Raw genomic sequence first — 132,500 nt, forward strand, 5'->3', positions numbered from 1 at the left:
TTCGAGAGGACGCGAGATCCAGGTTGGGGCGCGAAAGTTTGAGAATTTGTAGTTTCGATGATGGTAGTTTTGACAGATGTTCCACAAGACCCAGCGACATGTCATAAAAACACCCTCGCTAATATCATCACGAGAGCTAGTCCACAATGTGATAACCCTTGAAAATATTCAGTATGGACGCTGGGTTATTATCACTGCCCAAGTGGTAATAAGTGAAATGTGTAAAAACATTAACAAAAACAATACGGTAATAATAATAATAATAATAATAATAATAATAGGTGTATCACGAATGGACTTGATGCAAATTCTGCGTCGAGTCACCTTCCCACTTTATTTTGCGTCAGATTAAACGATGCATAAAATTAAACATAAAATCCTATCCAAACCAACATCACCATTAACCAGCTATTAGGCAAGAAATAATGATGTTGCATGAGCGGCGTGCAAACAAACACCAGGGATTACTTAACCAGGCATCCGGAAACAGTTTCGCAATAGTCAAACGCATTTAACCCCTTCCCCGCGATGACATATTACGGTACCTTATTTTCCACCTTACCTTGGCCCAGATTCTCGTCTTTCTGCAGCCCATTTCACGCTGCTCAGTGGGAAAAAAGATAGTACTACGACTTTAACAGATTTTTGTAGGATTTCTTTGTGACTAGCATTATATTCCGGTCTTCACCTTACCTTGGCCCAGATATTCGTCCTTTTGCAGATTATTTCAAGTAGCTCATTGGAAGAAAAAGGCATGGTTACAGCTCTACGACCTTTTCATAGCATTCTTCTTGACTACCATCATATTCTCTCTCTCTCTCTCTCTCTCTCATATAGTTCAGTGGCAGAAAAAGACAATTCTATGGCTCTTTAACCTTTCTGTATTATTTCTTCGTGACTACCATCATATTCATTTTTTCACGCAGCTCAGTGGCAGAAAAAGACAATACCATGACTCTACAACCTTTCCATAGTATTTCTTCGAGCATCATATTCTAGCGTTAATGTAGTTACAACACAACAAGATGGAGGACGGCAATTTTGGGCCGTTAGAGTAAAAAGATTATAGTTTAGTTTTTTCTTCCTGCCTGCAAATGATTCAGTTCAATTTCGACTGATGTTTAGAAGTGAAGGGGTTAACGAAGGCAATGTCTTAATCTACAGTTCTAAAGGTTACCGTTACGCTACATAAAAACTACCTAGTTGAAAAAAAAAATGCAAAACACATAATCGTCCTGAAGGAATGAATTAAGAAGAGATGAAGATGCATTAGCACTATGTGAACAGCGATTACTTAACCGAGTACCGTACCGGAAACAGCTGATTACTGCTCAAACACAATTTTTTTACACTTAGGTTAGTATTTTCCAGGGAATAAGGTTTCCCGCTTTCAGTTTGGCCCCTTCAGTCTGAGGGTGTTAAATCATCTGAACATAAAAAGATGTCTTTGTGCTGAAGTGGTTAAATGGATGACGAGATAGGATACGAACAAACACTTTCATATCGAAAATAACAAATTTGTTTACGCTGTGCAATATGTAAATTCCCCTCAGACAACTCCTTGTATCGTGTTTTTTTTTTTTTTTTTTTTGTACCTTCACATTATTTCATTCAATTTAGGAAACGCCTCTTGTATACTGCAAGGGTAAATGAAAGCTATATCAACCTCTCCAGTTCGAAAAGTGTCTTCTACGCTGAATAAAATCATCTGGAAGTAACAAGAATAAAAAAAAAATATATATATACAAATCTAGGTCTTTGGATCGAAATGGCATAAGCATGTCTGAGGGCTGTATTTTAGATGGCACAGGAGGCTTCGTAACACCTCTCCTTTGGCGATTTATTTTGCACATCACATCAATATGATTTTGTGTTAGAGATGCAAGCTTTGTTGATATTAAAACGATATAAAATCGCATGCAAGAGAATGGCAAAGTGCGACATGCAAAATAAATCGTTTAAGATGAGATGCCACGAAGCTTCCTATACCACTTAGAATACGATCATAATAGCAGAGAAACTTCCAGCTGTGACAACATATACGGTAGTCTGTTTTCGTGTGACAAAGATCCCTAACGAATTTCAGCTCTAATGATGGTCAGGTGTAGTCAGATTAGTAAATAAACTTAACTAGTAACCAAGGACTCTCATTCCACCGCACAATTAAGACTCAGCGATTCCCTTTCAGCTCTCTTGACGGCCAAATGTAATCAGAGTAGAGAATAACTTTGACTAGCAAACAAGGACTCTCATTCCAACCTCATAACTTAGACTCTTCGAATTCCTGTCAGTCCTGTTGATGGCCTGGCGTAGTCATATTAGAGAATAAATTTGATTGGTAACCAAAGACGCTCCTTCCTACCTCAAAACTAAGAATCATCGAATTTCATGCAACCATGACAGAGTACGCAAACTGTAAGAATGTTCCAATTCTGTCAGATGAAAACAAACGTAGCTACTATAGTTAATAATACCTCTGAACTCTCCTACCCAACCAACACAGACAGTATGACGGCGCTCCAACCCTGATTACCTAAAATGAGGGTGTTTTTAGTGGGTGGGTGTGCACGCGCGAGGGTTGGCAGGCCTGTGTGGTGTGGCGGGACAGGTGTAGCGGATGTTGTGTCTGGTGTGACGTCAATGTACTTCTCTTATTGATATTATTACTCATAGTGCAATCTCACAGCAAAAAGATGAAAATTACGAGGATGACAGAGTATAGAAACGCAACAAATTGTCAGGATAACATAGAGTTTGGTTTGTTGTGAGGTACGGTACTTATTAACGTTACTCACACTGTAATCAATCTCCATACACAAAGACAGTACACATAGGCCTAGGTAATGAAGATGACATTCAACAGTCTGGTGTGATGCCTTCAGTCTCACTCGAAGAGATGTCTGAGAAATGGAAGGAATATATAGTGTGGCTTAATGTACATTTCTTGTATTACTCATACTGTAATAAATCTCACTACGCACGAGTAAAGATTTAAGATGTAATTGACTCCACCACGGAAAAAAAAAACACACAGCTGAAAAGGGAGCACTGTATACTGTAATGTTATATTTTTTGTTACTGATATTACTCACACTGCAATAAATCTCATAACACAAAGGTAAACAGTGAGGGTGATTCAGACAGCTGTGGCGTTTTTTTCAATATCACAGTAACATAAACAAAGCTAAACACGGGGAGTGTATAAAATGTGGTGTGATATCATGTACTTCTATTAGCTACTGATATTACTCACACCGCAATCAGTACCGTATCAGTGCAAAAACATAAACAGTGAAGATAATACAGTTACAATGGTAAGGGAGGACGTGTCGAGAAATGCAGAGGAGTTTGATTAGGCTTTATAGTGTGTGTGTGTGTGTGTGTGTGTGTGTGTGTGTGTGTGTGTGTGTGTGTTTAATCATCCACTGCAGCAATTCTCAGTCTCCAAAGAAAGGTAGAAGTAATGAGGATAATATTTTGTTGTTGTTGCTTTGAATCTTACACGGCACAAAGAAAGCCTGAAACAGATTAAATGGTGTTATTGTGTAATGTCAAGTACATAGCTCCATCACTCGCACAGTAAAAAAACAAAAAATGCCACAGTACATGGACAAAAACAGAAAAAGCTGAGATACAATGTCCTCAGTGACGTCATGTACTAATGTTATTGGTATTACTCACACTGCAATCGGAGCACAGGGGACAAAGGCACAGAGGATGGATGACACGATTACTACACGGAGAGAGAGAGAGAGAGAGAGAGAGAGAGAGAGAGAGAGAGAGAGAGAGAGAGAGAGAGAGAGAGAGAGAGAGAGTGAGGGGGGGGGGGAAGTTCCGGTATGAGCTTTTCCATCCTAGTACACAGACAAAAGAATATGCAGTGAGAATCTGAGATAAATTTTATATATATTGTCATGTACCCCAGTTGTACTCTTGATCAGTCTTAAAGAAAACATGTACCAGTATAGGCTCTATATTAAGGATCATAAAGTTCACGGAAAAAGATGACATCATATGGAGAAACAGAACTTGGTGTACCGGGTAGTTATATTCTGTGCTCCCATTAATGGTATTACCCCACGATCAATCGCACAACACAGACATACAAAGTTAGGACAGTATAGTACGGACAAAGGCAGATAGTACGTGTGGACATAATAACTGGTGATTCTTACTTATATTACTGTACTTGCAATTAATCACACTACACAAGGGCAGAAATGATGTGAATGATTGGAGTAAGGTCACGTACTCTTATTATTTCACCGTTTAGCTTACGACGCAATCACAAACACTACCCACACATAAAAATAATGAGCAAGATAAAGCCTGACCTGACGTTATCAATCTCACAGCCCACAAAGGACGAGGTAGTGGGAAGCAGGAATTTTGTGTAATATGTTATGTATTTATTGCTCTTTCTCACACCGCAATCATCCTCAAAGTACAAACGGGAAATCAAAAGTCGCAAAAATACACAAAGACTGAAATAAACTGGACAGTAAAATTTGGCGTGACATTTCTAAGTTCAAAGTAGATGAAGGTTTTTGTCTCCTTTCTTAGTGTTTGTTTATCAGTACCAAACAATAATAAAGGATGCAAGCTGGTGTAATGTATGCATACTGTTGTAATTATTCTCAATACTATCAGTATCACAGTACACAAGGATAGAGAGAATTATTCAGTCTAGTGTAATGTCTCCTGTTTCTGATACTACTCACTCAGTATCACATCTCACTATAGTTTTTTCACCTTAACTTGGCCCAGTTTTTCGCTCTCTGGTAGCTTATTTCACTCAACTCAGTGGCAAAAAAAGGCAATGTGGCTCCACACCCTTTCCACAGTACTTCTTCGTAACCAGCATCATATTCCACTGTTAATCTACTGTTACAAATCAGCATTCCATATTGACAGATGACAATTTTAGGACAAGTAAAAAAATATATATACAGCATGAAAAGTGTATGGCCACTTCACCCCACAAACGTCTTTCTCACTCTATTATTGCTATTTTCAGATTTAATTTAGCACCAGAGAGTCTGCTCGTAGCGAAGAGGTAAATGAAGGCTATACCTAACCCCTCCCGTTCGAAAAGATTTTCCTACACTGAATAAAACACTCTGAGGGTACCAAAATACTACTACTACTACTACTAGTAATAATAATAATAATAAAGTCGGACTGAAGGACCAAGGTAGAAACAGCATGGATGATACATTCCATTTCTGGCCCTCTTAAGCTGAAGAAAGTCGTCTGAAGGTGAAAGAAATATAAAATGCACCAGAAAAAGACGTAATCGTACAGGAAGGGGATTCAAGCAGCAGCAAACGAACAAAGAGAGAAGCAGTGAGGATGATGCAGGTGTTTATGGAGTGGTGATGATAGGAATAAGTGTAATGTTATCAATTACAAGATAACAGACAAGAGTTACTTAAACAGTACCGGTACTCATCCGCAATGCAAAAACAAAGGCTGTGGCAAAAATGGTGAGGTTGATGGAGTTGATTACGAAGAGGTGTTACTATTATCGGTGTATTTATCTATCTATGTCTATTTATTACTATTATTATTATTAATTATTATTATTATTATTATCATTATTAATTATTATTATTATCATCATCATCATCATCATCATCATCATCATCATCATCATCATCATCATCATCATCATCATCATCATCATCATCATCATCATCCTTTCATTAGGTGGGGAAAGAGGTCTGGACGATGATAAGGATAATGATGATGATGTTTTTATTATTATTATTATTATTATTATTATTAGTAGTAGTAGTAGTAGTAGTAGCAGTAGTAGTAGTAGTAGTAGGAGTAGTAGTAGTAGTAGTAGTAGTGTTAGCCATTCCATTCATCATCGGAAAAGATGATTAAAATAATGATGCTGATAATCACGACAGGCTATGTATTTCACTGGTCACTCCCCTCACAGTTCTCTTTCTTTTATGCCTTCCCAAACCTATTTCTAAAATCCAGCCACTTTATTATCAGAGGGCACTACGGTTAGGATGATAAGGAAGATAATTACCCGGTATATTGATTATCATATTTATTATCGCTGGCCAGTATCATTTATTTAACTCTTTGACCGCGTACGAATGCACTACGATGAATAAAAATGTGTGTGTGTGTGTGTGTGAGAGAGAGAGAGAGAGAGAGAGAGATGCGTCCTCGTGCTAAAGGGGCTGACTAGGATTGCTTCTAACCCTAACGCTAAAATAATGTAAGCTGAATAAAAACGTCTGACAAAAACCACAGCGTGACGTGGAGGCGATTTGTTTGTGGTCACCCCGTATAAGGGATTAAGGCGTCTGGCAATAGGTAGACAAAAACCACAATACGGTAAAATACAAACTCCCTCGTGCTAAAGGGGTTAAACCATCGCCCCCCCCTCCCCCACCATCCCCCCCTCGTAACCACATCAACAATACCACCAGTCCCCCGACCCACCCCCACCACATATACGCAGTGAGAGAGAGAGAGAGAGAGAGAGAGAGAGAGAGTGTGTGTGTGTGTGTGTGTGTGTGTGTCTCTCTCTCTCTCTCTCTCTCTCTCTCTCTCTCTCTCTCTCTCTCTCTCTCTCTCTCTCTCTCACACACACACACACACACACCTGCATCATGCCTGGGATAATCCGGCCCTCACTGGAAACGGCCCCGGACAGAGAAGCAAATCCGCACTCTGTCTGTTACATTACCGGCCAGTTCAACCCCGTAATGCAATGGATAGCCGGAATTTTGGCTGTGTTAAGGTGGCTGAGTGGTGGTGTTAGCGCTGTGGAGTGGTGGTGTTAGTGCTGGTATTCGCTGCTGCCTGCCTTTTGAGAGGTGAATGCGTGAGAGGTGTATGGTACGGACTTGAGGATTGGAATATTCTCTAAGTTAAATTGATGATGTACAGTATAACAGAAGGAAACGATAGTGAAACAAAATCAACTTGGAAATTCAAATAAACTACAAGCTAGAGTAATGACCCTCCCAAAACACACACACACACACACACACACACACACACACACACACACACACACACACACACACACACACACATAACTATGAAAAAAAAAAAACGAGCATTTGATTAAGCTGTTAGAGTGACGACGTAAATTAACGACTAATGTTCGTATTCTCGTCGGGTAAGGATGCTCCCTAACACCTCTTCCTTGGCTACTTATTTCTGGATATGGTTGGTTAAATATCCTCTTGTACGTTACTTACGTACAGCATAGCGATGTTTGAAGGATTTATACTCGTATAACAAAATGGGACAGTCAGATGTAACAAGCAAAATAAATTTCTTAAGAATAGGTGTTAGGGAGCTTCCTTAACCAACAAGAATACAGGCCTAAAACAGCAGTTCATTGGAAGGTTCCTAAGAATTCGATTACGCTGTTAAATTAATTGAGAAACTAAAAGACACCGCTGATATATATTAATGACATCAAGAACCACATTCTTTGGGTACAGGAGGCCGTCTACAGTAGTATCTCTTCCTTAGTTACCGTATATTTAATGCTTACTACACCTCATCATTCTCTTACATATTATTATTTTTTTCAATATCTGCATGGTTTGCATTAATACCTTACACCCAAACATTAAGAAACCGTAATATAATGTATGCTAATATAATCTGGTAAAGAAGATGTGCCAGGGAGTCTACTAAGTCCACGAGATAAGAGGCCTAAAAGTACTTATTTTAAGATATGGTACATAAAGGGGTAAACAGCAAAGAACATAAGTGCAGGCATACACGAAACTTTGGTTAATGAGAGAGAGAGAGAGAGAGAGAGAGAGAGACAGAGAGAGAGAGATGCCTTGAATATTTACACTTTACAGACAGCGCATTTATTTTTTGGTCCATTTATTGCTAACAAATTTCACTTGATTAATCAAATCAACTAATGAAATCAAGTATTGGAGTTCATTCTTATAAATTATGCGGTTTTTCGTACTTAAGGGGGAAGTTTGTACCATTCTCCCTCTAACGCCCAAAATGTACGGACAAGACTTAAGTACACACAAAAATTAGTTTTAGTGCTAGGCGTCCTATTCATACTTATATGCTGTTAACTATTATATTGCGTACGTATAGTCTGAACTTGCGTATGGGCTGGGCTGCGCTGCGACCTTCCATTTGTCGTAATGAGTCGGTAATTTAGTGTCATAAAGTGTAATTATCAGGATTTATGGTGAGGAAGTGGAAATAGTTGTCTGGGGGAACGTTTACCGGCACGCTCTTGCTTACTTGTGTGGCAGAAGCTGCTGGCGATTTACATGACAACATACATAAGCAATAAAATATAAATATGTAAACAAATTAATTCACGTACTTATATATAACTGAATATATCTAAAATACATAAATCACAAAAAATATGATAAATACTCATTAGTCTCCTACATGAACACTGCTTATGTAACTTTTAGGTCTGTAAATGACACATTCAGCTGAAGATAAGGCAACAAAGAATGGGAAAAGGAAAGCTAACAATACGTGAAACGTGACGTGCCACTCCCCATAACAACAAAGGTGCGTCCTTCACGCTGTGTTTTATTAATATGCAGACATTCATTGGAAAAAAAAAAAACAAAAAATAAAAAATAAATAAATAAACTATAATTTTGCGTAACCCATTACCTCTCTCAGAAATCTGAATTCAATAACCTCAGCCACTCAAATTCCTATCCTCTATGCTCTTGTCTCCGTAACCTCTCCAATCCGAGTACATACTTCTGTAGTTTATTTTTGCCGCCTCCAGACGATTTTGTCAAGTTTTGGGGAGAATTATAGTACTGAAGAAGTTGATGTAGGCAATTGCTATATAACTTTTCCAGTTCGAAAAATCTCTCTTAAACTATGTAAAATCGTCTGGATAGCAAGAATGAAATGAAAAATACTCATACGCAATGGGACTTAAGGAGTTAAGTAGATATACAACGGCCATCACTCCCTCTTTAATAATGAACTATATATATATATATATATATATATATATATATATATATATATATATATATATATATATATATATATATATATATATATATATATATATAAAGAATATGGTGCTAAACTGCTAATCATGAAAAAGTGCTACGGACACAATGCAGGGTTGTGATGTTGCCTTATTACAGTGATGAACTACGGAAAATACACTGCCAAGACAAAAATCTCCGCCAAAACTGAATTATTATTATTTCAAGATCGCCCCCTCGTTGGTACCATGTATTTTATTCCAGCTAATGTCATGATTTTATTTCAATGAGTTATATGAGACTGTCATTATTATCATCATTAACCTTTTTATGGTCGGGACAACTGAAGTATATATTTCGCTAACGTCACACGATTTTATTCAGTTCACTCACAGGTGGCTATGAGTGTCGATACTGTCACCACTGAACCCTCTCATGGTCGAAACAACGCGGGTGTTGTATTCCAGCTAATGCCAGACGATTTTATTCATTTGAGAGTCAGTCCTAGCCCAGGGAAGTGTTAATCAGTCAAGTTAGATACACAAGGAACAACGACTACTTAGCTTAACTCCTTCATGTTCACGTCTTCTTGGTATTCAACTACAACTATAACAAAAGAAGGTCTCATTCAGGAGAGAGTGAGTCATAGGAGCCAGAGTGCTACTACTGTCACCATTAATCTCTACTAATCCCTCTCGTGGTCGGAAAAACTCTTGGTATTCTCTCACCTAACATCTGACGATTCCACACAGCTGAGAGTTAATCACTGCGTACGACTACAAAAATGAACAACGAAGCCACTGAAATCGAAAGCGGACACATAGATCATCAGTCTGAAGAGCTGTACATAGGAAGTGCTGGAACAATGTAAACATAATGGAAAGTCTGTTGTTGTCGGCACAAAAGACAAGCACTTTTGGGAAAACAATGACGGGTTGTCCTGTCGGCCAAACTGCACCATAATTTATCTACTACATTCGGGGTAGAAAATTCACCTACTGGTACTATACATGTTTTACCTTACCTTGGCCCAGAATCTCGTCCTTTTGCAGCTTATTCCAGGTAGTTCACAGGCAGGATAGGGTAACAATATGACTTCGCATCTTTCCCTAACACTTCTTTATGACAAACACCACTTTCGAGTATGAATCATTTGCTACAGCTCAGCATTCAAGAAGATGGCACTTTTGGGCCAAGTTAAAGCAAAACTAGTAAACTCTACTGCATCTACTTTATGTTTATGACGGTACTATTACCCCCTTCAATATGGTGACTTATTTTTATTTAATTAAGGCTACCATACCAAGACACTTCTGTTCAAGGAATGATCTCCAGTAGAGAAAGGAGTTAATGGGGGCTATATCTAACAACTCCTTTTTCAAAACTCTTCCCTAAGCTAAATCAAATCGACAATACGAGACAAGAATAAAATGAACTATATGTCATCGCAGTGAAAGGGATAAAACTAGGTGCAAAACTGTAGTCTCTAATTCTTGGCGCTCAATTACTTTTAAGGTACACCTGTGATTGTTCGATGTGAGTAGCCTGCATCCCACGTTCCAGAATGTAATCAGAACAGGCTAGACGAGTTATGCCAACTCAGGCTTCGGAATTAATCACCACAACTTGGGGCTTGCCTACTGTACACCCTTGCGCTGTTTTAATACGACCGTCAAGGCATGTCCGGGTCCTGGGGAGGGACACCTTCACTTGGTAGCACCGATACAAGTCGGGGACTCCACTGTTTATACCAACGTCCCTCAATTCCCTCCCTATCCTCCAAAAGGAGGAATGTGGACTGCAGGAGGAGGACAACTTCAGCCTGCAGTCCACCGGGTTCACTTCAGAAGAGCCTGAGACTACAACTACTACTACTGTTACTAGTCCTAAGGCATGTTTGTCACTTTCCTTCCAGACTCATCATAATTTATCTGAAAGAACCATTTTTGGGCAGAGACACTTAACCATCCTCTCTCAACTTAGAAAATTAGCCAGCAGAGGAAGGTGAGAAGTACAAGAGATGAAACCTTAGGTGAAATTTTGTCCCCGGATGTACAGCCAGGGACAATAATGTGCCTGTTATTCCATCGCGTCTTTAGTCGGAGACAAAAGTTAGCCTGTTATTCCATCACGTTTTTATCCTTAGGGCATGTCTGTCACTGCTTTCCCTGACGCATCATATCAAAGAGAATCATCTAGTCTATGGGGGAAAACTACTAAGCCTCTCTATGCTTCATCATTTCACTTAGGCTAGATTACGTAAAAAAAACTTTATTCATGTTACCTCCAAAGATGAAAGAAGAAGAAGAAAAAGAACAACAACAAAAGAGGAAAGTGAGAAGTAGGCTACACGGCTAACACCTAACATTGTTGCTGGGTCTGGGGGGGGGGGCGCACACACACACACACACACACACACACACACACACACACACACACACACACACACAGAGTATTTTTTCTTTTTTACCCAACAGTACCCAAGCCATCATTACGCGTTTTATTTGTGCAGCCTATAATTAGCGGGTGTTGCTGGGAAATGACGTATAGCGCACTGATCCTCCACGCGCTAAACTGAATACTTTTATGGCAGGGATGGAAGCGTCATTTGTGCGCGGCGATAATTTACATAAAACGATTGTAAACCAGCCGTATTTATGGTGACTTTATGCCCGTATATGTTTTAGTAATGGCTCCTCATTAAAGTGCCAAAACAACATTCCCAAGCGATATTTTAAAAAGGCATTGCATATTTGGCCTTGTTAATGAGCACATCCTTTACTAATTTTGTGGTATAAGCTATGACTACCGGTAATAACACAGTTCAGGCTCAATGCACTGCCGTTTATGACATTGATGTGATCTAAATTTTTGAGAAACAGGGGCATCTACAATAATTTTTTAAACCTTTGCATTATACGCTAAGTAGCCTAGGTCTTCATGGGCTTGATAATACTGTCTTGCGACAAATAATAAAGAGAGGATCCAATATGGTGCTAAGCTGACGAAAGGGCAGGTCTAGGTTAAGATTTTGAAATACAGTCCAAATATTATTTTTAGCAAATCACACTGCAACAGGCTCTACGCAGTAACGTCAGAGCTAACAATATGAGAATTTTGTCATTACTGTGCAATTTGTTTCAGAATTAGCTTCAGTATAAGAAAATATTAGTTTCTTTTTCTGTAAAAGTTATACATAGCCTAATAATACCTCCAAGCCGATTATCTGTCTGTCTATCTATCTAATGTACGGTACCGGTATGTAGTATATATACGGTATATATGTATACCGTAGGCATATACTGTACATATATATATATATATATCCAGACGCCTTAAACCAGAAGGGGTGGTCAAAAACAAAGCGTCTCCCTATCATTTTGTTCCCTGCCATTCCTCCATCTCATCCTTAGTCTCCATTTAGGCTTCCCTGCTCCTCTTCCCCTGGATCACACACATTCTCCTGATTAATAACTCATTCTCAGTTTATACACTAAAAATACCCGGTATCATATTTTAAAGAATAAAAAATGACTTACACGGGAGAGCTGCATGTACAGGCCCCTTCCCCTCTCCCTTCCCAAATGTGCTACAGCTGATGGATGACACAGAATCAACAACCACAACTTATATTCAAGGTGACACAGTTCGAAAACTTTGAGCAGGTTTATCAAGGCTGAGCAAGTAGGGCCTAAGGAAAATCGCTGTCAATGCTGCTGCAGGAGTGGTGTATGCAGGAAAGTACCTAGAATGATAAAAACGGGGCAGACAATGGGTAGCCAAGAATACTTATGGAGTGGCACAAGATGGATTCTCTACGTGCGTCCAGGTGTATTCCTCTGAAAATTTGGGGTCGCCAGACATACGGTGCGGTATTTCAGGGGATGGCCAGTGTCACCTCAGCATCCCATGGGTCACACTAAAGTTTTATGGAGGTGACACTACTTTTGTTGTACTGGCAGAATAGGTTTGCTTTCATCTGACGGAACTGGACCACTCCTATAAATTGAGTACTGACATGAAATTCGACAAGACTTAGTTATGAGGTAGGTATGAAACTCCTTGGTAACTGGTCGTCAACACTTCAATCTCACTACACTTTGTCATTAACTGAGCTGAATGCGGTGAGGGATCTTGGTCAGGTTATAACAAACACGATATATTTACGCGTATTTTAGCTTTAATAATGCAGGGACTGAATCAAGACACTTTACGTTCGATATTTCTTTTGAGGGCAAGACGGCAAGCGTTTCTCAGCTGAACCAAATCATCTTATAACAGCACGACGACAACAACAACAACAACAATAATAATAATAATAATAATAATAATAATAATAATAATAATAACAACAACAACAATACCCGGTAGTAATAATAATAATAATAATAATAATAATAATAACAATAATAATACCCTACCTGGGGCCCTGGACTCTGCAGACTAAACTCAATTAAATTTAATGGAGTAAGAAAGTAAACAATTCATTACTGAGAGCACACAAGCATCGCATCATTATCGATTTTACGGCCAGACGGTGGTGATCACTGTTTATTATTATATATTTTTCAACCCTGGATAAGTTCCCTTCCCATTTCAGCCCGAAGTCAGGAGTAAAATTTTGCCTCATCCGGAAAAAAACGAAAACTTTCATTCCGCTACTTATATCTAGCACAAGGCAGCTCGTAGTTAAGGAGTTAATGTGGGGCTGAGGGGAAACGATAACTAATGGAAAAAGGAGGTAACACGTGAAAGGGAAGAAAACTGGGGGAAAAAATACTAAGGGTTGATGGGAGTAATACGTGACGGTGACGGAAAATAAGGATAAAGCGACATATAAGGGCTGATGGAGGTAGTGTGACGGTGAAGGAAAACAGGAAAAAAATTAAGAAAGTTGACGGACATAAATTCGTGTTTGTGAAGGAAAATACGAAAAAAAAAAATAAGGACAGATAAGGATAAACGTGACGAAAGAAATAGGATAGAAATGATAACTAAATGCTGATGTAGGTAAAATACGACGGTGAGAAAAATTAGGGAAAAAAGATAAATAAGGCCTTGACGGAGGTAATGCGTGACAGGGAAGAAAAACAGAAAAAAAAAAAAAGAGCATAGGGCCGATGGAGACAATACGTGCAAGGAAAACAGGAAAAAAAAAAACTAGGCTTAAGGAATAAACGGAAGAAACTAAGGAAAAACGATACATACGGGCTGAGGGAGGGAACAGGTGACAAAGAGGGAAAACAGGAAAAAAATCTATAACTAAGGGCTGATGGGACGAAAATTACGAAAAAAAAAAAAGTCGATAAACTGGGGCTGATAGAGGTAATACATGACAGAGATGAAAAAAAAAAAAATCTATAACTAAGGGCCGAGGGGACGAAAATTAAGGGGGAAAAAAAATGGTGATAAATAAGGGCTGATAGAAGCAATACATGACAGAGATGAAAAAATCTATACCTAAGGGCTAAGGGGACGAATATATGGGGAAAAAACGATAAATACAGACTGATTTGATGTAATACGTGACGGTGAGGAAATTAGGACGGTACCAAAGGGTGGAGCTAAAGTGTTGACAATGGCCACATGGCGGATACGAAAACAACTCTTCACAAACAATACACGGGGCCTGATGACTTGGCAATATGCTTCAGTAGTAGTAGTAGTAGTAGTATCAGCAGTAGTAGTAGTAGTAGTAGTAGTTGTTGTTGTTGCTGTTGTTGTTCTGGTGGTGGTGGTGGTGGTGGTCGTCGTCGTCGTAATCCCAGGCTCAGATGAACGTAAACTCAGTGAAATATATACCGTACAGGCTGAAATGATCCTCTTCCCCAGTCTCCTCCAACTACTCTCTCTTCTTCCTGCTCCTCCTTTTGGGGGAATAAAGAGGACGTACAGGATCATTGGTACGGCCAGGCAACGGAGCACCTCGGTTATATCGGTGCCACAGTATGAAGGTGTCCACTTTACCCAGCAATACAGGGACAAAACTGAACATTTAAATTCTTCGCTAACTCGTTCTTGCTGCCACCAAACGATTTAATTTAGCTTTAGTAAGGGTCTCTCTGACTTCTTAAACCTGCTCATGGTCGGGACAGCTCATTTTTTTGTTCAGACGATTTAGTCCAGCTGAAAGCAAATCCTAAAAGCCTCATAGAGTGTTAATACTCTCACTATACTCTGTTCATTATACCTTGGCCTAAAATTGCCATCCCTCCGTACTGAATGCTGTTATAACAATACTGACACCAGAATACGAAGCCAGTCGCAAAGAAGTGTTAAAGAAAGTACGTAGAGCCACAGTATTCTTTTTTTTTTTTTTTTTCCTGCCACTGAGCTACCCGGTATGTGAAATAAGCTCCAAAGAGGTGAAAATTTGGGCAAAGTTAAAGTGAATGAACTATATCAACCCCCTCATGCTCGGAACAACTCAGGCATTCAATTCCAACCAATGCCAGACGATTATGCTAAGCCGGGCGTGTCGTATTCTAGAGATTTCGTAACAGTTCTCCCTTAGTGATTTATTTTGAGCTTTAGCTGCACTTCAATATTGCCGTATTATCTAATTTTATGCAACCTATGTCAATATCAAAACGAAATCTACATGCAGGAGAAATAATTTACGTTAGGTGTGTGTGTGTGTGTGTGTGTGTGTGTGTGTGTGGAGGGGGTAGAAAGGACACTAGCTTACTACACAATGCATTCTGGGTGATATAGTGTGTGTGTGTGTGTGTGTGTGTATGTGTGTGTGTGAAGGAGAGTAGACAGGACACTAGCTTACTACACAATGCATCCTGGGTAATATAGTGTGTGTGTGTGTGTGTTGGAGTACGGTACGGGTCGAGATGCCAAACTCACGAATGTCACAAAGCTTGGTATCACAATAACCTATATCCGAACAGCCTCTGTGAACACAAACATCCACGGTATATAATATGAGATGAAAACTATGGGACATTTGCAAAGAAATATGGTAAAAGTGACAAAAATAGCACTAAAAACCCCCTGAGAAAAATGTCGCTTGCACACAGTTTTAGAAAATAGGTACACACACACACGCACACACACACACACACACACAAATATATAATTACTCACATAAGCTAATTTTGCTACAATACCACTGAAATGCGTTAAAAAAAATCTCATTATCGCTAAGTGAAAATCTCTAAAATCCATTAATTAAATTGCAAAACTGGCAACTCAGATGACGTAGTAATGAATCGTATTCTCGACGGCTTAGGAGACACCGTAGCACATCTTGCTCTGCGATTTATTTTTATTACATTTATATTTTCTCTCGTGTGATACAAGTTATGTCGATATTAAGAGGATGCAGGTAACAAAGATACAAGAAAAAACTAAGGAGCAGAATGCAGAAAAAGTCGCTCAGGAGAAAGTGCTGCGAAACCAACGAGAATACGGCCGATTATCAACACCGAAGTCAGCGCGTGTGTGTAGACGATAACAAAGGAGTGTGTGAGAGATAAGACGCAGATACGAGAGATAAGGCTGGGAGGGACTGATAGCCACTGAGCACCCACCCACGCCCCTAGCAACGGCGTGTGTGTGTGTGTGTGTGTGTGTGTGTGTGTGTGTAAAATACAGCAGACTACGTTGCACTATTTTGTAGAGGGGGGGGTTATTTAGTTTACATCTCACATTTTCATCAGCATAGCCTATACCGGTATGTTCGTAAAGCAATCTACGTGGGTAATAAATAAATACGATAAATAGATATATAAAACAGTACCGGTAATACCATGGTGTAATATGTAAAATAAATCGCTAAGGAAGAGGAGTTACGATGTCCTTAACGACACCCAGATTACGTCTCTTTTCATCCCTCCTTTCCCCGTGGTCTTTAAATTTTTGTTGGCATGCTATTCCTAACATCTCTTCCTTAGCGACTTACTTTGCACATTATGCTTGAACCCCTTTAGTCCGATGACACATTTCTTCATAGTCTCAGATGATACGATTCTGTTTACCGTAACTTAGGACAGACATTTCTAGGTAAATGACCGAGTTAATGAAGAATGAATGTGTGTGTGTGTGTATATATATATATATATATATATATATATATATATATATATATATATATATATATATATATATATATATATATATATATATATATATATATATATATATATATATATATATATATATTATATATCGGAACCGTATCTATCTATTGCCAGACGCCTTAATCCCGTAAGGGGTGGCCACAAACAAATCGCCTCCATGCCATCCGGTCCCCCGCCTGCCCTGCTCCCAGTTCACATATCATTCATATATCTCTCCAGTCCGCTCCTCCACCTCATCCTTGACCTCCCCCTCCCTCTGCCTCCTCCACCTCACTCACATACACTCTCCTCGTTAGTCTCTCGCTCTCCATCCTCTCCACACGGCCAAACCTATCTATCTATTGCCAGACGCTTTAATCCTATACGGGATGACCACAAACAAATCGCCTCCATATCTCCCTGTCCCCCGCCATTTCACTGCCCTGCTCCCAGCTCACATCCCCCTCTCTCATATACCGTACCTCTCCACTCCATCCCTCCACCTCACTTACATACACTCTCTTCGTCAGTCTCTCGCTCTCCATCCTCTCCACATGGCCAAACCACCTCAGTGTGTTTCTCCTAACGCTTCCTATCACATCCACATCCACACCACAACGCACCTTCACTTCCTCATATGTCAGTCTGTCTCTCCATGTGACTCCACATGCTCCTCGCAAATAACTCATTTCCACAGCTCTCACTCTTGACTTGTGTCTCTCCAACAAGGTCCAAGCTTCACTTCCATATATACGTTAGAGTTGGTATCACAATACTGTCATGCAGTAACTTTTTCACTTCCATGCTCACTTCTATCCGTTTCTTATGACTTTCAAAGAACCCGCAACCTTTCTTCCTTGTTGTAGCCTTTCAAGTACTTCACCCTCTAAACGTCCATCCTTACTCATCACACTGCCCAAGTACTAACGCACTCATCCATCGTATATATATATATATATATATATATATATATATATATATATATATATATATATATATATATACCGTAGGCCTATATACGGTATATATAAAAGCTCTTTATATACCGTATATACCTGTATATATAAAAGTTCTAGCTCAAAAAACTTAAATAAATTGATAAATGAATACCTACTGCCTACAGATAGCAACAAACTAAGAATACGTAATCAGAGTGAACGAGTTAATGGTTCCTTATATACGATTTATATCGTTTAAATATACACACATATACCAATAACGTGCAAGAGAAGATTACAATATTCAGTCCAATGCAAAGTATTGATAGTCTCTTAACGTTTTACAATAAAAACGCCGTCATACAAGAAAATTATTTTCCTATCCGGAATTACTTAGTCCGATAGTACATGATTTTTTTTTTTTTTTACCTTTTTTTATACGCTGACTGTAGCTTGTCATGTGTTTGGTAACATACCGGTAATTCTATAATCATACAATCATTCACAACCTCAGCTCACAGAGGAGGAGAAAAAAAGAAGTAAAAGAAGAGAAAGAAGAGGAGGAGGAGGAGGAGAAAAAGATGATGATATAGGCCAACAGGAGCCAATGACCACAACCTAACACGCTTACATACATCCTATTGAACCATATTCTAGGGCAGCTAAGTAAGGTCACTCGCATTCCACCCTTACCAGTGTATTTCTCTGTCACGTTATTGTTATTATTATTATTATTATTATTACTGGATATCATTATTATCATTATTATCATTTTTACAACCAGTCTTCAAAAATATACAAGTGAATGGGCGTAATATGCAAATTAAAATGCCAAGAAAAATGTGTTAAAAGTCTCCTTACCTACTACACGTTAAACAGCAGGGAAAGTGTGCGTACATGTAAGTGGGGGTCGGTTACATAAGTGTTTGTGCGTTTTGATAGGTACTGTAGGTGTAACAAAAACATATGAGCGTTCAAGTTAGCGTGATAAGGCAGTTTGATGCTGAACGTGCTGATAGACTGCGTACGTGCATGAAAGAAAAGCCAGTTTACACGCAGATAGTGGTGCTGGAGGACGCCTTCATGTGGTGGCACTGACATAACTTGGGGGGTGGAGGTGCCTTGTTATATTAGCTTCCCTCGGCTCCCTATCCCCCAAAAGGAGGATGGTGAATGCAGGAAAGGAGGCATATAACTTTAGCTTGCAGTCCACTGGGTTCACATCCATAGAACCTGGAGCAACAATCACCACCACCAAGACCACACACACGAGCAGCTCACGTATGCACCTGTAATAACGATATGATTTTGTGCACAGCTGTTTTCATAGTTCTAAAAATAGCTTCGAAATCGGGCCAGAACTAAATGATTCTATAGAAAATAATCATCACTTACCGGTAACTCTTTTCAGGGTTAATGACACTTCCCACTAGCCATCCAAAGACCTATTTTATGCTGGCTGTTAACAGAAAAATAAAAAATTCTCTAATATGCGCAGGGTTCCTTGTGTTCTGCGGGAGAAATAATTCAGTCCCTCTCAAACAGAGAGAGAGAGAGAGAGAGAGAGAGAGAGAGAGAGATCCATCATCCCTTTCAATACATCAAATATCAGACCATCATCAGAGTATCTCATTATCTTTACTTACCGGATATATTAGTGTTAAATTATACTGCCTTGGTCTCTCGTGCCCTTTCAAGACATGAGAAATTTAACCCAACGTGTTCTGGGTATCAACAGATGATCTATTTAATTTGCCATTAGCCTAGGTGTTGTAGCTCGTGCTCTAGAGTTGAAAGGGCGGGAATCTCTCTTTATTATTATTATTATTATTATTATTATTACCATGATCATCATCCTCATGATCATCGTCATTATTATTATTATTACTGACCTCGGGAAATGTTAGAGTTAGGGAATAACTGAGCATGAATATACAACTGGGATCAATAACCTCTGGGACTCCGAAGTGGTGCTGTTCTTGTGATCCCAGGCTCATCTGAGTGTGAACCTGGCAGACTGCAGGATGAAGCTGTCCTTTTACTACCGTCCACCAGCCTCCTTCCGCGGGAGGGGAGGGACAGGGGTTTATGGACGTACGTACAGTATATACCGGTACTGTATAATCGGTCAGCGGAGCCGCCCGGATATATCAATGCTACCACGGGAAGGCGTCCCTCTTCCGCACCTATTCGGAACTAATGATGCGAGATTACGGATGTTCAAATCTGAATATTTGCTACGTTACTGTACTCTGTTCACTTCTTACAAGACACAAAACTAACATCTCTCCACCTTGAATGCTGAGCTGGAACACGAGATAAACACTAAATTACGGTGGTAGTCGAAAAAGTGCTGTGGAAAGGATGCAGAGCCGTACCATTACCCTATTCCGCCGCTGAGCATCGGGAAACAAGCTGGAAAAGGACAAAAAACTCCGAGAAGTTAGGGTACGGGAGGATTTCCATGAGCATGCGATACTGTAAAAGAACTATCGACAGCGACTGTTCTTAAAGAGACTCTGTGTGTAGCTACTTTTGTGTATCCTAGCCTGTCTTTACGTGTAGATCTCCTGTGCGTACTTGTTTGGGTGGCGTTTACGTGCATGCAGCCTAAGTGTTCTTGTGTGAATAGCCTTCCATTGCGTGTAGTGTGTGTCCTAGCATTCTGTGTGGGTCACCTGTGTCTGCGTGCCGTTGTGTGGGTAGCCCGCTCTTGAGGGTATAGCCCGGTACGTGTGTGTGTGTGTGTGTGTGGCCAGCAATCCCGCACTTTTACAACACTGTATCTTCGCTCAGTATTCAACTGTTGGTCCATAACTTTTATAATGTACCGCACTTTTCTTTATCAGCTATCCATATTTTTTCCATTTGTGATATTATGGTATCTTCTCTTCTAGTTACTCATTATCGTAACCTAGGCGACACCTCTGCAGATACTAAATTGCAATGAGAGGAACTTACCCTTACCGTATATTACAGTGATGTTTGACCTTTTCATTATCATATGTTGCAGGCAGTTTATATTTAATTCTAGCGACCGCCATGTACATTAAACTTAACTTTTACGGTTACATAAACCTTATATAGTGATGGGGTTACAAACCATCTCAGTTTACCCCTTCAGTAAGCAGTCTTGTTTCATTCTAGATGCCACCAAACTATTTTAATTCTGCCTAAGATAGGGTAAACCCATCGTAGTGAGTGGGTTAACACGTGATAAGTTTAGGTAATTAAAAAAAAATGCTAATACGGTACTATAAGTGTAGACCTATCTTATAGTTTCTTACCTGTTTTTTGCAGTACGCCCCCAAATTCACTCGAGTGCACTTACTTATTCCAACACTAACTGCTTATGTATCAATGTCTTTATTATGTCCAGCATTTCCATCGCAAACCATCATATTTCAAGCTGTCTGCCTCCAGCATCGATAGCAAGAACAAAAATACTCCGTCATCAAGTCATTCTGGATTATCTTACTTCACCAAAGAATTTACTAGTGAAAAAGAAATGCCATGTAGTGAGGAAACTAGGCGTCAAGCTGCGTGTGTGAGAGGAAGAGTCGGAACATAACCATCTCTTACAGCGGCTAGAGTTAGACTGACTCACCTTTCGCACAGTCCCCATCCTCCCTCCCGATAGCCTACTCCCCCCTATCCTCCTCTTCCTCCTTTCGTCCTTCTCCCCCTCCCTCTTCTGTCTCTCTCCTCCCTCCGGCTAGCCTACTCCTCCCTTCCCCCTCCCTTTCCCCTCTCCCCTCCCTCCGGCGTACCTCCTCCTACCTCTCCTTCCTTCCCCCTCCCCTTCCTCCTACTCCTTGCCCTTGGCCCTTCTCTGCTCAGCGGGTTTATTTCTCATTCCGTTCACTTTTCATGCATGCAACCTCTCTAACCAACCCCCTCCAAACATTCTCCCTCCCCCTCTGTCTGTCCGTCTCTCTCTCTCTCTCTCTCTCTCTCTCTCTCTCTCCTGACGTCGAATCCTTCAGGACTATGGCTTATAGTTTTCGTTTTTTCACATCGTTACCTATATTTGTCAAGTGTGTCGTTGACCTATGAAACACAAAAGCACGGTTTTAGAATTGGTGACAACAGCATGGCCATAAAGTCTGTCTGGCCTAGAAGTGCATCCCTTCAGATGTGCATTCCTGTAGCTTGCAGGTGGTGAGAAAACCATAATAATAGCTATCTTTAGCTCTGCATTACCTCCGTACTGGTTAGGATCGTATTATTATTATTATTATTATTATATTTTTTATTATTATTATTACTGCTGATGTTATTCAGTTTGACGCGTCTGTGCATGCATGAATAAATTTATATAAGTACCCGGTACGGTATATATTTATGCATGTACCGGTATTGCCAATCATGCATGTATATGCATTTATGCAAATGTGTATGTATGTGTGTATGTACCGGTATATGCAAGCATGTATGCATGGTATGTATGTATGTATATGCAAGCATGAATACACATGTATGTATGTGTGTATATGAAAGAATGTATGCATGTGTCTGTACGTATGCATACCTTGCTTTTCAAGTGGCTTTACACTGAGTGCAAGTCTAATGGTTTCCTGTACGCCAGAATACGGTACCATGTACAACGCTACGTGGTGATCATATAACCAACCCACAAGTGTTCCCTATGCGTCAACAAGTAGGTTGATGGAGGGTTAGTGCCTCTCTTCGAAAAAAAACACTAACTCAAAGACAAACGGCAGCCCATTACGTGATTATGGCGGTGGCTTTAGATAGAGGCAAAATTTCAAGTCGTGGTAAACGAATTAAGTGAAACGCACACTCAGCCACTGAGGTCCAGCTGCTGGCACTCCTGGTCCAGGATGTCTTGGTATTTTAATCACTTTGTGCTCCTACGACAGGTCTATTACTGAAATGCGGTGGCACTGTGCTAAGAGTTTTCCGCATACCGGTACTCATTTCGATGCACGTGAAAGAGAGAGAGAGAGAGAGAGAGAGAGAGAGAGGGCAGATCGATGTCCTCTGAGAAACTGTCTTTACTTTTGTATTTTTGTGTTCACGCCTCCGGCAACGTAGGCACCTTTGTGGACCCAGCAAGCGAATGCACTTGCCATTCGCTGTTATCCAATCATTTATTGTCCCATCTGGAGCACAGATGAATACATTTTTTACCTAACCTGTACAGTAGGATATACGAACAATAAAGATTGCCTGCAAAATCAGTGATGGAAGAAAAACTATAACATTTACTGAAACAGCTACCATAGTTCAGTATACTACCGGGTATGGTAAGCAGCTACAGTATTGTACTGTACTGGCTTTGGTTACCGCGCGGTTCAATGTTGGTTAGTTTCTAATAGTTTATAAATGAGCATTATTTGTTCAGACATAGCATATGGTACCAACACATCGGGTATATAGAATCAAATTAATGGTAAATTAGTGGCTATTGTGATTTTTTTTTTTTTTTAATAGGCTAGAAATGGTTCAAGTAAGCTGGTATAATTATAAACACTGCCACCGTACCGTATATCAAGACAACTGGTGGATTTAGCACAATAAAAATATCCTTTACTATTTTGCCAGAAATTCTTATGCTAAATTCACAAAAATCTGAATTGAAAAGAACAACACAGACCGTAGCCTACCCTAAAATAACATTCTAATATACCTTACCTACCAACCTAACCCAACCTGGGCTATTCGTATACAGTAGGCGTACTAGCAACTTACCTAAACATGTAGTCTCTGGTACAGGCTGTTGTCGGATATACCATGGCAAAATAACTAAAAAAAATATATATATATTTTACCATGGGAGATGCGGAGTAAGAAGCCGATTGTTGCCGGGATAGTCACTCTCGGTACATGGCATCCGGGTGGAACTACATCCACTTCAAATATTTCACCGAGTGCATCAACTTAAAATTCTGGTACTACAGTATTTTGAAACTGCACCCAACCAACGATGACAAATTAATATGTTCACCATTTAGTGTAGTGTGTGCAATTTTAAGCAGTTCTCTTACACACCCGTCGCAAATGCACTTTTCAGCACCTGGGCATACTAATTTAGTGCCCTTCAGTTGGGTGTATTTCCGGAAGTTTACCATACATTCTGCTGAGTGCACTTTCACTTCAAATTCGAGCATCATGCACATATTCCAACCACTTTTATGCCAATGATCTTGTACCCTGCATCAACAACTGTTTGCACATCAATGCTGCGATACCTTTTTTTGTTCACATATTGTGCCTTAAACTCCTTTGATACAAATAATTTTAATGTTCCGTCCATTATGCTGATCACTCCTGGGAATGCAGCAGTCTTCATAAATTCTTGTTCTTGTTGGTTTCGCGTGCAGTGATAGGGAGCTTTATAAACTTTCAGTTGCCGTGATGGCCCTCCTTACTGTATACTGTAGTCTGTCGTGAATGTCACACGTCGTCACTATTACAAAGCTGCATTTTTCCATCACAAGTGCCTGCACGATCCAAGTGGTATCTCCCGACCCGTTCTGCATCACTGAGTCCATTGAGAACATCTTTTCTTTCTCAGGAAAACACCTTGTTGACGCCGATGGATGTGGCGCTCATGTGTTCATGTGTTACGGCGGGCGCCCATGTTTACAGCTATATAGTAGTTTGTCTCGTCCTAAGCGCTGAACCACCTCGCAAAGTTGTTTTAGTTCTTGACTCAAATTATGACCATCGTAAGCATTTATAATTCCCTCTTAATTTTTTTAAAACAGCTTTCCTCCATTTTGAAGGCTTAAGACAAAGTCAGCGGTAGTGTAGAGATACTGGCTGGAATGAAGTAAAGCCATGAATCGATGTATATTTGGATGAACCTGAATTTACCTATAGATGGACCACTGACTGACTGAACCTGTCCATACATAACACCAATAAGGATTTGAAAAACTGAACCGACTTGAAAGTGCAAGAACTGTCTAGACAGGACCAGGATGTGAAGTCCTTTAATGGACCTAAAATGGTCTGATTGGTCCTGAATTAACATTTTTGTCCTAAATGAATCTGAATTAATCTGAACGGACTGAACTTAATGTGAAGGGACTGACCTTACGTTGCCAAAATGGGCTTCTATTAAATCTGAATGCCTTGAACTGACCTAAATGGACCAAGCTTGACTTGACTGGCCTTGGTTGGCAAAAGTGTTCTGACTAGATCTGAACATGGTTGATATTACCCAAAAGAATGCAGAGGAGTACCTGAAGTGACTTGAATGGATCTGAATTCATTATTTACGTGAGTGTACTTTACCTGAACTAACTCGGATGGGTCTGACTGCATACTGAGGACCTGATTGGACCTTAGTAAATCGGAAATAAATAGTTAAATTATATGCCTTGATGGAAATAAATTGGCTTGGCTGGTCTTGAACTGACCTAATTGGTCCTAAATCGACTGGAAGAGTGCACATTTTTCATTTAAATATCCTAGTAACACTGACATTTTCCTGCGTGGGGTCGGGGTGGAGAATGAAAATCTGTGGCATTTGCATGCATTTGGTTTACTATTGGCCATTATCCCTTGACTTGAGCTAGATGATTTCTAGTGCGACTTTGACGGTTACCCCCTCTTTTTTTTCGTCAGTATAAATTAGTGAGACGTGTAATCAATATGCTGAAGTGTTGTTAGGGTAATTATGTACTCTTTTGTGTTTTTTTATGTGCACACGCATGCCGACCGAGGTTTCTCAAATATAATATGCAGGTGTCAAAAATAAACATAAAATATTTTAGTAACTCCGTTGTATTTATGATGCAGAATTGTTAAAATGTAAGTAATATATATATTTTTTTGAGATAATGCTAAATTCACCATTACATGATATATATTTATTGATCCTCCTCGTGTATATTTCAGTGTGCCATATGTATGATAATATCGTATATGTACGGTAGTATTACCTCGTACATTTTACGATACAATTTTCTATTATCGGAGAGTTTGTACAATAAGTTTGGTGTGGTTGATAGCAAGCATGGCAGTAAATTTTCTGACACGCACAGCTGGTCATGCACAGTTGTTCCACAGTTTGACAGATGAGGATCTTAAGGGCTAATGTAATGGTGATCACTGAAAATATTTTTTTTTATGGTCATACTGAGTTATCTGCAAGAGTAAGTACATTTCCATGAATTATCAATTTAAGTTCTATGTGTAATGGTGTTAGTAGCCTGTAGAGGTCAGTCACCCCCCAAAACCCCCGTTAGATATGGACTGCATTCTACTGATAGTCTACTGTCGAGTGGCACAAATGTTATTTCATTTCCTTATAATATTATTTTTGTAATAAAAGATATGATTATATTCTTATATTATTATTCTGAGATTTTCATGGTATGCCCTAATTCTGAGACTGAATAAAAAGTGATAAATATACACCTAGTTTACGTCATAGTCACTTACATACGGTTCTGTGATGAAGATAATTGTAATGGGTAAATTTCAGTACACACACCAAAGTATCGAGGACAATTTTTAAATACAGCAGGGTATTGGACACTATAAAAAAAATTATTTTAATATTTACGATAAGCCAACGAAAAAACGATAATTTTGAAGAGCCGGTACAATACTTCCCATCTAAAAGTGTGGTTATGATATGACGAGCTGTGAGCAGAACTACACTAAGTTTGTTGGGTGCTCTGTGGCTCACTGTGCTGCTCCTTCGAAGATGACTGGAAAAGCATAATACTGTGGTGTAAACAAGACACAAGTTCCAAGTATTGATACGAAGAAACAGTTCAAGAAACAAAAACGAATATTAGGCAACATGGGGACAGGGAACATAGAAGTTATTGTTGGCACATCTGAAGAATATCTTCTTGGTTATAAAATAAGGACCAAAAAGGTGGGTAAATTTGTTATACATAAATCTTACAGTGACACAGATATCAGTAGCGCTTTTGTAGTCATGATGACTGTTTTATCAGGGAGCTCGACTTGACTTTGTAGTCTGCTTGCATGGGAGTAACTTTTTAGGTTATTCAGTCTCTAAGTAATCGTAGTCCCAACTATTCATTGTAAATAACACTAGAATCGTAGATTTTGATGGATATATATTTGAGAATATAGAGGTAATTAACATTGCTCACAGATTTGGATTGATATTAGTTTTGTGTACAGTAGAAAGTACCAGGGAATTTTGGTGAAACTGCAGGAGAGCTCATGAATAGCATTTAAAGTTTTATTTTTTTCTTGGTAAACTACACTCAAACCTCGATTTAAGGGACTAAATGGGGAATCAACTTGTCACTTACTTGAAAATGTCCATTGTTTTACCACATATACAGACAATCTTATTATGAGATGCAATGATTGTTTCACTTATTTATATGATTATGAATATTATTTTTCAGGTACTGTATAAAGAAACATATTAATGTGTATAACCTAGACGTTCCGTATCATTTTTAAATGGTCTTGTCCATTTGTCAGGTAGAATATGGAGTCCCTTAAATCCAAAATCCCATAAATGGAGGTCCCTTAAATCGAGGTTTGAGTGTATAACGTAATTATCATTATGATAAGTTTTAAAAGTTGCAAAAATGTGTAATATTGAAAAAATCAACTACACAGCCTCATCCATTTTACACAAATCTTCGCAAGCAGCCACTCGCCATGTCAGACTCTCAGGTTGATTCTGCTCCCAAATTAGTGATTCACTGATCATTCATTCCTACTAGCTTAACCATACCAAATCTAACATAAATTAGTGTAACGTAATCAGAATGATTTGGGGATGAATGAGTTTCAGGTTCAGATTGACCTGTTGCCCTCCATAGATTACCACCACTGATGTTGACAAACATAGCTTAGTGCTTTTTAATAACACATGTTATATTGACAGAATTTTGGTATCATAAATGGATTATGCAATTATGAGAGATAATCCTCTTCACAGGATTCTCATCATTTGTTAATGGGAGCTCTCCTGCAGTTTGTCCGTGATCTTCCAGTTATTGCTTGGCTGAACAGTTCCACCCTAGGGCAAGATTTCACTTGTGAAGTCAGACTTTTATGCTTTTTCATGTCAAGTATTGTTTTTTCAGTGTATGTTGATTTTATTTGAGTTATTTTAACCCTCATTTCTGTTGCAGATCACTGCCTTCATTTAGGCTTGTAATGAGGGCATTTTCTTTTCCAGAGACCTCAATAACGTGGGAAGGTGGGGAGACCTTTGAGACTCAGATAAATTTTGGGATTAAAACACCGTATAGTAATTGTCTATCTATCTACTGCCAGATGCCTTATTCCCGTAAGGGGTGGCCATAAACAAATTGCTTCCATGTCGCCCTGTCCCCCACCATTTCACTGCCCTTCCCCCAGTACCCCTCCTCTCTCTTATAATAATTATGTAATAAAGATGTTTAGAAATTTAAGAAAAGCTGGAAATGGAAAAATCCACACCAAGTTTTTACGGAAACTTACCGTAGCCCTTGATTTTTAAGGGATTTTGTTTACATCCAATCCAAGAAAACCAATCTCCAGTTATGATGGGCATTTGTTAATCCTGGCCTTAGTATTTTTCAGCAGGTCATTTTTGATAATAGGACCTTGGCAAACCTACTGGTAACCAAGAAAATCACACTGTCATATTCTAGAGTTTGAAATTTCCTTTATATTATCTCCCTCATAATGAATTTGCAAAGGAAATGCCCCCCCAAAAATGCAGTTAATTGTATTGACCATGTAAAAGGTTTAGAACTAAAATGTAGTTGGAGTTTCTTACTCACATGGTACCACACAAGGGCAAGTGAAGCTGGTTACCAGCGCTTTAAATGTCGGAACTGAATAGCCTTGCTCTGGGCTGGTATGCTCCTGATGGGGCAAAAGGATTTGATGATGGATAGATAGATATTCTCCTTCCTTTAAACATGTTGGTCTCATGTAGCTTAACCTTGGACCCCTGCATCCAAAAGAGATTATTTACTTAGGCTATTTATATATTTTTACTGTAGGCCACAACTTTGCCAATACAGTACTTATTGATGATGATGGCATAATTTATACAGTCCCAGTTAATCCCTTCCATATTGTATGATTTGTATTTTCCAGTCATTATCATAATCCATCCACCCCTCTTCCTCCCTGGAATCTTTTTATTACTCTTCTTTCCACTTCAGGTAGCTCTACAGTGACTGATAAGCCTAATGTTTTCCTGCAACCCAGAAAACCATTTACAGCACTGAATAGGTGGTAACCATGTGATCATATTATGGGGCAATGTGGAGTCTGCTATGGTGCCCCCTCTAAATGGGTGGAGACAAAAATGTGACATCCATCCTGGAACCAAGCTTTCACAAGCACCTTGCTGTTGCTGGTGATGTCAGCCACGGGGGAGCATCATTTTACCACATGGGATGACCTGCAGGGACAGTTGCTGGCCTAGACATTATGGGTCTGCTGGGCCAGAGAGACGGGTTGAGCAACAACAACAACCGTAACCCCATTCATACCATGATATATTTTAACATTTTACTCTTGCTTCATTCAGATGATTATATTTAGCATAATAGAGACTAGCTATATGAACTCCAGGGGTTGTTGTATATAGCTGTAGCCTACATTATTCCTTCACTACCAGCGAGTCCTCATAAGCTGAGAAAAAGTGTTTAATACCAGCAAGAGAAAATAAAATATACACCCTGAGACTGAAGAGATTAAAGTACAGTGCTGTACTGGTATATTATGAGGTGTAGCTACAAGATTGATTTCATTCTTTTGAGGTGGAAAAGTACTTTTGTCCATTGTTATGGCAGTTTTGTTTTGAGGTGAACATGTGATGGAGAAGTTACTGTACGATACTTGAGTTTTTTTTTTTTTTCCAGGATGGCCATGTAGAACTGAGCCAGACCTTTGCTGACCATTCCCACATGGGCAGTGTGAGGCAAGTGGCAGTGGGTGGAAAGTTCCTTGTATCTGGTGCAAGTGACGAGACACTCAGAATATTTAACTTGGATTCACGTACTGCAGTGGGAACTATAATGGAACACCAGGGTAGGTTCAAGTCAAATAGGGTATTGTATGTAGTACTTTTAGGAAAATAATGTACTGTACAGCTTTCCTCATTACGGTACAAATCACAGATGTGCTGTAAAATATCATAGCTTTTCTGTTCAATTAGTGCAGTGCTTACTGTATATTGGGAGAAATTGGCAGATCAGTTTTATAGGGACCAGTAGATCCTTATTTGCAGTTTGTGTCATTTACTGCAAACGTATTACCAAAAGATAATTTTTAAAAAAGTGTCCAGTAATGAGAATTTGTCTTATCACAAACTGATGTGATAATTAGACTGTAGTCACGGCACACGACTCTGAGGTTGTCATTATCATACCCTGGCAACCTACCATTCAGAAGTGCGTCCGATTTCGTATCATGTTATACACGAATCATATTATTATGCACGAACATAGTATACACAAGTATTATTATGCACGAACATATTATACACAAATCACATGCTTCTCATATACACAAAATCAGATGCACTTTGAATGGTAGGTTGCCAGAGCACGATAACAACAACCTCAGTTGCACGCCACAACTATAATACTGTGTAGAGTTAAGCCAGGTTGTAATTATAGTAGTGCCTAACCATTAGTTTCTTGCCTGTGTACAAAGAACATAGCTAGACAGTATTCCTTCTTTGTTAAGTCAAGTGATTTTAATTATTGGCATTCTAGGTACCATCACACATGTCTCCTTCCACAAATCAAAATACCTTTTCTCTGCTGCTGAAGATGGAAATATCTGCATCTATAGCCGAAGAAACTGGAAGGTGAGCACATCAGTCTTTGAGATCTTTGACCGAAAAACTTTAACTCAGTGATTTTGATGACTTCTCTTGATTTATTTCATCTCATGTCAGATGATTTTATTTGGCATTAGAAAGATATCCTACAGCAGGAGGGGTTAGAACCAATATTGAATCTCTTTAACATGAGCATAGGTTTTATATTTTATTCTGAATAACACCGCATAATTTTTTTTAGCTTAGGAAACACACTTCTTGGTCTGAGGGGATGCTGTACATGGTTAACTGAAAGTGTAGGGCTATATTAGTGTTCTAAATAAATGGGTGCCTGCTCATTATTATCTGGTAATTGACCATTTACTAAGCTGGTTGGTTACCACATAACCAAATTATGGTGCCCAGTGGTTTAGTGGATAATTAAGGCGCTCCAATTGGATTGAGCCTGTGTATGTTTACATCCAAGAGGTGGTTGGGGTTTATTGCACACGTAATGCCACCCAGGGATGAGTGAGGCTGGTCACTCTCTTCGTATGTCAGGACCAACTTGCCTAGGCCCGGGCTGCTATGCTTTTCATGGGGCAGCATAGTACTGGATGATGGGTGGATGGATGGAATTGTTGTCTCTGGTGAGTACTGTAATCCTGGTAAATAATGTAATACAGGCAATCATGAGCTGCCTTATTAAGCTGTGAAACTTGCATACCAGATGCAGTATGTTATTTAATGCATCACATGTAACCTAGACATAATTTCTCCAATGAGTAATTATAGTATGAGGTAATGTAGGGTTGGATATGGTCACCTATGGTCAGGAGTCTCCATGCCTGGGGATCAGACTTTTATTATTTTATCTTGGAGGATAGGGAAGGGAGAATATTACCCACATATTCCATGCATGTTGCAAAAGACAAGAGGATGGATGGCAAGAGCTAGGGGCTGGAACCCCTCTATTCTGGATTGGTGTAAGGATGTAATGATCTCACTGCCCATCACATGTGTTGCATGCAACCATGAACCTTTGGCAGAGGAAGGGGGTGAATTGTGTTGAGAGTTTTTAACGAGTGTATATTAAAGAGTCATGTTGTGGATGTCTTCATCTCATGTGAATATAAGAACTGGATTTTTTTTTTTTTTTTTTTTTTTTTTTTTTTTTATATAAATACTGTGAAAGCTCTTATGTACAGTGAGTAGTTTTGAGGATGCTTAGAGCTTTGAGTAATTTAATTTTCTGTCATTGTTCATCCTTTGGATTAAGCTTTTTTGTTGCTTTGATGTGATGTGCTATGTTAATCAGCCTTCATTATGATTGTTAAATAATTTCTCCTTCCCAGTGTGACAAGACACTTAAAGGACACAAAGGGATGGTGTTAGATGTGTCAGTACACCCATCAGGCAAGCTGGCACTGTCTGTTGGCCAGGATGCCACAATGCGCACATGGAACCTCATCAAGGGCAGGAAAGCTTACATCACCAACCTCAAGACAGGTGAAGATAATATAATATGGCTTTGAGGGGAAACTGGATGCGGAGTTTTAGATGAAAATAGTATACTATAAGATGGGGCCATTCAGCTCACTTTGGGCTCTTAGACTCCATAAGGGGTGATGAGACTCAGGTGGTCCAGTCAGTGTAAGTAGGGATATATTTGACTTTTTCATAAGGTACCGGTACTATATTCTAAAATCACTAATTTTTATTATAAATGAAATTTAGGGATAGCTTGCTGAAGGTAAGTGAACTGTGATCAATTTTTCATTCCTGTTATTTTCAGATTTTTTTGAGCTGTGATTTACAACAATAAAGACAAGATTAATTGTATTTTCCTCCACTGTCTCTTGGATATATAATGACAAGCTAAGTGCAATAAATGTTTGTCCACCTACCAAAATAAGTTAGCTGCTTTTGTTTATAAAATATTATTATATTAGACTAATGGGGGCAATTTGACTCAGCCCCCTGGGGCAGTTTGACTTGGCACATTTGGTCAATTTATATCCTATAATTTCATCAGGAACTATCTGGATGGTTGTAGACACTACGTTACAGATTTCAAGGATAGTCTCCCAGGTACAGACAGGGTACATGGCTTCCTGAGAAGACATAAAGTCCTGCTGCCTCAGGATATGCCAAAATATTTCAAGGAAGCAGGCTGCTGTCTCCAAAGAAGTCAGAGTGGCCTACTTTAAAAAGCTAGAAGACATCCTTAAGGGAGTACCTCCTGCAAATTCATTAACTATGACGAAACCAACATCACGGATGATCCTAAGGGAAAGCTCCAGGTATTCCGGTGTGGTATAAAACATGCGGAGTGTATCATGAATATGATGAAGAGTTCAACTTTCATCTTGTTCTCCATCACTGCCAGTGGAAAGCACCTTAGTCCATTCATTCATCATCCAATCCTACGTTGCCCCATGAGAAGCGTAGGAACCCAGGGCTAGGCAAGTTGGTCTTGACATTTAAGATGAGAGTGACCAGCCTTCCTTATCCCTGAGTGGCATTACGTGAACAGTAAACCCCAACCACCCCTTGGATATACTCCTTCACAGGCTCAATCCGATTGGAGTGCCATAATTACTCACTAAACCACCAGGCACCAAAATTTGGTTATATGGTTGCCACCCAGCATAGTAAATGGTTTCCTGGTGTACAGGAAACCATTTGGCTTGTCGCTCAGTGTAGAGTCGCTCACAGGCAGAAAGAAGAGGAAAGAATGAATGAAAGAAAGACAGAAGAGTGTAAAGTCACCCATAGGCAGAAGGACAAGGAAAGAATGAAGGAAAGAAAGACAGAAGAAGATGGAAGGAAAGAAGGATGTTGGAGAGGAAAGGGCAGATACCTGAGAGCAGCACTACATCGAGTGAGTGGATGGTGAGCGCCCCCACCTACCACAGACCTTAGTCCATAAGTTGTTTAAAAGGCTGAATGCTTCCAGCAGTTATGGATTAAAGGAGGACCAATCGACAACATATATAACCAAACTTCTTGCTGGTTCGATTCGAATTGAAGCAGGGGGAGCAGAGAGGTGGGTTTCCTGAAAGCACACAACCAAAGAACAATACTGGGCAAGAAGGCATTGAAGGTTGGGAACAATTCAAATGAAAACTTTGAATGTACCACTGAAGGAAAGTCCACCGAGTCCAGTTGCCTCACATCAGGTGTTGATAAACATTATTTTTATTTTTCATATATGTCTCTTCTGTGTTTTTATATGTTGAAATCCATTTTCACATATGAAGTTGGATCGTTTGTGTTTCATTACCCATACAGGATAGATTTTTAAATGCCCTAAATGTTGCACTACAAACCTTAGTACAACAAAAAACAGCCAGAAGTGATTTGAATAGCCCTGTCTTACGGTATGCACATAACCCTTTTAGCCCACTGACTTTTTGTGTGTTACTGAGTATACTGCAGTACTGTAGTTTTCTGAATTACAGGAAACCATTTGGCTTGTCACTCAGTGAAGAGTCTCCTGAAGATAGTAATTCATTAAGTTTGGTAAGTGGGGGTATGCACCATCCACTCTCATGGTGCAGACATTTTTATTCTTTGTTTTTAAATTTGGTAAAAGTGTTGGTGAAGTTGCATAGAAAGAATTGGCACCCAAATGCTTGTCCTTTTTCATATAGCACTTGCTTCATCCAACCTATTCGGTTCCCTGTCAGTTCCTTAGCTTCCTCGGGGTCTGTAGTGTGCTTTCTCACATATTTATCATATCCATCTCCCTTCTTGGCCCATCATCCCCCCACACCAAGCTCAGAACTCATGAACGTTGCCCATTTCATCACCCTATCTACATCCATTCTCTCCCTTCAACCATACACATACCATCTAAGCATACACTCTTTTACCCAGTTATCAGTTGACTTCCTTACTCTGGTATTTTGCAAATCACGTAATTTATTATACAGTCTGTGCATTCCTTATATTAACCCCATGAGTCTGATTTTGTATTGTATTTTTGTATTTTAATCTAACCATGAAGGTACTACATTACTATTTTTATTATTATTATTATTCGCACTCATCTTAAATATCAGGACCAACTGCCTAGCCCCGGGCTCCTACACTTCTCATGGGGCAACGTAGGATTGGATCATGGATGGATGGAGTATTATTATTAGTATTATTATTATTACTTTGATCCCCTGGTTATCGCTTACACGGTTATAGTAATTTACGGTATCACTGCAAGATGAAAGTCGGCACTCCAGCCGTTGTCACACACTTTCGGCTCAAAAACATCATTATCGTGCACCGGAGCTGGTTTCGGCCTACAGTGATGATGCAATGTCTGTGATTTCTGATGGCTTTGAGGAATTCAAAGATGAGGCCCTACTCGAGGAGTTAATTGCAGGTGGTGGAGACCACTAACTCTCTACCCCTTAGCCTCAGAAACTCTTACTTCAATCCCATCTCAGTTCTCAGTGGTACTTGTAACTCCCATATTGTGCCCTTTTCATCGCGTTCTGGTAAGTGAACCATGCCTGTGTGTGTTTCTGATCCTTACCATAACAGTATAGTATGTGTATGATGGGTCTAAATTATCATAAAGGGGAAAATTTGGGCTTATATTGGAGATGCCTGGTACCAGTTAAGAAAAATTCCATAAGTTCTGTGCTTTTGTCATCATGCAATTCCATTATCAGGCACTATGGTTGGTGCCAATCATGCATGATAGCCAAGGGATCAGTTCATTATTATTGATATTATTATTATTATTATTATTATTATTTTTATTATTATTATTATTATATTATTATTATTATTATTATTTATTTATTTATTTTATTTTATTTTTAGCTTAAGAGAGATCTCTTGTACATACAGTACCAGCAGTAGTTTAGTGAATGTACCGGTATTATCTAACCCCTCCAGTTCAGAAGGTCTTTCCTAAGCAGAATAAAGTTGTCTGGTGATAAAGGATACTCTTAGTAGGTTAAGATCAATGATGTCAAGGGGTTATCTCTCAAGTTTAACACCAGTATTGACACTGTTTAATTTTTGATACATGATGTGCCTCTTATTTTAACAGCTGCACACGGTGTATACTGGTCACCTTCAGGAATGCACTATCTGATTGTGCGAGGCAGCTGCGTTGAGGTTTATGAAGTGGCAGTGGCAAAGCTGGTTCACACAGTAGACTTCAAGCAACAAGTTACAACGCTTGTTTTCATTACAGTATGTCACCAGTTGAAGATATTTCATACACATACATTTTAGGTATAAATGTTGCCATTTAATATTGTTACAAAGTTTTGCAGTAAACACTGAGGTCAAACTCAACACTGTTTTCATGCATGTGTACACCATTCTCCTCTTCCAGCCTATCTCTGTTACAGTATGAGAATCACGGTTCGCATGTTGATGTAATGAGAAGTATCGGAGTAATCCTTTCATTTTGAGGACACCTTTCTTTTTTTCTGACTATCTATCTATCTATCTATTGCCAGACGCCTCAATCCCGTTTGGGGTGGCCACAAACAAATCACCTCCAAGTCGCCCTGTCCCCCGCCATTTCACTCCCCTGCTCCCAACTCACACCCCCCTCTCTCATATACCTCTCCACCCCATCTCTCCATCTCATCCTCGGCCTCCCCCTCCCTCTTTCCCCCTCCACCTCACTCACATACACTCTCTTCGTCAGTCTTTCACCCTCCATCCTCTCCACATGGCCAAACCACCTCAGTGTGTTCCTCATAACGCTTCCTATCACATCCACATCAACACCACAACGCTCCTTTATATCCTCATTCGTCAGCCTGTCTCTCCATGTGACTCCACAGGCTCCTCTTAAATAACTCATTTCCACGGCTCTCACTCTTGACCTGTGTCCTTCCAACAACGTCCAAGCTTCACTTCCGTACGTTAGAGTTGGTATCACAATACTGTCATGTAGTAACTTTTTCACTTCCATGCTCACTTCCCTGTTTCTTATCACTGCTTTCAAAGAACCAGCAACCTTTCTTCCCTGCTGTACCCTTTCAAGCACTTCACCCTCCAAACCTCCATCCTTACTCATCACACTACCCAAGTACTTAAACGTACTCACTTTTCCAATTCCTCACCATCCAACCTCGCTGTACATTCACTGACTTCACCTCTCTCAAAGACCATCACTTTACTCTTCCCTACATTCACCTTCAGATTCCGTTTCTTACACACTCTCTCAAACTCATCCACCAAGCCTTGCAGCTCCCCTTCGTCTTCACTCAACAACACGGTATCATCTGCAAACAACAGTACAGGGAGTTTCCAAACACTATCCTCTCTCACCAGGGCCACTCCAACATCCACTACCCTACCTGACTAATGGCTAGTTATTTTATTCAGCTTATGTTAGACATTCCTGGGATGTAAAGGTTAACAGCTGTAACTTGTATTAGTACAGTAATCACTCTAATATCCGGACGCCCAATAACCGAACATCCCCACTACCCGGACCTTATCGTCCTGGGATCAAACATTCCCAAAATGGTCCGAAAATCCAAAAAAATTGGAAAAAAAATCGTTTTTTTTGCCGTCCGTAATTTGAACTTGCCGTGCGCACCGTGTGAGAGCATTGTTTTGGTTCGTCATTCCTCCGACGTCCGATAGAGCGCCGCTGCATCCTCCCCACTTCCCGCCTGTCTCTCACCGCGACAAGACTTACGCTGTTCGCCATGGCTGCCCACGTGCTCGCTTTTGTGGTGGTGCCGTACTTGCTGCAAGGCCTCCTGCTGCTCTCTGCCCTACTCTTAGTGTGTGTGATGATGGCCCCGCCTCCTGAGAAAAGGAAGAGAGTGGTGTTGACTCTGGAGAAGAAACGGGAGATATTGGAGAAGGTTGATGCGGGTTGGTCTTCCTCACGCATTCTCCACGAGTTCAACCTGGCCCGGTCGACTTTGTTCGATATCAAGCGTTCCCGAGACAAGCTCATGCAGTACACGGCTGACTTCTCGTCGAGAAGCAAACGCAACGTGGAGAGGAAGGTTATGTTTACCCTAAAGTATGCAGAGATCGACCACTCTGCGTTGATTTGGTATTGACAGCAGCGTGCAGCTGGTGTGATGGTACATGGAACGGAGCTGAAGGCTGCTGCTGAGAAGTTTGCAAGGCTTCACGATGCCCTTGACTTCAAGGCATCCAAGGGTTGGCTCTTCGCATTCAAGTTACGACATGGCCTTACTAACCGTAAAGCACATGGCGAAGCATTGGACGCTAACGAGGATGGAGTGGACGAGTTTCAGCACAAGGTGAAAGGCTTGATCGACAGGGAGGGCCTCACTCTCGGTCAAGTCTATAACGCTGACGAAACTGGCCTATTCTATCGCTCGGTGCCAACGAACACTCTGGCCGATGAGACGGAGAAGCGTGTACCTGGCCGCAAGCTTTCTAAGGAACAGATATCTGCTTTGTGTTGTGCCAGTGCTAACGGCATGCACCGGCTTAAGCCCGTTATTGTTGGCCGTGCAAAGCAGCCTCGGTGCCTTCGTGGGGTGATGGATGTCCTTCCTGTCGTATGGTACCATTCTTTGAAAGCATGGTTCACAGCTGTGATTTTCAAAGACTGGTTTCACCATCACTTCGTCAAGGAGGTCATACATTACCAGACGAAGACACTGGGAATTCCTCGCGACCAGGTAAAGGCTCTCCTTCTCCTCGACAATGCACCTGCCCACCCATGCGACAAGGACTTGGTTGCTGAAAATGGCCGTATTAGGTGCATGTTTCTGCCACCTAATACGACTGCTCTCATTCAACCAATGGACCAAGGAGTGATCGTGGCAACAAAGCGCCTGTACCGTCGGAAGTTCCTGGACGAGGTGATGGTTGTTCTCGAGGACGAGGACGAGCGCAGGGAAGGAAGTGACACTCGAGGCAAGCGGACTTTGGAAAACCTTCGCCGCTACAACATCAAGTCTGCGCTGTACAACTGGGCTAGTGCATGGAAGGAAGTCCCTGTGAAAACTCTTGAAAATGGTTGGTCTCGTCTGCTTCTCGGAACAGATGTGGAGTACGATTTCCTAGGGTTTGACGTGGATGACTTCCATGCACGGCTACGTACGCACGGCGACGATGTTGATGTGGACGATGTTCGTGAGTGGTTGGACGACGACGAGGGCGATCCTGGGTATCAGACGTTGTCTGATATCGAGATCGCGTCTTCGGTTGCTGGTGTCAGTCCCGAACTTGAAGATTCCGACGACGAAGGCAATGATGATGCAGACTCCGCTCAGCAGGACACTACTCCAGCCATCCCCAAGCTGAGCACACTCCGGGAACATTTAGAGTTCGTCCTAGACTACCTGGAACACCCGGACTGCGACAGGGAGATGGGGCCCTTGGGACTCGTGGAGGAAGTGCGTGCTTTCCGGCAGCGCATCATCAGTCGCCAGAATCGTCGGTCCTTGCATCAGTCAACGATTGACAGTTTTTTCAGGCCCGTGACCCCCGCTGTGCCAAGTCCTGGTTCCACTCCGTTGCCTCCCCAAGACAGGCCCTCATGCTCCGAGCCACAGCCCAGCACATCAGCTACAGTGGAGTCACCGCTCGAGTGAGTTTGCGGCTGTCTTCAGAGTCTTCTGTAGTCGGTACGCCATCACCACGACCCACCGATGCACCCCTTGGACGCCTGCCAGTGATACTCTCGGGCTCTGACAGTGAATAAACAGCAAGAACTTCTCCACTAGACCACACGGGAATTTTGAGTGTTGTGCAGTGAAAAAAACGGTGTGTTGTGTTAAGGTTTTCAAGTTGGGAGAAAAGACTAAGTAGAAAAGAAATTTAACGTAACTAACCTTCTTTGTTTTGGCTTTGGAAAATTAAAAAAACTGGGGAAAAGTTAATGTGCAACACTTAAATTAAACTGGAACATTATTTGGACTAAAGTGAACACTGTGAAAAGAACGGACTTCTGTGTGTTAGTGACTAAGTTCAGTGCAAGACTTCAGGAAGAGTGTAGTGCAAGTGCTTCAGGAAATTGTTCTTACTGTCAGAGTCCGAGAGGAGGCGGTTATTCATCGAGGTGGCCAGGGACTTGCTGTAAGTAGCCAGAATGTTTCATGTTGTACTATTTTCCATACTATATTTACCAGAATGTTTCATATTGTATTTTTTTCCATACTATACTTACCAGAAAGTGTCATACTGTACTTCTTTCCATACTAAACTTACCTCATGCATGTGCAGTAGGAATGTGTTTTTCAGAGTTCGGTAAGGTTCGGTTAGAGTCCATAAGTACCAGAATGTTTATTAATGTATGAACATACTTCTAAACCCACATTTTATGTTTCTTTTGCATTTATTTCAGTCATTTATGTGCCTTATTGGTGTGATTTGGGTGTTAAATAGGTGCTATGCATGTCCGGAGGGAGTTGTATAGGTGTTTCTCTGAGTTAGGGTCCGTAAGTACAAGTCCATAAGCTGGGGCCCAATATCCGGACGAAACCAATATCCGAACCTACCGATGGCTCTATTGATCCGGATATTGGAGGGGCTACTGTATTATATTCTCTTGTTAATTACAGTATTTAATTAATTTATATTTTGAGGTTTCCACAAATTTGTTGAATGATTTGAGGTTTTCACAAATTTGTTGAATGATAGTGTTATATACAGAAATGTACTATGAATGTTGCATTCAGCTCCTAGAACTTAACCCCTTCAATGCATTAATTTTGTTTATTTGTTTGGTTTATGTGAGTACAATATTTTTCTTTGAGTATCCACTGTCATAGTGATAGAGTCATAGTGATAGTCATTTAGAGCTGTATGTAACCCCTCCTGTTCAGAAAGTTCCTTCTAAACTGAATAAAATTGTCTGAAATAGCACATATGAAAATGAAAAATGTCTTCATAGTGCGTGGATTAATGCTGTAATACAGTTCCATGCAACTGTCAAGAATATTTGAAGTACCTAGTAAAATTAATTCCCTAACCCACTCAGTCTACTGACATATTTTAAAATATGTTTACAGAGATGCTGTCTCCAGATTATGCTATTTAGGATTGTAATATATTTCAAACTAGAGGGATAGGTATAGCTTCTTAAAGTATAACTTCAAAACTAAAGCTCCTGCATAAATTGAACAAACCTAAGAGGTGATGGACCGATTAAAATGAAAGACTAGTTGATTGAAAGGGTCAGCAAGTTCACAAGATTCATTTTTCTTCTAAACATGCCACTCCTTTTCACACCACAGGATGGGCTTATTGCTGTGGGTGGTGAAGGACACAACATCTGTCTGTATGATGTGAGTGACAGTGGGACGGAGCTGCTGCAGTGGGAGGCTCACAAAATGCGGGTGAAGTGTCTTGGAGTCTTGCCTGAGGCCACTGCAACGCCAGGGCTGATTCGCCTTGTCTCCGCCTCTTCTGATGGAACTATTAAAATCTGGGCCATTGATGTGAGTGCTGGAGTATCATGTCTAGGCAGTCCTCACTATAAGTGTTCCAAAATATATCTTTTCATACAATTAGTTCTATAAATTTGGGAAAACATGCAAGTTGACTTTACACCATAGGTAGCAATGGAACTTTCATAGGCAGTTTTCTGTTATTTAGTGTGGAATTGGCAACATAACATTTCAGGAGTTACTTATAATGAGGACTTGTAGTGATATTACTTAGTTATCAGGCAGTTTGTCAGTTTTCAGTTAGTGATACTGTTTGCTTAAGTAGGCAACCAGTTCCCACATTTAATGAATCAAGAAATACTTGGTACTAGAGGATCTTTTAATACAGCAATATATGACTTTAGTGGTACTAAGTGCACAAATACTCAGAGTGGGTACAGGTACCATGTATTACAGAGTTTGATATTTTAGAAGCATTTTCAGATTCAATGTAGGTTTTATAAGTATATTACATTCATATCTTTAGGAACTGGGAAGAGAACACTTTTCCCTTATTTCCCTGCATGTTGGACAAGGGGATTAAAAAGTACCAGGTTGGACATCAGGAAGCAGAAAGTCTCTCCCATACCTCCCTCTCCTTCATCTTTCATTATTGACACAACAGTGTGGAAGCAGAAAGTCTCTCCCATACCTCCCTCTCCTTCATCTTTCATTATTGACACAACAGTGTGGGAGGTCACTGTTGCAAGCAGCGTCATACCCCATATAGGCAGGGTTCGGGAAGGAAAGGATTTTACCTGTGGCTTCCATTCTTGTGTGGCTGTTTCACCCAAAGAAGCATATCAGGTTAGAATGATGACAGATTTATCCTAGTGTAGTTTGTAATTATTTGTTTCACATATATAAGTTTATACTTTAATGGATATTTTTTGCTTAACAGATGAAAATTTATTTTTTCCTCTGATTGATATACTGTATGTACAATACTTTCCTCAAAGTTAGTTTGAGGGGTGGTTACCACTTCAACCTGAAACAAAATGTACAGTTGCAGGCCAGTCATTTAGCCTGCAAAGTGGAAGCAATAGAAAGTTGATCATTACCTTGCTTAAGTTTGTGCAGCAGTGAGCTAAATGTACAAAGGAAGTGGAGAACAGAGTGGCTCAGGGAAGAAAGTTCGCTAGCATTATGAAGGCCTGAGCATAGAAGATTCAAGAGGAATGTGTGAAGGTATGTTAGTGTTCACATTGTATAGGTGCTGGATTTTGGTATGGGGGTAGGGGGGTTTTTCAAGAATACTCCCCCAGTATCCCTGCTTGTCGTAAAAGGCGACTAAAAGGGTTGGCGGAGGGTTAGTGCCCCTCCCCGGAAAACAACTAACTAAAAAAAACAAACAATAAGCCTCGGACAAGGACTGACCAAACGTTGACGACCAAGGACCGGACAAAGGACATTGCAATTGGAACTTGAAATGTAAGGGGAGCAAATGATGAGGTGAAAGAGAGAGAGATTGTCCAGGTGCTTGAGGATGCGAAAGTGGATGTATGTGGAATAACTGAAACAAAATGGAGAGGAGAAAGTGTGAGAGAATGGGAGTATGGATGGGGTATGTGTGCAGGAGTAGGTGAGAATGAGAGGGCAAAGGAAGGAGTTTGTATAGTTGTGAGTAAAAGATGGAAGAGGAGCATAAGACAGAATGGATCAGTTGGATCAAGGATTGTGTGGGTAAAGTTGAAAGTTGGAATACAAATGTGGGCGATTGTGTGTGTGTATGCGCCAACGCAAGATCGTGCTAGAAGAGTGAGAGAAGAGTTTTGGACAAATGTAGAAGTGTGCATGGAAAAGTTTGGAAGGAATGAGAGAGTGTTTTTGATTGGTGATATGAATGGTAAAGTTGGGAATGTGAAGGTAGATGGAATAGTTGGTGAGTGGGGTGTGCCTGCTGAGATAGATGAGAATGGGAGTGCGTTAGTGGACATTTGTGCTGGGAGGGGGTTGGTGATAGCCAATACCCTCTTCAGGCATAAAATGATCCACAGGTATACATGGCAAGTGATGAGAAGGGTGGGTGGTGAACTGAATGAAAGGAAGGCAATGATTGATTATGTGTGTGTGGATGAAAGGATGCGAAGATGTATATTGGATGCAAGAGTTTATAGAGGTTGGGGGAGTGGACTTTCTGACCACTACTTGGTGGTGGCCAGAATTAAAGTTCAAGTAAGATGGAGGAATAGAAGAAGGGAAAGGAGTAGTTGCAAGGAGAGTGGAAAGGTTAGAAGAGGATGAGAAAGAGGCAGTGTATGAGAAGTGGAGGAACGATTGGGCAAATATGAATTGGACCAGATGGGGGACGTGGAAGGTGTGTGTAGAATATTTACAGAAGAAATATGTGCAGCATGTGATGTGGTGTGTGGAAGGAAGAGGAGACGGAGGGGGGTGCAAGGAACAGCGTGGTGGACTGAAGAGGTGAAACGGGCTGTGGCACAAAAGAAGAAAGCATACAATGAATGGATGAGAAATAGGGGCGTGGAAGAGGTTGAGAGGCGGAAGAGAGAGTTATATGTAGAAAGAGAGAGGTGAAAAGATTAGTAAGAGAGAGTAAGAAGAGAGTGGATGAGGAATTTGGAAGGAATTTGAGTGTAAAGTGGAGGGACTGTAAGAAAATGTTCGGGAGAGAGGTGAAAAGAGTAAGACAGGGTGGAAGTGAAGTTAGCAGGGGAGTGAAAGATAAGAATGGTAGATTACTAGTGGAGAAGGGAGAAAAAGTGAGCAGATGGAGAGAACACTTTAAGGAATTGTTGAACGTGGAGGATGGAAGTAATGCGAGTATAAATGGCTGGGGAATGGCTGGGAGAAGGAGGGAGGTGAGAAGACAGGAAGAAATCAGTAGGATAGAAGTTGTGGAAGCAATGAAGAAAGTTAAATCAGGGAAAGCCCCAGGAATTGATGGAGTGTGTGGTGAAATGCTGAAGCATGGGGGAGAGATAGTAGTAGAATGGATGTGGAAGATGTGCAGATTGGCCTGGGAGGAAGGTAGAGTCCCGGAGGATTGGAAGTCAGGTATAATTATTCCCTTGTACAAAGGAAAAGGGGAAAAAGAAGTGTGTGGTAATCATAGGGGCATTTGTCTTCTTAGTATAACAGGAAAAGTGTATGGTAGGATACTTATTGACAGAGTTAGAGAAAGAACAGAGAAATTAGTTGGAGAAGAACAGGGAGGCTTTAGGAAGGGAAGAGGTTGTGTAAATCAGATATTCATTCTCAGATCTTTAGTGGAAAAGTTTCTAGAGAAGGGAAAGAAGTTGTATGCGGCTTTCATGGATTTGGAGAAAGCATATGACAGGGTGGATAGACTAGGATTGTGGAAAGTGTTAAGAATATATGGAGTAGATGGGAAGTTGTTGAATGCTGTGAAGAGTATGTACGATGGTGCGAAGGCTGCAGTGCGTGTGGATGGTGAACTGAGTCAATTTTTCTCTTTGAAAGTTGGGTTGAAACAGGGATGTGTCATGTCTCCATGGTTGTTCAATCTGTACATGGATGGGGTAATAAAAGAGGTACAAGGTAGGGTAGTGGATGTTGGAGTGGCCCTGGTGAGAGAGGATAGTGTTTGGAAACTCCCTGTACTGTTGTTTGCAGATGATACTGTGTTGTTGAGTGAAGACGAAGGGGAGCTGCAAGGCTTGGTGGATGAGTTTGAGAGAGTGTGTAAGAAACGGAATCTAAAGGTGAATGTAGGGAAGAGTAAAGTGATGGTCTTTGAGAGAGGTGAAGTCAGTGAATGTACAGCGAGGTTGGATGGTGAGGAATTGGAAAATGTGAGTACGATTAACCCCTTAACCGCGGGGCGTCACTTTCGTGACGCTTGGGAGCAAGGGATCATACCGCGGGGCGTCGCTTTTGTGATTCTGTGTTATTTTGAATTCACCCGGGCTTCCAAGCGGGGGCTTGTATCATCTATCAGTACTGCCAATGTCCAACACTAGTCAGCACTCCTAATCTCATCTGTACTCCCATCCATTGTTGACAATTTAGCCATTTCTCCCTGTTCTTGACTCCCCTCCCTACCCCCCCTCCATTACCCTATCCTCTCGCCTGCCCGGCCGTGCTACGCTAAGTAAATCTTCCCTGGAATTTTTCACTGATTTCATCCATTGAAATAAGCCCTATGTCCTATTCTTATACCAAATAATATATACAAGAAAGAAATAAGGTAAGTGAGAGTGCCATACACCTGGAATTGGCTAATCATCACCTGACAACACCTCACGTGCACTCGTTCGCTAATTTTCGCTGTTTTTTCCCCTTGAAATATGCCGTATAATCTATTTTCGTAATAAATATACATGTAAGGAGGGAAGGGAGAAGCCTAAGTGATATTTACATTCACCTGGAACTACCTAATTTATAATGTATTGTCTAGATTTCCTGCCAATCATATCGGTGCTAGACAAAGCTGTTTCAAGATGTAACATTGGTAGCTCTGAATATATATCTCCTAAGTAGGCCTCTAATTTATTTTCGTAATAAATATACATGTAAGGAGGGAAAGGAGAAGCCTAAGTGATATTTACATTCACCTGGAACTACCAAATTTATAATGTATTGTCTAGATTTCCTGCCAATCATATCAGTGCTAGACTTAGCTGTTTCAAGAACCAATATTGGTAACTCTGAATAACCCCTAAAGCAGGCCTCTACGCTGGCCCTCCGTTATCAGTTTACTCTCATCTTCCGAAGCAAGAGTACGTATGTTTCTTCTTGCTGACTTCAAGGCCTTTTTTCACCCCCATGCAAATGGCCCTGTGACCTTTACCCCCTACTAAACCTCGTGTGGAAAGAGGTAAAGGGCTGACAATTGATAAAAGAGTGACTACGATCTTTCTATTGAGTAAAACAGTGCAAGTGGAATTGTAAATAATGTGTAAATAATGTGTAAACAGCAAGTGAAAGTAATGAATGTAAATATACGTGAACAATGGAAAATAGTTTTATAAGTTATTTCAAGTGACAGTGCACAACACAGTGTAAATAAAATAGAAATGTAAATAACGTAAATAAAATAGAGAACGTAAATAGAAATGTAAATGAGTAGTATTATAAGAATACGAGTATATACCCTAGGAGTAATGAAAGTGAAAGTTTCACTCTAGCATGTCTGAATGCTATGAGTTATGAGAGTGAAGATGAAAGTGACATTCACTCTCAATGCCAGTATACAGGACGAGAAAGTGAATGCTACGTATTTTACTGAAAGAAATTGAATCCCTACAGTGACAATAAACTAATACTACTGAAGGAAACTTATGGATAAAGACTGTAGATATATATAAGTGTTATATAGTAATAGAAATATAAAGTGTGAGGGGTTTTATGAATAATAAATGACAGAGTAACAAAAGTGAACTAGTGCCAGTGCGACGATCAGACGCGCTCGTAATTTCCATTGCTTTCACAGTGTTTTTTTTTTTTAGTGTGGATCCCAAACTACTTGAAAATTGTAGAATAGTGTTTATAGTGTTTGTATCTGGCTGTGGTAATCATATTACGGGTTGTCGGGAAGTGTAAAGTGGAGACTTCGTTACCCTACTTCAGATGTCTCCACAAGTCCTACGGTAACCGACGAAGGCTCAACAATCATTCCAGGAGAAAGCTGAAGGTATGTGCCATAAACATATGTAATTTTATTATTCTAGGACTAATAACTGATTTTTGGCAAATATTTTTTGAGAGTCTGTCGGAGCCCAAATAACCCCGCGGCACATGCAAGTCATTGGTAAACAAGCCCACGGTGTAGGGGTTAAGTACTTGGGTAGTGTGATGAGTAAGGATGGAGGTTTGGAGGGTGAAGTGCTTGAACGGGTACAGCAGGGAAGAAAGGTTGCTGGTTCTTTGAAAGCAGTGATAAGAAACAGGGAAGTGAGCATGGAAGTGAAAAAGTTACTACATGACAGTATTGTGATACCAACTCTAACGTACGGAAGTGAAGCTTGGACATTGTTGGAAGGACACAAGTCAAGAGTGAGAGCAGTGGAAATGAGTTATTTAAGAGGAGCCTGTGGAGTCACGTGGAGAGACAGGCTGACGAATGAAGATATAAAGGAGCGTTGTGGTGTGGATGTGGATGTGATAGGAAGCGTTATGAGAAACACACTGAGGTGGTTTGGCCATGTGGAGAGGATGGAGGGTGAAAGACTGATGAAGAGAGTGTATGTGAGTGAGGTGGAGGGGGGAAGAGGGAGGGGGAGGCCGAGGATGAGATGGAGGGATGGGGTGGAGAGGTATATGAGAGAGGGGGGTGTGAGTTGGGAGCAGGGCAGTGAAATGGCGGGGGACAGGGCGACTTGGAGGCGATTTGTTTGTGGCCACCCCAAACGGGATTGAGGCGTCTGGCAATAGATAGATAGATAGATATGTTTATAAAGTAGAAGTGTGAGTGTTGAGGAAATCGAGCAAGTTTTCCATGGAGTGGACAATATTAGAAACATTCTTGTTTGTAAAAGATGTGGAATGTACTCAGTCTCAAGTGGTATGTGTTGATGATGGAGCTTTATGCCATTCACTCAGCTTTTAATGATTTAAGACATAAAACAAGCTGACTGGCACAGTTTGGAACACTGCTGTACAAAATATGTGTATGTATTCACGACTGTAGAGCCATGAGCAAAATATCACCAACACATTTCCATTGACCTTGACAATGGATGGTATTGCTTGGACTGTTTTTAAGTGAGAGTTACTGTTTTTATGTGACAGCAGAATGACATTAAAAAACATGAAAAAGAAGGATACTGTACGATTTGAAGAGGATTGAGAAATGTGGACGTCAGGACTCAATGCTGGCAGAGAACTGTTGGTGAACTTAAGTTCATGACTACTTTAGTCTCCATACTGAGTAATAACATATATATATTTATATAGATACTGTATATTTTCCTTTCCAACCTTGCAGCTACTTTCACTGTCATCTCCCAAGCTCATGGGTGAAGTTAACACCAGCTGTCGCATCACTTGTATGGATATATATGTGCCACTTGACACTTCTACCTCCGCATCACCTCTTGTCACCACTGAGGACATTCCCAGTTCAGGTGGAGAGGAAGATGATGTAGATGAGGAAGAGGAGGCAGATGAGGAGGAGGAAGCAGATGATGATGAGGAGGAGGAAGGAGTAGAAAATGAAGAAGAGGAAGCAGGTGAAGAAGAGGAACCAGATGATGATGAAGGGGAAGAGGATCAACAAGAGAAAGCAAATGTAGTTCAATTACTCAATAAATTTTCAAGGAAAGCCTCTGAAAAAGAAAGTGGAGAGGAGGAGGTATTGGATGAAACTTCTGGAAAGAAGTCCAAAAGACAAAATGGCACCACCCAAGCATCCCAAAACATGTTAAAAAGGAAAAGAAACAAGAAACAGAAGAGCAAAGGGAAAGGAGCCATAGCAGAGGGGTCAAACAGGAAGAAGAAGAAATTGTAATTTTACCCAGGAAATAAAATCTACAATTACAAACACATCTTTGCATCATATCATTTAGAAAGGGTCCAATATGCTTGCATGCATTGGCCTTGGGTTATTTAATTGCAGCTCTCCACACAGCTTGATCTCTGGCAGCCTCAGTATTCAGTCCCTTATCCCAGAGATCACACTGTGTGACCTTGTCCCAATTTATTTTCAGTCTGCCTCTCACAGCACTACCCTGGACAAGCACACTTCTCACCTTCTCCACCCACTTGTAATCCTGCGTCCTCTCAATATGCCTTTCCATTTCAATCAACCCCTCATCACAACACCAATATACTCCAGTCCCATCTTTCCTCTCAACTCTTCAGTCACAATCCTAGCCCCCTTCCCAGGCTACGCATTCAAGGACGCACTAGACATCCATCTAATCATTGTTTCTGTATGTTTGAGCCTGCAGAAATGCTCCTCCCCTTACTGCTCAGGTCTCACTACCATACAACATTACAGTCCTAGCACATCCCACATAAAAATATCCCTTAGCACAGAGGGAGAGCCCTGTAAATGTCAGGAGAGGCAACAGCTCCCTGAACTTCCTCCAACCACTCCATACCCTAGTCACAGAGCTAGCTTCAGCCCCATCTCCAGCACATACCATATCCTTCAAATAAAATTCTTCCACCTCTCAAGAGACTCACCAGTGAGATGAATCCTTTTATGCCTGACAATCTCTACATGTTCTCCTTGACACACCGCACACGATGTCAGTAATATCTAGCATTCTGCCTTTAACACTATTACATCTTCTATGCATCTACCTATTACAAACACTGCACAAGATGGAGTTACTTCCCACACCCTTGTGACAAATCGCACACGGCCTCACTTCTGCTTTAACCCGTGGATTGCGAGCCACAGCTCGGGCTGGGTAGCATCACGTTGCAAGCCACAGCTCAGGCTGTGGTGGCTGTGCATCACTGTTAACTACTCCACCCCTACGTAAACTTATGCATGGCGCTACGCAAAGACGGAGAGATTCTTTTTTCTTTTCACCAGATGATGCCCTGGATGTTTATCCAAGTTTATAATAAACATTTTTTTTTTTTTTTTTACTACTCCCCTATGTAAACTTACCCATGACCCAACGCAAAGAGATTTTTTTTTTTTTTTTTTTCTTCACCAGATGATGCCCTGGATGTTTAATTTCAAGTTTATAATCAACATAAACTAGAAAACAAACCATTTTTTGTGCAACATGGGGTGTGATAAAAAAAGGTAATTGCACAATCCATGGCTTAACAGTACCGCCACCAGGCCTGGATATCATTTCATTTGTTTTATCTGCATTTACTCTCAAACCCTTGTGCCCCATTCCTTCTCTCCACTTCCCTTTCATTCTCATCAATCAACCCTGGGTCATCAGCATACAACATTTGTTGTATTTGTAAAAAATAAGCACTAGGAAGCCTACCATGTTGACAAGAATGCAGCCATAAGCCTCCTTCCTGCAAGTTGTTCTCCACTCCATCGCACCACAGTCTTTGTTGTCTTCTCATTCTCCTTGTCTGCAGTTACACACTCTCAGGTATTTACTGTACCATGTGATTAATGTAAGTAAATCAGCTGTAATTTCTCATATTTCTTCCGTGTTTACCTCTGCTCTTTCTTTGATATCATCCAGTAACATGTTCATCCTCATTTTGAAGTAACTTCACATGCACTCTCAGACAACTTTTTGCCCCTTTAATCCCATCAGTCCCTTGACATTTTTAATTTCATGGCTGCTTGCTTTATTTTTTAAGATGAAGGTGGAGAAATCTGGCTGTGACATGGTTAATAGAGAACTTTTCTAATCTACACTACAAATAATTTTTATAAGTTTAACAAGGTAGCAAGAATAAAAACAGTATATCATCATATGCAAGGGGTTAATAGTAGCTACACTTCTTCAATTTACTAAACTCTTGCTGGGCTGATTCTTTGTAGTTTACCTGCACAGAACCTTGTTTTATATAGTATAACCAGTGTAAATAGTACCTTGTATGAGGCTTGATGCTCGGCCCATGCAGACATTCATCGTGCCTCATATGAGGTCTCCAGCTCGACAAGGGTTAACCCCTTACATCCATTTTTTTTCTCTCTCTCTCTCTCTCTCCTGTCGCTAGAGGTTTGTTTTCAGCTGAAGAGAACTTTTCAAACTGGAGGAGTTTCATACTGTGTAGCCTTTATTAACCACTAGATGCCATTTCAAAGTTATATATGATCATCTGATTGTGGCTTGATTGAAGTGAAAATTGTTTCATTGTAGTGAAAGAGCTCAGGCAAAGTTAATACAAACACACTGTCATTCAGGGGTTACTTTCAGACTCATATTCCTACCCCTTATCTCTATTTTGTCATTTCTCTTACTGTGCTGAACCCTGTCCACTACCTCCATGACCACCCTCATCTACCACACTAAGCATTCCCTTACTTCTGGTAATAAAAGGTAAGGACATTTTATTAAAAATTTACTTAAAATTTACATTTTTGTACAAGATAATCACTAATGACTAGATAGGGAAGACTAACTGATACTTGGCTTACAGTACTGCAGATGGGTTTGAGGGGAATGTCAACTGATGGTTTACTTTTAATTGGGCTTATTACAGTGGCTGTGGGGGGCGCAGTAGCACAGTGGTAGCGCGCTGGACTTGTAATCGGGGGATTGCAAGTTCGAGCCTCGCCCGGGCTGCCATGCCGGGAGGGGTAGCTCCCTCCTGTAACCCTAGCGGGGCTATATAGTCCAATACAGGGCTTAGCTCGGGGGAACTCCATTTCTCCCATTTTTACAGTGGCTGTTTGGCTTCATTACAACAGAACAGATAAGCACTTGGGGTAACTCCATAATGCAGAAAACTAAGTGATGATAAATTATAATACATAAATCCTTAATATAAAAGGATAATCAGGGGAATGTGGCACACAGTCTATTACAGTTCAGTAAATCCTCTTTATATATATAGGTGGTGTTCTGAAATACCATAACTTTTTCTAAACAAATGGTACTGTAAACTGATGGACAACGTTCAACTAGCTTTATGGGTAGCAGTGGAAAATTTCTCTTAATTTCTATGAATTGTCTAGCAAAAAAAAGAACTTTTTTAATGCTGCATCTCCTTTTTTGCAATAAGGACTATGGCATTGCCCCTGAGTAAAGGACTTGGGTTTGGAGCGTGTAGCACTTTACGACCAGATGCCCTTCCAGATGTCTACCAATGACCTTTGGGTTGACTCGAACCTCAGACCCTTCAGCCAGAGCAGAATGCTCTGACCCACTAAGCCAGGCTGCTACTGATTTCTGCTTGTTTATACCTAATACACGTTATAAAAGTTTACATGCCATACAGTACAATGCACTCACTAGTTTCACAAAATATACTTTTGCGAATAGCCATTTCGCGACGCAAAGAAATGTTCCTCTGCAAGGAGCCTCGCAATTTTACTGAATTTTGCAAGCCACAGCAGCAAGTGATCGCACGCATACGCATCTATCACTTGTTCATGACATTTGTGTGCTTGATGAGCTCCCACTGGATTTTGAGGGCTCTGATACTGAGGCATCGGGAAGTGGTGGTGTGGGGGACTCAACAGTGGTGGTGGGGAGCATTGAGGGGGTAGGTGGTAACTAACCACCATTCCCAACCTCAGAAATCTCTTCAAGTCTCATCAAGCAGTTCAGCCTATGTGCCAATGTTAGAAATGTCTTTAGTACTTTGGTTCAGTAATATATGTCCAATTAACTGTATGTAATTTATAGTAGGGGTATTGTGTCACTAATGGGTAAATATGGGGGAATGAAGTGGCTGACCCGGGAACCAATCACCACGTATAACATGTAAAGCATACACACAACTTTCGCGAGTTTTAGTTTTGCGATGCAATTGTGATACCAATTAGGCACGAAACTAGTGAGTGCAATGTATTTTATATGTATTCATTTATGTGTGGGAGGGGGAAGGGGGAGACTGAGGATGAGATGAAGGGATGGAGTGGAGAGGTATATGAGAGAGAGGGGGTGTGAGCTTGAAGGAGGGCAGCGAAATGGCAATGGACAGGATGACATGGAGGTGATTAGTTTGTGGCCATCCCTTACGGGATTGTGGCATCTGGCAATAGATGGAGATAGATACACATTTATGTGAGTGCATTTAAGTACTTGGGTAGTGTGATGAGTATGGATGGAAGTTTGCAGGATGAACTGCTTGAAAGGGTGCAACAAGGAAGAAAGGTTCCTGGTTCTTTGAAAGCAGCGATAAGAAATAAGGAAGTGAGCGTGAAAGTAAAAAGGTCGCAGCATGACAGTATTGTGATACCAACTTTAACGTATGGAAGTGAAGCTTGGACCTTGTTGGAGGGACCCAAGTCCAGAGTGAGAGTGGCAGAAATGAGTTATTTGAAAGGAGCATGTGGAGTCACATGGAGAGACCGACTGACAAATGAGGAAGTGAAAGAGTGTTGTGGTGTGGATGTGATAGGATGTTAGGAGAAACAAACTGAGGTGGTTTGGTCACGTGGAGAGGATGGAGAGCAAGAGACTGAAGAGGAGAATGTATGTGAGTGAGGTGGAGGGGGGAAAAGGAAGGGGGAGGCCAAGGTGAGATGGAGGGATGGAGTGGAGAGGTATATGAGAGAGGGATGAGCTGGAAGCAGGGCAGTGAAATGGTAGGGGACAGGGCGACATGGAGACGATTTGTTTGCAGCCACCCCTTATGGGATTAAAGCGTCTGGCAATAGACAGATAGATAGAATTAAACTCTACCTTTGGGTGATGACCTCTTTGACTATTAGATTTCACATGCAGTTCCTAAACAAATGTTTCACTATGCATCAATGTTCCTAACAGAGTATCATGCTTAATTTCTTGTGATAGAAGCAAGCACCTAACAGCAGTGTGGTAAATGATGCCACCAGCTCCATCCATGCCTGTCCACCATTAGCTACAGAGACAAAATGATTACAGCTGCACATCCTTGCTGATGCTGACCAAATGTGAGAGGCTGGTTTTAAGGTTAACCACCTAAACCTAATAATTAGTTTCCTGATATACAGAAACCCATGTGGTCACTTGTATGAAGCACTTGTTCTCAACTGTAAATTGGTGGTGTTGAAAAAATGCAGTATACTGAACAGAAATGTCAACATTAAACAAACCTATGTTTACATGGGATAATTCCTATTAGGCTGTTGTCTGTTATATCTGGGTATTACTGTACTTGCTAAACTGGATCTTACTGGAGTACCATTTTGGTGAAACTATACAAGATGCTACCCAAAAGTTTCAGTAATTTGAACAGAGGGAGCCAACTGTTTGCAGATGTGCTTTTTGCTGCTAGAAGGAGTCAACAGCACCCTTTGTGCATCAGTGTGGCCCCAGCCGTGTCTGTGAGCAGACGTGTTGTTGAGCTACACTTACTCTTGTAACATGGTGTGTAGGTGGTCTGGTGGTTTTGCAATGGCAGACCTCACGGAACGAAGAACCTGCATCAAGTTCTGCTTTAAGATCAACAAGACGGCTGTAGAAATTCACTAGTTGCTCCAGCATGCCTCTGGTGACAATGCCATGTCCCAAAGCAGAATATTTTTCTGGTAAAAGCGGTTCAAAGAAGGACAAATGTCCATCGAAGACGATGACCATTCTGGATGACTGTCAACAGCAACAACACCAGAAAACTTCAGAAATGTTCGTTAGGCTATCCTTGCAGATCTTAGACAAACTATCCATGATGTTTGTGACATCGTTGGACTGTCGTATGGGAGCTTGCAACGCATTTTGTCGAACGTGTTGGGCATGAGACACATTGCTGCAAAATTTGTGCCAAGACTGCTGAGTGACGAGCAGAAGGCACATCGCGTTGCAGTTTGGAGGGAGCTCAAGAATCACGTCAGAGCTAACGCCACCTTCATCTCCAAGGTCATAACTGGTGATGAATCATGGGTTTATGGTTACGACCCAGAGACAAAGCAGAAGTCACGCAATGGAAGTGTCCCAATTCACTGAGGCCGAAAAAAGTGCGTCAAGTTCGCAGCAATGTCAAGTCGATGTTGATCGTTTTCTTCAATATCCAAGGGATTGTTTACAAGGAATTCGTCCCACCCGGTCACTCTGTCAGCAGAGTTTTACTGAGAAGTTTTGCAGCGTCTGAGGGAGAACATCCATCACAAACGTCCAGAACAGTGGAAGAACAAGGACTGGATCCTGCATCATGACAACACCTCTGCCCACACATCAATTGTTGTCCGGCAGTTCCTGGCTTCCATAAACATGGTAGTCATTCCCCACCCACCCTATTTGCCTGACCTTTGCCCCTGCAACTTTTTCTTGTTTCCCAAGCTGAAATTACAACTGAAAGGGGTCGATCTGACTCGATTGAAGAGATCCAGACAGAATTGCAGGAGGCGCTCAAGACCATCATGCCTGAAGCCTTCCAGGGATGCATGGACTCATGGAAAAAATGCTGGGACCACTGTATGCATGCCCAAGGGGACTACTTTGAAGGTGACAGTGACAACTAGGTGGTAAGGTAACTTATTTTCCTACAATATTCAAATGACAGGAACTTTTGGGGAGCACCTCATACATCTTCAGAGGCATCTTTATACCCAAGGAGCTTCACATATATAATCATCATAAACATTCTACCCCTATACCTCACCATAAAAAGTGTATGATGATCATATGTGTTTAAACTTCATGGTTATAAAGATGATATCCACTTTTCTCACTGCAGAGATTATGTAAAATGCAGGACGCTTCCTTGATTTAGTAATAAGAGGGTGTACATCTGTCAATAATGTAGTCATAACCACATCCTCACACCCTGTCACTTATGTACTACTTGACCCATTTCAGGCTTCATTTAAAGGCAAATGTAAAACTGATAATTGTACTAAGCTGCATCTGTATAATTTACGGTATTGTGACCAATTACTATACAGTACAGACCATTGAACTCATGAGAACAGCCACCTATGCTTTGATTCAGCAGCAATGAATTATCATCAAAACTTAATTAAGTGGTTTCAGATTTCAACCACATAATAAGGTTAAATTTTAAAAAGATCAAATGCTCACTTTCTACTGACTGAATGTGAAATGGATCATTTTTTGGTTGTTTACTTCTTCAATCTGGTGACAATTTTGTTATCTTTGAACATACTTTTCAAACTGGAGGGGTTACATACAGCCTTCATCATCCCTTACACAAGGGAGCTCCCTGAAGGTGATTATCAACAAGTGGTAGCAAAAACAGAATTTAAAAAAAATGGAGGCAAGGGGTAACCACTGCTATAGTCATGGCACGTGACTCTGAGGTTGTTATTATCGTGCCCTGGCAACCTACCATTCAAAAGTGCATCTCATTTCATGTATAATATGAGACGCATGTGATTCATGTATATTATGTTCGTGTATGATAATATTCATTTATAATATATTCGTGCATAATAATATGATTCGTGTATAATATGATACGAAATCGGACACACTTTTGAATGGTAGGTTGCCAGGGTACGATAATGACAACCTCAGAGTCTTGCGCCGTGACTATAGTATGTATAATGGGGAACAGATTCCGGAAGGGTGATGTTAGGATGAAGCGTGAAAGAGCTGGATGCAGGCCACAGGGATAAGACATATTCTTAAGGTGTTGGATGGAGTAGTTCCAGCTCTGTTTACTGGAGGAGTAGACTGACAAACCAAGAGGCATTGATAATTCCCCAGAAGGATCAAACCTTTCACTCCAACGATGTACTTTTTCTTTCATTCTTGTTATCTCCAGGCAGTTTTATTCAGTTTAGCAGACCTTTTTGAAGTGGAGGGTTACATACAGCATTCATTAACTTCTTCAGTACAGTACTAAAAAATTTTTCCAAAGCTGAATAAAATAATCAGGTGGTAGCATGGATATAAGGATAATGTACTGGGACTGAAGGTGTTAAACAATGCGAACCTGGTGCCGTAGCCCACCCTTAATGGACACATGAGGGAACTGCAATGTCCACTGAGATATGTGAGTGTGATGCACCTGCTCACAGAAGCTTACATCAAGGAGCTCCAAGGATGGGCAACTCTGCAATAATCTGTGGGAATGAAACATATATTAACATCATCATTACAAATTATCATCATTTCTGCAGTACAGTATATATTTAGTCATCAAAGTGTCTGGAAACACTGCAATGATCTGTATGTGTACCAAGGCAGTGGGGTTGTTAAATACTGGTATACAAATGCTCCTAAACTCCTTCCCTGCCCCTTTTCATCATGCTTAAAGCTTCTGTCTGTGTGTATTTCTCACCAGACATCATAATACAGTACAGTTCCTTTTTAAAAAATATATGTTTTGTGAAACCTTGTGCTACTGTATTTCTATTTTTAAACATAACATTGTATATACAGTACTGACATGTTAAATAGGATGTTACATTCTGGGGGGGGGGGGGAGTAGCCCCAAGAAATCCCATCACATCATTTTTGATGGACTCGAATCATACTAACTTGTGTATGGTGTGAGTGTTCTACTCTCTCAAGGAAGCACGTTGTTAATGAGAGTAGTAATCATACAGTCATAAATAACTAGAGGCAGCAGAAAGAATCTGTTCAGTGAACACATCGAATCTCAGTGACCCACCATTTGCAGCAATGAAGAAGAATCAAAACTTTGGGATGAAGAAATGTAAATGAAAAGTTTGTGAAGTTCTGCACAAAACATGATGAGTTAAGTCAAGAGTCAGCTATGTTCTGAGATACGACCTTGTTGGAAAGAAGAGAAGTCTAATGTGTACGATGCAGAAAGAGTTTGAAAATTCTCATATTTTGTGCAATACTAGTCTGAGAAAAGTTTCATTTTTTTTGTGTGGATGTTACGAGCTGGTGGCTCGAAGATTTCAGCTCTCTAATAGATGAGCTGAGTGAGGTGCAAGTTGGAGACAAGGTGAAATGAAGGCATTTTGTTTGTGGCCATCCCCTTGAGTGGTTAAACAATTTGGCTATGGGAAGAATATTAGAATTATCCCAATCATGAAGGGTTAATGGTGACAGTACTGATGCCCCTAAAGCTCCTATGCTGCACTCTTAGCTGAATAAAATAAGAAAAATCTTGCATTAGCTGGAAAATAAGGCTGTAACTGATCTGCTCACAATTTCTTCCTTGTACCATCATCCTGACCTGTGCACAGCTTCTGGAGTAACATTGCGGGTGCCCATGATGTCAAGCTGAGTGAGTGAATGTGCATGGGTCGCCAGGAGGTTCAGGTCATGGTCAGTGGTGGTGCGCAAGGCTGAGAGGTAGAGGCGTTGCAGTCCCCGACACCCTCGCAACAATTCACCAAGTCCCTCAGTAATCACACCAGACAGCCTGAAAAGTTGTCATTATTCATCATTCTGACCTTCCCCCCCCCCCCACAAGACTGTAGTGACATGAAAGGCATCAACAAAAGCAAACAGCCTTCAGTGGAAAAAAAAAAATTGCTGATTATAAGACAAACCACTAAATTTTATATTTGTTCCATAACAAAGCTATGAAATAACAAGATTCTATGAAACAGTGGTTTTCTAGTTACCATCCATCCATCTATCATCCAATCCTACATTGCCCCATGAAGAGTGTAGGAGCCCGGGGCTAGGCAGTTGGTCCCGAAATTTAAGATGAGTGTAACCAACCTCACTCATCCTTGAGTGGCATTACATGAGCAGTCAACCCCAACCACCCCTTGGATATAAACCTTCACCGGCTCAATCCGATTGGAGCACAATAATTACCCACTATATCAACAGGCGCCAAAATTTGGTTATATGGTTACCACCCAGTGTAGCAAATGGTTTCCTGGTGTACAAGAAACCATTTGGCATGTCACTCAGTGTACAGTCACCCACAGGCAGAAGGAAGAGGAAAGAATGAAGGAAAGAAAGATAGAAGAGGGAGTGTAAAGTTACCCATTGGCAGAAGGACAAGGAAATAAAGACAGAAGAGGATGGAAGGAAAGACAGATGGTGGAGAGGAAAGGGCAGACACGCAACAGCAGCACTACATCGAGTAAGTGGATGGTGAGTGCTCCCACCTACCACAGGTTTAATTCTGTATATACGGTACATGCAATAATGTGCTAGATTTTCTGGACAAGCTGATGCCAGGAAGGGTACACAAACAAAATACGGTAATACTGTACTGGAATGTAGTTTACCTTTTGAGTTATAGCAAAATCTGCTCATGTGTCAGTGATGGGCAGAGCCTGGTAGTTCCCACCACATAAATGTTAATTACTAAGGAGCATGGCTTAGGAAAGAGAATTTGGGTCACTTGTGCTAAACAACATATAGAGGTACCAGAATCTTCATGTGTTATCAACTGAACCTCCCTCATATATATATATATATATATTGGTGGTAGGTGGGGACACTCACCATCCACTCACTTGATGTAGTGCTGCTTTGGACATCTGCCCTTTCCTCTCGTCCTTCCTTCCTCTTCTGTCTTTCTTTCCTTCATTCTTTCCACTCCTTCCTGCCTATGGGTGACTTTACGCTCCCCCTCCTGTCTTTCTTTCCTTCATTCTTTCCCCTTCCTTCTGCTTATGGGTGACTCTACACTGAGTGACAAGCCAAATGTTTCCTGTACACCAGGAAACCATTTACTACACTGGGTGGTAACCATATAACCAAATTATGGTACCTGGTGGTTTAATGGGTAATTAAGGCACTCCAGTCGGATTGAACCGATGAAGGTTTATGTGCAAGGAGTGGTTGGGGTTTACTGCTCACGTAATGCCACTCAGGGACGAGCGAGGCTGGTCACTCTCATTTTAAATGTCAAAACCAACTTGCCTAGCCCCAGGCTCCTATGCTGCTTGTGGGGCAACACAGGATTAGATGATGGATGGATGGATATATATATATATATATATATATATATATATATATATATATATATATATATAAAGTGATGTTAATTTTTATAACATGATCCATTCTTTGTATGTGAACAGAATAACAGGCCTATTAGAAGTAGATGATGTATAACCAACAAATATTTACTGAATGTTATATTCAGTTCCAGGCTTGCTCCCTAAACCCTGATGTGGTACCATTAACACCTCCTCTCCCAGGCATTATTAAGGAATGCCATTGGATTGTAGGAAGTTTTTTCAACATTAGAAGTGAGTGTGTGTGTGTGTGTGTGTGTGTGTGTGTGTGTGTGTGTGTGTGTGTGTGTGTGTGTGTAATTCACCGGGTCGGTCAGGATCACTTGAAGGTCGTGATCGTCAGCATTTTACCCTCCCGGAAGGGAGCTGAGAGCTCATATAGTCCGATCTAAGGGCAAGGCTGTGACCTTCACACACCCACACACCCGTCCTCTTGCTCAAGGGGGACAGTAACCACCCACTTCTTCAGTGAAACTTTTCGCAACCTGAGCGAGGCGCAAACTCCCGTCTACCAGATGGCAAGCGAGAACATTACCACTGCGCCAGCGAGCGGTGTGTGTGTGTGTGTGTGTGTGTGTGTGCGTGTGCGTGTGCGCGCGCGCGTGCATGTGTCCATAATTTCAGATCACATCCTGGTGAAGGACTATATGGCACAGACATCTAAATATAACTTCAGCAAAAGAGCTCTGCGTGTACTTGACTGACGCTGAATATCAGCAATTCACCATACTCACTAAAATGCAGCCATGCCATACCAGATAACATCACAAGTACAGTAATAATAATATCCATTTTCAACTAACGCCCAGCCAAGGTCAAGGTCATTCAAAGTGGTGATGGAAGCAAGGGCACGGAGGCCACGCTGGGTAAGCCCGTGGGTCTTCCAGGCTGCAAGTGACACCAGGCCCAGGTTAAAAGTGGCCAAGGTCTTAGCAACCTCATCCATATCTAGCTGAATGCAGTTGTCTGTCATGGAAGAAGACAATGTATCACATTACAGAAGCATAATGCATGTAAGAAGTTACTGACAAAGATAAACCTTGTCAACAATGTATCACATTACAAAAGAATAATGCATGTAACAAGTTACTGGCAAAGATAAATCTTGTCATCATGACCAATTATAGTTTTGGCAACACTACAACATGCTTTAAAGAATATAGATAGTTCTGCACTATTATGTATGTACACGTCTATACTGTTGTTAATATTTCCAACATATCACATACTATCATCATCCAAACCTTGCTCCTCATATTTATATACAGTGAGCAAGACTCTCTGTTTCTGGACATAAATCAGAGGAAAACAGAAGTTCCTGTCTCAATTCTGTCTCCTTTTGTGTTGCAGGGGGTATGGATTATTAGCAATGGGAGTAATGACCTCCCTATGTCAAAAGAACAAGTCCATCACCCCTTCCTGTTCCCCATTAGGCAACTAGCTTTTTTTAAATGCAGAGAATACAAAAGTATTCTACATCCCCTAATGAACTTAAGTCCACTAAAGAATCTTATCTACATACACTCTGTGTTGCAAAAGGAGGCTGAAAGAGGTGGAGAGTAAATAGCTTGAAAAACCTTCTCGTTGTTCAGTATTAGCATTGGCATAAGGTGTCAACACCTCATGTGATGCAACTGCTAGTACCTTTGTAGCTTCTATGACACAGGGAAAAAAAAAAAAAAAAAAAAAAAAAAAAAAAAGAACTGAAAGTGATCAAAGAATCATGCTGTCAGTCCTCCATTCTAAGAGAATGTGGGACACATGGTTAGGGTCATTATGGTTATGATGATTATGATGAAGAAATCTGCTTTTAAATACCTTGAAAAAGGAATGATGGACTGAGATTAGGTCATAAGTAAATTAAAGTACGGTAATCATCTATTTATTCACAGTCTTGAATATCCCATTTGTAAATTAAAATTATCTATCTATCTATTGCCAGATGCCATAATCCCGTAATGGGTGGCCATTTGACTTTGAGTTATTTGTCTCATGGGGAGGGGCACTAACCCTCCACCAACCCATTTGCTGACACATAGGGAGCACATATGGTATGGTTATATGGTTACCACCCAGCATTGTAAATGGTTTCTTTGCATACAGGAAACTATTTGGCTTGTCACTCAATGTAAAGCCACCTGTAAAGGAAAGAAAAGCAATAAGAAGTGACAGGAAAGAGGGGAGAAATAGGAGGAGAGGAGAGCAGGCACAGAAAAAGAACGATAAAGGCTAAGGAAGAAGTAGGCAGCACTACATCAAGTGAGTGGGTGATGGTCGCCACCACCTACCACTGTATAATATATATGTATTTTTCATGTGACCGACTCTGGGCATAGGCTTTACAGCCTGCTATCAAGGCACAGTAGTCCTCCTACATACCATACACCTCTGCAAGTCACCACTTCGGTGCTAACACCCACCATTCATATTGAATACATGCAAGGGCTGCCTCCTACAGGACTGGTGTATTGGTATCTGCAGGGGTATTTCTATGACACGTCGGCGGGTCGTCTGGTAGATCAGTAAAGTTTGATTTTAATTAAATTCAAATCCTTAAACTGTTCCCTGCCCCAGCAGGGATTTGAACCTGGGTCCAGTAGGACTGTAGGCCACTTCTCTACTGATTTATATACAGTATATATATAAATTAAAATACCTATCACTAAATTAACAGACTATATATTAGCCTGTTCTGACACTTGGCAGACACCAGTGGTACTCTGTATTTAATAACAAATACAATACTGACACAGTACTACAAATGTACTAGCTGTGCATAATAAAAGGCGACTGTAGACTAGTTGGTTTCTTATCACATCATAAAACTGGGCCACTCCCACGAGCTGAAAAACTCAATCATGGTTATGTGAAATTCAACAAGCCTTATTCATACGGTAGGAATGAGTTTCCTTGGTCACCTGTTAAACCAGCTCTCAAACCTGGCTAAACCTGACCATCAAACAAGCTGAAATGGGATTAAGGATCTTAATTAGGTAAGTGTAAACATGCTATAACAAGGACAAGCAGGGCCTGGGAACCTCTCCCTCTTTGTATAAACATACAGATACCTTAGCACCCAATACATATGGAGTAAATAACATTATACAGTACCTCCTACAACAAAATGAAGGGGGGAGTGGGAAGGACTGCACCAGGGACTTCCTTTCTCCTGTGATCAAACAGCAATCCTGTGGATCTCCCACCCCACATGAATAAGGGAAACTGGGTTGAGAACATGGAACCTTAGGGAGTATGATTCATTAAAACACTTACAGATTTTGCCTACATAAAAGATAACTGTGCAAATACTAACTTAAGCTGAGATGTCTGAGGTTGGGAGCATGTTGAAGCAACAGCTGAAGAGTATGGAAGTCTATACGAGTACGTGACAGATCCAACCTGGCCAATGCTCGGGCCTTCTTCAGTTCTCCAAACCCAAGATGATCCACTCTGTTACAGTTGGCCATACTAAGTTCTGTGTAATATGAGAAGGAAACAATAAATTCATGCCTTCTTTGGCTTTTTTTCAGTGATATGTGAATATGGGGAAATAACAGTGCTCTAGTTGCTAAAATCTTACAACAGACTCCCTGCAAATGCTACTACCGGTACTTTAACCCGCCGCATGCCAGTGCCATTTTAAAACATTCTGACATAATGCCGCGGCCAGTGCCAGTGCTGTTTTAAAACGGTCTAAAATAAAAAACTTCACTGTGACCGCATTTTTAAAGATTCGCGAGTAAAAATTGGCAGGCATGTAAGGTAACTGTTCCTCTACCATCCCCCAGGCTGTCAAGGCCATACACTCACTTGCTCCCCCCCTCATGCTCGCTCTGCCTCACTCTGCCTGTGTGCCTCACCCAGTGCTGTACATAGTGAAGGCATTTTGTAAACATTTTCTTGTAAGTGTAAGGACTATATAGTGAAGTCAAGTTGTAAATACCTTCTTGTAAGTGCCAGGACTGTATGTAATGAAGTCAGGTTGTACCTATCTTCAAGTGTAAGATAATGCATTCACGGTGAGAAAGACATGCAAATTGTGATAGATACTGAAGTAATAAGTGATCAGAAAAGTGTACTGAACATTGATATACCTTCCCAGCATAAATAACTGAGTATAGCTTACACAGAAAATGGCTTTCTCTCATGTACGTGGTGAACGTGAGAGAGCGACTGTACCTGTATACGAGTAAGCAAGACTCAATAAAACTCATTTCCGAGCCTCGGTGAGCATTTTAATGGCGAAATTCGTTGTTTCCACATCAAAACCTATCATTTTAGCCAAAAACCATTTACTATGCTGGGTGGTAACCATATAACCAAATATTGGCACCTGATGGTTTAGTGGGTAATTATGGCACTCCAATCAGATTGAGCTGGTGAAGGTTTATATCCAAGGGATGGTTGGGGTTTACTGCTCACCTAATGCCACTCTGGGATGAGTGAGGCTGGTCACTCTCATCTTAAATGTCAGGACCAACTTGCCTAGCCCCGGGCTTCTACGCTCCTCACGGGGCAATGTAGAATTAGATGATGGATGGATGGATGAACACAACCTTTCAATACAATGATAACCTTTGATATATTGTTCTTGCTACCACCAGATATATTCAAGTTAACAGAAACCTCCTGTAGTGAAGGGGTTTGGAATAAAATCTATCAGCCTCTTCAGTATGACATCTTTTGTAAAGTACTTCTTTCAAACTTTAGCTTGATGATTTATTTAGTTTTGGAGAGATGTCTTGCTCGTTTGGCAAAAGAACTCTAAGGTCGGAGAAGGCTGCATTAATGCAACACAGTTCAAATGCAAGAGGGCCTATGGTTTTTCTCTCATTTAAACACTGCCAGGGATGTACGGTGAACTATGGCTTTCACAAACTGGACTACTGGACGATGGAGTATTGTAATATGGAAAGGCTGTTACCACTGAGACCCCTAAACTAAAATCACTTGCCTTGCAGGTTGGGACAGACATTAGCAATCATATACAGGCAGTAGTTGTCAATGAAGTGGCAATTGTTGATGCGCAGAGAAGTCAGCTGATGACCACAGGTGTGTATGAACTCCATGAATGTCTCTGTGTCTAAGGCATCATAGGGTCCACACCAGGACAAGTCCAGTGTCTGCAGCAGTGAGCACCGGGTGGACAGCCACTTCAATGTACCATTACTCGCCAGCCACCACCAGTTCTGTTCACACACCATTATATAAACATTAGTGCAGAATTGCTTTGCTATTACAGTGCCATCAACTGATCAAGTGGAAAAATTATACCCACATTTGGATAAACTGTTTACTGGGGCAATACACCAATTGTAGTCCACCCTAGACTCCTTTTTATTCCTGGACATGGTATAAGCCTGGAGGGGGTACGTGGGGGCGCTCACTATCCACTCACTCGATGTAGTGCTGCTCAAGGGTGTCTGTCCTTTCCTTTCCTCCCTCCTTCTTTCTTTCCTTCCTCTTCTGTCTTTCTTTACTTCATTCTTTCCTCATCCTTCTGCCTACAGATGACTTTACCTTCCCTCTTCTATCTGTCTTTCTTTCATTCTTTCCTCTTCCTTCTGCCTACGGTTGACTCTACACTGAGTGACAAGCCAAATGGTTTCCAGTACACCAGGAAACCATTTACTATACTGGGCTTTAACCATATAACCAAATAATGGCGCCTGGTGGTTTAGTGGGTAATTACAGCACTCCAATCACATTGAGCTGGTGAAGGTTTATATCCAATGGTTGGTGTGTATTGCTCATGTAATATCACTCAGAGGTGAGTGAGGCTGATCACTCTCAAATGTCAGGACCAACTTGCCTAGCCCCGGGCTCCTACGCTCCTCATGGGGCAACATAGGATTGGATGATGGATGGATGGATGGTATAAGCCTGGACAAAACTGTTTCATCTCTCCAATCAATAACCTCGAAATGAGCATGATTATTCCATTATTCCAGGCATTCATAATACTTCTGTGAGAAAGCAACCACTGATTCTGTCTGCCTGTCAGCATGACTGTCTAACCCATTTGTACTAGTTTTGGAAGAAAAGCAAAAATTATTTAAACATATTCATGTACGGTATGTAATTATTCATGATTAAACAAACAAAGACTTCAATGAATTGCTACTTAATGACTTGGTACTTTTCTAGCAGCTGCACCAACTAATGCAAGGATGACATTTGTACATATTTCAATCTGGGTGAAAAATTACTTGAGCAAATTTGTTAGTAGCCTAACAATATGTTACTGTTACAATAATCAGTTCACAATTTAAGCTAGTTCAAGCACAAACCTACACACTTATTCTTTAGTGGAAAGAATCTAACTAATACAAATTATCTCCCACAATAAGGACTGATTAGATCTTCAGCTCTTATCAATCTTTATTTTAGACAACAAGAAATGCGCAGATCTAAAACATGCAAGGTATTTACATGCTTTACGATTCATGTACAAGTTTGGAATGATGTACCTTGAGGTTCAAGTTAATGTAAAGGACAGGGTCTGCAGTGTATTTATGAAGTAGACGACAGGTAAGTGACAGGCGACACACACTGCGTAAATCAAGCTGACGTAGTATGTACAATATTAGCTCCTCCTGCAACAACATGTAAAAAAAAATGAATGACATGCCACAGTCACAAATACAAATGATACAAAGAACAAAACATCTTCAAAAGACAACATTCTTCTATAACATACTTTTACACTTTTATTTTACATTACAAGAAGACAACATTCTTCTATAACATACTTTTACACTTTAATTCTACATTACCTAATATCTCACTGTCAAACAATCTCCCTGTCACTCTTTATCATTTTGCTTCCTTAACTCATCCATACAGCCTCAGAGCATTTCTCTTAATACACTTCACAACATTAGCTGCAAACTTTCTGTTCTTCCATAACTACAAAAACTTTCACAGATCCTACTACACCATATAATTTTGCTTTTACCAAATATACTACATACCAGTACACCTATACTAGTATACATCTGCATAAACAAAGTCTACTCTACATATTCACATTAACTTTGGCTAAAATTTCCATTTCTCCAAATCTGAATGCTGAGTTGTAAGAAAAGAACAATACAAGTACTGTACTGTACTTCAATATGGAGCCAGTGATAAGGAAGACCTACAGAAAAAAATGTAGAGCTGTAGTACTGCCTTGCTCTACCAAAAAGCTTAAGGAAATAAGCTGCAAAAGGTTGATAATCTCTGCCAAGTTATGGTGGATGAACTATAGTTGATTTTGTTTGTGCATGTTCCCCCCACCCCTACCTATACACATTCTTACCGGCAAGAGGTCAAAGTAGCCACCACTAGTCCCCTCCTCCTGTACTTCCTCACAGACCTTCTTCTCTTCAATGCTCTTCTCATGATCCCTCTCCTCTGCCTTCTCTTCCCTCACAAGCTCTTCCATGGCCTCTTCCTCCTCCTCCTTGTCATTATCATCATCATCATCATCATCATCTCCCTCATCATCTTCCTCCTCCACAATGATGAGCTTCAGCAGGTTTTCTTCACATAAAAGGAACTGAGCTCCTGCCACAATATCATCCTCACTCCTGAAGACATGACCTTGAGGTATTTACAGTACATCTATCAAAATATTTGCTGAGCTATTCAGTAATGTCAAAAAACTGACATTCACTCCTCCTAAATAAAATTAAACACAAGAGGTCTGTGATACCAACTCTGACGTACGGAAGTGAAGCTTGGACGTTGTTGGAAGGACACAAGTCAAGAGTGAGAGCAGTGGAAATGAGTTATTTAAGAGGAGCCTGTGGAGTCACATGGAGAGACAGGCTGACAAATGAGGATATAAAGAAGTGTTGTGGTGTGGATGTGGATGTGATAGGAAGCGTTATGAGAAACACACTGAGGTGGTTTGGCCATGTGGAGAGGATGGAGGGTGAAAAACTGACGAAGAGAGTGTATGTGAGTGAGGTGGAGGGGGAGAAGAGGGAGGTGGAGGCCGAGGATGAGATGGAGGGATGGGGTGGAGAGGTATATGAGAGAGGGGGGTGTGAGTTGGGAGCAGGGCAGTGAAATGGCGGGGGACGGTGACGTGGAGGCGATTTGTTTGTGGCCACCCCAAACGGGATTGAGGCGTCTGGCAAGAGATAGATAGACTTCAATTACTTGACCTCCCTATAATTTTCATTCTTTCTTTTCAAAAACTAGGCTTTCACACTTGCACAGTAAAATTTTTAAGTATCTTTGCATCTGCTATTCTATATCAGATTCCTCCTTTTTAACACCACTAACATTACCCATCAGAGTAATGAAGCTTAAAACAATATCCATTAGGCCCTTCAATATGATATCTATTGATAACTGGTTCTGCCATCACCAATTTCATTTAGCTTAGGGTAGCCTTCTCAATGGAAAAGGGTTTACCAGGTACCTGGTAAATCTATCTATCTATCTATCTATTGCCTGATGCCATAATCCCATTAGGGGTGGCCATTTGACTCTGAGTTATTTGTTTTACAGGAAGGGGCACTAACCCTCCACCAACCCACTTGATGACATGTAGGGAGCATGTAATTGTTTGGTTATATGGTTATCACCCAGCGTTGTAAATGGTTTCTTGGCTTACAGGAAACCATGAGGCTTGTCACTCAATGTAAAGCCACCTGTAAAGGAAAGAAAAGCAATAAGAAGTGACAGGAAAGATGGGAGAAACAGGAAGAGAGGAAGGCAGGCACAGAAAAAGAATGATAAAGGCTGAGGAAGAAGTAGGCAGCACTACATCAAGTGAGTGGATACTAAGGCATAAATCAAAGTGAAGTTCAGGTGTATTCCACTGCATTTCTCCTGTAAACACTTGCAGACACCAAACTACTGCTCTTCTACATCTCTAAAGCAGTCCTAGCCTCTCTCTTCATTTTCTGGAGACTGACAATCAATACCTAACATAAATTGTTTAAAATGGAAGTCTGGTGATAGGTGGTGGTGACCATCATCCACTTACGTGATGTAGTGCTGTCTACTTTTTCTTTCACCTTTATCATTCTTTTTCTGTACTTGCCTCTCTTCCTATTTCTCCCATCCTTTCTGCCACTTTTAACCCTTTCACATCGGGTGGCACATCAACGTGCCACCAAGGAAATGTCTATAGTCATCAGGTGGCACATATACATTTTCTGGACTTTTTATATTTACGTGCCAGTATTGGAGGCCCAATAGTGGTTCAGTATCAGGAAGTGGCAAGACCGAAAAGCTGCCATCAAGGGAGGACTATTTCATTGTCTATTATTTTCATCACGTATGAGAAGTATTGTGAGGCAAGTGATATGAGATGTTTTGCTGCCGTGGCAGCTTACTTGGATCTGATGGAAACACGGTCTAATAACTCAGATTATGTTGCCAGACGAAAGTGAGAGTGAAACTGAAAGTGCTAATTAACAAAAAAAGCTTTTATTTTATCATTATGCCGAATGGCATACCTCTGGCAGTGGAGGAGCTCAAGCACCACAGGTTTTGACAGTTCACCATACAGGTAATTATTATTTTTTTTACATCATGTTAGACATCATTTTACTCAGGAAATTATGGTCTATTTTTCTGGTGTGGAATATTTCATCAAAACAATTATCTTTATATATCTCAAAACCCTGTGTGTGGGACATCCAACCAAAAAAATACACCCAAAGTGAATGGGTTAATTACTCTTCTTTCCACTTAATATGGCTCTACTCTAAGTAACAAGGCTTTTGGTTTTCTGTAAACCATGCAACCATTTACAATGCTGTGTGGTAACCAGATAACTATATGACAGAGAGATGTGGAGCCTACTAAGGTGCCCCTGTTCACTGCATGCATAAATGCAAATGCAGATTCCATCTGAAAGCCAAGCCTCCACACTCTTCCCCAAACCTCACTGTAGCGAGGCACTGTCCTCCACTGGAGAACATCCGTTAGCTGCACAGGACAGCCTTGCAAGAACAGTTGCTTACCTGCTGTTCATGGGTCTGCTTGTCCAGATACATCAGGTTTACTCAACAACAACAACAATAAAAACAATGGGGGTTTGGCACCTTGTCCTAATTTAGGGGATGGGGCCATGTCAGTAATATACCAGTGATGCATTTACTGCATTAACCAAGCTACATAAGCATATCGTTTCATTTCTAAAGGCTCCAACATGTTTGCCTTGGTTATCTTATGGCGACTCTCCATGCTGCTCAATCTCTGGCAACCTCCCTATTCAGTCCCTTATCCCTGAGGTCACATTCAATGACCTCATCCCAGGTCTTTTTCAGCCTACCTATTGCAACCCTACCCTTAACATTAATACTTCTCACTTTCTGCACCCAACTGTCATTCTCCATCCTCTCCACATGCCTAAACCATCTCAAGCTACCTCTCCTCATCACAACACCAATACACTTCGGTCCCATCCTACCTCTGAACGTTTCCACCATAAACATAGGACCGCCAGACCTCACACTCAAGAACGCACTGCACATCCACCTAATCACTGTCATTTCTGTATGTCAGAGCCTGCGAATATCATCTTCCTTTACTGCCCAGGTCTCACTGCCATACAGCATTACACTCCTAACACATGCTGCATACAAAGGTCCTTTTGCACAGACGGAGAGCCCTCTCATTGTCAAGAGAGGCGGCAGCTCCCTGAACTTCTCCCAACCACTCCTCACTCTAGCCACTGAGCTAGCTCCAACCCCACCTCCAGCACATAACATGTCTCCCAAACAACAAAACTCTTCCACACACTTGAGAGACTCACCAGCAAGATCAAACCTTTCAAGCCTGACAGTTTCCACAGGGTTGCCCAAACGTACCGCACACGTGAAATTACCATTATCTCGCAGTCTACGTCTAATACCACTACATCTCTTATGCACCCACTTATCAAACGCTGCACAAAATGGAATCACTTCCCACACTCACGTGGCTAACCGCACATGGCCACTCTCCCTCTTCTCTGATAGTACTACCACCAGCTCTAGATACCATCACCCTTGTTTTAGCTGCATTTACCCTCAAGCCCTTGTGCCCCATACCATCTCCCCACTTCCTAAATCTTTCCTCCACCTCCCTTTCATTTTCTGTAGTCAACACCAAATTAACAGCATACGACATCTCCCACGCGAGTCCATTTCTGGAGTCACGTGAGAGGGCTTCAAGCACCATGATAAACAACACTGGCTCAAGACTAGCCCCTGATGCACACCAGCATTCATGGAAAACTCAGCATTCATATCTCCATTCACTCTTACCTGGGTGCAAGCACCCACATATATAGCCATAACCACTCTAACCAGTCACTCTTTGATCCCAAGCTTTCTCACTGGTCACAACATCACCTCCTTAGGGACTCTGTCAAAGCCCTTCTCCAAATCAACAAAAGCAAAGTACAGATCCCTTTCCTTTCCTATCTATTTTTCCTGAAGCTGTCGAACAATGAAATGTGACATCAGTGGTTCCTTTGCATGGCTTAAACCCAAACTGCATCTCATCAGTATTCACTCTTTCTCTAATCATACCTCCTAGAACTCCCACCATTACCTTCATTATCTGGTCCAAAAGCTTTATGCCTCTATAATTTCTATAATTTCCTCTTTCAAAAGAATCGTCCTTCCCCTTGTACACATTTACAATCCCACTCTTCAGCCAATCATCTGGGAAAACACACTCATACACCATCATCATCATTATCATCATCATCATCCAGACCTACTTTCCCACGCTACGGCAGGGTGAGGAGCAGCAACATCCAGGCAGCCTATGATTGCCCAGTTCAATGGGCCACACTTTCATTCACTCATCATTCAAGCCCACGGAATCCTGGCTCCATCAGACAGGCCAAAAAAATTTCACCACATTCCGTAGCTCCACATATACCTATCTGACAGAGTCAATCCGAAAACTATCACCTTAAAAAGGGGGTGCCAAATCCCTGGTTATGCGCTTCTCCACACAAAATTCACCAAGCCAGCTTGGTCTCTTGCCAGTCTCTTAGCCTCACCAACTTCCATTCCTCTCTTCCTTACACACTCATCCACCATATCCCTTCATCTTGTTCTTGGCCTACCTTGCCTCCTCCCTCCTTCAAATTTGCTCAGATATACCTTTTTCACCACTTTATTGTCATCCATTTTCTCCACATGACCAAACCATTTCAGTACACTCTCTTCGATTCTGGTGTCCAGACTCCACAGACTTCCTCACTCCACATCTTTCACGAATCAAATTATTCCATATCCTACTCACTCTCTGTACTCCACATACACTCCTCAGCAGTCCTATCGCCTCTGCTCTTACTCCTGACTTTTCATTTTCATGCCACACCATAGTCTTACATCCGTATATTAAAGCTGGCATTAACACTCCTTCTTGTAAGCCCCATGCAGCTGCAACATTCAAGCCTCTGCATTTTATCACGGCCTCCATAGCACCAGCTACTTTCCTTCCTTGTGTCACTCTACTTTCCACTTCATTTGCACATTTTCCTCTCTTTTCTGTCACTGTACCCAGTATCTGAACTCTCTCACCAATTCAGGTCTCTCTCCATTCACTGTAACATCACACTGGAAGTCACCTTCTCTCTCAATAATCATCACTTTACTCTTTTCTACATTTACTCTCAAAGCACGATGCTCACAGACATCTACAAAACTCTGCACTAGTGTACCATGCTCTTATTCGGTATTTGCAAGTAGCACTGCATCATCAGCATACAACAAATTTTAGATATTCCATCCATCGCCATTCATTACCAAAGCCATCCCTCTCTCCAATACTCTTGGTTTTACTTTTCTCATCATCTCATCCATGTATATAGTGAGCAACCATAGGGAAATCACATATATAATCATATTTATCAAGTTGGTAAGTGGGGGTGCTCACCATCCACTCACTCGAAGTAGTGCTGCTGTCATGTGTCTGCCCTTCCCTCTCCTCCATCCTTCTTTCCTTCCATCCTCTTCTGTCTTTCTTTCCTTCATTCTTTCCTCTTCCTTCTGCATGTGGGTGACTTTACATTGTGTGACAAGCCAAATGGTTTCCTGTATACAGTACCAGGAAACCATTTACTATGCTGGGTGGTAACCATATGGCCAAATTTTGGCACCTGGTGGTTTAGTGAGTAATTACAGTGCTCCAATCAGATTGAGCCAGTGAAGGTTTATATCCATGGGGTGCTTGGGGTTTATTGTTCATTCAATGTCACTCAGGGATGAGTGGGGCTGGTCACTCACATCTTAAATGTCAGGACCAACTTGCCTAGCCCCAGGCTCCTATGCTCCTCATGGGACAATGTGGGATTGGATGATGAATGAATGATGAATGATTATCAAGTTGGTAACTAACCTACTCCTATATCTCTTGAGGCTTTCTGCATTTCAGCTGTCAACCCAGACACATCTGCTGCTTTCCCCACCTCCATCCTGCCCATTGCCCTATTCACAGTTGCAGCATCAATCAACGGCCAAGGCCAAACACTGGATCCCCTGGCTCCAAACCTTCTCAGTTCCAGTCACACTCCTCATTCAACAACCGATTATTAAGCCTTCTCCAGGCATTCACCACTACCTTTCCTTCATTATTCTTCACATACAGCTCACCTATGACATCCCTGTTTTCCCTCTTCATCTGATTTGCCACCTTAAACATCACATTCTTCTCTTCCACATATTTAGGTTATCCAGCAAAAGCCTCTGAAACTCAAATTTTGCCCTGTAAACCTCTTTTCTAGCCCTATGCTTGGCAGCCAAATATTTCTCTTTGTTACCAGTTACCACCCCTTTTCCATTCCATGTCATCTTTATTAATTTCATTATGGTGAAGTCAAGAATTAGTGGTAGATGGCAGGGCTCACCATCCATTTGTTTGATGTAGTGCTGGTCAGATGACTGCCCTTCCCTCTCTACCTTCCTTCTTTCCTTCATTCCTCTTCTGTCTTTCTTTCCTTCATTCCTTCCTCTTCTTTCTGCCTGTGGGTGCCTCTACACTGAGTGACAAGCCAAATGGTTTCCTGTACACCAGGAAACCATTTACTACACTGGGTGGTAATCATATAACCAAATTATGGAGCTTGGTGGTTTAGTGGGTACAATAATAAACATGCTCCAATCAGATTGAGCCTAGGCAGGTTTATATCTAAGGGGTGGTTGGGGTTTACTGCTCATGTAATGCAACTCAAGGATGAGTGAGGTTGGTCACCCTCATCTTAAATGTCTGAACCAAATTGCCTAGCCCAGGGCTCCAACACTCCTCATGGGGTAACACAGGATTAGATGATGGATGGATGGATAGATGGATGAAGTCAAGAAAAAAATGGGGCAATGTTATGGATATATATTTTGACCTCATGGTGTGCCTTGAGATATATATATATATATATATATATATATATATATATATATATACAGTACTGTACAGTATTTTGATCTCATGCAGTACCATTATAAACTAATGTCAAAACTTCACTTATATTAAGAAGATGCGAGGCATCTAAAACAACCACAGTTAGGTTAAAACAACTAATAAACTAAAAGAAAACAGAAAAACACCACAACTCACCTGGCTGAGTGTATGCCAAGCCTCAAGACACAGTCAGTGATGGAGGGGGGATGGTGGGATGGAGGTGCTGGTCTAATTGAGGAGTGAGTTGAACCCACCAATAATACAGCATCTAATGCAGAGTAATAACTGTGGCGGGCCTGGTCAAATTCTACTCGCAGCATGCTGATAAAAGAAGGGGGAAAAAATATTAGAAATATACATCATATAATTCTCACAGTTTACATAACCTATCAACACTGTCAATTAAGGCAGTACTTCACCACAGTAACACTGATGCATGATGCTACAATCACTCCTCTATTTTTGTAGCAACATAACAAATAGCTCACAAACATTCCACTCTGCCCTCCCCCAATGCCCAGATTTCTGCAGCACACCGAGCTCAAGTCCCAAAGAGCTTAGTGTTACAACAGCAACAACAAAAACAATTGCAAGGTTCCTTCTCTGGACCTCATCCTGAAGTTCCTTTGGGCTTCCTGTAAAGGTTTTCCAGTATATGTTTAAGTCTGCACAGCACTTGACCCAACTACTCTCATGCACGCTCTATATGTGTTCAAACCACTTCTATCTTCCCAAACACAGTCTCACTAACACTTAGACCTATATCAAAATGAGTCTGCAGTCATTTTAACTGCAGTCTGCTCCAAGCAGCAGACATCTTCATCCCCTAGTACCCATATTTCACCACCAAAAAACATTACATTTCTCTCTTTCCTAGCATAAAGACAGAGAAAACTTCCTTCACTGCAAACAGGAGAAACAGCTCTATAAAAGTCTTCTAACCACATCTGTCTTGCAACTGAGCTATTTCCTGCACCATTCCTGCACAAAATATAATACAGTAACAAAGATGCAAAATTCATTAAAAAAAAATAAATAAAACCTATATCCTCTATGGTAATTGTGCTCATTTAATTTCAAACCAATTTAGGACCACCAGCTTTGAAAGAAAATACAGTAAACTCTCAAATATCCGGCATGATTCAGCCAAGCCCTACACCAAATACTGTAATGAGAAAAGCCGGATATTGCATCGTAGCCCCCATTGGGTCAATTTGGCACTGAGCCAGATATTGCGTTACTATCCGTCTTGACCCTCTATCCTAAAAACTTTCCCATAAATAAAACATGAAAATTGGCCATAAAATACAATAAAGTAATGATACAACACAGTACAGTAATACAGTGCAGGCTGGCAACCGTTTTCGAGCCAATTGATACACCATGACACAAAAAATTGCATAGAACCGCCAGTTATGTCCTGTTTCAGAGCCAGATATTGCATAATTTCACCGAATATTACTTTAATAAAGCTAAGCCAGCAGCGCTGGATATTGTGTTGGTCGGATATTGTGACAATGGATAAATGAGAGTCTACTGTACTATACTGACTTTCTATTACCTAGTCATCAACATCATCATCCGGATCTCCTTTCCCACCTAGGGCAGGGTGAGGAGTAGCAGTGTCCTGACAGCCTAAGTTTGCCCAATTCAATGGGCCACACTTCCATTCACTCATCATTCAAGCCCATTGAATCCTGGCTCCATCAGATAAGCCAAAAAAATTTCACCAAGTTCTGTAGCTTCACATATACCTATCTACAGTAATAGAGTCAATCCGCACGCTGTCACCTTAAAAAACGGGTGCCAAATCACTAGTTATGCCCTTCTCTGCACAAAATTCATCCAGCCACCTCAGTCTCTTCTCAGTTCCTTAGCCTCACCAACTTCCACACCTCTCTTCCTTACACACTCATCCACCATATCCCTCCACCTTCTTCTTGGCCTATCTCGCCTCTTCCCTCCGTCAAATTTGCACAGATATACCTTTTTCACCACTCTATTGTCATCCATTCTCTCCACATACCATACCATCTCAGTACACTCTCTTCGATTCTGGTGTCCACAGACTTCCTCACTCCACATCTTTCACGAATCACATAATTCTGTATCCTATTCACTCTCCGTACTGCCTTACATTCCTCACCAGTCCCATCTCCACTGCTCTTACTCTTGACTTTTCATTTTCATGCCAAACCATAGTCTCACATTCTTATGTTAAAGTTGGCACTAACATCCCTTAATGTATGCCTCATGCAGCTGCAGCACTCAAGCCTCTGTTTTTTATCAAGGCTTTCATAGCACCAGCTATTTTCCTTCCTTGTGTCACTCTACTTTCCACTGCATTTACACATTTTCCTCTCTTTTCTATCACTGTACCCAGATATTTGAACTCTCTCACCAATTCTAGTCTCTCTCCATTCACACTGACATCACACTGGGAGTCACCTTCTCTCTCAATAATCGGGTCACCTTCTCCCTCAATAACCATCCCTTTATTCTTTTCTACATTTACTCTCAAAGCACGATGCTCACAGACATCTACAAAACTATGCAGTAGTCTACCAAGCTCTTGTCCGGTATTTGCAAGTTGCAGTGCATCATTAGCATACAACAAATTTTAGATAATCCATCCATCACCATTCATTACTAATGCCATCCCTCTCATTACTCAAGTTTTTACTTCTCTCATCACCCCATCAACATATATATTGAACAACCACGGGGACATCACACAACCTTGTCGCATGCCCACACTGATCGTGAACCATTCACTTAGATACCCATTTACCTTTACACAAGCCTCACTACCATCATAAAAACTCTTGATGACACCTAGCAGCTTACCATCTACACCGAACATGTGCAAAACCTTCCAAAATCCTTCTCTGTCTACTTTGTTGTATGCTTTTTCCAGATCCATAAATGCCATGAACGCCTTATAGTCCTTCTCACACGCCTTCTCCACTACCTGCCTTACTGCAAATATTTGATCTAAACATCCTCTGCCACTCCTAAAGCAACCCTGTTTGTCACTCACTAGGACTTCTGGTCTTTCTCTCTTATTTCTCTATAATAATTCTTCCATATACCTTTCCTACCACACTCAGTAGACTTATACCATGATAATTCTTACACTCACTTCGCTCACCTTTATTTCTGTACAGGGGTACAATCACTGCCTTTTTTCCACTCTACAGGCACAGTTTCACTCATCCATGCCTTCTTACATATCTCCAACATGAACTTCATTCAGCTCTCTCCACTACGCTTAATCATCTCTGAATACACCTCGCCAACCCCAGCTGCTTTCCCATTTTACAGCAGCTTCACAGCATTCTTCACCTCTGTGAGTGTCACATTTCCTGGCACTGCAAACCTTCTCTGTACACTCCCCAAAACCAATCATGTTAACAGTAGCTTTGCTCTCTCCATTCCAATTCATCATTTTCAAAATATTCTTTCCATCTGGTCCTTACTTCATCCCCATGGGTTAATAATCTACCACTACCATCCTTCACACTTTCACATTTTTCCACTGTCATTTCTACATTTCCACACCTCTTCTGAGAATAACTTCCTATTTTTAGAGTGATTTGCATTCATTTTTCTTCCTAGATCATCATTTACCTCCTCCATTTTCCTCTTCACTAGTCTCTTTACGTGCTTCTTAATCTCAATATATTCATTTCTTATTTCAAATGAACCCCATGTGCTGTATCCACTCAAGCCACTTCTTCCTCTTTCCCACCACTGCTCTTTTAACCTCTTCATCCTACCATGCCAAACGTTTCTTCTTTGTTGTTACTCTTGCCACACCACACACTGCTTTAGCATTCCTTGCTAAACAATCCCTATATACATTGCACAAGCTGTCTAGATCCATTTCATTCCAATTCACTGATTCTAACTCCTCCCCTGCTTTGGCTCTGTATTCTTCAGCCATTTTTTTGATCCTCAGCTTCTCAACTTTCAGTCTCTCTCCCTGACAGCTCCTCTCTCTCTTGGTCCACCTCAACCCTCTCAGCTCGATCTTGCATACCACAATCACATGATCTGACAAACCTCCACATTGTCCTCTCACTGCCCTTGTATCAGCAACACTACCCACCATCCATTTCTCTACAAGCATGTAATCAATCAGGCTCCTTTCAACAAGATTTCCATATCCTCTATACCACATACTGTATATTTATGTGCACCTTTGTGCTTGAAGTATGAATTACAGATGCACAACCTCCTTTCCTGACACATGTCCTTCAGTTGATTCCCATTATCATTCTCTCCTGGTATTCCATTATTACCCATTATATCATATCACCATTAGTCCATTACTCACTCAATGTAGCGCTGCTCTCGGATGCCTGCCCCTTCCTTTCTTCCATCATTCCTTCCTCTTCTGTCTTTTTTTCCTTCATTCTATCCTCTTCCTTCCATCTATGGGTGACTCTACACTGAGTGACATGCCAAACTGTTTCCTGTACATCAGGAAACCATATGCCACGCTGGATGGTAACCATATAACCAAATTATGGCACCTGGTGGTTTGATGGGTAATTGAGGCACTCCAATTGAATTAAGTCAGTGCAGGTTTATATCTATCGGGTGGTTGGGGTCTGTTGCTTGCATGATGCCACTCAGGGATGAGTGAGGCTGGTCATGCTCACCTTAAATGTCAGGACCAACTTGCCTAGCCCTGGACTCCTACACTCCTCATGGGGCAACACTGGATTTGATGATGAATGAATAAAGGAAGATCATTCACATGACCAGTGCCTACTCTACCATTCAAAGTACCTATTACAATCACTTTATAACTTCTGGGCACTTCTCCTACTGAATAGAGAGAGAGAGAGAGAGAACCAAATGACATAATCATCTACTTAAAATCAGGTAGCTTATCAGTTATCATGATCATCATCTTGCCCTACATTACTGTAAAACTGTATGACTAATAAATCAGAAAAACAAGCCATATGCCTTCATTTCCACTTTGAATCCCCCAAGTTTCTAATGGTGGAATCTGTGCCTTGCTGGGAACTCCTGAATATGTCTCCCCACCTCACATAAAAATGGAGATGAGGTTACAATGATGTGCACAAGCAATCATTTCAAAAACTGTCATTCTCAGTATATTCTCAGTATGACCTTTTGTCCTTCGAAAACAGAGTTCAGTTTATCTCAATGAACTTGACATTTTATCTTGGGCTCATCTTTTGAAAGAAGTTTTTTAAAATATAACATTTCATAAATTCTGCACACAGGTACATGTGCGTGCATGTACTACACTGCATATCCAAACACATGAAAGTATTCAGGGAGGGTATCTTGTCTCTTGGAACCCCAGCCTCTAGATCTGACCATACTCTCAAATCTGGCATTACTTCTCAACTTACTTGACCAGCTTGTGCAGTTGATATATGGGTGGTGAGAAGATGCGTGCAGCTGCTCTTAACCCAGTTTGTGACTCCCCAGCCCACAGCAGGCACCATCCTCGTCCCTCAAGGCTGCCCCACACCCGCACAACAGCACCAGGATTATATGTCTCGTAGAAATCCACACGAATGGGGTATACTGGGTACTCATACTTCAGATCTGGTTGTAGAGTTAGGAAATACCAAAATTCTTATGATATGTCACCTACATTACAGTAATGGCAATGGCTAGAGACAGCAGAAGAAACTTAAAAGTGTCATACTGATAAGGGTTGAAAAAAAAAATGCAGACGGGGGTCTTGTTGGAGGGGAGTTTGTTTATCAGTGGGATATTTCCCTCAAATACTGAACATCCTCAATGGTAACCTCCAATTTTAAAAAATAAATAAATAAATAAAAAATAAAGAAAAATTAACAAACATCTTTCATAACAAGTTATCCTTCAACAAATATTTTTGTACTGACAATTGTAGGTAAACACAGAAAAGAGAATTCTGTGGCCAAGCAGCAATAAGACTGGGATTTCTGGTTAATTAGGATTAACCTCTCTAGCCCATGGATGTCTTTCAATTTATTCTGCTTAACATCAGATGATTTTAATCAGCCAAGAAAGGCCTTGATTGTTAAAGTGATTAATGATGGCTATATCTAACCTCTTCCATTCAAAAATTATATCCTAATGTGAATAAACTGTCTGAAGAAAACAAAAATAAAATATTAAATGCATTAATGACTTGAAGGGTTAAGGCACTGACTGATAAGACTCTTTATTCATTCCTCATAATCATGATCATCCAATCCTAAGTAAGAAACAAAGTTCAGAGATACAGACAGCTTCAACACAACAATTTAACTTTCATTCTGAGGACATAGTTCTGATTCTATTCTTGCTGTCTACTAAACAATTTTCTTCAGCTTCGTTGGGACTTTCTGAACTGAAGGGGTGTGATATAATTTTCATTAATCCTTTCATTACTACTGATTCCTCAAAAGTTGCAGATCTCTCAAAAGTTGTTTGTCATAAGAAAGCAAGAATAAAGCACTGATACTGCCAGGCTGACGGGGGTTAAGTGCAATGGTCCACAAAAGGCAGTGTTGTGGAAGTCGAGACAGTGGGTGTTGACGTCAGGCATGGCAGTTATGAGGCTTCACCTGTTGCCCTCTTCCTGGTGATGTATTTGCACAAATGTTTGCCCACCAGGAAGGACTAACTACATGCTCTCATAAATCAAAAGGCCATGCTACTGACAAAAGAAAAATTCAGAATAATTGTGCAATTCTATTGATGAATTTGGCCCATTTTCCTCTATTATCCTGGTTCTGCACTACACACACACACACACACACACACACACACACACACACACTAAAATACCATGAAGTTTAAACTATGCGCTCTTATACTGCAAGTCAAAATGCCAAGACACTGACACAAAATTTCTATAAGCTTGTGCAGCTATACCATATAATACAGGTATGATGATGATTATGATAAAATCTCCTAAAATGTACTTCTGCAACACATATTTAGCAAATATATGATGATCTAGTATCAATTAGGTGTGCTGTAGATATTTATTTATTATTATTATTTTTTAAGCCTTTGCACGTACTTTGATGCATCAGCCTCCCTGGTGGCACCTCTCCATGCAACAAGATAAAAGGCACCATCTCTGCTCAACCCTTGAACCCTGAGGTCATTTTATAGGACTGATACAGTACCAAGTCTTCTTAGATCAACTTCTTGGCATTTTATCCTCCACTTTTAGTGTCACTCACCTTTCCACCCTCATTACTCTGCACATATTTATACAGGTATAGAATAAATCTGAAGAAAGAATATAAAAATGATACCAGATATATGCATAAAGGTGTATTTCAAATACTGTACTGTAAAGAATTATGTGTGTGCATATACAGTACATATATATATATATATATATATATATATACAGCGAGGTTGGATGGTGAGGAATTGGAAAATGTGAGTACGTTTAAGTACCTGGGTAGTGTGATGAGTAAGGATGGAGGTTTGGAGGGTGAAGTGCTTGAAAGGGTACAGCAGGAAAGAAAGGTTGCTGGTTCCTTGAAAGCAGTGATAAGAAGCAGGGAAGTGAGCAGGGAAGTGAAAAGTTACTACATGACAGTATTGTGATACCAACTCTAACATATGGAAGTGAAGCTTGGACGTTGCTGGAAGGACACAAGTCAAGAGTGAGAGCAGTGGAAATGAGTTATTTAAAAGGAGCCTGTGGAGTCACATGGAGAGACAGGCTGACAAATGAGAATATAAAGGAGCGTTGTGATGTGGATGTGGATGTGATAGGAAGCGTTAGGAGGAATACACTGAGGTGGTTTGGCCATGTGGAGAGGATCGAGGGTGAAAGACTGACGAAGAGAGTGTATGTGAGGTGGAAGGGGGAAGAGGGAGGGGGAGGCCGAGGATGAGATGGAGGGATGGGGTGGAGAGGTATATGAGAGAGGGGGGTGTGAGTTGGGAGCGGGGCAGTGAAATGGCGGGGGACAGGGTGATGTGGAGGCAATTTGTTTGTGGCCACCCCGAACGGGATTGAGGTGTCTGGCAATGGATAGATAGATATATATATACATATATATATATATACATAAACTCACCAATAAAGTCGACGGTGGGAGGAAGGAGGGGCCTGGGATCTTCTACTGGATTAGGGGCCGACTCACAACTGCACCACCACCTGCCATAGCTCCGCTGCACAGATGACATGAAAAAGTTACAATTCTCAATCTCTCATTCCAATGACATACATTATATTTTATTCTCGATATGTACATGTGGACTGAATGGAGATGAGAAGAAAATGGAAAGTGGCTGACTGGGAAAGGGTATGTGAGTGAGCTGGAAGCATAGAGGGGAAGGGGAGACCAAGGATGAGATCAATGAATGGGATGGTGAGGGAGATGAGTGAGGGTGGTGTGAGTTTGAGAGGGGGCAGCTTGATGGCAGAGGACAGACTGACATGGAGGCAATTTGTTTGTGGCCACTCATCCCAGGATTAAGGACTCTGGTTATAGACAGATAGATAAAATGATATACTGTACTATCTACGATATGGGTATTTCTAAACTCTTCTGGTAAAGGAAGGGTTAATGATGGCTATACAGTATCCACCCCATCCAGTTTGAAAAGTCCCTTCTCAGCTGAATAAAATCATCTATAGATACTAAGAGCAATATGAAAAAGTATGTCACTGGATTCAAGAGATAAACAGTATTTTCTGAGTGAAGAACACATTTTTACTGTCTATCAAATACAAATGGCGAAAAGGTAATGACTGACAGGGAATAAGCAAACTGTATTAATAATAATACCATACATATTATACTGTTCTAGAAAGAGGTAATGACAGACAGGATGTTAAAGAAGCTAGTCTGGTTGTGAAAGATAAAAATGGCAAATTACTAATGGAGAGGGGAGAAAAAGTTAGCAGATGGAGAGAACACTTTAACAAATTGCAGAACATAAAGAATAAAAGTAATGCATGTATAAGTGGCCGGAAAATGGCTGGGAGAAGAAGGGATGTGAGAAGAGAGAAAGAAATCAGTGGGATGGAAGTTGTGGAAGCAATGAAGAAAGTCAAAATGGGGAAAGCCCCAGGAATTGATGGAGTGTGTGGTGAAATGCTGAGGCATAGGGGAGAGATAGCAGTAGAATGGATGTGCAAGTTGTGCAGATTGGCCTGGGAGGAAGGTAAAGTTCCGGAGTATTGGAAGTCAGGTATAATTATTCCCCTGTACAAAAAAAAGGGGAAAAAGAAGGGTGTGGCAATCACAGGGGCATTTGTCTTCTTAGTGTAATAGAAAAGTATATGGTAGGATACTTATTGACAGAGTTAGGGAAATAACAGAGAAATAAGTTGGAGAAGAACAAGGTTTTAGGAAGGAAAGAGGTTGTGTAGATCAGATACTCATTCTTAGGTCTTTAGCAGAAAAGCATCCAGGGAAGGGAAAGAAGTTACATGTGGCCTTCATGAATTTGGAGAAAGCATACAACCAGGTGGATAGACAAGGATTGTGGAAAGTATTAAGAATATATGGAGTAAATGGGAAGTTGCTGAATGCCATGAAGAGTATATATGAGGGTGTTAAGGCTGCAGTGCATGTGGACAGTGAATTGAGTGAATTTTTCTATTTGAAGATTGGATTGAAACAGGGATGTGTCATGTTTCCAAGGTTGTTCAATCTGTATAAGAATGGGGTTATAAAAGAGATACAAGGTAGGGCAGTGGATGCTGAATGGCCCTAACAAGAGACAGCAGTGCATGGAAACTCCCTGTACTGTTGTTTGCTGATGATACTATATTATTAGGTGAAGATGAAAGGGAGCTGCAAGGCTTGGTGAATGAGTTTGGGAGTGTGTGTAAGAAATGGAATCTAAAGGTGAATGTAGGGAAGAGTAAAGTTATGGTTTTCGAAAGAAATGAAGTCAGTGAATGTACAGTGTGGATGGATGAGGAGGAAATAGAATATGTGAGTCCGTATAGGTAATTGGGTAGTGTGATGAGTAAGGATGGAAGGTTAGAGGGTGAACTGCTTGAAAGGGTGCAACAAGGAAGAAAGATTCCTGGTTCTTTGAAAGCAGTGATAAGAAACAGGGAAGTGAGCATGGAAGTGAAAAAGTTACTGCATAACAGTATTGTGATACCAACTCTAACATATGGAAGTGATGCTTGGACCTTGTTGGAGGGACACAATTCAAGAGTGAGGGGAGTGGAAATGAGATATTTGAGAAGAGTATGTGGAGTCACATGGAGAGACAGACTGGCAAATGAGGAACTGAAGGAGCGTTGTGGTGTGGATGTGGATGTGATACGAAGTGTTAGGAGAAACACACTGAGGTGGTCTGGCCATGTGGAGAGGATACAGAGCAAGAGACTGACAAGGAGAGTGTATGTGAGTGAGGTGGAAGGGGGAGCAGAGGAAGGGAGAGGCCAAGGATGGGATGCAGGGATTGAGTACAGAGGTATATAAGAGAGGGGGGTGTGAGCTGGGAGCAGAGCAGTGAAATGGTAGGGGACAAGGCAACATAGAAGGGATTTGTTTGTGGCCACCCCTTACGGGATGATGACGTCTGGCATTAGATAGACAGATATTTATACTGTATGTCTGAGGGCATTACGAAGTATAAGTCAACAAAAAAATATTATTAGGCATGATTTTTTTTAAAATTATAATATGATCACAGTACAGTAGCTATTCAGTACAATCTTTATGATATAAAATTATATCACTAACAGAGAAAGAATATTTTCCCCTACTTCTCTACTGTATGCTGCTGATGCTTCATTTATAATCTATTTTCAAAAACACACTCTGTTAAGATGATGACCGACCAGTAGCTATATTCTGCCACTACACATAGCTACTGTATCATCATCACTATCATCATCAACCAAACATCTCTTCCCACTGGTGGGAGCGATCCAAAAACAGCAAATGGAAAGTACCGTACTGTACTGCAACTGGAGAATTATCATGAGAAGATGCTGGACTTACCACAGAGTTATCCATTCATTCATCAATCTTGTCTTCAAAATTCTCCACTCCATCTCACAGTCATACAAATACAGTAAGTGCTTCATAATGGCTACTGGACAGAACCACTGCATTTACAGCCGGGATAAAAGAAATGCAAACCTTGTTATGTACCTCTGCATATATACAACATTTATGGCAGCAAACCTTCGCAAAAACAAACCCTGACATGGTGAATATCGGATTTAACAAATGCTACAAGATCCACCAAACAATCCATCGGCTATACCGAACAATGTTCGTTTAATGGGGCACATCATGCAAGCCTTCCAAATGCTTCTGAGTTCACCAGACAATTTCTCTGCTACAACGTACAAAATCCGCTAAATGTGGAGCCACATAATACTGTATACAATACTGGTCAACGTGTAAAAGGACATCGGATTACCGTAAAGGATAGCGTTACCATGCAACACTTCCACAGTGAGCAACTTTGTAGCCTGAATGGCATCATGGGTTGTTTTTCCATTTGTTTATGGCCATAACGAAACTAAACAGGCATACTCTGGACCTTTCCACTTCGTGTATACATGTATCTGGGATATTGGGTTAAGATGGTTATGATTGTATTTTAAGACTACTGAAGTCAGACTTACCAAACAAATTATTTACAGATCCTGTCATTACCTGCAATTTAAAGGCCCCTCTCTTGCTCTCTCTCTCTCTCTCTCTCTTCAGCACATATATGATGTAATCTCTCAAGCAGCATTCATGACCTAACATAATATAAAATACCAATACATTTTATATATATATATATATATATATATATATATATATATATATATATATATATATATATATATATATATGTATATGTATGTATATATATATATATATATATATATATATATATATATATATATATATATATATATATATATATATATATATATATATATATATATATATATATATATATATATATATATATATATATATATAAGAGGTGAGACAGGCTGTGGCACAAAAGAAGAAAGCATACAATGAATGGATGAGAAATAGGGGTGTGGAATAAGTTGAGAGGTGGAAGAGAGAGTTATATGTGGAAAGAAAGAGAGAGGTGAAAAGATTAGTAAGAGAGTAAGAAGAGAGTGGATGAGGAATTTGGAAGGAATTTGAGTGTAAAGTGGAGGGACTGTAAGAAAATGTTCTGGAGAGAAGTGAAAAGAGTAAGACAGGGTGGAAGTGAAGTAAGCAGGGGAGTGAAAGATAAAAGTGGTAGATTCCTAGTGGAGAAGGGAGAAAAAGTGAACAGATGGAGAGAACACTTTAAGGAATTGTTGAACGTAGAGGATGGAAGTAATGCGAGTATAAGTGGCTGGGGAATGGCTGGGAGAAGGAGGGAGGTGAGAAGACAGGAAGAAATCAGTAGGATAGAAGTTGTGGAAGCAATGAAGAAAGTTAAAACGGGGAAAGCCCCAGGAATTGATGGAGTGTGTGGTGAAATGCTGAAGCATGGGGGTGAGATAGTAGTAGAATGGATGTGGAAGATGTGCAGATTGGCCTGGGAGGAAGGTAGAGTCCCGGAGGATTGGAAGTCAGGTATAATTATTCCCTTGTACAAAGGAAAAGGGGAAAAAGAAGTGTGTGGTAATCATAGGGGTATTTGTCTTCTTAGTATAATAGGAAAAGTGTATAGTAGGATACTTATAGACAGAGTTAGAGAAAGAACAGAGAAATTAGTTGGAGAAGAACAGGGAGGCTTTAGGAAGGGAAGAGGTTGTGTAGATCAGATATTCATTCTTAGATCTTTAGTGGAAAAGTTTCTAGAGAAGGGAAAGAAGTTGTATGCGGCTTTCATGGATTTGGAGAAAGCATATGACAGGGTGGATAGACAAGGATTGTGGAAAGTGTTAAGAATATATGGAGTAGATGGGAAGTTGTTGAATGCTGTGAAGAGTATGTACGATGGTGCGAAGGCTGCAGTGCGTGTGGATGGTGAACTAAGTGAATTTTTCTCTTTGAAAGTTGGTTTGAAACAGGGATGTGTCATGTCTCCATGGTTGTTAAATCTGTACATGGATGGGGTAATAAAAGAGGTACAAGGTAGGGTAGTGGATGTTGGAGTGGCCCTGGTGAGAGAGGATAGTGTTTGGAAACTCTCTGTACTGTTGTTTGCAGATGATACTGTGTTGTTGAGTGAAGATGAAGGGAAGCTGCAAGGCTTGGTGGATGAGTTTGGTAGAGTGTGTAACAAACGGAATCTAAAGGTGAATGTAGGGAAGAGTAAAGTGATGGTCTTTGAGAGAGGTGAGGTTAGTGAATGTACAGCGAGGTTGGATGGTGAGGAATTGGAAAATGTGAGTACGTTTAAGTACTTGGGTAGTGTGATGAGTAAGGATGGAGGTTTGGAGGGTGAAGTGCTTGAAAGGGTACAGCAGGGAAGAAAGGTTGCTGGTTCTTTGAAAGCAGTGATAAGAAACAGGGAAGTGAGCATGGAAGTGAAAAAGTTACTACGACAGTATTGTGATACCAACTCTAACGTACGGAAGTGAAGCTTGGGCATTGTTGGAAGGACACAAGTCAAGAGTGAGAGCAGTGGAAATGAGTTATTTAAGAGGAGCCTGTGGAGTCACGTGGAGAGACAGGCTGACGAATGAAGATATAAAGGAGCGTTGTGGTGTGGATGTGGATGTGATAGGAAGCGTTATGAGAAACACACTGAGGTGGTTTGGCCATGTGGAGAGGATGGAGGGTGAAAGACTGACGAAGAGAGTGTATGTGAGTGAGGTGGAGGGGGGAAGAGGGAGGGGGAGGCCGAGGATGAGATGGAGGGATGGGGTGGAGAGGTATATGAGAGAGGGGGGTGTGAGTTGGGAGCAGGGCAGTGAAATGGCGGGGGACAGGGCGACTTGGAGGCGATTTGTTTGTAGCCACCCCAAACGGGATTGAGGCGTCTGGCAATAGATAGATAGATAGAAATATATAAATATATATATATATATATATATATATATATATATATATATATATATATATATATATCCAAATGGTTTCCTGTAAGCCAAGAAACCATTTACAACACTGGGTGGTAACCATATAACCAAATCATACGTCCTCCCTACGTGTCAACAAGTGGGTTGGTGGAGGGTTAGTGCCCCTCCCTGTAAAACAGTAACTCAGAGTCAAATAGCCACCCCTTACGGGATTATGGCGTCTGGCAATAGATAGATAGATAAACAATATATATATATATATATATATATATATATATATATATATATATATACTGTATATGAAAATAATGAGAGAGTTCAAATACCTGGGTACAGTAACAGAAAAGAGAGGTAAATGTGCAAAAGAAGTGGAAAGCAGAGTGACACAAGGAAGGAAGGTAGCTGGTGCTATGAAGGCCTTGATAAAAAACAGAGGCTTGAAGGCTGCAGCTGTGTGAGGCTTTCATGTAGGAGTGTTAGTTCCAAAATTGACATACGAATGTGAGACTATGGCGTGGCACAAAAATGAAAAGTCAAGAGTGAAAGCAGTGGAGATGGGACTGCTGAGGAATGTATGTGGAGTACAGAGAGTGGATAGGATAGGAAATAATGTGATTCATGAAATATGCAGAGTGAGGAAGTCTGTGGACACCAGAATTGAAGAGGGTGTACTAAGATGGTATGGTCACATGGAGGGAATGGATAACAACAGAGCAGGCCAAGGAGAAGGTGGAGGGATATGGTGGATGAGTGTGTAAGGAAGAGAAGAATGGAAGTCGGTGAGGCTAGGGGACTGACAAGAGATCGAGCTGGCTGGATGAATGTTGTAAGAAGAAATGCACGATCAGGGATTTGCCATCCATTTTTAACCCGCTGCGTCCCGACTGATTTTTCACCATTGACCCCCCCCCCCCCAATCCCGGCAGATTTTTTAAAAGTTTTTTTTTGGCTAAAACCTCCGCTTTTTATGAGAAACATTGGAAAATGCCCATAAAAGTGCTCAGCTGGGCTTAAAATTGCATTATACAGGTGTCCCTTTGAATACCTGGTAGTCTTCTGTGGGCCATGCTCCAGAGAAAATGATTTCTAGGGGAGGAGTAACTATTCCAAAGCACTCATAAAAGGTTAGATTTTTATTTATTTGGTACGAATTTATACGTAGTACAAGAGTATATTGGTTTTCAGACAAACAGTATAGGCGATATAAGTGTTGTTTCACTCACCAAACACATCAACATAACTCCCCTTCCTTTACAATGTTACTGCCTCATCACTTCTGCTTCTTTCTTCCTCTGGATTGTTTCTTCCTTTGTCCTCCACCTAGGGAATAATTTTCGCCTTGAATTTCGTCATTGGTGAGACCGTGGCGTGACATGTCTTTACTAGTCAGGGCACTGCTAACAGGTGAGTTGCCGAGAAAATGACATGCAGTGGAGGAGGGGGGGGGGGTTAGGCAGGGCTAGGCAATATCCCTGTCTGACAAGGGGCAGAGGAAGGTCTCCCACATATGCATACCAAAAATCAACCGCGAAGCTTGAAAAATGTGCAAATGATGGACCTCACAATTGCAAAACGTATGGATATGTCATCGGGTGTCACCGTGAGAAAACGTGGGAATGTTTCCATATGTCGCCAGGACGCCTCTGGTTAACGTGACAGCATTCGGACTGACTCTATCAGATAAGTTTATGTGAAGCTACAGAATGTGATTAAAGTTTTTAGCATATCAGATAAAGCCAGGATTCTGGGGACTTGAATGATGAGTGAATGGATGGATGGTCCATTGGAGTGGGCAAAATTGGGCTGTCTAGACATTGCTACTCCTCACCCTGCCCTTGGGTGGGAAAGTAGGTCCAGTTGATGATGATTTTATATATACTGAGTGTGTATGTATATATATATATATATATATATATATATATATATATATATGTATATACACAACAAAACTGAAAATACAACACAAACCAGGCAGTAAGCAGCAGAGAAGTCACCATAATCTGGATAAAGAGTAGGCTTGCCAATGACATTGTTAGCCACATAGGAGATGGATCCATCACTGCCATACTGTGAGCTGAAATCGGTCACTTCACGAACGTACTGATCCAACACACAGTGTGTTTTGTTCATCCGTGCCATGCTTCCTGTAGCTATGCTGTGTGCATAAAATCAAGACCTGTTAGTAGGGTCAACATTAATTATTATTTTGCAATTATTATTATGCAACTGAAAACAATTACTAGGTAATCAATAGCTACTGGATAAGTGGAATACCTATTTCAACCACATTCCCTCAACCACCTTACTTCTTTTCACTCAGTGTAGGGTGGTTGGGGGGTGAATTCCCCGAGCTAGGACCAATGGACCATATAGCTCTGCAAGACCAGGAGAAATCCTCTGCAAGACCGCTACATCTCTCGTCAGAAATACACTACCCTGGTGTGGGCTTGAACTACCAAACCTATAGTTATGAAGCACAAGTGCTACCAGTGAACTATTCTGGCCCCCTGCATGATGGTTGGTGATGGCAACCATAATCTACTCACCTGATGTAGTGCTACTTCTTCCTTCCTTCCCCTTTGTCATTTTTTTTTTTTGTCTGTCCTCCTTTCTTCCCATTTCTCCAATTTGCTCTTCTATTACTCTTCTTTCCCTTCCAGGCAGATTAACAATAAATAACAAGCCTAATGGTTTCCTGTAAGCCAGGAAACCATTTACAGCGCTAGGTGGTAACCATATAACTAACCCATACGTATTCCTTACATGTCAACCTGTGGGTTGGTTGAGGGTTAATGCCCCTTCCTGCAAAACAACTAAATCACATGGCCACCTATTATGGGATTATGGGGTCTGGCTATAAATGAGAGATGTAGATACAGACAGGTAGTTTCAACACCACACCCATACTCATTCTCCTTTCCTTCACTGCAAAAAACAACTAAGTATATAAATAATGTACGGTACATGGCCTTCTGTAATAAACCACTTGTGTCTTCCATTGATAACAGCAGCAACAGACCAAAGCAGGATATTATATACACTTTACCACAATAACACAGCTAAAATTAACATAATATGGCTCAGTCAGTACTCATGATGTCAGCTAAGTGAGAAGAGGAAGTTGGACTGGTATGCGTTATGTACAGCAAAGTGGAAAGTGGTAACATGAGTGTGATGGTGGACTGTTCACTAATGTTTAGTTGTTTGTAACCTTGACTGTACCACAGTTATGTTAATGGGACATTGAAACTCTTTTCTTGCCTGTTACCCATATGAATACTTGATGAATTTTACCAAAATCCGGTAGTGTCAAGTTCATAATCCCGAAGTATGGTACTTTTTAAGTAAAGGGTTCACAAACTACAATGTACTTATCTACTTTCTTTTATTGTCTGACTACAGTGAACCCAACACGACAGTAAGCTATAGGGGTTCGTTGGAAAAGAGTAATAATTAGTACGGGGCAGGGTATACCTACTGTACACTGTTCACAAAGCAGATAATGACTCCTGAATGTCTGAAGATTTTTTAATGTTAATATTGTGGCTGCAACGTAAGACACTGTACATGTTACAAAAGTAACACCGTTCGTGAAGTACAGTCAGTGATCATCCACCCCACTGACGTGCCAAGAAGCCACTGAATCTGCATCACCCGTTCACTCAGTCAGCCAGTCTACTATAGTCGTCCCCTAGAGTAAAGCCACAAGAAGTCACACAACTCACACTTGTGAAAATATGAGTAGCTATCTTAGGCTAATATATATATTTTTCAACTTTAAAGGAACCTGTACAGTCAATGGAAAAATAACATATTTGGGATGTATTGCAATGTTCATATGTACTGATAATAAACCTTTGTCTTGTTAACTGGACTGCACTCTGACTTTTCTATATCGGCAGTAAGACATCTACTCACAGTGAAAAGAGTTAGTTTATTTACAAGTTTACAATAACAACATTAAGACGAGAAACTTTATAAAACGCAAATTACATGTAAGTACAGGTGGGCAGGATTGAAAAAAAATATATTTTATGAGCATTGTAATGCACATCATTTTTCAAATAGTTTAGAATTCACACATATCGAACAGAAATCTGCAGATATTGAGGATGCGGATGTTCAAGTGGCATTCAGCAATTCCACCGCCTGTCGGAATCGGATGGCCACGCACGTTTAGTGAGTGCCCAGAGAAGAAAACTATGTAATAGTTAAAGTTTTATGCCTTGACAATTTGTTTTCTATACTAATCTGTACTAGCCGTAACGTAACTGATCAGTAATCTTTGGTAGTGTGTTATGGAATTACTTTGCCTACTGTAATTTGTGGCTTGATAAGTTTTGCCCTCGGTGATTAGTGTACTGTACATTTATAGTAGGTTGTTTTATACTTAAAGGCTCTCCACACCCTTTCAAATTGATCTACCTCAAGGTCAGTCTGTCGCCAGCCATTTGTTCCTACTAACCTAACAGCCAGTCAGTCAAACTGTCTATCAAATCTAACCAAATCGAGTCAAGTTGCATAACCAAACCTTGAGGGACTGATAAATTTATACAGGTCCACTTGCATTTTTGTGCAGACTTGTTTTTCCTGATAGTGTTGTGTGATGCTGTCAATTTAGCCTATCATTCCTTTTTGAGACATGACACCTAACTGGGGAGCTTAGCCCCTTGGAGTGATACCAATTAGCAAAGGAAATGCCATAGAAGAAAAGTCATATATACTGATGAATACTACTTACTTCTGAGAGATTTGTAAACTTAAACCAAGCAACTTGGGGTGAGATGGATTTTAGGATCATAGGGCAGTGTTGTCATCCATGAACGTTTGATAAATGTTTACAAAACCATAACACTGGATCCTTAAGCAATAATAACCAGAATCAGTTTGTTGAACAGTTCAAAGTCAACTTTCTTCTGATAGTTCTTCCACATATAAAAAAATACCATAAGCAAGATATTGTGGGATTTCTGATGTGGTGCTGAGCCTTTGGAAACATTAACCCTAACTTAGCTTTTTTGTTTTTCTCAACTTTGGAAATAAAGACGAATGATTTTCAAGCCATTTTTGGCATTAAGCCAAAGTAGATCCGTGTCATTTGAGCCTAACCGAGACCAATTCCCAATCGTACCGGAAGTCATTGGCAGAGTCCATCGTGACTGATTTTAGACTTGAATACATAAGACAGACCTACTTCCAGCCCTCTTATTGGCTGAGTCAGAACCATAATGCACCAACAAAAACAAAAGCACACCACCTATGACCATAATGCACCACTGACAAACAAACACGCATATAGTTTTTTAAAGGACAAACTGTAAGCAAACCCCCCAGCACTTGCATAGAATAGACCCCACAATATCCTGCTTATTTTTTAATTTTTGGAAGAAATGTCACAGAAGAAAGTTGACTTAAAACCTTGCAACAAATTGATTCACATTAATATTTCATAGGAATCTGGTGTTATGGTTTCGTAAACATTGTCCAAACCTATTTTTCTCCCTTTCTGTTCCCCCCCTTTTTTTTTTTCTCTTTCTTTCTTTTTCTCAGGAAATCACTGCTTGCAGCCTTGACATTTCCATGTCTAATGCTGTCAGTTGGCTCTAGCTAACAGACAGTAAGCAGACCCCCCAGCACTTGCATACAACAGACCCCACAATATCCTGCTTATTTTTAATTTGTGGAAGAAATGTCACAGAAGAAAGTTGACTTAAAACCATGCAACAAATTGATTCACATTAATATTTCATATGAATCTGGTGTTATGGTTTTGTAAACATTATCCAAACTCATTTTTCTCCCTTTCTGTTCCCCCCCTTTTTTCTCTCTTTCTTTTTCTCAGGAAATAACTGCATGCAGCCTTGAGATTTCCATCTCTAATGCTGTCAGTTGCCTCTAGCTAACAGTAGTTGGTAAATTTTTACAAGCCCATCTTGGTCATTACATTTTCAGTTTTCAACAGAATGTCATCCTATAATTCCTTCACCAAATGGCCCAATTGGATAGCAGAAGTGATACATTTGTGCTTTCATTCAAGATGGAATCTTGTGATTTCTATTTTGCTGTTCATAATACAGTATCGTATGGTTTTCAACAGAACCTACCCACACAGTGCCCTACCTGTGATGTCCATGAAACTGATGTAACCACATCAGAAATTAATCTGACATTACAAAAGTAAATCACCAATACCTGCTTTATTGCAAGGAATTTGGTGTTAAGGGTTATAATAGTAAAATAGCAATATTGAATGCAATTTCTAAAAAAATGTTACTCAAGCTAGTACAGTATTTTAGCTTTGTACAGCATTATTCCACTTGCTGTATAATTAGGATTCAGGATGAGTTTGCTAATTTTATTAACCTCTGTTATCATATAACATTGTTTCTTAGTTTCTTCTTGCTACCGCTCCATAGTTTTATTTACAGTATTTATTTATTGTTTTTTTTTTTTTTTTCCAAGGAAGAAGGAACCAAAATATTCAAGCATGCAAAATTGTAAAAAAAAATATATAAAGAATTATGTTCAGCTAAGGATAGACTTTTCAAACTGGAGGTGTTAGATTTAGACTTAATAGACCTCTTCAGTAGGAGAGTCCTTTCGAGAGTTGAAGAGATTACAATCAAGTCACCTAAGGCGCGGCTAATTGGTTCTGGACCAAGCCCACGCCATAGAAAACCATGCCATACAAATACAGTAACTAAACCTATGGGAAAAATTAAATTTGGCTCTGAACCCAAAGTCCCCCTTTTCACCTCACTTTTCCCCATTTTTACCCCCTTTACACACTCGCACAATCAAGCAGTAAGTCAGTGCATGTATTACACATAACAATAGGCACAAAAAATGGGAGAGTGATCAGCCTTGTGTCTACTTGGGCAATACCACATACTGTAGATCGAGTGAAAAAATGCTCGGCCAATTAGACACAGATCAACTGACCAACCAAAACATTAAAGATGGCAGAGGCTGCCTGGTCAAGCACTGATTGAAGAAGTTTATTTAATAAAGTTCGTATGCTTAAGTGTCAACAAAACTCACATTAAACACATTGATAATCATTCATATATATGTGATGATGATGATGATGATGGGAGGCATTATACTTCGTCTTAGCTCAGAGATAGGTGGTTCATCACTAACCTGTTCATGGCGGTTTTATGAGCAAACATATAAGCTAGTCAATACCCAAAGAATCTTTAATGTTTCATTATTTAACACAATGAATTTGGTGAAGTTTAACCTCCTCATACGAGAGAAAGAAGTCCACAGTTGGATCACTTGTAGTATGGAGCTGAAGTGGTCGCCATCTTCTTTGTTTACAGACAAGGGAGCACACCGCCAGGGGAATTTGCCCACACGTTTCAAACCTTGCTGCATCCGCTCCATAGGTAGTTTATGCGCGTGGTTTGTTTTGGGGGGGGTCTGGCACCTTTCCGTGTCAGAAAACCATGCCATAAAAGTCTGCGCCATAGGCAATTTTGACTGTATTTGGTAATAGGAAGAATAACCTAAAAAGGGTTATTGTTTTGATATTAACCCTCAAGTAATACAGAAAAATAGAAAGTGTTGGATTGTAATCATCGATCAGTATGAGGTAAGAGGTTAAGGATTTGACACACACAATTGTTTAAAGCAGATGTGATAAATTTTTTCTTTAATTTTTCAGGACTGAGAACAGCAAGGCAAACCAGTAATGCCACCCTTGAGGTCAGTCAGTCGTCTGGAGAAACTCTGCAGCAGAAAATTTGCTAATCATCTTTTCACTGTCTTCTCATCATGGTATAAATCAAGAAATTGCACTGAGGATACTTGGATCATTGGTCAGACTGATGGTGATAGAATTAAATATAGAGAGAATGAAACCTTCCCTGATTTCAGTGATTGTTATTATATGGAAGGGGGAACCAGTGTCATCAGAGACAGATGGTTTCTTAATTTTCTGACTGAGGGTAAAATGGAGGGTAGTGATGACAATGATGATGGCGATGATTACAAATATGTTAACAGTTTTCAGAAGAGTAATGGTCAGGATAAATTTCAAAAGCCAGATCTGGATGAGCATGAGGAAATCAGCTGTAATTCGAGGACTTGTGACTATGCAGCAGAGCTAGGTGCCTTGTCTCAAAATCATGATGAACTTCAGGAAATCGGTAGTGTTGATGATGATTGTATAAGTTATGTAGATGATAGATTTCAAAACCCAAATGCTTTGTCTGCACCTCCTGATCAGTATGAAGTAATGGAAGAGGGTCCTAGGGATGACAGTGATTGGAATTGTGAAGAATATCGAAATCCAGATGCTTTATCTCCTGTTCCTAATCAGCATCAGACAGAGAGTCCTTTGGTTTCGTGGTTGTCCAGTCAGGTAAGAGACTTCTTAATTTGCCATTTACCACCCAGGTTCTATGAAGAGATCTTAGAAACATTAATAAACATGATTGCTCAGAAGGTAGATTTTCCAAGACCAAAAGAAAAAATGCGTGACTATGAAGAAGACTTAGATTTCATCAACTCCCTGGGTTTTTTACTAAAAGTTACTCTTAGATGTCTTTTGACCAAGGATGTGATGTCCGTAGACTTTACAAGTGTAGCTCATTTAGTGAAGAAGTGGAAGCTTTTGTGTTGGGGAGGGAAGACTGTTAGAGGAGGAGATGTTTGCCAAAGCCCCTACTTTGACATATTTAGCTATGCCCTTGATATTTCATTGCCTGGGCTTAGAACACTAAAGCAACTCAAACTTCCACACTTTGTACACAACAGTTTTGTACGTAAGGTAGCATTCTTGTGTCCCAACTTGGAGGTGTTAATTCTTCGCTGCTCAGCCGACTGCACCAATCCAAAGCACACAGCACCAGTTGTTACTAATTTAGAAGTCCTTTACTTAAATACTTGTGAAAGTCCTGACACAGAGATGCTCTGTGTACGAGGATGTCGGAACCTAGGTACCCTTGTGCTGCCAGAGGGTGTTGAGAACACAGACATAAACCATGATGTGATAGAAATGCTGTCATATATGAATAACCTGCAGTACCTCATTGGTGTACCCATGCTAAATGTGTTTGAAAAGGATGATCTTGATGATAGTGCTATTGATGAGATGATAAAGGGCAGCAAACTGACTAATTTTCACCATGGAGCATATGATAACTTTAACTGGCCTCCTTTTGTGTATGATGCAATGATGGAAGGGGAAACAGATTTTTCAAGCTTCTTAAAGCTGCCAAAATTATTTTCTCATGTAAAAGAAGTGGGGATTTATGCTCCAGCAGAAGTTACTGAAATGGTGTTGCAAAGTTTTCCAACAGTTAAGGATATCACAATATTTACGGATGATTTTGGGATGCATGGACAATATTTAAACAACTTAACATCACTGGATATTAATGTTGGCTATCAAATGGTATGGCCCATTCTAACTTCCTTGAGTCAGTCTTCTTCAAACCTTGAGCGGCTGACACTTCGATCATTCTCCTTGCAGTTAACAGAATATGATAATCCTGAACTTAGATTTTCATCCCTGCAGACACTCAGGTTTCATGGACAAAATGTTTTGGAAGGGAATGCACTCCTGGCATTCCTTCGTGGGTGTCCTGTGCTCTCTACCTTTGTGCTATCAATGTTAACTGATGAAGATGGAGACCAACAGCTTGACAATTTCATCCTTCGGCAGGCTCTGCCAATGTTTTCCAACCTTCAGAAATTTGTGTACAAAGTTCAGTGTGCCCTGAGTGATGGAGATGATGTTCCATCCAAGCTGACAGTTAATTCCTGCTGGGCCTTAATCAGGGCATGTCCACAGCTAACCTACATTGGTCAACTGGAAACCTGGAAAGTAACCAGAGCAGAGATTGATCAGCTGCACAGGGATGTAAGGAAAAGAAATTGGGACTTGGAAATTGTATGAATAACTTGTTGGTTTGTGTTAGCATGCTAAATGCCATGTGTGCTTCACTGTACTGTTGATCATCAAACATTTTCAGTGTCTCCTAAGCTGAAGTAAATCATCTGGTTACAGCAAGAATAATACAAAAAAGTTGTCACCATATCCTGAAGTACGATGACTTTGTAATACCCCAGTATTATCTGTGCTAACTTTCAGATTATTATTATTATTATTTTTTTTTTCAGCTTAGGAGAGCTTCTTGTAGTCATGGGATTAAAAACTATCTCCATTAATTCCTTAAGAGCAGTGATGTCTCTTATTTTATTCTGGCTACCACCAAACTTACTCATCTGGGGGGAGGCAGTGGCCAACTCGGTAGAAATGTGGCATGCAGTCCTAGCAGATCTAGGTTCAAATCCCGACTGGGGCAGGGAACAGTTTAAGGATCTGAATTTCATTAAAGCAGACTTTATTGATATACTGGAAGACCCACTGATATGTTTTAAAAACACTCCCACTCATGCCAGTGCAGTACACCAGTCCTGTATGAGACAGCCCTAGCATATATTTGGCATTGATGGTGGATGGTAGTGCTGAAGTGGTGACGTGTGAAGGTGGTGTAAAGTATGTGGTATGGTGTAAAGTATGTGGTAGGGATACTGGGCCATGAGAATGGGTTGTGAAGCCTATGCCCAGAGTCGGACAAAAAAAAAAAAAAAGCGAGATCCCCCATGAGCTCAATAACTTAATTTGGTGGAAGCCAAAATAAAAAGACATTATCCAGGCACGAAAGTTGATGGGTATAACTGAACAAAACCAAATTTTTGACAATATCCAGGATCTATAATGTATGAGGAGGATTGTTTATAACCTCAGTAAAAGGGGTTTCCCATACTGAGTAAGTTTGTATGACTATAGCAAGAATAAATTAAAATAGATGCCATGACAGTGAATATGTTAAGTAAAATTGTGTACTATATACAGTAAATTTTCAAAAAGTACATTTTGCTGAGAGGGAGGGGAAGAGTGGGGATGAGATGGAGGGATGGAGGAGAGAGGTATATGAGGAAGGGGAGGTGTAGGTTTGGGGAAGGGCAGCAAAATGGCAGGGGACAGGGCGACATAAAGGTGATTTGTTTGTGGCCACCCCTTACAGGATTAAGAAGTTTGACTGTAGATAGACAGATATTTTGCTGACATCCTGCTTAGCTGTAATTAGGGTTATGTGCAGTTATGGCGAGTGTTATTGGCATTTAGAATACTAAAGTATATAACAGCACTACATTAGATTGCTGTTGTTATTAGCTTAGTTATCAGTACACAAATACAACACACTTTGATCCTGCATTTTTAACTGTATTTTGTACACTCAGAGTCAAAGATTTGTCCCTGCTTATACATGCCTACAGATTCCAAGGTTGAGAACTTGTTTAGGTCATTACCTGCTCACTGCCCAGAAATGAAACTGTGATCTAGAGTTTACATAGGGTTTGTTCTGAATCTTGATGCATTAGCTGAGTATGAGTAGGTTTAAGTATTGACTGACTGTACTGTACATTATTTTCAGTTCCACTACATTATTCAGTGGGAGGAATGACCAGTCATGATCATATGAGTGTCTAGTAATTTTGGATTTATAGGTATCTAAAGTTGTTTAAATGCTAAAGTGTATGGTTCTGTTTGATTTTGAATTCCTGAAACTAGTTGTACTTGTTTAACAAGCTCTTCACACTGTTCCATGGTTTTGTGAGATTCTTTGCAGCCCTCATAGCTTGAAATTTTTTCTGTAATTTAGAGGAAGTTGCCTGAAGGCCATCTTTAAACAAATTTGCTCTGTAATTTGGAGAAAGTTGCCTGAAGGCTTTCTTTAAACCATCATAGCAGAATATTGCATTCAGACGCAATGCAGTAAGTGAAATTAAATTCATTTACCAAGTTAAACAGTGTACAGTACTGCAGTATTTTATTATATTTGTGAACGTCTATGAATGGCCTGGTTTGAGAGCGAGATGTTAAGAATTTTAGTAAATTGGAGGACTGCTTTGGCTCATGGAACAAACTGCCAAGCCTGTGCTCTGAGTCAGGGAGAAGAATGTTGTTGCCGAGAGAGGAGGTGACTCTGAGTGTGCAATGCTAATTGAATCTGTGTAAAAGTTTTTAAGTAACTTTTTGCAGTAATAAATATGTAAGGAATTGGAGAGTACAGCGCTGCACTGTAGAGCCGCTTGAGGTAAAATGGCGGTTTTGAGATGAATCAGAAGTCTGTGTATGGAGGTGGCAAGAGTATTTGATGAAAGAATGGTAATGTCTACATTTACATTTTGGGTGTGAGACTAGTATGACATGAATGCGAAAAATCTTTAGTAAAAGCAGTGTAATCAAGAATTTTTGTGGAATATGTGTGAGACATATAGAATGATAAGGATATAGAATTGTGAGATAAAAGTGTGGAGCAAGGAAGTCTGTTGATCAAAAGGTAAAAGAGAGTGTGCTTGGTATGATCACAGTAGGAGAATGAGTGAAGATAGGGTTGTATAGAAGTATATGTGAGAAGGCCTGAAGGTGGAAGAGATATGGTAGGCCAAGAAGAAGGTGGGTGGATATGGTAAAGGTGTTTGAGAAAATGAGTATGAAAGTTGATGCTAAGAACTGACAATAGATCAGATTAAGTAAATTAACTGTGTGTGAGTTAATTTACTCAATTTGATCCATTACCAATTGTTTATCTTTCATACTCTTTGAGCAATATTAACTACATACAGAGAACCATATGTTCAGGATGGCATTCCTTCGTTAACATGTTGATAATAACCTTGCTTAATGGATGTATGTAAAGAGCATATTTAGTAATAAAAATACAACAGACAAAAATATGCCAATGGTTTTATTTGCGAGGTGAAGCAAGGAATTCAAAAGTTGGAATGGCAGGTGAATAACTGTATGGCCAGTTTTATTGGGCATGCTGTTTGAGAATACTTTTATACTTTACTTTTTCTATCTTTGCATCTGGATCTAAATTCACCCCATCTTTTCGTTGGGAGTTAAGGTTGAAATAATGGTGATATTATATTTCAGTGACCTTTAATAATTTACCCTTGTACAAAAATAAAGGTGAGCGAAGTGAGCGCAAGAATTATCGTGGCATAAGTCCGTTTAGTGTTGTAGGGAAGGTATATGGAAGAACTGTTATAAAGTAAGAGAGATGTCAGAAGTCCTAGTGAGTGATGAACAGTGTGGCTTTAGGAGTGGCAGAGGATGTGTGAATCAAATATTTGCAGTAAGACAGATAGTGGAGAAGACTTGTGAGAAGGACTAGAAGGTGTTTATGGCATTCATGGATCTGGAAAAAGCATATGACTAAGTAGACAGAGAAGGACTGTGGAAGGTTTTGCACATGTACAATGTAGATGGTAAGCTGCTAGGTGCCATCAAGAGTTTTTATGATGGTAGTGAAGCATGTGTAAGAGTAACTGGGTATCTAAGTGAATGGCTCACGATCAGTGTGGGCGTTCAACTTTGTAGACTAGGGCAGCGTTTTGCTGTTGTCTGTGAGTATCGTGCCTTGAGAGTAAATGTAGAAAAGAGTGAAGTGATGGTTATTGAGAGGTGACTCCCAGTGATGTTACAGTGAATGGAGAGAGACTGGAATTGGTGAGAGAGTTCAGATACCTGAGTACAGTGATAGAAAAGAGGAAAATGTGCAAAAGAAGTGGAAAGCAGAGTGACAAAAGGAAGGAAGGTAGCTGGTGCTATGAAGGTCTTGATAAGAAACTGACGCTTGAGTGTTGCAGCTGTGCAAGGCTTGCATGACGGAATGTTAGTGCCAACTTTAACATATGGATGTGAGACTACGGTGTGGCATGAAAATGAAAAGTCAGGAGTGAGAGCAGAGGAGATTGGACTGATAAGAAATGTATGTGGAGTACAGAGATTGGATAGGATACGAAATAATGTGATTCGTGAAAGATGTGGAGTGAGGAAGTCTATAGACACCAGAATCAAGGAGAGTGTGCTGACATGGTATGGTCATGTGGACAGAATGGATAACAATAGAGTGATGAAAAAGATATACAGTATCTGAGTGAATTTACATAAGGGAGGCGAGGTAGGCCAAGGAGAAGGTGGAGCGGTATGGTGGATGAGTGTGTAAGGAAGAGAGGTATGGAAGTCGGTGAGGCTAGGGGACTGACAAGAAATTGAGCTGGCTGGATGAATGTTGTGAGAAGTGCATGATCACGGCTGTGGCATCCCTTTTTAACGTGACAACATCCGGATTGACAGAGTGTGGTGAATGTTTTTGGCATATCAGATAGAGTCACGACTCCGGGGCTTGAATGATGAGTGAATGGAAAAGTGACCCATCGGACTGGGCAAACTTGGGCTGTCTGGAGGTTGCTACTCCCCACCCTGCCCTAGGGTGGGAAAGGAGGTCCAGATGGTGATGATGATGGTGATGATTTTTTTTTTTTTTTTCTTTTTTTATACTCTAAAATCTAATATTATACTGCCTTCCCAGATTGCTAAACTGTGATCAAGGTGCTGTTAAATATTACTGTACATTGTTGTAGATATATAATTTCTGTAATAAACGTAGGCATATGCTAATATTGTGTACATTTTCTTTTTAAATCTATGGTCTTATGTCAATAAGATTTTGTACTGCATGAATGATACTCCATTTAAAGAGGAGTACAGGTAGTTATTCATCACTGTAAGTCAGGCATGCATTCCAAAATACCACAGTGTCTTTCATGCATTTGATACTCGAAACTGGGGGAAACCAGCTGATCAGCTTTATAAATAGCTGTGAACTCTTAACAGGCAATCATAATGCAGTTTCTGGATACTTAACCTCTTGGGTCTGGTAATGTAATTTTTAGTTTATGTATTGATTTTATTGAGATTAGGATAGACTTTGAACTAGGGGAGTTCCATCCATCCTCCAATAACTTCTTTACAGTTTAAGTCCTGCCTAACATGAATAATACTGTCTAATGGTCGCAAGAGTCAACAAAAATATACATTATATTGAAGCTTAGGTAACCCTTTCACCACGATGATGCAAGTTTCATTATAATCTTGTTACCTCCTGGCAATTTTGGATAGCTTTGGGGAGACTGTACTGGAAGGATTACCAGTACATATAGGCTTAGTTATCCCTTCACACTTACAGGTGAATAAAATCATTTGGTGGTTATTTGATTAAAATGAAAAATACAGTAAGTCATGAGATTGAAGGGATTAATTACCAGTACCATGTGGTGTCACATGGAGAGACAGATTGACAGATGAGGATGTGAAGGAGCACTGTGGTGTGGATGTGGATGTGATAGGAAGCATTAGGAGAAACACATTGAGGTGGTTTGGCCATGTGGAGAGGATGGAGAGTGAGAGACTGATGAGGAGAGTGTATGTGAGTGAGGTGGAGGGGGAACGAGGGAGGGGAGGGCCAAGGATGAGATGGAGGGATCGAGTGGAGAGGTGTATGAGAGAGGGGTGTGTGAATTGGGAGCTGGGGAGTGAAATGGCGGGGGACAGGGTGACGTGGAGGTGATTTGTTTGTGGCCACCCCATATATGGGATTGAGGTGTCTGGCAACAGATAGATAGACCTAAATATCAAAATGGCAACTTCTAGTGTGATGTGAGTTGAGTGGCGTAGTGTGATGTGAGTTGCATGGGCTGGAGAGACAGTTATGTAGGGAGGAAGGGTTTAGGGTCAGTGTGGTAGGTTATATGATGGCACATAGATAGGCAGGAATAGTTTAGAACTGCTGTGTGGTAGGGTATATGATGGTGGATTGAGGTGATGATGAAGGAAAATGGATATTGTGAGCTGAAGTGATTGACTGAGGTGGTGATGTAAATCTGACTCTGTGCTCAATACTGGAAAGGTGCTGGTGATGTGATGTGAGGTTAGGGGAAGGTGAAGGTTTACTGTTGATGGGCTAGCAAACTGGAGCAAGCCAACTTCATGTTGGGAGTAACTTGTAAGGCTAAGACTTGAACGTAGAGGCTTGCATCAGGGCCCAGTATGGGTCTTTGCTAAAGTCTGCAGGCGTGGAGGACCTCATTTTAAAAAATCCTTAGTGAGTTCATCCGTCCTTACCGATAGACGAACTATCTGCTAGAGACGGAACCAAATCTTTAAAAAAAGTGCTTACATTAAGGTTCCATTACTGCCTGTAAGGTTGATTTGTCAGTTTCCTGAGAGTTACAAAATTTGTATGGAAAATGTTTAGTGGTGTTTTTTGGAATACAGTAGACCCTTGCTCTAACAGTCTACTGTACAGTAATTGAGGAGAAAGCCAGACAGGTCTGTTAAAGATGATAGTCCGTTATATCCAAGGGTTCCACCTGAGATGGGATTTCAAGCACATGTTTGAAAATAAATGAGTACAGTAACATATTTTAGTGTGAGAGAGGAGGCAGCAAGCTGACAGAATGTAGTATAAACACTGTATTAAAGACAGGTTTTTATTAAGTTGACAATGTTTTGCTTTATACAAGCTTTTTCACACACACACACACACACACACACACACTTGACGGGATGTGTATTATACGTAGTTCTAATGATACAATAACTATGATATCAATGACGATTGTGGTCAAAATGATGTTATTAGATGGAGAGATGGGGTGGAGAGGTATATGAGGGAGGGGGGTGTGAGTTGGGAGCAGGGGAGTGAAATGGCGGGGGACAGGGCGACTTGGAGGCGATTTGTTTGTGGCCACCCCAAACGGGATTGAGGCGTCTGGCAATAGATAGATAGATAGATAGATTATTATTATCATCATCATTATTATTACTGTTATTATTATATGAGAGAGGGGGGTGTGAGTTGGGAGCAGGGCAGTGAAATGGCAGAGGACAGGGCGACGTGGAGGCGTTTTGTTTGTGGCCACCCCAAACGGGATTGAGGCGTCTGGCAATAGATAGATAGGTAGATTATTATTTTTATTATTATTATTATTATTATTACTATTGTTATTATTTTTAGTAATATTATTATTATTATTATTATTATTATTATTACTATTGTTATTATTTTTAGTAATAGTATTAGTATTAGTATCATCATTATTAATTATTATAATTGTTATTGTTATTGTTGTTAATATTGTCAGCATAATATGATATGTGTTTGTGTGTGTGTGTGTATATTTATGTAGAGTATACAGTATATGTTGGCATACAACGTGTATATTTCCATATGTGTACATGGATATATATTTGTATGTACTGTATGTTTATATGGGTATATGTGTATGTATATATGTGTGTATATGTGTGTATGTATACATAAGTCGTGGGTATCTGTCATCCATTTCCCTTGATCCCAAACAATCCCTCCCGGGACCTCACGGCCTGTTCTTCTAATAATCTCTCATGGGTCCTGATTTGTCCAGGTAATCCTTTCATATCAGGAAATGCTGCCCACATTTTAAGCCCCCCACCACCAATGGTATGATATATGAGGTGTCCACGTGGAATATTGTTAATTGACTTGAAAAAGCTTGCATAAAGCGAAACACTGTCAACTTTCAGTATGGTGTTTATAATACATACTCCAGTGTACTAAAAATATAAACTATACTCATTTTACACTAACTGTAATATAATGTACAGTATAGTATAATATACTTTTGCCCATTTACAGCTTATTTCACATCTTTGTCATAGCACTTCTTCATGGCTAGTACAGTATTACTATAATCCACTAGTACAGCTCGGCAGTCATGGTGAGGAGGGGGCAGTTTCAGGCTAGGTTGGAGTAAAAAGGGTAGGAAACACACGTATTACAACCCACAGAGTCCCATTTAACGGATATTGTTCATTATAGCGAGTGTTTGGTGGGCTTTGTAGCATCCATTTAATCCAGTATCCACTATACCAGGGTTCATTGTAGTGAGGCTGTACTGTACATCTTATAACAAGAACTGTTAGTGAGTAGAAAAAAAAAATCCCTCTGAAATATCATAAAACATTGGCATGGCTGATATTAGAAATTTCAGGGGCAAATTTGGACCATTGTGGTAAGACATCCTGTACTTTAGCTTACAGTACATCAGATAAGTTGTCATGAATACGTACTTGCTATTACAATTAGTAGCAGGATTTTGGTGTCTCCCATATAACCTCACCACCACCACCACCACCAAAAATAAAGAATGAATACTAGCATTACTTGAATCTTGTAGTAGATGATCCTGGGGTCCCATTTTACTCATTTGACTTGTGTTCCTCTTTGGGCTCATTTCCCTTGGATATATCAGTATTACCGATGGACCAATTCCTGTTTTCCCTCATGGACCTATTTTCCCCACTAACCATCCACCTACTCAGTCATGGACCAACTATCCCACTGCCCACCCACCCACCCACACATGGTCCTACTGTATTTTCCTATTACCCATCCTACCTATCCACCCACCTCCCATGCACTCTGATCACCCATTAACTCTGTCCACCCACCGAATCACCCTCCCAAACTACCCTACTCTGCCCTACCACACCCACCCACCCCATTCTCCCTACCCACCCACCTCATTCACCTGCCCAGCACACCCACCCAACCTGTTGTTATATTACCTGTAATGATATGGTTGTAAGAATAAGTTTGAAAATCTACAGAAACTGGCCACCTAGATCCACCATGTTGACTTGATTAGTGACTTGGAATACTTAATTTTGACCATCAGGGGCCATTTTAGTCACTTTAAACCACAAAAATAATTTCCTAGTAAAAAGTTACCCTTGCTAGACCCACTTGGAGCCCTCTAGATAGTTCCCCCCTTATTTTCGTAGCAGACAAACAAATGAACAGACACTTCCTTAAATATAGATAAGATTAATAAGAAAACATTCGGCGAGTGCAATACTTACTCCCACCGCTTGGTTTAACTAAGGGCTGAATATCTGACTTTACTCTGTGACCTGTATTCTCGACTGATTGTTCTCAGTCGAGCTAATTAATTCTTGCATAACCCTTAATATTTCCACCCAGTCTGGTTCAAATCAGAACAAAACTGAGTTGGCTGCCTCAGGACCTTGACCTTGACCCTTCACAGTGACCTTGATCTTTGACTGATTGTAACTGCAAACTTCATTGTATTAAAACTTCATTTATTCCCTGGCACACATCAACCTACCCCAAACGTTGACAGAAGACTATCCATGCTTATCTTTGCTTAGGCCAAACCCTCCCCACTCATGGTCATTTAATGAGCCACCAAGTTCACACCATAACTTCCCCATGGCTATCCATCACCTGTTTCTTGATTGCTCATCTACACTCCAGCACTGTCTCTCAGATTTACCTTTCCTTTCCTCACTGCGTCAGCCCCCACTGCTTACTGAATTCCTACGTGACTCTCCTGCTGTTTCAAGTTTGTACCTCTAATTTAGTTACTTTTCCCGCTGCCTCTTACCTTAGTGCCATAAAAGCCATAGTATGACCTGGTGCTAGTTCTTCATTATTTCCTCCTTTTGACTGAGTGCTTTAAAATTTGAATCTGTTTACACTTTTCATTACCAGAACCTGTCCACTTTTTTTTTTTTTTTTCTTTTTAATCAATTGTTCTAGAGAAACAGTAAGTCAATCCCTTTGGTGATCCTCAGCCCATCTGCAAAGTGTGATACAAATCAGATGAAAAGTGTTATAGTCATTTTGTTCACACAGACACAAGGGTCGAGTTTTGACCTTGTCCTGTTACCTTGATCTTTGACTAAAATTTAAATCCCTTCATTCTCATACCTCTTCCTTAACCCTTTTAACAAGTTTGGTTCGGGTCAGATCAGTACTGAGTTGACTTTGCCTTGTGACCTTGACCATTATCTTTCCCGGAGACCTAATTGCCCTTGATTATTTTTTCTCAAGATCAAGTCCCAACCCCTCTATCAAGTGTGATCTAAAGAAGATAAGAACTTTATGTTGACCTTGCATTGTCACCTATACCTTTGGCCTATTGTTAAAACAAAAATTACAATAGGTCAGCCCATAGGTCAATCCTTAGCTTATCCACCAAGCTTGATAAAAATAAAATTGAAACAGTTTTGACTAATTTGTTAGCACCCAGACACAGGGATGGAACTCTGACCTTGCCCTGTGACCTTGACTTTGCATTTGACATTGATCTTTGATTGTTCTCACACCTAAATCCATTCATTCTTGTCTGCCCTCAACCCTTCCCCCTAGTTTGGTCCAAATTGGATAACAGCTGTGTAAGTTGACCTTTTTATGTCAAAAATTTACCTGACCCTGCAACACTGACCTTTAACCTACTGTTCTGTAAACAATAGGGATACTCATTGGTTGTCCATCATTCTCTCTAAGTTTACCTAGAATCGGATACAAAGTGTTTGAGTTGCTTTATTCACAAAAGCTCGCCAACAATGATCAGAACATGACACCCATTCTCGCTTTGTGAGCACAGACGTAAGAATTTAACACTACTGTACAGAATGTACGTTTGGTTATGTACTAACAAAATGTTAAAACTAAACTATACTTATTGAAATACCCACCCAGCGGAGTGATCCCAACACCACCACCCCAGGAGGAGGACATGGGGAGGTGGCCGCCACCTCAAGAGGGGGCAATGGGGAGAGGCATAGGTGTTCCGCGCCTCAGTAACTCATATCCCCCGTGACCCTATGCCCCTCTTCCATGCAGCCGGACCACCAGGAAGTACGCCGATTGAGTACATCACCCTCTGATGGAAGAACACTTGCCAGAATCGGGGTGGGACTTTCCCTTCGACAGTCCCAAGAAGGCCCTCGGATGCAGTGTCAACCGGACCTGCTTTCACAAGAGGGAGAGCTGTCACTAACGCTCACAGTCCTATTATATCCCAGGGGAGTAGCGGCACAGTAGTATCCATCAGATCTCCTCCTTCTGCTACCCACCTCCGGGAGCAGGCATCTCAGACAGCCACTCCGATGACCTTCGCCTGCTATCCCCAGGAGGGCGGTGGGCCCCATGGTAGCATACACCGGATCTGCCACTGGGAGAGAAACCACCGGTTGTCCCCCAGCTGCACTTTCCCCCGACAGCAGGAGGGCGGCAAAGTCCACCGGACCTGCTGCAGAAACCAGAAGGCCCGCCGGGCCTTCTCCTCCTACTGTCCCCTGGACAAGTGGTCCCCCGGCAGCATCCCCCGGACCTGTCAGCCCGAGGGAGTGTCCACCAGATCTCCCTCGACCACTACCCCGGGAGGGAGCCTGGGTAGCATCCCCCGGACCTACCAGGCGGTCCTCTAGACCTCTTTCCTCAGCCCCAGAGTGGAGATTCGGCAGGGACCATCAGGCCCTCCAGACTGAGGGACAGACCACCGGTCGTCCCTCCTCCACTACCCTGGAGGCTCTCTACGAGGGCCCCGTCCCTTGCTTGGCCCACCTCTCCTGCAGCCGAGCGAGACACTCCTCCAGCACCCCCTCCTCTATGAAGGATGGAGACTGCTCCCCAACAGGGCCCCCGTCAGAGAGGACCTGGGATGGACCCACCTAGAGGCTGGGTGTCCTGTCCCTGCAGCCCAGCCCCCGATGCCCCAGCAGCTGACAGACTCCCCCAGGGCAAGCGGCCACAGTCAACCCCTGATGGCCTCCTCCCAGGGAGACTGCAGTCCCAGGATGACGAGAGGTGCCCTGCAGCCGACCCCAGGCCCAGACCAGCCCGGACCCGTCCCCAGGACTCCCACTACAGCCAAGGGCAGGTGCTGTGGCACGCCCCTCTTATCCCTGTTCAGCCCCAGTCCAGAGGGCCATCACATCCCCAGGACCCCCACCAGGAAAGGGCCGCCCATCATGCCGCCCTTCAGCTCAACCCGGACCCCTGATCACGCCGTACGAGACCTGTACTAGGATCACACCCTGGACAGCTCTCCTCCCACACCGGGCCATCACCTGCAGCTACCTGTGCCATAGTCTTGGTCGCGCCCTTTGTGCCTGCCAGCGACCCAGCCTACACCGTGAAATACTTCCCCGACGATTCCCAGTGCTACAGACCCTGTGTGAACCCCTCTCCCCCCCCCCTCATCCAGAGTGTCGTGTCCCTGTGTGCCCTAATTCATACTACACTATCGTGTAGTGTTCCCTTGTGTGCCGCCCCATCCCCCCTGTGTGGCCCTCCACCCCTTAGGTAATACCCACACCCCCTGTGTAATATCTGTGGCCCCTACATGTGGTACTGCGACCCCTGTGTCATACGAGTGATGATATACAGTGTCTTAGTCCTGTGGAGTATCCGTTCCCATGATGTGTATATATATATATATATATATATATATATATATATATATATATATATATATATATATATATATATATATATATATATATATGTCTATGTAAAAGACTCGTGTGATATATCTTGGTAGTATATTTCAGTGTAGTGTCACATACTGTATCTGGATCACGGATCGTGTTGTTCCCCTGTGTAATTTATACCTTGCATGTCTTATATTTGTGGTAGGTGGTGGCGACCATCATCCACTCACTTGATGTAGTGCTGCCTACTTCTTCCTTAGCCTGTATCATTCTTTTTCTGTGCCTACCCTCCTCTCTTCCTATTTCTCCCATCTTTCCTGTCACTTCTTATTGCTCTTCTTTCCTTTACAGGTGGCTTTACATTGAGTGACAAGCCAAATGGTTTCCTGTAAGCCAAGAAACCATTTACAACGCTGGGTGGTAACCATATAACCAAACCATACGTGTTCCCTACGTGTCAACAAGTGGGTTGGTGGAGGGTTAGTGCCCCTCCCCGTAAAACTACTAACTCAAAGTCAAGTGGCCACCCCTTATGGGATTATGGCGTCTGGCAATAGATAGATAGATAGATAGATGTCTTATATGTTATACTGTTTGCGATATATAGCTAGGTAGTGTCGTGTGCTATACTGTGTCCATGCTATATATGTGTATAGTGCTGTGTCATGTAGTATACTTGTGTCCCATATAGAATTGTCCATGTATTTGTGTGTAAATTCTGTTGTACTCTGTTTGTGAGGTAATATACGTGTGGAACTGGTTAGCCCGTGTTTGAGCTCTATCCCCTGTCTTCATGCTCTAGCCTGGTCCAGAATAAAAGAACCCAAGGCCCGTACCCGTATCTGAGCCCAAGAAATTGGGCTCAGAATACGCTGCATAACACTTATAATGTTACTTTTAATGGTATCTGTATTATCTGAAGCAATTGTTTTGATTACATTATGCGTTTTGCCTTAATCCCTCATTTCAAGAGCTTTTCTTTTTTTTCCAGAACTGGAGGTGGTAACCCTAGTGCAAGGCCCTCTGTGAGATCGGGGACCCAGTGTACCAAACAGGTTCATTTGGCCTAAGGCCGGGCCTGATTGGCGGAACACTATTCATCTAAGTGATTATTTACAGCATAGCCAAGAGCATCCGGGCATTGTAGTTGGTAATGGTAAGGAATGGAATATTCCATTACTGTATTTCGATTAACCTTTTGGGTATAGGGACCTGTATCATCACATTGCCTCATAACTCACTTTCCCCAGCAATCCCTCATTCTAACTGTCGGCGGGAACGATTATTACTGGTATCTTAAAGAAAGGTAAGAGGCTTAGGAATTATTCACCTAGAGCGTACTGTAGTTGGAGATCGATGCTTAGGAAGATTACGATAAATAACGTCATTAATATCAAGACATACACCTTTAGTGTCTTAACAGAACACACACACACACACACACACACACACACACACACACTAGCGCGCTATAGACTTTAGTGTGCACTGGTAGGGACCTGAATTTTGATAAAGGTTTCCTAAATTATATGTTGTGATGACAAATATGTATAACTTGCGGGAAATTCGTACAAAAGGGACCACTGAACTCTCGTCTCTTATTTCGACACATCTTCAGGGTGAGCGCAAAAGATATCTTGAAATAGATGAAAGCTTGGTGGTTCTCTTTATTTTTTTTTTCCTGCAAGTTATACTACGTAGATATGTAGACAGATATACATGGAAAGCTTACGATTAATGTACAATACCAAACTAACTGGCATTATACAGTAAGGAGTATTCTTATCCTAGAGGATTTAGGGAAACCACCCATCTTTCCGTCATCCGATCCTTTTTTTACCGTCAGGAAAGTAGGTGCTCGGGGCTAGGCAGCTCAATCCCAACATTTCAGGTGAGGGTGGCCAACATCAGTCTCTCTAAGTGACATTATGTGAACAATAACCATTCGTCGGATGAGCTCCCTAACGGGTCCCAACCAGTTGAAGTGCCTTAATCCACTAGACCACCGACCACTATTTGGTTATATGGTTACCATCCAACGCCGTGAATTGTTTCATAGGGAGTAGACTGTAGCACCAGTCGAACAGGGCGGTACTCCCAAGGTGGATGGAAAGCTGGTGACAGGGACAGCTGGAGCTCTCGTTTCATCAGCCCGTGGGACTAGTTCCTGACCACCTCCCTTTGCCGAGCTTTTTCAGTTTTTCAGTAAAACAGAGTAGGCCAGCATACTCTCCAATACAAGTTTCTCCAACTGTCAACACCAAACTATATGCACATTACACACTTCACATCCTATTCAAAATTAACCAAAACGTCGATTAACCAAGCCTCGGAGTCCTCGGGGGGGAAGGGGAGGGGACCATAAATGCCCCCACCATCCGCCCCTCATCCGGTGACGACCCAGCGAGATGCCTAGAACCACTGTCTGACTCATTTCTTCATTTCTACAACATTCGCGGCCTTTCTTTTAACTTTCTATCCGTTGAGCACCACCTTTCCTCCTCAGAACCTCACCTTCTCAGCCTGACTGAGACAGCTGTCTGAAGCAATTGATAACACACCCATCTCTGTATCCCCCTACTTTCTCTGTACTCATTTCAAAGCCAAATGTGGCTATTGCGTGTATGTGCGCAATGACATCTCTTGCTCTCGTATTCCTGAACTTGATTCTTCTGAATTCTCTACTCTCTGGCAAGGGGGGGGGGGGTAGCACGGTGGCAGCGCGCTGGACTTGCGATCGGGGGATTGCAAGTTCGAGCCTCGCCCGGGCTGCCGTGCCGGGAGGGGTAGCTCCCTCCTGTAACCCTATCGGGGCTATTTAGTCCAATACAGGGCTTAGCTCGGGGGAACTCTATTTTTTTTTCTACTCTCTGGCGTCGGCTTTTTCTCAGACTAAATATATCTGTGCTATTAACTTATCCCCTGATTCTACTGACTATGAAAAATTCTTCATCTATCTTACTTCTATGATGGAACACATCCTATCCATTTCTTCTTTCTCTGAAATCTCCATTCTAGGAGATTTCAATGTTCACCACCACCTTTGGCTCTCCTCTCCTTTCACTGAATCCACCTGGTGAACAAGCCTACATCTTTTCTATCCTTAATGACCTAGAGTAACTTGTACAGCACCCTACCCGTATCCCTGACCGCCTTGGAGAGAGTTCCAGCGAACTTGACTTCTTTCTTACAACTAACCCTTCTGCTAACGCTGTAAATCTTTCCTCTCCGTTGGGCTCCTCCGATCACAACCTTATCACTTTAACCTGTCCTAATGCTCCAATACGGCCTGTGGACCCTCCCAAGAAACGTCGTCTGTGGCACTTTGGAGCTGCTGATTAGGAGGCCCTCAGGCAGTACTTCTTTGGTTTTCTCTGAAATAATTATCGCTTCCATGGCAGAGAGCCATCCGACTGTGCCATTCACATTACGGAGGTTATTCTCGGGCATGGAAGCATACATTCCTTTCTCATAGCCTTTGACTAATAAAAAAAAAAAAAAAAAATGATTTAATCATGCTTGTTCTAATGCTGTCCACAACAAGGAGAAGGTCTACACAAGGTACCGGAGCCAACCCACCCCTGAATCTCAATTTTTATTTTTCTGCCCGGATATCGTGCTAAGCCTGTTCTTCACTCTGCTAAAAATAATTTCAGCCGTACTAAATACTCTGAATTCTCGAACTCGAATTCTTCCAGCTCCTTCTGGTGCCTTGCCAAAAGCCTTTCCAACAACTTTACCTCATCATCCTTCCCTCCTCTTTCCCACTCTGATGGCTCTGTAGCTATTTCTTCTACTGATAAAGCAGAACTCTTTACTCAGACTTTCTCCTCAAATTCCACCTTAGACGATTCAGGTGCTGCCACTCCTCTCATCTCCTCTCTGACTTCATGGCTGACATTAAAATTTTTTCAATTGATGTATTTCCTGCCATCACTGGCCTCAATACTGACAAGGCATATGGGTCTGATAGGGTTCCTCCTGTTGTCCTCAAAAACTGTGCTTCTGTGCTTACACCCTACCTAGGTAAACTCTTTCGTCTTTGTCTGTCAACTTGCACGTTTCCTTCTTGCTGGAATTATTGCTCTCATTCAGCCTGTCCCAAAGAAGGGTGACCATTCCCAGCCCTCTAACTATTGCCCAAGTGCTTTAACATCCTGTATTTCAAACGTTTTCGAGCCTTTTCTTTACAATAAAATACCGAAGCATCTTTACTATCACAACCTTCTTGCTGATCGTTAGTATGTGTTCCGCCAGGGACGCTCCACTGGTGATCTCACCTACCTTTCAGACTCCTGGCCATTCTCCTGTCGGGACTTTGGTGAAAGCTTTGTCATTGCACTTGACATCTCAATGGTTTTTGATCGAGTCTGGCATAAATCTTCAATTTTCAAACTACCCTCTTGCGGTTTCTGTCCTATCTGTGCCTTCAGCTCTAGCTTCCTTTCTGGTCGTTCAATAGCTGCTGTTGTAGACGGCCACTGTTCTTCTAGAGCTATCAGTAATGGTGTTCCTCATGACTGTTCTATCACCAACTCTCTTCCTTATATTCATCAATGACCTTCTAAGCTGCACATTTAACCCTATCCACTCATACGCTGATGACTCCACCCTTCACCTTTCCATTCGTTTCTCGCTGGGTCCATCTCAGCAGTTGCTTCAACAAACAAAGGATGAGGCTATGGCACACCTACTGTCTGATTTGGCTTATATCTCTGATTGGGGTAAAAGTAACCTTGTTTTTAATGCATCAAAAACTTAGTTCTTTCATCTATCAACCCGACAAAATCTTCCTCTGGAGTACCCTTTATTTTTAACAATATCCAGTTCAATCCTGCATCATCTGTAAATATACTTGGGGTTTCATTCTCTCGGGATTTATCTTGGAAGAACATCTTACCTATCGTAAAATCTGCCCCTAAGAGATTGGGAGTGCTAAGCCCACTCCACACCTTCTTTACCCCTGTACAGTTGTTGACTTTATACACGGGTTTTATTTGTCCCTGTGTTAAGCACAACTCTCATGTGTGGGATGGTTCCCCACACACAGCTCTTCTCAACAGGGCGGAGTCAAAGGCTTTTCGTCTCATTAACTCTCCTCCTCTTACTGGCTCCCAGCAACCTTTGTCTTTTCGCCGCACTGTTGCATCGTTATCTCTTTTTCTATCGTTACTTCAATGGTCACTGCCCCTCTGAACTGTCTTCTTGCATCCCTCCACCACTACTGTACGACGAGGACGTAGCACTCATTTAGCAACAAACTCTCATCCCTTTTCTATCCAACTCTCTAATGCAAGAGTTAACCACTACTCCCAGTTCTTCATGTATGCAACAGGTCAGCTCTGGAACTGTCTCCCTCTGTCTGTATTTCCTACTGCCAACGATCTCCAGTCTTTCAAACGCAGTGTGTTCAGGCATCTCGAAATGAATGGAGCTTGAATTTGGCTCTGTGTTATTTTGTTTTTGTTTTTTGTTGGAGGAAGCAATATGCAGGCCCTTGGCCTTTGGTTCCTTCTTCCTTGCATATATATATATATATATATATATATATATATATATATATATATATATATATATATATATATATATATACTATATGTTTTCATTTAATCTAGAATCACCTGAAGGCATTATTACATTGAATGAATGGATAATCGGATTTGGGGAAGACACCTTCAGAAAAAAATGGGGATATCTGCATTATCTGTAAATGAAATAGCGTAGTATGATTATCTCTGAACATTATATGATCAAATAAAATTGACTGCTAAAGATTTCCTTCTGCAAGCTGAGGGCCCTTCAGTACGATTACTTTCCCCTTTTTTTCTGAAAGATTATTTTATCAAGTTTAGGGGACGTAATGGAGGAGTTAAGTTTAAGAATCTAATCTGGATGAAATTGAAAGGCAGCAGATGGAATATTCTGTATCTACGTCGATATCAGCCACCCAAAGGAAGCCCCACTCCTCCCACACCTCATTTACTGTTGCGCTTGCAACGTGAGCGGGGCTACTGTTTACACATTTCACATTAGATTCCTGTGATTTAACTTTTATATGGAGAGAGACCTCTCCTGCGCTGTCTCTAATCTTTTGGTGACAGCAGAAATAAAATATCTGTAGTTTTATATATCTCATGTCCTAAAGCTACTGGAGACGTGTTTTGCACTGGAGACAACAAGGAAACCACTCTTAAGACGAATAAAGCTGTGTAATGATTACAAGAACAAAACAAGCAATATATCATGCACTGAAGAGTATATGGGAGACTGTTTTTATCCATTTGACAAGAGTTAACCCAAGTTCAACTAAATCGTCTGGCGGTAGCAAGAATAAGACCGTAGTTCTCACGTGAAGGGAGATGAGGCCTAACCCATTCATTACGAAGGGTACATTCTAAGCTGAATAAAAGTGCTTAATGGTATCATGAATAAGTCAGGCACAATGTGGCCACTTCGTCATGTCGTCTTCTGCTGTCAGTTGATGGGCCTTTTTCCTTATCGATGGCCTCCCAGCGATAAGAAGTTCAAGACACCTGAGTTTAGTGCTGGACTATTTCTGTGGACACTCTTCTTAAACATATCTCACTATTTCTGCGTTTACTTGGCCATTACTGAAGATTTTATGGCTTGGAAATCGTTGGACATCGGAGATGTTGCTATCTGTTTCTCATTATCATTCTCGACTTTCACAAGCTCCACTTCCTGGTTCATATTACTTACCTCAAGTAAAAAAATGGCAGTACTCTTGTCTCGCCTGCCTGAAGATCCAGTGGTGGCCAAGTGTCGGTGTACTTCGTGTAGAGATTTTCCCGCCGTATTTTTCGTTCCCCTGGCGATTCTCCAGATTGCCAGCATTTACTACTACCTGTTCCACCCATACCCATTCTCCCTAGTCCTCAGAAGCACCCTGGCCATGTACACATTCCTGCTGACCTTGCGTGTTGCCTTTACCGAGTACTTCTTCCGTGCTGTGTGTGGTCGTGTGTGTTGGATGCTCCTGTCCGTGTCTGAGGAGGCTATAAGTGGCGTGGAGAGTTTTCTACCACCCGACCTTCTGCAACACAGCGTGGGGAGGGAACAGCATCCATATAGGGTAAGTTCTTGTTTTTTAATGCCCTTTTTTTTTTTTTTTTTTTTTTTTTTTAAGTGGAGTCATCTTAGGAAAAATGCCCGTTAAAGTTCCATTGCTATTTATTTTGCAGATTTACCAGTGTCCCCTAACTAACAGTAACAGTTTTATGGAAGAAAGTTTCTTTTGCAGTGTTGCATGTTATTGTTCCATTGCCTCCTGTTCAGCTTATTTGCTACTTTCCCTCAATTTATGGTACTAGCTAAATGGAAAAACTAATATTTTGGAACACATCCCGATACATAACGCGGATTTAATGCATTATTATGGTTCTCGGGCAGGAGGGACTGTCAAGCTCCACAGTTCAGAAACAGGGTGGACAGATCACCAAAAAGGTCCAGTTTGCCGCCAGCCAGCCTATTATCACTCAGTCAGATCAATCACCACCCTCGGGGCCTGATACACTCTCCGTACTCACTCCCCTTGTTACCTTGGAAAGGCAACTGAGAACGGTAAGCATTTAATCTGTTCACTGCGGTTGGTGTACTTGAGTATTATATTGAGGATAAAAGTAGAAGATATTATTCAGCTGAGAGAATTCCAAGCGGTCAAAGGATTCAAAAACTATTTATTTACCCTGTCCATGAAACGGATATATCTATAGGATCTCTTTAGGCTAGCGGTAGACAATTTTGTTCAGCCAAGAGAAATTCTAGCAGTCAAATGGTTTAACAATATTCAGTGAAAATGTAGGCAATAACCTAATCCATTCAGTCAAAGAGGTTGTTTCTAACATTAGAATGTTTAAGAGTCATCCATGGTTTATGCATATTGTTACTAACCCATTTAGTCAGAAGGACCTAACCACAATATATTCATTTAGTGGTAGCTCGAATGAAACAGCAAAGACGTTGTGTATATAGATCATTATAACTAGTGTCGATTGTGTTCTGAGCATGGTGTTAGTAAGAACCCGAATGGGTTGGCAGCCCCTCAGTTTCTGACAGCCATTTGTTAAACCCATGATGCGTATTTAGCTTGTCTGTCTCGATGCGAAGTACTGGAGATGAATGCATTCCCTTGGTGGCACCAGCATAACCGAGTAATTCCGCTGCCCGGTTATACAAGCGTCCCACAATAACGTTCCATCCACCCAAAGAAGGGTGGTTGGGGGTGTGGCAACTTCATCCTGCAGTCCAGTGAGTTCATGTCTAGATGAATCTGGGGGCGCGCGCGCGCTCACACACACACACACACACACACACACACACACACACACACACACACACACACACACACACACACACACACACACACACACACACACACACACACACACACACACAGTCTCAATGAGGAATGAACTTCGTAACATGACCAAACTTATACCTAATGATCTCAGCTGTTCCTCAGTGACCATCAGAATTTGGGGTTTTGCATACACCTCCCTCTTTGTATTAATACGAATATTTATCCCTGAGGTGTGTGAGGTGAGGGATGAGGTGAGTCGAGTGTTCCTGTGTGGTGTGACGGTGTTGTTGGTGGGTTGCATCACAGCTGTTACAGTCACCACCTTCCTTCTCATCAGGTAGGTCCACCCCCACCCCACGTAGGCCTATACCTGTCTGTCTCCCCCCCTTCTCTCTCTCTCTCTCTCTCTCTATGGTGGGCTACATCCCATCCATTACTATCAAACCTTTCCTGTCATCAAGTACAATACGTTCATTACATAGTTACCTAGTTACCGTAATTACTAAGTTAAGCAGTTAGTCTCAGTTAATCAATAAGTTAGTCATAGCCAGTTAGTTATCTCAGCCATGCAGTCTTAGTAGTCAGTAGTCTGTTAATCAGTTGGTTCGTCTCAGTTAGTCATATATCCAGTCCCAATTAATCAGATAGCTAGATACACAAACAGATAGCCAGGTCGGCAAAGAGACAAAAAGATAGCTTACAGAAATACCTAGTCAATTATTCTAACCTCTCTTAATTCATAAATACTGTTAATGCATGTAACCTGAGTCTGCCTTGATCATGCAGGTGGGAGCTAAGAGCTGGCAGCATCCCAGCCCTCCTTTCCTCCAACCTCATCCTCACGTACATCTACTGCGACGCCGGCCAGAACTACACCGATAAGGTGAGAGAGAGAGAGGGAGGGAGGGACGGTACAGAAAGGCCTACTTTAGTTACCGTTTTTTTTTTTTTTTTATGCTTTTGTGTACAGCATGTATGTATGTAACTAGTGTCGCATCCTCTATTAATCTCGTTCCTAAGGACGTGCTACGTTTTCGTACTGTATTCTGGCTAACGCCAGATGATTTTATTAATCTTATAATAGATCCTCGGGATCAAGGAGAAACCTGAGTTAAAGGAGAGACCCTTCAAGTCAATGGTCAGACGCAGGGATGAAGGGGAGACCCTTCGAGCTGAACCGTAATGCTCTCGGTTCAAGGGAAGACCCTCTGGATTGAATGGAGACATCCTTCATTTGAAAGAGCAATAACCAATAGGCTGGGAAAAAATACAAACGATTTAGCTATATAACAGAACATTCATTGCTTAACCCCTAATGGGGTCGTATTCTGGGGAAGAGCTAAGACTTAGTAAGAATTTAATGACTCGCGTGCAGTCGATAGGCATTAATCTAAACACTCTTCTTCGTAAACTAGGACAATGGGTGATTAATGAAGGCTGGGACGATGTTCGATACTATCAACAAAGGGAACCACACCACTACCCATTAAATTTAAGCACTTGCTTCATTACAGCAATAATTTAGCTAATCCCAACGAGTGCTTGGATTAATAACAGAAACGGCGTGGATAAAAACGCTGCCATAAATTAAGGTGTTGTTACTGTTGCTTAGGGGCATTATCGGGACCATGAATTAGTGGTACACTAGAAGGGGAGAGGATGGCGAATGCATGGTTTCATGACAGAAACTGTGTAGAACATAACTGCCATATATCGAGGAGTTGTTGCTGTAGCTCTCTCTCTCTCTCTCTCTCTCTCTCTCCGTATCTACCAGTCAGTCACCTAGTCATTCAATCTACCTTCCTACATACTGTATCTGTCTATCTATCTACCTATGTATCTATCTGTCAATTTATCTATCTGTCTGTCTATCTACCTACCAATTTATCTATCTATCTATCTATCAATATCTTCTCAGTCATTAAAATTAGGTGAAAAAAGCACAGTAACCACCTAACATAATTTCTCTCAGGTAAACTTGGTGGCTGACAAGCTGATGGAGCTGAGTCTGAGATTGCAGGATGAGAGAGCCAAGGCACAGGTGAGTTCGGAAGTTACTGTAATGCTTTGTACTGTAGCTTTGTATCTGAACTTGATCTAGGTATGATCAGTAATTACGTCAAATAAATAATGGTTTTCAGGTCAAGGCTTCCACAAGTAAGATCCAAAACACACACACACACACACACACACACACACACACACACACACACACACACACACACACACACACACACACACTCAAACGCGTTCGAAAATATTACATACCAGCTGCAGGGGACTAGTAATTCCAAACAGAGTGTGAGCAGAACAACTATTATTTTATTTCACATTAATCATCTCATGATCGGAATAAATCAGTTAATTTCACTTGATGTTAGACGATTTTACGAGACCAAGAGCGATTCATAGGAGCCTGAGAGTAAATCATAGGAGCCCAAGAGTGTAAAGTTTCTAATACAAGCTTCTTTCTCCGCTCCGACAGATTCAGAGGTTAGTGAGTGTGCTAGTGAACATGCGGACCTTCGATATGTGTGGCTGGTACACGCTGAGCAACGCAACACTCACTTCGGTAATTGTTCAGTCTCCTCTTAGTTATAGTTGTGTGTGTGTGTGTGTGTGTATGTGTGTGTGTGTGTGTGTGTGTGTGTGTGTGTGCAAGAGGGAATGGAGGGATTGTTGTTGCTGCTGTTTTGTGTGCGTGTGTGCAAGAGAAAGAAGGGGTTGTTGTTGCTACTGCCGCTGCTGCTGCTGCTGCTGCTGTGTGTGTGTGTGTGTGTGTGTGTGTGTGTGTGTGTGTGTGTGTGTGTGTGTGTGTGTGTGTGTGTTTATTGACTGGTGGAATTGATGGTCGTTGGCCTCAACGTCATTACAATTATTTATTTAATCACTTGACTAAGATGACGCATTTCTCATCTTTTTCTTGTTACCCCCAGACGATTTTATTCAGTTTTTTAAAGAGACTTTTCGGACTGAAGGGGTTAGAATGTTAGGTAGCCTACAGCCTTCATTAACCCCTTCAACACGAGAGGTCTTTCAAAAGCTCAAAAAAGTCGTCTGAAATCGTCTGGTGGCTGCTGGGGTAAAAACTGATGCCATGAAGTGCTTTAGTCGCCGTGTTCATCTCCGTAACTTATATCTTTGAACCTGTGGCGGTTGGTAGCTAGAGTAAGTAAAGATGTTTGTCATCGCACTGAAGAGATTATCTATGTTACTCTCAGATCAAAAATAGACACTGTGTGCATGATACTGAAAAGCGCCAAATATACAAAACGCCAGAGAATGAAGTCAGAGTTTTCCAATGTTAATGTTTTATTATCTCTTGAGATAATGACATAGTTCTTTCACCCTAACTTGGCCCAGAATTTTGTCCTTTAGCAGCTATTTCACTCCTGCGCAAAGAACAATTGTCATGTGGGAGGAGGGTGGGGGCTCCCCACACACATATCTTCTCAACAGGGTGGACTCAAGGCTTTTCGTCTCATTAACTATGCTGCTTTTACTGATTCCCTTCAAGCTTTGTCTTATTGCCTCAGTATTGCTTCTTTATCTTTTTTATTTTATTTTTTTTTTAACCGCTATTTCAGTGGGTACTGCTCTTATGAACTGTCTGCTTGCATCCCTCTCCATTACAGCGGACTGTAGCACCCGTCTGGCAGCAGACTCTTACCCTATTTTCTGTCCAGCTTTCTAATGCAAGAGCTAATCTTTATTCCCAGTCCTTCATGTATGCCATAGATCAACTCTGGAACCTTCATCCTCAGTCTGTATTTACGTCTGCTTATGGCCTCCAGTTTTTTAAACGCAGTTTGTCCAGGCATGACTCTCTTTTATTTTTTCCCCTTGGAGGGAACAATCTTGCGGACGTCTAGCCATTAGTCCATTCTTTCCTGAAAAAAAAAAAAAAAAAAAAAAAATCAGTAGAATAACAATACTATGGCTTCATATTTTTCCATTGCATCATATGGTGAAAAAGATAACTAGATCTGATGTGAGAGGTGTAAGGCTGAGAGGAAGACCACGAATAGGATGGATGGACAGTGTGAAGAGAGCGCTGGATGCGAGAGGGATGTCTGTTGAGCAAGGAAGAGTGGCTGTGCGTGACAGAAATAAATGGAGAGAAATTGTGAATGAATAAGTGATGACGCAGCCCTGAGGGGATATTCTCCCGCATTTGGTCTGATCAGCTAGTCAGGTCAGGTGCGGGTAAGGGGATGGGTCTGTTATGATGTGGCAGGGGTAAACCAGTTCTGCTGTCGGGCCCTGCTGCGGATGTCACTGATTGCATTGCCCAGTTGACCCTTGTGCGGTGTGGTGCGGTGAGGATCTGTCCGTTCTCCCCTTTGGGGCTAAGATGCGAATGAATGTGTTTGAATGGATGAGTAAATGGAGAGTGAGTCGTCCTGTCTCGGCTACCTCCCTTTCCTTGGGGGAAGCAGCCTAGGTATATAGATAGATAGATAGATAGATCATATGCTAAAGTTAATCTGTTGCAACTTAGCCTTGCTGATACAGGGATGGTCATGTTAAAGTAAAAAAGGTTTAGTAGTGTAGTTTTCGTTGCAAACTCTAGGTAACAGACTTACAAACATGACTAATTTACACTGATCTCTTTATAATGAATCTTCCTTGTATTTGTCATCCATCCCATTTATAAATGAGAACTAGGGTTAGTTTTCCTTTCATAGTGAGATATAAGGCTATGATGATGATAATGGTGATGATGATGATGATGGTGGTGGTGGCGATGGAATTGATTATGATGATGATAATGATGATAATAATGGTACTGATGATGACTGTGACGATTACAACCGTGATGAAAATTGTAAAGATGATGATGATGATGGCTCTCTGTGTTGCAGGTGGCAAACACAGTGGTGACGTACCTGGTGATTCTTCTGCAGGTGGGATGGCAACCGTTGCAGAGCCGATCACACCTCACCTCAGCCACGCCCCACCACACCACACCTACACAGCCTCTACTCACATCCGCATCTCCTCTGACCACACCCACACCACCTCCGCTATAGACTTCGATAGTCACATGACATCAAATCCCATCTATACAGCGTCCAACCACACCTACACATCCCCTGCTATATGCAAACCACCTTCAACTACACCCACTCCGATTTCATTTAGATCTCGGCATCCTGATCACATCATACCATAGCAACACAGCTTACAACCACAATATCAACACACACACACACACACACACCGCTCGCTGGTGCAGTGGTAACGTTCTCGCTTGCCAACTGGTGGACGGGAGTTTGCGTCTCGCTCAGGTTGCGAAAAGTTTCACTGATGAAGTGGGTGGTTACTGTCCCCCTTGAGCAAGGGGACGGGTGTGTGTGTGTGAAGGTCACAGCCTTGCCCTTAGATCGGACTATATGAGCTCTCAGCTCCCTTCCGGGAGGGTAAAAAGCCGACGATCACGACCATCAAGTGATCCTGACCGACCCGGTGAATTACACACCATACCTAGGCCTACTTCATAGCCAGCCATACCCACATCACCTCTAAACACACTCCCTACCACCTTCAAACGCACCCACACCACCCCTTTCACATCTACACCACTTTCACTCACACCCATATCGAAGATCATATGGTCCATTTGCTGTGACCCAGGAGGTCTCCTGCGTGCAGCAGTTGGGACTGCACACTCTCACATGTCACCACTTGCCTGCTAATGCCCACCGTGCATATTGAGTACATGTTAGGACTATCTCATTCAGGAGTGTTGGGACGACATTAACGAGTATTTTTGTGACATGTAGGCCTTTGTCTGTTTGTCTAGAAAGGTTAGTTCAACGTTTTTGGAGAAACTCAAAACCCCGAACTGGTCTCTGTTCCAGTCTGAGGGCGATATCATGTCCTGTAGGTCAGACCACTGTTTATATCACTTTGCACTACGCCAGTACAAATAAAGGAGTGTGGAGTGTTCTGCTAACACCCCACTCCCACCCCATTTAATTGACATGCAGGGAATACTTGGGTAGTAGCCTTTCTCTTCCTTCCCTGGGATAGAGGAGAATATTGTTAAATGGAGGAAATACTCGTATAGGCTACCCACATTTAGAGAAGTCATATTCCAAATGCGGGTATAATTCCTCCATTTAAACATTCACGGCACTGTTATTGCAAATCACAGTATCATATTGTCGATATATACATAGTACAATATAATTATAAATCTATGGTAATTCCCGTGTATCACTCACCGTTTATAGCCTATCAGGGCTGAGACTCGCAAACCTACGATAAATTGTCACAACCAAGACCGCCTTTGGCATAGAGAACACGAAATAAGAGAATATTCTACACTCATCCTGCCATGTCCTTTCTGGAAAAATGAACCATTGTTACAAAAGGAAAAGGTTTGTGATTTTGTGAATATCAGCCCTGACCATCTCATTGTAGTAATACCCACCTTTCAGAACGCTGTTTCTAATCTCTCTATTGTTTGTCTGTTCTTCAAACTCCACCTTCACTAAGCTCCACATCTACTGTAAGCTAAGGTTTACTCCTTGTTCAACACACACACACACACACACACACACACACACACACACACACACACACACACACACACACACACACACACACACACACACACACACACACACACACACACAGCCTATGTGTGCGAACAATTTACTCATGTTGTGCGAGGAAGGAAGGAATATTGAAGAACTAGCACCAAACCATGAATTGGCTATTTGGCATTGAGGCTGGTGCTGAAATGATTTCGGGGATCAAGCGACTTGGTGATGAAACGGTTTGGCATTAAAGTACAGGGAGAAAGGGTCAGTGTCAATGGGAGGTCCTTAAACTATCCCTATCATAAAACCAAATGTCTAACCTGATAGGCGTGAAGGGAAAATAAACGCCGGAAGAAACAAGAAAATATCAAGAAGACAGGTGGGACAGAAGAGGAGAGGAGCACACAATAAGGAGAGAAAGATGGGAGAAAAAAAGGCCCTTTTTAGTCGCCTCCTGCTACAAGCAGGGATACTGGAAAAGTATTTTACTCCCCCCCTCCCCCAGTCTTGTTGTACAGAAAGTATCCTACTACTTCAAAGTATCTTAAGAAAATGCACAACCGAAACCATAAGCTTACGAGCAGGCATTCACTGGGACTTGGGGGGGGGGGTCAGAAGCTTACCCTGAAATTGCCCCCTCTTCAGTATTCCCTGTTCATCGCACGGTAAGAGCAGACCTTGGAAGCAAATATTTCTTCCAAAAATGACATGAAACCAGTGTTCAATCAAGCTTTCGTAGGCCTAACCAGTCTTTTTAAATCCATTCATTCGCCTTTGACTCCGTATCTTAATCCCATTAATTCTCATTCATAGCTGTTTAACTTCAATTCTCACCCCCCGCCTTTTACTACACCTGTATAATTACCTCCTCCAACGACGTTAGAGGAGGTTATATATTCACCTATGACTGTCTTTCGTCCAGACGATATTTCCAAAAGTCAACAATGAATTTCAATGAAATTAGGTGGAAGGGTGAGCCATCGACCAAGAAAGAAATGATTAAATTTGGGGGCGGATCCGGATCCTATGTATTCCACACAATATATCCGCGGATCCGGATCCTATGTATTCCACACAATATATCCACGGATCCGGATCAATGGCATTGGAGGAGGTATGCGCTCTCAGAGTGCTTTCTAGTTGGTACATATCTCTATTAAGAGTTCATGGTTGTATTTTGATTTTCACGTCTGCCCTGCTACTGTAGATGCACAACAAATAAGATTGTTTTCATCTGACAGAACTGGACCCCTCCCACAGCTTAAATATCAAATAAATAGTGGTTGCATGAAATTCGATGAGCCTTTGTTATGAGATAATAGTGTCTCCTTGGTTACTAGTCAAGTCATCTCCCAAAGGGTTAAGGATCTTCGTCACGTGAAAGCAAATCAACTATAACCTTTTTCAAAATACTCTCATTTATGCCAGTTTTATCAAACCTAGTATCATTACTGTAGTGTTGAATTATTTATCATGTTTATACAGTAATCTCATACCACTTTGACATGCGTAAGCCTTATTTATTTTTTTTTTTTGTAACTAAACTTTTCATCGTTTAATTAAAGCCTGTTTATCATTCATTCTAGTATTACCAAACCCATTATCTTATAGTAGTGTTGATAAGTATTTAATAATTTACTCTAGCACTGTTATATTTAGCGTACAAATGACCCTCAACTCTCTCCAAAAAGTTCTCCCGAGAGAGGATGGTAGACTGTGGGAAACGGGAAACTTCAACTTTGCTACAGGCCACTATGGGTTCACGGTACTGGAATCCCAACAACAAGGCAATAATTAAACCAAAATATCCTTTATTAATTTTTATTCAGCTAATATATAGAGTACAGTAGCTTGTATTGATAAAAGATCTTTCATGAGCAGTGTGACAACTCTCTCTCTCTCTCTCTCTCTCTCTCTCTTTCTATCTCTACATCATAGAAAACTTGATAGACAGGCATCATAGAGAACCTGTAATGGAAAGGTGTGACTTCAGTATTTTTAATATACTGACTTTTTTTTTTTTTTTTTTTGTTGAAACCTTCCATTTGGCTGTCCATGAGGAAGTGCTATGGAAAGGGTGTAGAGCTTTGTCTTTTTACTCTGAGTTCCGTGAATTGAACTACAAAACTTTCAGGCAAATTAAGGTGAAAGAGTTAATGATAGCATACACCATGTCACATGGCCCCTACTCTTCTGGTACCGAAACAGTATCGATCACAATAAACCCCTGCAGTTGCATGTCTGGGTACAGATGGTGATGTGGGCGGGTGCAAGGTCAACAGGCCGAGCTTGCCTAGGACCCACTGAGGAGAGCATTACACAGGTCGAGCATGCCTACGTGGCCGTTCCAAGGGACCGTGGGCTGGTTCAACTGCAGGGAAGGGTACGGGTTCATCAAGCGTCAGGACATTGGCGCTGATGTATTCGTGCACCGCCAGGCCATAGTTGCACCAAATCCACGATACCTCCAACGATCTCTCGGGGATGGCGAGGCGGTGGAGCTTTCTATCTCTGGGACTCCTAAGAACCCTAGCTAAGGCCAGGGATGTTGCCAGGCCATGGGACGCGGCCGTGCAGGGTTCTACCCATGCACGACGGCGCCATTCAGCCCAGGAACGCCAGGCCAGGGTCCCTGCGAGCCCTGGAGAAGTTAGCACCATCGTCGAGTTGTGCATCGCGACGGCAAATGCTCTCTATGGGTGTGACAATGGGACGTTGCGTGTTCTTCCCCCTAAGATCTTTGAGGAGAATGGGTTTCCTAGCCTTGTCATTTCCGTGCTTCGCCCGTGACGCACGTCCTGCCTCTTGTCGTCGTCGAGAGCGTAAGCCCCGACCGCCGCAGCCTGTTCCCCCGCCAGACACCACGGACGCGACTGCGGCTTGAAACACCGCTGAATAGGCGCAACAGCCGCTAGATCAACGACCCAGCTCCGGACCAGAGCACGGCTCAGACTATTGATCCTGACAACCACCAACAGTCACCAGTGCATGGGGAGGGGCAGGGCTCTTCATCCGACACCGCTTCTATGGCCGACCTGGGTGTGGGCATTCCATCAAAGCTGATAGTCAGGGGTGAGTCGATCGACCTTCCCGATCTTTTATTTTATGCTCCCGGCTCGTTTGGCTCCATAGACCAGCCGTCTTTCCTCCTGCACTGGTTTTTATAGTATCTTTGTTAATGGTTTTGTTTGGCCTAATGCCCTTTTTAGTGGGTGATGGCCATTACACCCCAACAAACAACAACATAAGGCCAGGACGGGTTTGGTAAAGGACTTAAGTCTCTCCCTGACGTTGGCCTGCCTGTGACCCTACTAGGCTGCTGCTTCTCTTTATGGTAAGTAGTGGTGCTATTATTAATACTCCATGTGGTTGCCCAGAACTTGTTTGAAATTTGATTTTGCATTTCGATAGTTTGATTCATTTTTATACTGTATTATCTTTTGATAACTATTTTAGGTTTTAGTGCCAGTTATTTAATTTTTTATAAGGTTCGACTTAAGTTTCATTTTTGCTTTCGGTAAACCAGACCACTCAAAGGCAATAAACCATTGCTGGCAGTTTCCCTCTGCCTTGACGTCCACTTTTTGCCGGTAATTCCCTCCCCCCTGCCTCCACTTTTTGCTGGTAATTCCCTCCCCCCTGCCTCCACTTTTTCCTGGTAGTTTCGCCTCCTCCCATGCCTCGGGCAGTTTCCCTCCCCCTTCGTCTCCACTTTTTGCTGACTGTCCCCTCCCTTTTGCTGGCAGTTTCCCTCCCCCTTCGCCTCCACTTTTTGCTGGTAGTTTCCCCCCCTTCCCCTGCCTCCACTTTTTGTTGGTAGTCATTCCACCTCCACCGCCTCCACTTTTTGCTGGTAGCCCCCCCCCCCTCTCCACCGTCTCCATTTTTGCTGGTAGTCCACCCCCTTCGCCTCCACTTTTTGCTGGTATTCTTCCCCCATCCCCTTTGCCCCGCCTCGCCCCCATATTTTGTTGGTAATTTTTCCCTTCCCTTTGCCCCTCCCCGTCCTCACTTTTTGCTGGTAGTCTTTTTCCCCTTTCCCCTGCCCCGCCCCGTCCCATCCCATCCCCAGTTTTTGCTGGTAGTTTTTGCCCTGCCCCGCCCCAACTTTTTGCTGGTACTGTACTTCCTCCCCCTTTGCCCCGCCCCGTCCCCTTTTTGCTGGTATCTCCTCACCGCCATGCCCCGCACCCACTTTTTGCTGTTAGCTCCCTTCCCCCCCTTTTTTGCTGGTAGCCCATCTTGTGCTGATTGTCCCTATGGCTATAATCATTTTGATTTCTGTAATAGGACTTATGCCCTTATGGCTTAGGGCTTTAACTACGGCAAGTTCTTATTTTTTTTTTTTTTTTTTAATTATGGCCCATTTTTCCTATAGTTTACACTGCAGATAACTAACTTGCATAATTCCTCAGGTGTGTCATCCGCTGACTGCACTGGTGCGCCGTTGGGATGTAGGCCTACGAGCCTGAGGCTAGGCAACCACAATCCAGTACATTTAAAGCTAGAAGACCAACTTCAGTTTCCTAATGGCATTACATAATTAGTTGCCTCGGGTAGAACCTACGCAAAAGCAGCCAGTATAACAGGCGATTTAACTTCAAGACCACCGGATGCCTTCTCATCTTGGCACATCTACCTTCAGGTGAGTTATTTCGTGTCTTGCTGTTGTTGTGGTTCCAAGTTCATCTTAAATGAACCCAGAGGACTGCAGACACGAGTTGCCCTCCTGTTGCAAACATCCTCCTTTGGGGATAGGAAGTTATCTGCATATCCAGGAGTGGATATGACATTGAAGTCATTCCTCTCCCTAGATGCCTTATGCCAAGTACTTTCTATCTTACTGATCTTGTATCCATTCTGCTTTCACTTGGCCTAAAATTTCATTGTCAATCTTTATGAAAGTTGTAAATTAGTCTTTGTAGATGGGTGGGGGTGGGATGGGTTTTGTAGATGGGTGGGGTTGCGGTGGGTTTAGTAGACGGGTGGGGGCGGTGCGAGTTTAATAGATGGGTGGGGTGGGTAGGGCAGATGAATACGCCTTCCGGATGATTTTGTGTACGTCTCTCTCCTTATCCTGCTTACAGGTGACTACACTCCCTCTTGTCTTTCCTTCATTCTTTTCTCTTGCTTCTGCCTGTGGATGACTACACCGAGTGACAAGCTAAATGGTTTCCTGTACAATAGGAAACCCTTTACTACGCTGGGTAGTAATCATATAACCAAACTTTGGCACCTGGAGGTTTGGTGAGTAACTACGGCACTCCAATGAAATTAAGCCAGTGAAGGTTTATATCCAAGGGATGATTGGGGTTTACTGCTCACGTAATGCCACTCAGGGACGAGTGGGGCTGGTCAAGACACTTGCCTAGCTCCGGCTTCCTACGCTTCTCATAGGGCAATGTAGGACTGGATGATGAATGAATGAAACGAGGTGGGCTGGCGAGTGGGTTTTGTGGTTGGATGAGTGGGCTTAGTGGGTGTGATGGAATAATGAAAAACCCGAATGAACAATCCCGAGTCTTTGATTCTTTTTGGCCAAAAAGTGATGCATCTGGCTCTGGGACGGACACCTGAAAATGAAATTTTGGACAACTGTCACAGTTGGTTGGTCAAACTGGACTTCTGTTTACCAATAAGGAAGTTTTGGAATGTTTTAGGATTGAAAGAGGAAGTTTTGGAGTAAGTTTATTCTAGAACTGAAGGGGGAAGTTTTGGAGTAAGTTTATTCTAGAACTGAAGGGGGAAGTTTTGGAGTAAGTTTATCTTAAGACTGAAGATCGAAGTTTTGGAGTATATTTTAGGATTGGAAGAGGAAGTTTCGAAATAAGTTTATTTTAGGATTGGAGGAGGAAGTTCATTTTAGGATTGGAGGAGGAAGTTCATTTTAGGATTGGAGGAGGAAGTTCATTTTAGGATTGGAGGAGGAAGTTCATTTTAGGATTGGAGGAGGAAGTTCATTTTAGGATTGGAGGAGGAAGTTCATTTTAGGATTGGAGGAGGAAGTTCATTTTAGGATTGGAGGAGGAAGTTCATTTTAGGATTGGAGGAGGAAGTTCATTTTAGGATTGGAGGAGGAAGTTTATTTTAGGATTGGAGGAGGAAGTTTATTTTAGGATTAAAGGACGTTTTGGAATAAATTTATTTTTGGACTGATTTTATATATTAACACCCACATCCGAAGTACAGCATTTATATACAGTAATATATATAAATAGATAGATAGATAAATATATAACTATATATATATAGTATATATATATATATATATATATATTTTATATATATATATATATATAAAATATATATATATATATATATAGAGAGAGAGAGAGAGAGAGAGAGAGAGAGAGAGAGAGAGAGAGAGAGATTTTATGCGAAGAAGGAACCAAAGGCCATGAGCCCGCAGTAACAGTTCCCTCCAAGAGAAAAACAAAATACAATAGAGAGCCAAATTCAAGATCCGATCATTTTGAGATGCCTGGACACACTACGTTTGAAAGACTGGAGATCATAGGCAGCAGGAAATACAGACAGAGGGAGACAGTTCCAGAGCTGACCTGTTGCATAAATGAAAGACTGGGAGTAACGGTTAACTCTTGCATTAGAGAGTTGGACAGAAAAGGGATGAGAGTTTGCTGCCAGACGGGTGCTACGCGCCCGTCGTAGAGGTGGAGGAATGCAAGCAGACAGTTCAGAGGAGCAGTGACCATTAAAGTAGCGATAGAAAAGAGATAAAGATGCAACAGTGCGGCGAAGAGACAGAGGTTGAAGGGAGTCAGTAAGAGGAGGAGAGTTAATGAGACGAAAAGCCTTTGATTCCACCCTATTGAGAAGAGCTGTGTGGGGAGCCTCCCCACACATGAGAGTTGTACTCCACACAGGGGCGGATAAAACCCCTGTATAGTCAACAATTGTGCAGGGGTAAAGAGAGTGGAGTCGGCTTAGCACACCCAATCTCTTGGAAGCAGATTTTACAAGAGATGTAATATGATCTTTCCAAGATAAGTCCCGAGTAAATGAAACCCCAAGCATGTTCAAGGATGATGCAGGATTAAGCTGAATATTATTAAACATTAGTGGGTATACCTGTGGAAGATTTTGTCGGGTTGATAGGTCTAAGAACTGAGTCTTAGATACATTAAAGACAACCATATTATTTTTACTCCAGTCAGAGATCTGAGCCAAGTCAGACATTAGGTGTGCCATAGCCTCATCCCTTGTTTCTTGAAGTAACTGTTGAGATGGGCGTTGAGGGAACCGAATGGAAAGGTGAAGGGTGGAGTCATCAGCGTATGAGTGGATAGGGTTAGATGTACAGCTTAGATCATTGATGAATAAAAGGAAGAGAGTTGGTGATAGGACAGAGCCCTGAGGAACACCACTGTTCATAGATCTAGGAGAACGATGGCCGTCTTCAACAGCGGCTATAGAACGACCAGAAAGGAAGCTAGCGATGAAGGCACAGACAGGATAGAAACCGTAGGAGGGCAATTTGGAAATTAAAGATTTATGCCAGACTCGATCGAAAGCCTTTGAGATGTCAAGTGCAATGGCAAAGCTTTCGCCAAAGTCCCGAAAGGAGGATGACC

At 41.4% G+C, this 132,500-nt stretch overlaps 3 protein-coding genes across 3 annotated transcripts; 2 read left to right on the forward strand and 1 right to left on the reverse strand.

The window, feature by feature from the left end:
- The first annotated feature begins 26,638 nt into the window (after positions 1-26,638).
- On the forward strand, positions 26,639-48,649 carry LOC145413450 (p21-activated protein kinase-interacting protein 1-like). The gene is made up of 7 exons (XM_080283145.1): positions 26,639-26,866; positions 29,847-30,015; positions 30,705-30,799; positions 32,107-32,260; positions 35,814-35,959; positions 40,963-41,166; positions 48,065-48,649. The coding sequence occupies exons 1-7, from the start codon at positions 26,789-26,791 to the stop codon at positions 48,584-48,586; spliced, it is 1,368 nt and encodes a 455-aa protein (XP_080139271.1). The 5' UTR covers positions 26,639-26,788; the 3' UTR covers positions 48,587-48,649.
- Positions 48,650-56,243: 7,594 nt separating this feature from the next.
- On the reverse strand, positions 56,244-90,020 carry Fbxl4 (F box and leucine-rich-repeat gene 4). Its single transcript, XM_080283198.1, has 11 exons — positions 89,850-90,020; positions 82,006-82,099; positions 79,333-79,531; positions 74,093-74,257; positions 66,834-67,104; positions 66,001-66,126; positions 64,485-64,719; positions 62,844-63,005; positions 60,334-60,496; positions 57,778-57,966; positions 56,244-56,689 (listed from the first exon to the last, which is right to left on the reverse strand). The coding sequence occupies exons 1-11, from the start codon at positions 90,018-90,020 to the stop codon at positions 56,545-56,547; spliced, it is 1,920 nt and encodes a 639-aa protein (XP_080139324.1). The 3' UTR covers positions 56,244-56,544.
- A 2,017-nt stretch (positions 90,021-92,037) lies between these two features.
- On the forward strand, positions 92,038-97,911 carry LOC145413372 (uncharacterized). The gene is made up of 2 exons (XM_080283050.1): positions 92,038-92,060; positions 95,551-97,911. Exon 2 carries the CDS (start codon positions 95,578-95,580, stop codon positions 97,786-97,788), a length of 2,211 nt encoding a protein of 736 aa, XP_080139176.1. The 5' UTR covers positions 92,038-92,060; positions 95,551-95,577; the 3' UTR covers positions 97,789-97,911.
- The last annotated feature ends 34,589 nt before the right edge of the window (positions 97,912-132,500 follow it).

This window comes from Coenobita brevimanus, chromosome 96 (assembly GCF_032717465.1).
Source record: "Coenobita brevimanus isolate Jiangsu-jjx chromosome 96, ASM3271746v2, whole genome shotgun sequence".
Classification (NCBI taxonomy): Eukaryota; Metazoa; Arthropoda; class Malacostraca; order Decapoda; family Coenobitidae; genus Coenobita; species Coenobita brevimanus.

Bases quoted from the DNA above. Each gene is read 5' to 3' on its own strand.
- Fbxl4 (XM_080283198.1), bottom strand. From the start codon at position 90,020: ATGGCACGGATGAACAAAACACACTGTGTGTTGGATCAGTACGTTCGT. The intron at 66,127-66,833 runs GTAAGAATGTGT...ATGTTGTTGCAG, and splicing joins GCTACTTTGACCTCTTGCCG to GAGGAGCTAATATTGTACAT. The intron at 64,720-66,000 runs GTACATCATTCC...GTGTGTGAACAG, and splicing joins ACATTAACTTGAACCTCAAG to AACTGGTGGTGGCTGGCGAG.
- LOC145413450 (XM_080283145.1), top strand. From the start codon at position 26,789: ATGGGGACAGGGAACATAGAAGTTATTGTTGGCACATCTGAAGAATAT. The intron at 30,016-30,704 runs GTAGGTTCAAGT...TTGGCATTCTAG, and splicing joins AACTATAATGGAACACCAGG to GTACCATCACACATGTCTCC. The intron at 32,261-35,813 runs GTGAAGATAATA...TTATTTTAACAG, and splicing joins CATCACCAACCTCAAGACAG to CTGCACACGGTGTATACTGG.
- LOC145413372 (XM_080283050.1), top strand. From the start codon at position 95,578: ATGCCACCCTTGAGGTCAGTCAGTCGTCTGGAGAAACTCTGCAGCAGA.